At 44.8% G+C, this 144179-nt stretch overlaps 3 protein-coding genes across 5 annotated transcripts in view; 1 reads left to right on the plus strand and 2 right to left on the minus strand.

Moving 5' to 3' along the window:
• The first annotated feature begins 12825 nt into the window (after positions 1-12825).
• Positions 12826-80406, plus strand: AVIL (advillin). Of its 3 annotated transcripts, none has more exons than XM_066584388.1 (20): positions 12826-12967; positions 51583-51675; positions 56407-56481; positions 56844-57040; positions 58529-58637; positions 59394-59504; positions 61224-61429; positions 61777-61855; positions 63355-63453; positions 63628-63781; positions 65248-65348; positions 67684-67821; positions 69818-69976; positions 70548-70727; positions 71470-71615; positions 73707-73851; positions 74592-74780; positions 76025-76093; positions 77238-77369; positions 79809-80406. In XM_066584388.1, the coding sequence occupies exons 2-20, from the start codon at positions 51610-51612 to the stop codon at positions 79920-79922; spliced, it is 2469 nt and encodes an 822-aa protein (XP_066440485.1). In that variant the 5' UTR covers positions 12826-12967; positions 51583-51609; the 3' UTR covers positions 79923-80406. The 3 variants fall into 3 exon arrangements, with proteins under 3 accessions (XP_066440485.1, XP_066440484.1, XP_066440486.1); XM_066584387.1 differs by lacking the exon at positions 12826-12967 and adding an exon at positions 16717-16766; XM_066584389.1 differs by lacking the exon at positions 12826-12967 and adding an exon at positions 16731-16749.
• A 6862-nt stretch (positions 80407-87268) lies between these two features.
• TSFM (Ts translation elongation factor, mitochondrial) lies at positions 87269-100118 on the minus strand. Its single transcript, XM_066584390.1, has 6 exons — positions 100047-100118; positions 97741-97893; positions 94724-94852; positions 91974-92096; positions 89454-89532; positions 87269-87774 (listed from the first exon to the last, which is right to left on the minus strand). The coding sequence occupies exons 1-6, from the start codon at positions 100077-100079 to the stop codon at positions 87350-87352; spliced, it is 942 nt and encodes a 313-aa protein (XP_066440487.1). The 5' UTR covers positions 100080-100118; the 3' UTR covers positions 87269-87349.
• Positions 100119-141576: 41458 nt separating this feature from the next.
• Positions 141577-144179, minus strand: part of EEF1AKMT3 (EEF1A lysine methyltransferase 3) — an 11713-nt gene continuing 9110 nt past the window's right edge. Inside the window, exon 3 of the mRNA XM_066584391.1 lies at positions 141577-144179. This exon is cut by the window's right edge and continues 342 nt beyond it. Within this exon, the coding sequence (XP_066440488.1) occupies positions 144139-144179 (41 nt within the window). The 3' untranslated portion in view covers positions 141577-144138.

Consider the following 144179-nt stretch of genomic DNA (forward strand, 5'->3'; position numbering starts at 1 on the left):
CAGCCCTTTGCAGTACATAGAGATCAATCTATAGCAAATCCCAAACCGCATCCACAAGTAGCGCTAAATCCGCCCCAAGTGTCGGTACCCAGAAGCCATTCCTCAAGTGTGCAGCTATCATGGGCATAACAAGAATGCAGGGGGGGGGGGGAGGGATTTATTTAAAGGAGATGTCCCGCGCCGAAACGGGTTTTTTTTTTTTTTAAACCCCCCCCCCGTTCGGCGCGAGACAACCCCGATGCAGGGGTTAAAAAAACCACCCGCACAGCGCTTACCTGAATCCCGGCGGTCCGGCGTCTTCATACTCACCTTCTGAAGATGGCCGCCGGGATCCTCTGCCTCCGTGGACCGCAGCTCTTCTGTGCGGTCCACTGCCGATTCCAGCCTCCTGATTGGCTGGAATCGGCACGTGACGGGGCGGAGCTACACGGAGCCGCTCTCTGGCACGAGCGGCTCCATAGAAGACTGCTGAAGACCCGGACTGCGCAAGCGCGGCTAATTTGGCCATCGGAGGCCAAAAATTAGTCGGCTCCATGGGAACGAGGACGCTAGCAACGGAGCAGGTAAGTAAAAAACTTTTTATAACTTCTGTATGGCTCATAATTAATGCACAATGTATATTACAAAGTGCATTATTATGGCCATACAGAAGTGTATAGACCCACTTGCTGCCGCGGGACATCTCCTTTAACATTTTACACCAGTTTTCAGGTATTAAGTGACACATTTTTGAGCACGTCATAATTGCACAAGAATGTGCAACTTTTTGACCATTCTGCACGAATAATATTCAATCATCTTAAATTTTGGTAATTCGCATTGTAATAAAATATTTCGAAATAAAAGGGTGAATCAAAAAGGTAACACCTCCACTGTCATCACAACTTTATTAATGAACATATCAAAACAAAGGTGTCATAGATTATAGCCTGAGGTCTCCTGTACACAGAACTGCTCTTCAAAATAGTCACCATTACTTGCAATAAATCTAGACCATCATTGAACCCAAGTATGAAGTTCAGTTTAGGAAAATTGAGCAGTTTGCTTCCTGACCCATGACTTTACAGTGGATTTAACCCCTTAATGACGGCTAATACGCATTTTTTTTTACTAACGTCACTAATGGGTTTTTAACATGGACATTCATCTAATGGCCCATTTAGACACGATTATCGCTCAAAATTCACTCAAAAGCCGTCTTTTGAGCGATAATCGGTGTGTAACTGCACTGACATCGTGTAGTTTTTGTTAAGCCGTCATTCATCGTTGACAGCATGCTGAAAGACAATTATCAGCCTTATCAGGAATTCACAGCGGGATACAGCTGAAACTATTGTTGCAGCTGTGTCCTGCTCCCTGAACACAGGCGGGGTATGAAGAACAGAGTTGTCCAGCTGTGTTCTTCATACCCTGCTCGGAGTGCTCGGCTGTATACCAGCCGGGCGCTCTTAGCAGAGAACAGCTGGATGCAGAAGACAAGTGGCCCCGCTTGTCTTCTGCATCCGCCGCTCAGAGTGCTCGGCTGTATAACAGCCGGGTCCTCTGAGCAGAGAACAGCTGGATGCAGAAAACAAGCGGCCCCACATCCGCATCCCACGCTTGGAGTGCAAGGTGATCGCTCAACGTTTGAGCGATCACCTTGCCCTATAAATGCACACAACGATTATCGCTCAAAAGACCTCTTGAGCGATGATTGTTGTGTCTAAATGGGCCTTAAGGCAGTGGCTAAGCTGACTACTGACAGCTGGGCTCTTGCTCTAACCAACAGATGAAGAGAAACCCCTTACATACCACAATCAATAGCAACTGCAGCATTTAAGCAGGTGACGAGTAACAGTAGGATCCCCATTCCCCTATCGGCCCCCTGAAATGTGATTGCAAGTTACCAATTGGGTTCACATGGCAACCAGAAGCCTGACAAAGGCCTCCATGTCTGCCATGTAACTCAGCCTATTATAACCCTACACTGGCAAAGTCTAACAGGCTGCCATCATAGGCTTAGTAGAATGCACTACATAAGTAATGCAGTTGTACTATTCTAGCAATCGAGCATTGCATATTAAAGTCCCCTTAAGTGATTAAAAGATAGCGTCAAAAAGCTCAATAAAGTTCAATTTAAGGAAAAAAAAATCCATTAAAAACTAATAATTTTTCCCCACAAAAACCCTTTTAAAATGGATAAAACACCAAAGAAAATGTTTAAAAAGCAACACATAGATATTATCGCAATTGTAATCACCCAGACAATGAAAATATTTTATTTATTGCACATGATGAATCTTAGAAACTAATGCCCAAATTGCTATTTTTCTGTTGGTCACCCCTCAAAAACCACACAATAGAAGGCAATCTAAAAGTCACATGTACCTCAAAATGGTACCAATAAAAAATACTACAACTCGCAAAAAACAAGGTCTTGCACAGCTCAGTTTCCGTTAAAATAAAAGTGCTATCGGTCTTAGAATGCGGCAATGCAGATTCAATAGTTTTTCTTTAAAAATGTGTTTTAATTGTAGCAAAGTAGTAAAAATATATTTTTTAAATCTATATAAACTTAGTATCGTAGTAATTTTTCTCATTCAGACAAAAATTTGGTATTTTTACCAAATGGTAAACATAAAATCCAAAAACAATGGCGGAACTTCTGAGGGTTTTTTTCCACTCCCCCACCCCCCCTTCAAAAAAAAGTTATACAATATATAAACCCCAGAGTGATGCCATAAAAAATACAACTTGTCCCACAGAAAACAAGCCCACAAGAAAACAAGCTATCTTAACAAATTATGGCTTGCAATGTAACAAATGACAATTGCTTGGTCCTTAAGGAAAATATAAGCCTGTCACTAAGGAGTTAAAGGGGTTGTCCCACGCCGAAACGGGGTTTGTTTTTTTTCAACCCCCCCCCCCCCCCGTTCGGCGCGAGACAACCCCGATGCAGGGGTTAAAAAAGAACACCGGAGAGTGCTTACCTGAATCCCCGCACTCCGGTGACTTCTTACTTACCTGGTGAAGATGGCCGCCGGGATCTTCACCCTCGGTGGACCGCAGGGCTTCTGTGCGGTCCATTGCCGATTCCAGCCTCCTGATTGGCGGGAATCGGCACGTGACGGGGCGGAGCTACACGGAGCCGGCATCCTGCACGAGCGATCCCATTCATAAAAGAAGAAGACCCGGACTGCGCAAGCACGGCTAATTTGGCCATTAGACGGCGAAAATTAGTCGGCTCCATGGAAACGAGGACGCTAGCAACGGAGCAGGTAAGTGAAAAACTTCTTATAACTTCTGTATGGCTCATAATTAATGCACAATGTACATTACAAAGTGCATTAATATGGCCATACAGAAGTGTATAGACCCACTTGCTGCCGCGGGACAACCCCTTTAACTTCATCCAAGTTTTGGAACTTCATACCCTAACGGCTGTCTTTCATAGGCCCAAACAGGTAGAAATCAGAAGGCGCCAAATCAGGGCTGTAAGGTGGATGAGGCAGCACAGACCATCCTATTTTGGAATTGCCTGGGTTGTGAAGAATGATGTGTGAGGTCTTGCATTATTGCAAAAATGTCTTTTAGGTCTTTTCTTCCTAATGACCACCTTCAGCTTCTCAAGTGCTGTAACATAGGTTTCACTGTTGATTGCGTGACGCCTATTAAAAAATCTATGAGAATAATGTCATGTGTCTCAAAACACTGTTGTCATCACCTTCTGTGTTGATCTTGCAGACTTGAATTTTTTGGGTGGTAGAGAACCCCTATGGTGCCATTCCTTGGGTTGCACACATTGTCGGTTCTCATCGGTGAGTGATGTTGACAGATGGCTACTCTTGGGTCATCTGCAATTTTGGATTCTCCTGCTTGAAACTTCTTCACCCAATGCTGCACATTGCTAATGTCTTTTTAAATGTTCCCTTAAAAATGATTCTGCCAATTATGGATTTCCTTACGTAAATAAGTGTCCTTACATTAGTAGAGTAAGGACACCTATATAACTGTTCATAGCCATTCACAGTCACTTAAACAGGTATAAATGTACATATACGAGACATTACTTTTTTTCTTCACCTTAGTATAATATGTATAGGCTAGGTTACTTACTTTTTTCACTTAATAGGTCGCCCTAAGAGGTCATAAAAGACTTCTATGGGACAGCCAGACTGTGTTTTTAATACAGTATTCCACTGTACTTGGAGCTTCCATATGAGCCCTAGTTACATAGGAAATTGCCCAATCTGGTGACATAAAACAGCATCTAGGTACCCGTGTGCCAGGTTTTAGGCACGAAGGTGAATTCAGGCCCCTTGGAAATGAATGTACACAATAATTACTTGTAAGTAAGGATCAGCTCTAGAGTTGAGCGAACATACTCTGCGGAGCTTGATGCTCGTTCGAGTATTAGCGTACTCGATGGTGCTCGTTACTCGAATGAGCATCACGCTGTGTTCGACCCCGCCCCAGTTTTTGGCTCCTCCCTGCTGTGACGTGCCTGTTTTGGCCCCTCCCGCTGCAGCGCACACGTCAAGGGCAAATTTTTGGGAGAGAGAGAGCTGTGTATATGGGAAGCTGTCAGTCAACATGCAGCCGGTGGGGAGAGGCCGGCACGTCTGCCCCTCTCACCCCCTCTTTGATTCAGAGCTCCGTTCTAAGTGAAATGTCAGAGTGTGTTTATTGTAAAACGCTACAGTGTTTCAGAATAACCCAAACACCGAGGCGATGAGCATGCCTGTCTCAGGTTCCCTTTAGAGCACAGGACCATTCACCATACATTAACAGTGCATGGTCCATATCAAGCGGAAAGTTGTTTCGGAAATGATGGGACTGGTGTATGGAACCAAATATGGACCAGACAATGTATCAGTGTAAATAATGAAGGGGACTCGGCACTGGCTAGAAGGCTACAGCACTATCATTTTGCTGATTTGAGGGCTTTCGAGGGTTAGGCCCTTACAAGTCAAAAACTGATAACCTATGCATTTACAGTTCGTGGTTCCAAGTTAGTAATATATTTTTTTGCTTTTATGGCATGAACAGTGAATACTGCATTTAACTCATGTAAATGAAGAATTTGCATATGTTCAGGGCTACAGTAGTAATAATTCCCTTCACCGTCTGTACGTTTTCCTGTAGAGTCCATACTATACATCAAGATTATCAAAAAGTCACTAACCCATTGTACGAGGTATTTCACCCGAGGCCTGGTATGCAAAAAGAAGCTCTACTGCTTTACGTATTTGCATAAGGATATCATAGCTATTTCAGGAGCCTCTGCTGTGTTGTTTTATCGGGTTGTCCTCTGTTCACAACTCAGATACAGATATGTATTCACATGTACAGTTGTACAAATATAGAGAGGACCTTTAAATGTTGTGTTTCTTAAAGGGGTATTTCTATCATAAACATTTACAACTTGTCAAAAGGATAAGCCATAAATGCTTGACAGGTGGGACACCACTGGGACCCTTACCGACACCCCTGGGACACTGACCAATATCTGCTGATTAGGGCTGGCCAGTCTTTGTGCAGATATGGTTATTGTATATAGAATGCTCTGGGTGGTTCGCTGGTTCTCCTTTTGGAGATCCAGCTAGTGTAGGGAATCTTACAGTACAGCAATGATCTCTGGGAAACAATTTTGCAAATTGACTTTCCTTCAGAAGAAGCTTGCTACCGGTGACCATTTTTTTTCTAGAGACCATTGTTTTCTTTCTGGTGGTGAGCTACATGAATTTGGGAACATAGAATGTACAGACTAGTATTTTTCAGCCGTCATACTCTAGTGAAAAAATACTGACATTTTATGACAGCTGATGGACGGTGTACTGCTGGAGGCCTGGATAAAGAAGATCCTGTGCTTATTCTCCCTTCCGAAAGCTTTGCGCTCTCAACGCCTCCTTCACCGGGCACCTTGCAGCCTCTAGTGAGTGCAGCACCGCTGGTTAGGTGATGCAGAAGAGAACCAGCTGCGCTGCGCTCACTAGAGGCTGGAAGGTGCCCGGAATATCATAGGTAAAATCATACATTGTGATAAGCCATGCCCCTGACCACACACCCCATTTTGGTAGGGGTCCTTTTGGTAAAGAGTTTTTCCCAAGGGTGCCCTACGGCTGAAATGTCTGGGGAACACTGGTCTACACAGACAATACAGGAAGGGTGTGGCTCCAACATGGCTGTACCTGGGAAAGTTTTAAAAATAGGTTTCCAGGGCTGTGAAGGGGAATTCATTCCTAGACATTTGGTATACCCGCCTCAAGGTATGCCATTTTTGGAGATGCTCTCATTACCTTCTACAGCCTGTGAACACATATTACTCATGAAAGCAGGGGCGTAACTATAGAGGATGCAGGGGATGCGGTTGCACCCGGGCCCAGGAGCCTTAGGGGGCCCATAAGGCCTCTCTTCTCCATATAGGGAGCCCAGTACTATAAGTAAAGCATTATAGTTGGGGGCCCTGTTACAAGTTTTGCATCGTGGCCCGGGAGCTTCAAGTTACGCCTCTGCATGGAAGAATACACTTCTGGTTCAGGGACAGAGAACATCATCACTACACAACCACAAAAGACTACAATGCATGAAATGTTTCATGTGAATGATCCGTAAGGCAGAAGAGTACAAGGAGATGTAACTGCTCAGGTAATTCAATTCAATTTAATTGTAGGTCTATTGTGGAAACTTTTGTGCTACCCGAATTGTGTTTGAGATGTAAAGCTATCAACCAGATATGATATTGTCTTGAGTTTGTATTAAATGTTAACCTCTTGGCAAAATGATACAGTATCTACAGTATATTCCTGCACCTTCTGCTTTTATTATACATATGACTCATGACTGCTGTGGGACATCATTTACATATTTGCAAACTGCATGCAAAGTTAATGCCCTGCTATATTAATATATTTACCTTTTGTTAAAAATATTCGACATTGAAAACATAAGGTCATAATAACACTGTAAACAGTTGCAAAAATGATATATTCCATTAAATGTGTTATTTGTTGAAGAATGTCTCTGTTTTGAGGTTCCTGAACAATTAAAAAAAAAAGAATTAATTCCTATTAGTAGCAGAAATATTTAAATTCCCTGGGCTGATATTATGTTGAGGTGAGCCCTTGGGCATCAGAATCTCAGTGGACCCACCTTAAACCTACTCTGCTAATTGTTTTTTCTGCTTAACAGGGTTAGGGTGGATTCAGACGGTGGTTTTCACGCCAAGCCGATATACAGTGTCCTCATCTGCAGGGGGGGGGGGGGGATGGAAGAGCCAGGAGCAGGAACTGAGCTCCCGCCCCCTCTCTGCCTCCTCTCCACCCCTCTGCACTATTTGCAATGAAAGGAGGTGGGACGGGGGCGGGGCTAAGTGCCACAAATTAGCCCCGCCCTGCCTCTCCTCATTGCAAATAGTGCAGAAGGGGCGGAGAGGAGGCAGAGAGAGGGCGGGAGCTCAGATCACTGCTCCTGGCTCTTCCAGCCTCCCCCCCTCTGCAGAGAGAGACGACGTATATCGGCTGGGAGTGAAAACCCAGCCGATATACGTTCGTCTGAATCCAGCCTTAGGTGGTAAGCATTAGCAGATCTGTTCTACAGGTGGTCAGAGAGTTCCCCCAAAGCATTGCGGATCCAAGCATAAACCCTCTCTTAGAATACACATGCAATATAATTTTAAATCTTGATTTACAATGGTGCTTGAAAATTTGTGAACCCTTCAGAATTTTCCATATTTCTGCTTATAGTTCACCGAAAACGACACCAGATTTTCCCACAGCTCCTCAAAGTAGATAAAGAAAACTAAATCAAACAAATGAGTCAAAAATATTAGACTTGGTCAATTTTTTATTGAGAAAAATGATCCAATATCACATCTGTGAGTGGTAAAAGTATGTAAAACGTTAAGTTTAGCAGATAATTTGAAGGTGATATTACAGTCAGGTGTTTTCAATTAATGGGATGATAATCAGGTGTGAGTGGGTGACCTTTTTTATTTAAAGGACAGGGATCTAGCAAAGTCTGATCTTCACAACTCGTTTGAAGAAGTGTAATATGGCACAAAGAAAGGACTTTCTGAGGACCTCAGAAAAGTTGATGATGCTGATCAGGCTGGAAAACGTTACAAAAGTATCTCTAAAGAGTTTGATCTTGACCAATGCACAGTCAGACATATTGGGTACAAATGGAGTAAATTCAAGATCATTATTACCTCCCCAGGAGTGGTTGACCAACAAAGATCCCACCAAGAGCAAGGCATATAATAGTCTCGGAGGTCACAAAGGAACCCAATGTAACCTCTAAACAACTAAAGGCCTTTCTCACGTTAGCAATTGTTAAGGTTCATAAGTCCACCATCAGGAGGACACTGAACAACAATGGTGTGCATGGCAGGATTGCAAGGATAAAGCCTCTGCTCTGCAAAAAGAACAGTGCTATCTATCTGCTGTTTACTAAATATCAAGTGGACAAGCCAGAGGGCTATTGAACAATGTTTTGTGGATAGATGAGACCAAAATAGAGTTTTATTTGGTTTAAATGAGAATCGTTATGTTTGGAGAAAGAAAAACAGTGTATTCCAGAATAAAACCCTCATACCATTTGTAAAACACAATGGTGGTAGTATCATGGTTTGGCCTGTTTTGCTGCATCTGTGCTAGGACGGCTTGCCATAATTGATGGAACAATGAATTCTGAATTATACAGCAAATTCTAGAGGGAAATGTCAGGACATCTGTCTGTAATCAGAATACAGGGTTCCTGCAGCAAGACAACGACGCAAAGCACAGAAGTCGTTCTACAAAAAAATGCCGAAAGAAGAATAAATTTAAAGTTTTGGAATGGCCAAGCCAAAGTCCTGACCTTATTCCTACAGAAATGTTGTGGAAGAAACTAAAGCGAGCAGTTCATGGGAGGAAACCCACCAACATGACAGAATTGAAGCTGTTTTGTAAGGAGGAAGGGGCTAAAATTCCTTTAAGCCAATATGCAGAACTAATCAGTAAATAACTGGAAACATTTAGATGCAATTATTGCTGCACATGAGGGTCACATTAGATACTGAAAGCAAAGGTTCACATACTTTTGCCACTCAGAGACTTGTAATATTGGATCATTTTACTCAATAAATAAATGACCAAGTCAACTCATTTGTTTGATTTGGTTCTCATTATCTACTTTTAGGACTTGTGTGAAAATCCTAAAAGTTTTAGGTCTAATGTAAGCAGAAATATGGAAGATTCTGAAGGGTTAACAAACTTTCAAGCACCACTGTATTGTATTATTTATTGAAACATTACTCGCTCTGCTGATCACCTAGGATGAAATATATACACTCTTGATTTAATTTTCCTCTGCCTCTGCTCTGTCTCCCACTTTACTAACTCCCTCTTTCCACTCTCAGATCACAATCTTCTCTCTTTCTCCATCAGGCACCCCAGCATCTCCCATGACCCTCCAATCTATCGCACCTCTAGAAATCTCCAGACCGCTTGCACCCATCAATTCGCCGAGACCATCCAGTCCTCCTTGTCTCGTATCTCTCTCCTCTCCTACCCCAACCTGGCTGCCGAACACTACCACACCACCCTCAGGTGTGCCCTGAATGAAGTGGCACCCCCCCCCCCCCCCCGTGACCCAAGCCGTCTGCCACAGACCATGGCAACACTGGCTCATGTCCCAAACGCTCTTCTTCCGGAAGTGCTCTTGGTGCGCACGGCTGTGGAGAAAATCAAAGCAGCCTGCAGACCTTCTCCACTTCAAATTCATGTTTAAAACTTATAACCTTGTCCTTCACCACTCCAAGCAAGTTTATTTCACCTCCCTCGTCTCTTCTCTATCCCACAACCCCAAACGACTCTTCGACACCTTCCACTCCCTCCTCAGCCCCAAAGAACAGGCCCCCGTGACGGATCTCAGTGCTGGATAACTAGCCACCTATTTCAAAGAAAAAATCAACAAGATCCGAAAAGAAATATCTGAAAATTGCATGGCTAGCCCCAATTTCGGTCTCTTCAGCAGTGCATCCATCACCCAATCACTTTCTACATTAGAACCAATGATAGAGGAAAAAGTCTTCAGACTGCTTTCTGCTGCTCACCCCAGCAACTGCGCTAGCGACCCTCTTTCCGTCCTCAACCAGCTGACCTTCCCCCAACATCTCCATATCAGTATCTTGCACCACCATAACCACCAGACAGCAGGCCCGCTGCCTTGGGGTCACACTGGACTCTGATCTCTCCTTTACCCCCCACATCCAATCTCTGGCCCAAACATGCCACATGCACCTCAGAAATATTGCTAAAATCCGTCCGTTCCTAATCACGGGCACGCTAAAGACACTCGTTGTCACCCGCATCCACTCCCAACTTGACTACTGCAACTCGCTATTCATTGGCCTTCCCCGCATCAGACTCTCCCCTCTCCAATCCATACCAAATGCGGTAGCTAGACTCATTTTTCTATCCAGCCATTATTGAGACACCTCTGCATTATGCCAGTCGCTGCATTGGCTGCCCATCCACTGCAGAACTAAATTTAAACTCCTCACTCCACCCACAAAGCTCTCCACAGCGCCGTGCCACCGTACATTGCCTTTCTCCTGTCCATATACCACCCAGCCCGCTCAATCCGATCTGCTAACACACTCAGACTAACACCCCTGTAATACGAGCCTCACATGCTCGCTTACAGGACTTCACCAGAGCAGCACTGATCCTCTGGAACGCTCTACCCCAAGACATAGGGACAATCCCGGATGCACAAAATTTCAGACACGCCCTAAAAACGCACCTCTTCAGGGAGGCATACGAATTCTCCTGATCTAGTCCCCCTGCCCACGACTCCCCACACCTTCCAACCTGCCTATCGCATATGACCTCTACCCCTGTATCTCCTTGCGGCCCCCACCTTGTTAGCTTCCTAATAACTGATTTCCACATGTAATTCCTGTACTGCTTGTGTTCCCCTGTGCCTCATCTCCCCTCTCCCCCCTGTACCTCCTGTATCACCCCCACCCCTTTGTTTCAAACTGATTGTATATCACATGTAATCTGTTGTATTTATCTGTGTTCTCCCGTGCTTGAAAGCGCTGCGGAATAAGTTGGCGCTATACAAATAAAGATTATTATTATATTTAGGAATATATTAAATATCCAGGCTCTGGTGGTCTAGTGGTTAATACACCCTATTATCCCTAGTGGTCTAGTAGTGTATCTGATGGTACAATGATAGGCTCTGAATATTATGCATAGGGCACTATCTGCCTAGAATTTTTACAGCAGTAATGCAGAGTCTAGAAATCTGTTTTGGGAAGTGAAGCCCACCATTACTCATCTAATCCATTGCCCTCACAACACAGAACAATAATACCATTAAACTTCCTATCGACTTCAAACTGTTTTCAGATTCCACGGCTATGCATGAATGAAATATAACATCTATGATTATAGAATAGACTATTTCTCCAGTACAGTCTAGTATCTCTTCAATATCCCACCTCGGTGACTCCCTATCTTAGTCCCATATAGGACCGCTGGTCGTGTACGTGTACAGCCCTTTCAACTGAAGTCTATGGGAGTATGGAAACTGCAAAGCCAGTGACTTAGTTAGACCTTTTCTCTGCTAGTTAATATTGCTGAAAAGCTATCAACCCATCCATTTTCAGGAAAGGGTGAGCAATGCACGAGTATATACTACCAATATAAATAATGACTACCAGAAGAATCACAAGAATATTCTGCATGCTGAGAATCAGAAGAACCAGACTAGGTAGGAAGGGTGAGGAGTGGAGACTTCCTAGATCTTTATGGTGGTGAGAGCCACGTGGAGTAGCTGAACGGCTGCTGTTTACACTGAACGATCATCGCTCAGGGTTTTAAATTGCGATGATCGTTCAGTGTAAACAGCAGCCGTTCAGTACTAAAGTCAATGGAGGGGGCGGGAAAGAGCGAGGAGTGAAGTCTCCCCCAGCCGACACGGCCTCCTGCTGGCCTCTCTGTGAGCAAGCCAGCGATACTCGCTCCTGTGCAGCAGCACGAAAGCGAGTACATGTGGGGGCGATTGTCGGGCATCATTTTCCCGACATTCGTCCAGTGTGAATGGGCCTTAAGAATGCTTTCAAAAATAGAAAGCAGGACAAGAACCCCGAACTTACAGTCAAAGTCATTAAGAATTATCTTCCACGTAATGAAGAAACGGGGGTCCTGGAAGTGATAATATATCCCCCCTCCCCCCAGAGGCCTGATCTTCTCATCCATTCTGTCTGGGATTACATGAAGAGACAGAAGGATTTGAGCAAGACTACAGAAGATCTGTGGTTAGTTCTCCAAAATGTTTGGAACAACCTCCCTGCTGAATTCCTTCAAAAACCGTGTGCAAGTGTATCTTTTGTTCATCCACTTTGCATTTTACTGGGCAACTGATATGGCCTGGTATATATGTCTTGGCTTCACATACCAGCCAAACTTAGATATTTTGTCAGACTGATATCAACCAACTTGGTTCATGTCTACAATGTCCTTGCAACAAATGTATTATGTTCTTCCCCTGAACAAACTACTGGTCATTTCCACAATTAATTATTGATCAACTAAAAAGTGCACTTAGAAAAAAAATCAATCTCAGTAGGAAATGTGAAAGCAGCCTGACAGCATATAAAATGTGAGAGGACACTGGACCTCTGTATTCTGGTGGTTTGAGTAATGGCAACCATCATTTTCATCTCATTTGTGTATGCTGAATGACTGGGTCATCACAACCGGGATTGGCTGAAGAACTGGGAAGAGATCTGACAATGCAAACACAGGCAAATGCGATGCACTGAAGACAATAGCCGCTCTGTGTCGCACAAACTGAAGCACTTTATTGTACAGAAAAGCTCTTTCTATTTTCTTTAGTTTTTTGTTTTCTGGTGACCAGATTCATTAGTGGATGGTAACGGTGCAACCCAGCTCTGTGTCCTGCTCTACAGGGGAACCCTTCGGATTATAAGGTAAGGCACATGTATGACTACTTCTGCTGAATCTCTACTGAATGCTTGAGCTTATTACAGAAATTGTAAATGATGACCAAACTCAACTGACTAGTATTTGTGTCCTTCTGGTTGGCTACTTTACTTTCTTCTGCTTGCAGGAGTGAGACATTGGATATCATCTTCTTCCATTAGATACATGTACAAATAAGACCTAAATGTTAATCTTAGTGATACTAACATCTATCTAGGAATTTAAAAAGTAGTCTGCAGCACTAGTTTTGCTGTCAAACATACCAGAACCCCAACGGAAACATGACAAACTACATTGTAGGCTGCTGAGATCCATCAGGTTCAGCTTGAAGACGGATCTATCATGGTTGTCATGGCTCTACTAGGAGAATAAACCAGGATGTTAGTTTGAACTGAGCATAGAATAGATTATGGAACTAATAAACACAAATTTCTATGGAAAACTTGAAATGCCACCTCTTTATGTGTCTCTACTGATCACTAGGTACTGGAAGTCTAGCATTCTAAACCCAACTAACTATTCTTGCCATATAAAGGGGGTGGACAGAAATTTGGAAACACTGTATGAAATACTTGGGATTTTAATTGCTGGCACTGAGCTGCCCCTTTGACCGCTGCTTGGTTGAGAGCTCTCCCGACAAATTTGTGTTTACTTCGTCTCTTGCCCTGCTCTGGGTGGTTTTGGGAGCCAGCTGGTAACATGATTGATGTAGAATCAGAGGCTTGGTGCCCCGGCTATCCCTGCATCGGATTTCTCAGATGTAAAACCTTCCGACAGATTGAGTCCTATGTTCAAAGTATTGAATATTTGTATAAATTTGTGCTCCTCGACCCTCTTGGGATTTGAAGTTGACTTTTAATATAGCAACTCTCATATGTTCTGTTTTGTATCCTTGGCTATAAAAATGTTCAGCCATAGATAAGTGAGTCTTCATTTCTTTAATTGTATGGTGATGAGACGTCCTCCTTATTATATTGTTTCTCTTACTGAGAGCAATAACATTTTATCCTAGTGGCTAACATGGTGCCAAATATTTTTCTTCACACCGCATTTATTACGTGTTTTTGACACCTTCAGCGTATTGCTCAGGAAGGTGGGTGGGTTATAGAAGAAAGTGTGGCATATCAGGAATGGGCATGGATTAATTGTGAAAATGTATGCCGAGCGTTTGGCGCAAACTAAGCCAGTTTATAAATGGTATAAAGTTAGACAAAAGTGTCTAAAGTTGTACCTGATTTCTCATCCAGCATGAGCCGCTTTAATACATTTGGTGCATTTTTAGACTCTCTGGTCTAATTTGACACTGTCTAACTATAAGACAGGTTTAGTACATCTGCCCCATTCAGTGTGAAGGTTTAATATTGTACGTAGAATTGACTTCAAAATGGAAGCTACAAAAATGTAAAGCCGTTCCTTTTGTAAAGAGATGAAATGATCAGAGCAGAACCAGCCTTATAATATATTCTTCACATTGCTTTGTCTGCATCTGCTTCAAACTTTGATTGGACCTTCTCTTCTTCAGCCAACCTGTGTAAATTCGAAACTGTCTCTCTGTGCAGAGCTGTATTAGTGCTCCTCCGGCGGGCGTATTGAAATAAATGGGTTTGTTCTTATTTCCCTTTTTCATGTGCATGCTATATTTTTGTGCACATTTGTGCACCAAGGGCCCCCTACAGAAGTCTATGGATGTGAAAAAAAGAACACATCTGGACCTCATTAGGGTAAATAGCCTTTTAAATCATGGTGGAGTGCCTTGCATGTGCAAAAAGTACAGTAAAATGCGCCAATAGGCACTAAGACATGCGCAATTGCGCATACACCCATCTGAAAAACACACCAAACACACACGAAAATACAACCCATTAGTTGCAGCGGGTGATTTTTCTCTCGCAGCATCGCTGCAAGATGGAAAAGCCTTCGAATACTTTATTTTTGTGCCAGTCTCGCACACGAATAGAACGTGTAGATGCGTTATCTCCCGCACATCATGCTGGCCACTGGCGGAGTGTCAGTGTCCTTTGCGCTGCGAGTTGTACCTGAGAATGTCTCACTCGTGTGAATGCACCCTTAGTCTTAGGGTGATTTCAGACTCCTGGTACTGATCGTATTTGGGCATTAACGTTTTTTTCCCGCCCAACGTCCAAACTACGCACTATAGCGTTTTTGCTTTTTTTTTTTTTAAACTGTGGGAAGATAGGTCCTGCCCTATCTTTCCCGCACGTAGTTAATACTGCATGCGAGAAAGATAGGGCAAGTCCTATCTGTTCTCGCCTGTACAATTAATGGGCGAGAATCCTGCTAGTGAAAACGAAACTATTAAAATCAATAGCTTCGTTTTGTCCTATTATGTGGCTGTGATTATCACGGTCACATAACGAGACAAAAACACGCCCATTTGTTTAATCCCTCATTGTTATATTCAAGTATGGTTTCATAGCTCAAAACTTTAGCTGCAAAAAGTCATATATCCAACAAGTTCATCCAGGGAAAAGATGGTGAACTTATGGGCAACATAATTTCTTATTTGGGTTATTGATGGCCTTTACCACCTGTTATACTCATTCTTTTGATAAGTTTATGGGTATAACTATAGGGGAGCATGATAGTGTTATGCATATGCGTAGAATTCCATTTAAACTCACTACCTTCATCCACAAAGCCCTCCAAAGTGCAGCGCCCCCCTATATTGCCTCCCTCATCTCAATCCATCACCCAGCCCGGGCTCTCCGCTCTGCTAACAAAACTAGACTGCACACACCTCTAATTCGAACTTCTCATTCCCGCCTCCAAGACTTCTCCAGAGCAGCACCTGTCCTCTGGAGCGCACTACCAAAGGCTACCCGGGCAATCCAGGACTCGCAGAACTTCAGGCGTGCTCTAAAAACGCACCTCTTCAGGAAGGCATACCGCATTCCCTAAACAAACCCCTCTGTACTCCGCCTGATAACATGCTCCCTGACCTACTGACTGCAATCCTTGCTAGCCATCATAAACCACTCCTGCAGTCATACCGTTTCTGCCGTCACACAGCTAAATGTCTGACCATTGTCTGTGTATATCACCCCTCACTCTCCACCTCGCCATACCATGCACATCTCCAGCCCTTTACCTTCTGTATCCCCCCGTTACTTCTAGTATGTAAGCTCGTTGGAGCAGGACCCTCACCCCTATTGTTTCCATCAACTGATTACTATGTAACCGTGTTTCTGCAATGTTTGTATTGTCTTTCTGTATTCCCCCTGTCTATGTGAGCGCTGCGGAATATGTTGGCGCTATACAAATAAAGATTATTATTATTATTAGCACCAGGGTTGACATTGTCATTTAGCTGAATATATTATGATATCACAATGTGTTCTGTGTGCTTTGCATAAGTTGTATATAAACCTGAGAGAACCTGAGAACACTTCCATAATACAGAAAGTAACAAAGTACTTCTGCTACATCAGTTTCCTATATAATATAAATTTCAGTGTGTGCAGAACCAAGAGAGAGAAATCAATTTAGAACTACAATATTATCCCAAAGATAATAGTATAGAACTGCCGCCATAAGGGTCTTGGCCAATGCTAATAATCATATGGCTTGTCTTTACGCAGCTGCAGTGTATAATTTCATATGCCAGGAGCATACTCTGATCTACACCACATAGCTCTCTGTAAATGCAGGGCTTTCCACGTGGCTTTGGGTGTGACATATAATGGGCAGCTCCTGCCTCTGCTGGCATTGTTAGGACTGTACATCAGATACCAGACTGGACTGCATCTTGGTAAGGAAGGCTGACTAGTAAGTGCACATTGTTTGGTCTGATGTATAGAATCTTATAACTGATTACTAACTTGTAGCATTATCATAGTATTCTATCAGGTTATTTGCTGCTAGTGATGAGGACAGATCATTTTTGTTTCTTGCATATGTAGATTGTAGTTTGTCATTTGATTTACATCTTTATATCCAAGTGGTGTCCATCTACCGATATAGATGTAAAATGTAATTTTCGTGATCCCTGTACATGACTAGTGACGAAGTTGCAAGCCTTTTGTACCAGATCCTAGTAAGCTGACAGGGATAGCCGAATTACATGAAGAACAGCGGAGTCATCTGAGGCCCCTGTAATGACTTGTCTGTTTGGGAACATCTTCTTAATTGTCATTGGCAGCTATAGCAAAATCAGATGTCATTTCCTGGAATGTAATAGAGGAATTAAAGTCTCTTTCTTTGATGTTTTGGCTTCAGCGTTAAATCTAACCAGATGCAGTGTAGTTGTAATATCGGTATGTCTAGTCTGGGGAAGGTCATTTATTTTACTGCCATTGTGCAGAATCTGTGTACATTTCATGTCTATTTCATTACGTTTTTAATATTTTCCCATTGCCTTATTGATATTACTTTTATGATGTTTGCAAACTCTAAACCTCAATATTTGATATTTGCTGGACTCTCCTTTAATTGTTGTCAGGCTGGAGTAAAGGGCAGGGGCTTCCAGGACATAGGGGTGTTTCAAGAGAGACCACCCCAGCCCTTGGTAGGTTTTCCATGTAGGACTTCAGGGGACCCCGACTCACCTGCACCTTAAGGAAGGTTCCGGGTCTGTGCAATGCTGAAAGTTGATATATCACTGCGCCTCATCTAGATGCTGAAATGAACTTTTTAATGCAAATGAATGTTTCAGACCACAACAAACATGCGGTCAGTCTCAAAACTTTTTAGACTTGTGGATCGAAGGCTGCGGTAGATGAATTCTCACAAGATGACAGATTCATGGAGTATCGGCATCTTTCACAACTCTTCTCTAAGCTGTTCAATTCCAGGAACCAGAGATGGGCAGAACCATCCTTAATTCTCATAGCAAAACAATAATCTGCCCTAAACTGGAGACCAGCAGTGCCGAGTCACACACCAACTCAGTATCATGCCTCACAGTCTTCACATACTGGTGCCAATAGAGTACTTCCGCCTTTCTAGAAACCGCCCACCACGTGTCTTAAAGCTAAATGCACACAATGACATACAGTAGGTACATGTTTACATGAAAATACAAAAGGAACATAGAGAGAAAGGATAATAGAAAGCAACGGACATCCCCCACCCCACCCTTACCCTACTGTAAGCCAGCCAATTGATTAGCCATCTGGGTTCAATCCTCCTGTGCATCCAGATGCTATCGCCCAGGGAAGTTGTAGCCAGCCCTATAAATGAATGCCCAATCATGAAATACATGGATAGGCTGGGGCCACCAGGGCAAGATCTGATTTTTGTAAGTGGTCCTTTGCTTGCCCCATAGAAATTAGTTCTGAAATGGAAGTTGGGCACTGCCTTTTCTTTGTTGTGACTTCCATAGTTCTAATAGGGTATGTTAGGGGTCTTCGTGAGACAATTCGATTAAAGGAAAGTTTCTGACAAATATAACAAAGCTTATAGAAACAGTGTTTACACAAGACCTGACGGTTGCGAGTTCAATCCCCGGATGGTTTAGGTAGCTGTCTCAAGGTTGACTCAGCCTTCCCTCTGAGGTCGGTAAAATGAGTACCCAGCTTGCTGGGGGGTAATAAAATTACCTGAAAGCGCTGTGGAATAAGTTAGTGCTATACAAATAAAGAGATTTATTTTTATCTATTTTATATGTCTGAAAACGTTTTTAGAGGTTTCCAGAACTGGAGATACACAAGATAAGGTAGTGATTAGAGATGAGCGAGCACGCTCGTTTAAGGTTGATGCTTGAGGGAGCATCGGTCCTTTAGAGTAACTGCTTACTCGGCCGAGCAAATGCGGGGGAAAGCGGAGGGAGAGTGAGATCTCTCCCCCACTCTCTCCCCCACGCTCACCCCCGCCGCCCCTCCTCCCCCACAGCATTTCCTTGGACGAGTAAGCAGTTACTCAAAAAGACCGATGCTCTCTGAAGCATCAGCCTCAATCGGGCGTGCTCGCTCATCTCTAGTAGTGATGACGGGGCAGCGATTATTCGGGAATTCCTGGCACTAATTGCACTAAGACTATAGTTAGCAGCTCCTTCTGCTGAGCCAAACATGCATGTGAAGAAGGATATTGAAGGTAATAATTGTGGCTGAAACATTTTTTTGCTTTAGTGTCTGAACTCTATGAGGACTATTTTAATAATCTTGGAAGTAACAAGGCTATTATAAGACCATTTTACCTTAAAGTGGTTTTCATCCTTTAGACAACTACTACTTTTATGCTTCGTCAAAATGATGCAGAAGTTGAAATGAATAAATGCCACATGTTTTTCATGAATTTTAGTGGTATTACTCATTTCTATTCTATTCATAGATTGGAAACACTGGACCCATTCCTAGGAAGCTTTGCACTCAGGGTCTCACTGCATTGACATAATGTAAACCTTTTGGTGTTTTTCCTGTAGGTCCACTTCATCCAGAGTTATAGTATCCTCTGCAGGGGGTGCAGAGGAAGCAGTTGCACGAGAACCCTGATGCTTGAGAGGAAAGCTCAAGGCCTATTAACCACATGAAACACCAGTATAGAATGAGGGGGGACTTGAACTGATTTTGGATTAATGGCCCGGTATACATTAGAGCTTAATCATCCCAGCCCATCAATAACAGCAGGGTCAGCAATGTATATGGGGGCTCCTCAGCTTTCCGCTGACAGAGAATATAAGGTTAAATTAAGATATTGGGTGTTTAATTTCTATGCCCAATCCTTTTGTTCCCAAGGAAATAAGTCACTACCAGAGTTCTATGGCTGTGGCTTAACTCCCTAAACACATGAACGTTTGGTTGAGCCAAATGTATATGGGGGAGCTGGTGGAAACAGCTGTAAGCCTAACAATCATTTTTCCAGTTGTTAAAGGTGTCTGGGCACCCCAAGGGCCATTGAGCTTCAAGATACTATTCTGTCTTCATTCTATGCAATCTGCAGGCACCAATTGGTCTCACTGGATGTTCCTTCATACCTGGCTTTCTTTATAGCGGCACTGCAAGGAAAATGAAGATGTATCTGATACATATCTGATCTCAATGCCTTTCAAGAGTAAGACCTTCCATGATCTCATTCACAAGGAAACCCTTAATTGTAAAGTAGGTTCTCACTTTTTTTGCCTCCACAAAACTAGCATATGAACCTGCATACATAAGAGATTTCATAAATGTGCATTTCTAGTCATCCTCTTTTTCCCCTAATGAATGGGGGTCCAAAACCTGGAACACTTGCCAATTAACAGAAAAATTGGATCAAGTAGCTTTAAAGGGGTATTCTCGGCTTTACTATTGATGATCTATCCTTAGGATTAGGATTCCTGCTGATCAGCTGATTGTGCAACCTGCTGTCAGTGCAGCAAGGCTGGTCGTCACCATCGGTGGTTAGGGCCTGAAGTGTAATAGATGACTTTGCTCCCTTTGAAAAAAATGGGAGTGATGCCTTCTATTATACTTCTGGTTCTGACCACAATGAGGGCATCACTCCATTGATTTCAAAGGGAGTCAAGCCATCTATTAAAGGGGTTGTCCCGCGCCGAAACGTTTTTTTTTTTTTTTTTAACCCCCCCACCGTTCGGCGCGAGACAACCCCGATGCAGGGGTTAAAAAAACAAACCGGAGAGTGCTTACCTGAATCCCGGTGGTCCGGCGTCTTCATACTCACCTGCTGAAGATGGCCGCCGGGGTCTGCTCCCTCCGTGGACTGCAGCTCTTCTGTGCGGTCCATTGCCGATTCCAGCCTCCTGATTGGCTGGAATTGGCACGTGACGGGGCGGAGCTACACGGAGCCGGCATTCTGCACGAGCGGCCCCATTGAAGACAGCAGAAGACCCGGACTGCGCAAGTGCGGCTAATTTGGCCATCGGAGGCCGAAAATTAGTCGGCACCATGGAGACGAGGACGCCAGCAACGGAGCAGGTAAGTATAAAACTTTTGATAACTTCTGTATGGCTCATAATTAATGCACAATGTACATTACAAAGTGCATTAATATGGCCATACAGAAGTGTATAGACCCACTTGCTGCCGCGGGACAACCCCTTTAAACTCCCAGCTCTGACCACCAATAATGACATCCTGCCCACTGCACTGACAGTGGGCTGGATTATCAGCTGAGTGGCGGGAACCCCCCCGTCGATCAACTATTGATGACCTATCTTGAGGACACTTCATCAATAGTAAAAGCCCAGAATACCCCTTTAATAAACAATAAAAAGGCACGCCTCTTCCTCTTGGTGATTGGTGCATGTGTAAAGTGTTGCACCCTTGTAATTAACCATTAATGGCATATAGTAGGCATAGAGCATTAATGTTTTATTCCAGGTGCAATCCTTTAGGACCTCTTAGCTCTCCTAACACGTAAATATTTATATTCCCTATAAAATAATGCTGGAATCTTCTTTCCTTAGGACTCGGCATTACACCGGCCTTCATTATGTCTCCTGGAAATGTAAGGATGTATTGATAACTGGATTTCTATTGTTGATAGGGTGTGTCCTTACCCAGCCTGACACTGTGGATCAGTGCTAATAGTATCCCACTGTGGAGACACCCTATTGGCAGGAGGAATAGTAAGACCTGGTTTTTATTTGATTCATATCACACATTTCCAGGAAGAATAACAGAGGAACATCACAATGCAGATTTTTATGAAATGACGCTCCACAGATGTCATTATTGGGAATACAAATATTTACTCGAACAAATAAGGATTCAAAGGAAACATTTACCATTTTACTCATCTGTTTTTATTTTCTGATTGTAGAATTTTTTTTATTCTGTACTCTATGAATCATAGAATGGTAGAGTTTGGAAGGGACCTCCAGGGTCATCGGGTCCAACCCCCTGCTCAGTGCAGGATCACTAAATCATCCCAGACAGAGGTCTGTCCAGCCTCTGAAGACTTCCATTGAAGGAGAACTCACCACCTCCCGTGTTAACCTGCTCCACTCATTCATCACCCTCACTATGCATGACTGTGGGGGCGGCCGTCTTTCGTGAGCTACATTTATTAGCATTTAGAGATATGTTTTACAGTATTCTCATGGGCCAGTCACACAATGGACAGGAGGGGACCCATTGACTTGTATGTGTCTCACACAAATGGGTCGGATTCCATGCGGGAGCCTGCAGTGGAATCCGACCCTGTGCCTAGCTGACGTCTGCACATACCTGTAAAATCTGTACAGCGGATTGTCCGCACGGCTCGCAGTCAGACATGTGCAGTACAGATTTTTTTTAAATCCGTGCTTTTCCCACGCTGTCGCTAGGCAAGGATGCGGATCCTGCTGCCTTTCCGAAATGTCAATTGCAGAAGGGCTGTGGGTCAGATGGCTTTCACTGACTTCAATGGAAGCCGTCTGCGCGGAAACCGTGCAAAAATAGAGCACGCTGCAATTTTAATTCCGTGAGTGGAAAGCGCAGTTGCTGTTTGCTTATGCTCTATTTGTTTGAATGTATGCGGAATGCCGCGGATCGTCCGTGCGGGTGACGATGGTGGATTCCACAATTCAAACTCGCTCGTGTGAGACCGGCCTAAAGGTCATTTTGCAATAGATGGTCACATATTATAACTATTGTGAATGGTGGTGGTGTTACCTCTCAGTATAATCTGGCCTGTAATGTTAGTGAGATGACTGCTACAAAGTCTTCTCTACAGGTAAGGAAGTATCAGCCTATTATTAGGTTCTGTGTTTAGTGAGAAAAATGCAGGATTTTGAAAAATATAGATTGTGCTAAAAATTTAAAGTCGCCAAAAGTTCTTTAAAAATATACAGTAATTGGTCATTTTCTGATGACTCCTGCTCTTTAAGAAAGCTTTGAGTTGATTAGCGTGGGGTAATACCAGTATAATTCTAATTACCATCATCAATCAAAATGATTATGTGTCTCTCTGTAGGGTTGCGCTATAGAGCATTTTCCTTAAAAAGATAACCGTTAACACTGAAAGTAAATAGAGGATTTAACGCAGTTTCAAAAGAATGTGGTCATATACTGTATATACTGTGAGCGAAGAGCTTAAAGGGGTTGTCCCGCGAAAGCAAGTGGGGTTCAGCACTTCTGTATGGCCATATAAATGCACTTTGTAATATACATCGTGCATTAAATATTGGCCATACAGAAGTTATACACTTACCTCCTCCGGTTTTGGCGTCCCCGTCTCCATGGCGCCGACCGAAGCCTTCTTCTGCCTCGATTAGATGCGCTTGCGCCGTCTGCCTCTACTGTCCCGCTGAAGGGGCCGCTCCGGCGTACTCGCGCCGCACAGGACTTCTGCGCATGCTGAAGCGGCCCCTTCAGCGGGACAGTAGAGGCAGACTGCGCAAGCGCATCTAATCGAGGCAGAAGAAGGCTTCGGTCGGCGCCATGGAGACGGGGACGCCAACACCGGGGGGGGGGGGGGGGGTAAGTATATAACTTCTGTATGGCTCATAATTAATGCACGATGTATATTACAAAGTGCATTTATATGGCCATACAGAAGTGTTTAACCCCACTTGCTTTTGCGGGACAACCCCTTTAAGGCCTCCCGCATGCGGAATGCGATCCTCCCATGAGCCTGAGCGGTAAACCTGCATACCTGCTATTACTGTATTGCGAATGACCGGCAGCGGGCCGCCGGCAGTCATGCACAGTACAGGTTTTTTTTTTTGTTTATTAGTATTTCGTGCGCCACCGCTTAGCGATGATACGGTTACAGGCAGCCTATACGCAATGTTAAGCCCATACGCAATGAAGGCCGTCCGTGCAGACTCCACAGCAAAATAGAGCATGCTGTGATTTTTCTTGGAATACGCAATTCGTATTTGTGAGTGTGAATGAAAAAGCAAAAATGCATGTATTTCAATGCCTGCGTTTTACTATGGATCTCCCATGTGGACGGTGATCGTGGGATCCGCAATCCAAATTCGTCCATGTGAGCCTGGCCGAAGGCTGTTTTCACATGGTCGAGAAAATTGGGCGAGGTTTGTGCACTGCGGGACGCACAAATCTCGCATGAATATGAACCCCATTCTTTTGAGCGGTTTTCCTTCACCACAACGTGCACAATGAGGTGCGATATCTCCCCATTGAATACAGTGGTGGCAGGCGGTTTTGTTATAAAAACGCCTTGCATCCGTGGGCAAGTTGGATGTTGGCAAGGATGATATAGGGATGGCCTGATAGCGCACTCACCTGTGTGAAGGTAGCCTTAGGAGCATGTGATGAATTTTAATAGTAATCATCTTCTGAACACTTAACCAATATTGACTTTGAGACCACGGGTTGTAATGTGTATCACATTAGTATTATCACATGGTGCAGAGTGTTAAGGCAACAGTATCCAGTACTAAGCTCTTGCTCACAACCTGAAGGTTTGAGGGTTCAATCCCCGCATGGTTCAGGTAGCTGGCTCAAGGTTGACTCAGCCTTCCATCCTTCCGAGGTCGGTTGTTACGATCGTGTGGGCAAACTAAGCACAATCGTGACCAAAGAGTACACACGGGTTTCAGACAACTTGCCCTGTGCTACAGGGAGGATGATATTGCCCTGATAAAGGGTGGCCTAGCGGTCTTCGGATCTGGGCCCTAGCTGCACCTAGGAACCATGCCACCACAACATGCCACATGACAGGAACAGAACAACAGGACACACAGAGCTAGAAAACACTGCACACAGCAGCCAAAATGCAAACACTAATAGCAGACAGTAAAGCTGAATATAAATATCAGGTATTAGTTGACATTTTGATCAAAACGTGGAAGCTAGCAGGCCACTTCATGGCTCCTGGCTATACCGCTAGTCTCTATACTAACCAGGAGTCCAGCAGCACCAGACACAGTTCACACAGCAAGCTGCAACAGGACAGAACAGAACAAATTCACACAGCAAGCTGCAACACAACCTTTCATGCAGCCACCACACATAGAACCTGTTCACACCACAAACAGAGACAAAATGAGCACTGCACAGAACTGCTCACACCAGACTACAATAGGTAGTACATAGTTTCATCTGTGTGCGTGTGAGCTCTGGGTGGAGTCCGTGTTGTAGTACATACAACAGGGACTCCACCAAGAGCTCACACGCACACAGATGAAACTCCACAGCAAGTCTGACAGTGTCCTCATACCTAGGGGGATTGTTTCTGCTTTTAAAAAAAAAAAAAAAAAAATTTTAAACTAAACCATTTTGGCTACTGCTAGCGGCGGCGGCAGCGGCAGTGGTTGTTTGCCTCCTCCTTTGGCTCAGCAGTTAGTACTATTGCCTTGCATGCTGGGATCGTAGGTTGAAATCTGACCAAGCACAACATCTGCATGGGGTTTGCATGTTCTCCCAATGCCTGTGTGACTTTCTTGTTCCTAATAATTTCCTTTATTTATATAGTGCATGTATTTATTGAGGAGTGGGAGGAGGGAGAAGCACGGTGGCTCAGTGGTTAGCACTGTTACCTTGCAGCACTGGGGTCATAGCTTCAAATCTGCATGGATTGTACAGATGTAGAATAAAAGTGATTATTATGAAACACAGGGAGAAGATACAACCTCCTCGCAAATGTTGTAAGGCACTGCTAGCTGCTGAGCCACAGAAGAGGAACCACTGGCAATGTAGTCTTCCTCCCATCAGATTACAGTGCAGTAGCTAATACACTTTCCAAACTGCAACATTTAAGAGAAAGCTCTTTGTAAATAAAAGAATTGCTGGAAGATTTCAGCTCAGCAGTCTGCAGAATTGTGAATGCAGCTCTTGACCATAATACAAGCAGAAGATAAGTAATGCAATGTATTTGCAAGGGCATTGTTATGTAGCATAATTCCTTAAGAAGACTGTAAGGGCTCATTCCTACAAGCGTAATTTCATTGCGTATTACGCGCACATGAATGCAGTCAATGAAAGTACATTGATTTTCATTGATCCATTCACATTAGCGTGTATACATTGTGTATAATACATGTGTGAAAAAGAATGCAGCATGTTCTATTTCACCGCGTATTACGCCCGTACAGCCGTATTGTTAGCTATGGTTTGCGTATTAAACGCTCTACATATGCAATACATTATGTATGTGCGGTGATAAATAGCCAATGCTGATATGAGACAAAGCAGGGAATTTAAAAAAAATAAACAAGTCACACTGCACATTACAGCGTGCGAGAGATACGCTGCCATGCGCAGAGCACAATTGCTACTATACACAGTGATACACGCAGCCTTAACGCATGCGGCCGTGGGAATGAGCCCTAAGTGAACGTAAACTTCTAGGAATTTTCTTGTGGATTCTATGAATGCAGTTCTGTCCTTCTACAAGAAACATGAACTATAGGAGAAAAAAACAAAATAATCATTCCATTAGTTACAAAGTGTATCCAGTATGAGAAACACTAAGGCCACGTGTCCACGGGCAGGTCAGATTCTGCATGCGGGAGCCCTCAGCCAAATCTGACCCTACCTGCGGCCTGCGACTCTGCGTACCTGTCCAGGTTTTTTTTTTTTTGTACTGTGGATGTGTGCGGAAATGCCGACGGTGCGTTGGCGCACATGCACACTACAGTTTTTTGTTTCTTTTCAAACTCCTGGTTTCCTACAGAATCCGCGGCCTATCCATTATTCAATTGCCGATGGGCTGCGGATCCGACAGCTTCTATTGACTTCAATGGAAGCCGTCCGCATGGAATCTGCACAAAAAATCAGCACTAAATCCGCACCTAAAGGTCCGCAAAACAAATGCGCATGCTTTAATTCAGGTGCAGATGCCCATGCTCCCCTATGAAAGGCTTGAATTGTGAATTGTCTGCAAATCAAACCCACCTGTGAACATTGGGCCTTACTAAGGCTCTTTAGGATCACACATGTTAGGAAAACTAACACCCCCAATTTACCCCATAATAACTGTATTCTGTCATATATTTCCAGTTCTCTAAACACATTTTAGACATATTTACTTTAGACATATTTACTTTTCTAAGCTTTGTACTTTGGAACTACCTTTCATGGCGACGGCTACGCCATGACTTCTGAGTTTGACAGGTCCAAGGTGACGTTAGCGCAGCGTCCCAGACCATGTAGTGGCCGGCACATGTGCTGTGTCATTCAGCGCTGGACACAGAAGGAGTACCATCTCCATCTGGTGCCAGCACTGATAGGCTGGCTGGGTTGTCTGTTAATCCAATCAGTTTATCAGTGGTAATTGTATCATATGTAAACCCTTGGTTCTAAGGGTGCCGGTTATATTGACTGTGTACTGGCCATAAACGGTGTTGTTAGCACAGCAGTCAGCAAATAGCCTTGGATTTGTTCCAGCCATTCTAACATAGTGGTGTCGTCCTTTTCAGGACGGATGCTCCACTTGATGGACCAGTCTGGTTCAAATGACTCTGGCATTCTTGCCTTTGTAGACCTCCATACCTTGATATATTTGTATTTCCTGCTTCTTGATGTGCTCTATTTTCGGACCCAAAAACTAGTCCCCTTTGGTCTTACAAACAAGTCGTACCAAACCTAACATTACCTTCCTATACTAATATACTGCAGAAACACACTTGAGATAAGAGTGACAGATAAAAACAAAAAGGGGAACTTGCATTAAGGCAAGCAAATACCATAATATATTTCCATAATGTATTTCCTCTTTAGAGCATTTTTACAATAAATAACGGGAACATTAAAAATACAGACAGGAGGAGAGGTCATGACTGGGCAGTCGGTGGGGAGTGTCAATATATTAAGACTAAATGGACTTGAAATGAGATTAACTTTGGGGTCTCCATTGTAGATGTTCTTTGAAGGCATAGGAAGTGTAGTGACAAAGTGTTGTTGTATTCCCTAGGTAGGATATTCTTAAAGGGGTTTTCTGAGACTCTAATATTTATGACCTATCCTTGGGCTAGGACATCAGTATGTGGGGGTTCGCTGCTCAGGATCCCTGCCATTCAGCTATTTAAAGACACAGAGGTGCTTTTCTCAAGCCAGTGACCTCATGATCATTCGTAAGGTGGCCTGAGCACAGCTCAGTTCTATGCAAGTGAATGGGATTGAGTTGCTATAACGGGCATAGCTACTATGAAATGTACGGCGCTGTGCCTGTTATGTAGTAAAGAAGCCACAGGATAGGTCATCAGTATTGGAGCCCCGGAAAACCACATTAATGCAGCTGTATTATTAAAACATTGCATCTCTATATGTCACCCTCCATATGGTAGTGCAGTCATATCACTGACAAAAGGGTGAATGTATCACTGACCATGTGGCAGAACTGTAATGGAAAAAGTCATAGAATCATAGAATGGAAGAGTTGGAGGGGACCTCCAGGGTCATCGGGTCCAACCCCCTGCTCAGTGCATTCACTAAATCATCCTTGACAGATATTTGTCCAGCCTTTATTTGAAGACTTCCATTGAAGGAGAACTCACCACCTCCCGTGGTAACCTGTTCCACTCATTGATCACCTCACTGTCAGAAAGTTTTTTTCTAATATCTTATTTGTGTCTCCTCCCTTTCAGTTTCATTCCATTGCTTCTGGTCTTTCCTTGTGCAAATGAGAATAGGGCTGATCCCTCTGCACTGTGACAGCCCTTCAGATATTTGTAGACCGCTATTAAGTCTCCTCTCAGCCTCCTTTTTTGCAAGCTAAACATTCCCAGATCCTTTAACCGTTCCTCATAAGACATTTTTTGCAGACCGCTCACCATCTTGGTAACTATTCTCTGAACTTGCTCCAGTTTGTCTATGTCTTTTTTTCTTAAGTGGGGTGTCCAGAACTGGACACAGTATTCCAGATGAGGTCTGACCAAGGAAGAGTAGAGGGTTAATTACCTCATGTGATCTAGACTCTATGCTTCTCTTAATACATCCTAGAATTCTGTTTGCCTTTTTGTCTGCTGCATCACATTGTTGACTCATGTTCAGTCTATGGTCTATTAGTATACCCATATCTTTTTCACATGTGCTGCTGTTAAGCCCAATTCCTCCCATTTTGTATGTGCTTTTTTCATTTTTATTGCACAGGTGTAGGACTTTGTATTTCTCCCTGTTAAATACCATTCTGTTAGTTGCTGCCCACTGTTCAAGCTTTTCTAGATCTTTTTGAATACTCTCTCTCTCTGTTCCCCAGTGTTAGCTATCCTATACCCCATCCGCAGGATAGGACATAACTTGCTGATCAATGGGGTCTCACCACTGAGACTCCCGCCGATCTGGAGAATCGGGGTCCAATGTCACCTATCCGCCCTACTGCACCCCCTACAGTGAATGGAGACTGAATGGAGCGTTGGTTGGCAAGCACACTAGAGCTCTGTTCACTTCCAATGGGACAGTGGAGATACCCAAGGTGATGCCGCTCAGTTCTTTCCGTCAGCCCCATTGAAATGAGCTAAGGGCTGACTGCGCATGCTCGGCCAGCTCTCCATTCACAGTGGCATCACTGAGAGGGAAGAAGGAACCCCCACAATAGCAGGAGAGTGAGACACGAGAGTCCCATACTCGAGATTGAAGATGGTCTCAAGGGTGAGAACCCAACCAATCAACAAGTTATCCTCTATCCTGATACCCCTTTAAGGTATTTTTTTAATACAGACTGATCATCAGGTATCAATGTTTATTCTCCTGATCATCAGCCCATGTAAACATATCAATGATCAGCCGACAAACGGCTAATTTGTCATCTAATCTTATCATTTATGTGGGCATACCTGTAAGCGTAAGACCGTCAGCACACGGAAGGATTTGCAGTGGGGGAAAATTACAGCATTCTCTACTTTTAGGCGGATTCTGCGTGGACGGCTTCCATTGAAGTCAATGGAAGCAGTACGGCCCGCGGCCCTTCCACAATCATCATTGCGGAAAGGTTGTGTGGGATCTGTGTCATCGCCTAGCGACGACACGGCATAATCTGTACTGCAAATGTGCGCCGGCTGGCACATCCGCAGTACAGAGTAAGAAGAATTGTTATTGGTGTTCGTGTAAAAGACCCCATACTCTAACACACTTTTCATCAAGAGAGACGTAAGAAACGCCTATCTTGATGACTCTCCCCATTGTGTTTAGCCTAACATGTGTAGGCTAGAGTTGTATGTAAATGGTTAATGCCCGATGACCACAGACTTCCCGCAGCCTGGCAGACAACAGCAGCTCTTGTTTTCATTTGCACTTAGGCACAGAAATATGAGGGGAGGGCTTAAAAGCTTTCCATTGTTTGTGGGTTGATGTTTCTGGTAACGGCAATCTAGAAGGAGCTGCTGGAAGTTTTGATTTTAGTACTTATTGGTATGTAGTGGGAGGTGGAACTTGTGGTCTTCGGATCCTGAGCTCAGTTTTAACCCTTGAAAGAGATTGTCTCTTTTTAGAATCTTATGTAATTGTGCAGTCTTTTCTTGCATATACACATTCCTTCATTATAGGTCTTGATGTTACTGACATTCTTTGCACATAGAGGCACATACACTCAGACTGTAATTTCATACATCGCTCTTGGGGCAATGCCTGCCGGAATGAGATTCAACTAATTTATTAAGAGGCGCCCACGTCTTAAGAAATGTGTTGCGTTTCTGGCTGTCCCATGCACTACATAGTCAAATCTATGCCAGCTAGGAACTGGGATAGATTATAGTAAACTTTTCTGGCCGGTGGTCACCCTGCCCCACCCATTAAGCCCCAACTGCTTTTAAGAAAAGTGGTGAGGATGGTGGAAAAAAGGAAAAAGTTAAAAAGTTTTATGTTTTTGTGCAAGTAAGGGTATTTTCATGCGGGGAAACACTGCAGGATATTTGGCTGCATTTCCACATAAAAACCCACGTCAAAATCTGCACCGTAGGTACGGATTTTGACCAGGTTTTAGCTGCTGCTTATCCATACATCGTTCTCCCTCGCCTGGATGGAGCTGTCAGTGCACACCAGCACAGATTACGCGACAGCCTTTGGTGAGCGTCGAGCCTCTGGACAGGAGATGCGGATACCAAGGTAATTCCTGGTTAAAATCCGCGCCTACAGAATTTGCTGTCGAATTTTCCGCAGCAGGAATTTCATAGCGTTTCCTCCTTGTCTGAACGTACCCTAAGGGTTGCGCACAAATTTGTGACTCTCCTATGACAGAATTCAGGCGCACAGCCCGTATTAAAGTCCCTCCAAACTTTCCAATAATTTGAAATAAATAATAGGGACCCCCACAACATGCCAGACAGTCACACTGAAGTATATTTTTCACGACTCTGTTTGAGTGACCCCATAATAAGCCCATAAGCGAGCAAGCAATAGTGCTCCCATAATAAAGACAGGCAGTGCACCCCTTTTGCTAGAATCCGTTCCCCCATAATTATCAGCCAATGTCCTAGTAGGTTTCTGCCACTGTCCTCAAAAACTACATTACTGTACATTGAAATTTCAACGCTAAGAAGGACAAACCATAAGGTCATGCGTATCGAGGAAGTAGAAGTTGTTAAGATATGCAAAAGATTACATTTTCAAGCGCCAATCTGTAGCATGTGGGAGTGGCATAAATGGTATAAAAAGCCAAATCAAAAGCAAACTTCTTTCAGCCACATGAAATCTCAAAAATTGGATAAAGTCTTGTGGTATGAGTGCTAGAGATGAGCGAACGTACTCATTTAGGGCGATTTCGTAATCGAGCAGCGCTTTTTTCGAGTAACTGACTACTCGGGTGAAAAGATTCAGGGGGCGCCGGGGGTGAGTGGGGGGTTGCAGAAGGGAGTGGGGGGGGGGGGGAGAGAGAGCTCCCCCCTGTTCCACACTGCTACCCCCCACTCCACCACGCCGCCGCCCGGCGCCCCCAGAATCTTTTCGCCCGAGTAGTCAGTTACTCGAAAAAACGCTGCTCGATTGCGAAATCACCCTAAACGAGTACGTTCGCTCATCTCTAATGAGTGTGCATTGCCTCCTCTTCGTCATCGTGCTAGCTACCCCCACTTGTTGCAAACTGAGAGGGACATGATCCTTGAACCGAGAGAGCTTGGTTTATCACTCTAGCAGATTGCTACAGGGAGAATCAGCAAGATGGCAATGGAGGCTGGAATGGAGGTCTATCTTCTTCAGCGATGAGTCTTTCTTTTGTCCCCGACTTAATGATAGCTGGAGATTGGCCTGGAGACCATGTGGGCAACGCCATGAAGCCTCCACAAGGGAACATAACACTGGTCCTATCCAGGATTATGGGGTGGGGTGGCATAATTTACAATAGTCGGTCCCCTCTAGTCTTCATTCCAGGTACACCAATAGCGTTATATGGATCTGGTCATGCAACCAGTGGTACAGCCATTTCTCTGCAATGTCCCAGGAGCTGCTTTCTAGCACAACACTAGGCTGCAAGTTGCTTGTGCAACTGTGAGCAACCTGTGTGTCCTAAAAATGCTACCATGGCCTGTAGTATCTTCAGACTTGTCTCCCATCAAGCACATCTGGGATGTCATTGGTCGATAATTGCAAAGGGACCTGCCAGCAGCGCGTCTTGATGTTTGCGTGCCCAAGTGCATTACCTCGTTGATAGTATGACAAGCCGTGGAAGTGTGTGTATCTCTGCGCATGGTGCTCATACGCAATACTGAATAAATCGAGATGTTTTGAACATTTTGTTTCCATTTTTTACCATTTGCATATCATTAACATGTCTATCAATCCTGCGATTTCCATAATGCCAAAACTTTTTCTTCTCTGTGTTACAGTTTCAATGTTAAGGGGTGTAGATCCAGTGCCCCATAGATGGTAATCATAAATTCCCATTGGTGTCAGACACAGTTCCCATAACTGCCTGCAACAGTGCCCCCATATATGTGTGCAACACATGATCCTATAAGTGCCAGTAAGGGTGACCCTACAAATGTGGCAGCAGTGCCCCCCATAAAAGCCCCAAACAGAGCAGGAACAGCATTTTGTAAAGTATTTTGTTTGCTGTGTTGGATGCTGACCATGGCAAAGTACGATTTTTGGGGGATCCAATTCTATTTTTGACAAAAAAAACCCCAATATGACCACAAGGATCTGCTGATCCAAAACATTTTCTATTGGTTAACAACTACTTAAATGGGCATTCTCACCACAGGCAGAAATCCTGGGAAAACTTGCATGTGACACTCGCCCATGTGAACACATCCATTAGGGCGGTTTCAGATGAACATGGTTTTCTTCCCTTATGCGGCCGTGAATATCATGGCTGTATAACGGGACAAAACCACTGATTTCGGTGGTTTCGTTTTCACTATCGGGATTCTCACGCGTTAACAATACGGGTGAGAAAAGATAGGACTTGCTCTAGGGCAGGACCTACCATCCAGCCTTTTTTTCTCAAACGCGTGTGCTATGGTGCGGAGTTTGAACAACCGGCAAAGTTCCAAAAACAACCTTGTTCAGGCTCAACTATGTTCCCTACAACATAGTTGCGCCTATGGTCATCTGAAACGGCTCTTACAATGATCCTTCCAAATGTCCTTTTAAGCTGAATGACAGGGGCTGTATACTGTACTGGGTTCCGAACTCTACAATGGGCAGTCTAAGGCCTAGTGCCCACGGCCGGGACGGGCTCCGCAAGCGGAATTCCGCAGCGGAGTCCGTCACGGCGCCCCCCACCCAGAGACCCAATTCTCACCTTCAGATCCGCTGCCCAATGTCCTGTATCCCGTGCCGGCGCGCATGCGCAGTACAGCGCATAATGTGCCGGCAGTGTCATGTGACGCGCCTCATGGTTTCACGCTATCTACCTTTTTTTTAAGATTGTATGTCATATGTAACTACGGCCCTATAATGTCTAATTAGGGTGCATTCACACTAGCAAATACAATATTGTTCCGAAAAACTCATACCCGTATCGCACTTGCAATTCAGTGATCCCTGCTGCAAGAAAAACGTGTTTCATCTCCGCAACATACGATTTTCACATTCAAAAAAATCACATATTGGAAACATAGAATAAGCACATCACATTCACCTGAAAATCACTTCTACATGGGGAGATTTTTTTTGCAGCCATAGAAAACAATATGCGCTTCTAGGATATAACCACCCAAAAATAGGACATGCAGCGATTTTATTTCTTAATCTCAGACCATCAGTCCGAGAGATATGACACTCGTGAACACATAAGACCAGTGATAGCAATGTGTTCATTTCACACACGATATCTCAGCATATCACAATCAGTCGGAAATCGTGCGTGAAACTTTCCCACGTGAATGCACCCTTAATTAAACATGCTGCAGGGATGCTCATCTAGTCAACTCTTTCGCCTGCCAACAACCATGCCTATCCTTAACTGTACATATTTGCTGCCTATCCTTAATTGTACACAGTGCAAGTGGTGGGTTTTCTCATCTGCTCTTGGGATTGCTTGCCAACATATAGCAAAGGGTGATTAAAAAAGAATGGTGCAAAAGTAAAGTCGATTTAGTCATACATGAATTGGCATACAACATGCAGAATGACATGAAAAGATAGAAGAACTCTTCCGGTATTGAATTCAATCCTCCGAGCCTGTAGAAACAAAGATGGCCACACTAGCTTCTTTGACTACCTGACGCACACTCTGTATTAGTATACATTGGTAGTCTAAGGCACTCCTACTGGGTAGTGCTGCTCATGTGGACAACTTTGGTTATTCAAAGCAGCATGTAGTGTCTTAAAGGGGTTTTGTCATTGGAAAAAAAAAAACCAATACTTACCTATTCGTCCCCCGTCAGTCTTCTTACCGCATCTTCTACTCACCGATCTTCTCCTGGCTCCTCCAGTCCTGCGGGTCACCTCACCTCCAGCCGCCTGGATCCTCTTCCTCCTGTTTTGGAGCATTCATTCTCGGCAGTGTCCTTCCGGCAGGTCAGCGTAGGTTACATCACTAGTGATGTAACATTCACTGCCTAGCAGGGAATGTCGGGCTATTGCAGGGACTGCACATGTACGCTGTCTCACTGCGAGTGTTCATATACTATCGGTGCGAGACAGCGCGCATGCATAGTCTCGACAATAGCGGTCCATAGGATTCGGCATTCCCTGCTAAGCAGTGAACTAGTGACGTAGCGTAAATTGACCTGCAGGGAGAATGTACGCTACATCACAGGAAGAAGAGGATCCGGCCGGCTTGTGGTGAGAGGACCCGGGGGACTGGAGGAGCCAGGAGAAGATGCGGTAAGAAGCTTGACAAGGGAGGGATATGTAAGTATTGATTTTTTTTTTTATGTCAGAACTCCTTTAAGGCTTCTTCTCATGGACTTGTTTTAGTCCCGTTATGCAGCCGTGATAATCATGGCCACATAGGGTTGTCACCTTTGTCACGAAAAAATACCAGCCATGGTAAAAAGGGGCATGTCTTGGGGCGTGGCTTATCACGGGGCCAAAATTTTGTTCTGCGCATGCGCGACAGCCGTGGACAGGGGAAGCAGAAACCATAAATGGCAACAGCATGCAAAATAAGTTTACTATCAGAGGTATACATACTTATAATCTATACTCTAACCACATTAAATAATGCAAAGTTCTTGGTATATAATTCCGGCTGTAGACAGGGGGCCATAAAGGATCACACATTGGCGAGCGCGACTAAAGGACTGACTAACTGAGGGACAGACGGACTAAAGGACTGACTGACTAAGAGACAGATGATCTATAAGATTGACTGAGAGACGGACAGACTGTAGGACTGACTGACTAACTGGGGGATGGACAGACTAAAGGACTGACTAAAAGTCAGACGGACCACAGGACTGACTAACTGAGGGACAGACGGCCGGACTATGGAACGGACAGACTGTGAGACTGACTGACTAACTGAGGGACGCACGGACTATAGGACTGACTGACTCTCTTACACCTGACAAAGTTACTGAAGCAGGACTTCCCACCAGCTGCCCCCCACAGTGCAGACCCTCCCCCACTGTCACCTGTCCCAATAGTAGTTCAAATAGTTAGATCAAGTAGTTCAAATAGTCACAGGGATGATGGCAGCAGTAGCTGTCAGCTACCTACCCGGGGGTCCTTGGCTGTGGAACCATGAGGAGGAGGATGCACAATGCAGGGCCGGGCTCACGCCGGGACCACGTTCCAAAAGTGACGTCACCACCTCCCGCACATGTCGTGACCCCGGAGAAGGAGGACAACAAAGCCCTGTGGATGATAGGCTATCCAGTGCCAGCCAATGAAACCCGGCACTGGGTTAACCAATCACAGCCATTCAATGACGTCATTCTAATTGGCTGAAGCCGGCGCTGGCTAGCCAATCAGAGCATTATCTTTCTTGAAGGTGGGGAATTCAAGCCCTGCTTCCAGAAAGCATTAAAAAATACCGGCCTTTATTAGGGCCGGTAAAAATCAACCCAACACCGGCCTGGCCGGCAAAAATACCGGCCAGGCCGGTGAGTTACTGGCCGGGGGGCAACCCTATGGCCACATGTTAGTACGAAGCGAAACCATTGATTTCAATGTTTTTCATCTTCACTAGTAGTATTCTTGTTTGTTAATAGTACGGGCGAGAAAAGATAGGACTTGCCCTTAACTACATCCAGGAAAGATAGGGCAGCAGCTCTCTTCCTGCTATTTTAATCAAACTCGCACGCTTTGGCGCACAGTTTGAATAGTCCAAAAAAACCCCCATTCATGCACAACTACGTTCCGTAGCGGCGAGCGTAATGGTGCATACAGCTATGTGTTTTTGCCTTTAGACTAATGATACATACTAATACACAGCGTGCAACAGGCAGTAAGAGAATCTGGTGTGGCCATCTTTGTTGAGGTCGGGATGGTCGCTTTAATGCACCTTACAGACATTCAATGAGGGCGCCGTTGGTGACACGGCAGATGTCAAATCAGACATCTAGTTTTGCCCAGACAGTGTCATAACATTATGTTAAATACCATAAGGTTCTGAATTGCGGGCTGCAGTGGTGGCATATTTGCACTATCCTGTGGATAGGGAATAACTTACAATCATGGCACAAGCCCTTTAAGTGCAGTAAGTCACCGGACGTTTACTGTATGGGGCGTCAGGCAACGGATCACTTTAGGAGGAATTATTAAATCGTCTTGAAGTCACAGTAAGAAGCTAAAGACAAGATTGTAACGTACATCATAGAGGATTATCACTGCAAGACAATCTTACTGATAAGCAGAGGAAATGCATCTGTCAAGTTCCATGAGGTTAATAGCTTGAAGAACGGGCCAGGGGGATATTATATTCTTGTTTTTCCTGCAGCAGAGTGTATAATGAGCATTGTTCTGCAAAAATACAGTCATGTGCAAGAAGGATCAGTTATTAACCCTTGCATGTCAACCCACTCTTACATTTATACGTAGACAGAATAATACATATTGCTGATATAACAGATTTTGACACATTGTGTTGTATGACTTTCATTACATTTTTTTTGGGGGGGGGGGGGGGAGTAAAAATAACATGATAATTTTCTTATCTGGATCAGTATGATTAGGCTGGGAAATCTCGCAGAATGTCTGCAGTGGGACCGCACGGAAATTCTACAAGATTTCTGCAGCGGAAAGGCTACTTCAAAAATAGCGCAGGTTTTGAAGCGGCTTTTCAGCCTGTATTCTGTTGCAATCTCTCCCCATAGAGAGAAGAGAGTCTGCAGCGGAAACAGTGCTAAAATTGATATGTCGCAGATTTGCATTCCGCGCCGCATGTCAGTTTCCACGCAGCTTATCCGCAGCTGACTTTTGGCAGCATGTGAACGAGATTTTTGCAAATCTCATCCACTTTGCTGCTTAGTCTTAAAAATGCATGCGGAATTTCCGTGCGGAGGGTCCACACAGAAATTACGCGTCAGTTCCACCCCGTGTGAACCCAGTCTTACAGCGATACAATTAAACCCCCTCGCTGCATTCTAAGACCCATAACATTTTTATTTTATCAGCAGCGGCGCTCTGTGAGATCTCGTTTATTTGCGGGAAGAGTTGCAGTATTTCTTATGACCGTTGTGACTTTTGGATTGCTTTTTATTGTGTTTTTTGGGAGGCGAACAAAATAAAAATAGGAATTCTGGCATTACTTTTTAAAATTATTTTTCGGGCTTTCACCGTGCTCAATAAATAGCTAAATATTTTCATTGTCTGTGTCGTTACGAACGTGGTAATTAGAGTTGAGCGAACATATTCTGCCGAGCTTGATGCTCGTTCAAGTATTAGCGTACTCGATGGTGTTCGTTACTAGAACGAGCATCAAGCCGTGTTCGACCCCGCCCCAGCTTTTGGCTCCTCCCCACTGTGACGTGCCTGTTTTGGCCCCTCCCGAACACAAACCAAGAAAAAAAAAAGCTCGGCACCCGGCGTCCCACATACAAAAATGCTCGAGTCTCCCATTGTAGTCAATGGTGTTCGTTACTCGAGTAGAGCGCTCGAATTTTACGAAAAGCTCGACTCGAATAACGCGGACCCGAGCATTTGGGTGCTCGCTCATCTCTAGTGGTAATACCTCTTATATATTTGCTTTCTTATGCATTTTTTTGGTATTTTATCCATTTAAAATGGGTATTGTGTGTAATGGGTTTTTTCTTCTTTTTAACTTGATTTTTTTTTTCTTTAACTTAAAGGGGTTGTCCCGCGGCAGCAAGTGGGGGTATACACTTCTGTATGGCCATATTAATGCACTTTGTAATGTACATTGTGCATTAATTATGAGCTATACAGAAGTTATAAAAAGTTTTTTACTTACCTGCTCCGTTGCTAGCGTCCTCGTTTCCATGGAGCCGACTAATTTTCGCCGTCTAATGGCCAAATTAGCCGCGCTTGCGCAGTCCCGGTCTTCTTCTTTTTTCAATGGGGCTGCTTGTGCTGGATGCCGACTCCGTGTAGCTCCGCCCCGTCACGTGCCGATTCCAGCCAATCAGGAGGCTGGAATCGGCAATGGACCGCACAGAAGCCCTGCGGTCCACTGAGTGAGAAGATCCCCGCGGCCATCTTCATCAGGTAAGTAAGAAGTCACCGGAGCGCGGGGATTCAGGTAAGCGCTCTCCGGTGTTCTTTTTTAACCCCTGCATCGGGGTTGTCTCGCGGCGAACGGGGGGGGGGGTTTTGAAAAAATAAAAAACCCGTTTCGGCGCGGGACAACCCCTTTAAACTATATTGACCTTTTTCGATGTTATTTTTTTAGTCCCTGAAGGAGGCTTGGAGATGTGATTGTTCGATCATTTGGATAGTACACTGCATTACTTACGTAGTGCATTCTACAGAGCCTATGACAGCACCCTATTAGACTCTGTGGGAGGCAGGGTCTAATAGGCTGAGTTATATAGCAGCCATGGGACCCATTGGTACCTTGAAATCACATCCCCTCGCCTTGTCATCTACTTACATGCTGCAGTTGCTATTAATTGTGGCATATAAGGGGTTTAACTGCTAAGATCTGAGCTTTCTCTGCTACTGGCTGTTAGAGCAGGAGCCTGGCTGTCAATTGCCAGCCAAGCCACCGTCTTAAAAAGATGTATGTGCAGGATTAAAGACCATTAGTGAGGTCAGTAAAAAGCGTATTAGCTGTTATTAAGGGGTTAAATGTCTTGAAATCAATTTATTGCATCTACAGGGAGTTAGCTGTAAGCTTCTTTACTGGAATTACTGATGTCCAGAAGAATGATCCCCCTCATAATCACATCTTTATATCATCTCAGATTTTCAGAGCCCTCAGATTAATTTCTGTAGGAATGTTTTAAGGGAATGTATGGTCAGGTTTGTATGAATTGATTTTTCATGTTATTTTTATTTTTTATGTGGCTATCTATATTTAAAGGTACAGGAGGTGCATAAAATGCGGATTTATCATTTGGATTTTCCCAGCAGAAAATCTACAGTATGTTTTTTCGAACCCTGGACAACCCCTTTAATTGTGTCAGCTGATTGATAGGGCAGGGTTACGAGTCCGCGGAGTGTGTCACATGAGGTGGGGCAGTGTATGTCTCCCTATGGGAGTTCAGATGTCGTCAGTCGAGGCTGAGAGAAGGCTGCCTCCAATGCTTTCTGAAGGTCTTGTTAGACAAGTACACTACCGCAATGTGTTTATACTGTGGCCTAAGCTGGTCCTGGTTTACAGCCTTCTTCACCCCGTTGCCTCAGCAAGTGATCGCGTTTGCATTAAGTTCAAGCACTGAGTTGAGTTGAAGGCACTCGCAAGAGTCTTCTGAAAAGGACCACACACCCACATCCTGGCCCACAACCCCCTACCTGGTTAGATGTCCCCAGGATAGGGCATCTATAGTTGATCAGCAGGGTCTGCCATTTGGGATTCCGGATAATAACCTGATTGAAGAGGCTGCAGCCTTAAGCTAACTACACACGGGCGAGTCCAATATCACGCTTGCCACCATGCGATTTCCCCACCTCACATCACTTTGGAGAAGTTTCAATCCTCCTCCACGGCTGCATTGTTTGCATGGTGCAATGTTGCTTCCGGTCCCATTGAAAACAATGCGCGATGCGATGGCTAGTCCATGGATAGGACATGCCACGATGTGTATGACCCCATTCAAAATAATGGGGTTCATATTGGTGTGAGATTTGTGTGTCTTGCAACGCACAAATCTCGCTCGATTTTTTTGGGCTTGGGAAAACGACCTTAGGGTATAATCAGCTAGAATTCTGTAAAAAAGACCTAAAACACATCTTAAGGCTTCATTCACATGAGCGCTGTCCGTGAGTATTAGGGGCGCACACAGAACGCACTTCGATAGGAACTAATGGGTTCCTATAAAAGAGTTCACATGAAAGAATGTTAGGAGCACTAAATTTGCGCACCTAACAAAGATAGAACATGGTAATGCAACTTGCATGTCAGCTCCATGGTGTGCACAGAGATAAGACCTGTCCTATCTTAGGTGCGTGCTTCCCATAGACTCCTATGGGAGCTAGAAAGCACGCACCACGCACCTTGGATCATGTGAATAAGCTAATTCAAGTAGCTGCAATACACCCGTTCACGAGATCTTTAGAGCGGTATAGCCGTGGCTATAGTGTGTGCTCATAGCACTCGTCTGAATGAGCCCTAAGGCCTCAATCACACGGGCAACAAGGTCGCACGATTTTCTCGCGTTGTGACAATGCTACGAATCGCATGTATGTGAAGCCCATGCTTTCCTATGGGTGCCTTCACATTTGCAATGTCTTGTAGCATGTGATATTGGGAGTCAAAAACCTTGCGGGTTTTGTAGCCCATGTTTTCCTATGGAGCCTTCCTCTCTGTTGCATCACATCGTATGAAAAAAAGGTTTTCACGCGGTGTGGTGCAAGTTTGATAGTAGGAAATTCTACTGTCAAAGCCCTAAACTAAGCCCTAGCTGCAGAAAAAAAACCATATACATCACCTTAGAAACGCTGTCAGCTCCGGCCCATCTTCTCCCCGATCCCTAGCAGTTGTCATCAGCATCTCCTCTGCCTCCAGGAGGCGCTGCTCTGAGTGGCTGAGGGCCTCGCCTCAGCCAATCAGAGCCAGCGCTCGATGAATAAATCACAGCCAATGAATGGCTGGAATTGGTTCATCGAGCGTTGGCTCCAATTGGCTGAGCGTCAGAGCACTCAGCCAATCAGAGGCAGCGCTTCCTGGAGGCGGGGATTTTCCAATCCCTGGCCAGAAGAGATGCTGAAGACCAGTACTGGGGACTGGAAAGAAGAAGCAGCAGAGCTGGACAGCTCTTCTAAGGTGATGTATTCTTTTTTTTCTGCAGCTAGGGCTAATTTTCAGGGTAGGGCTTATATTTCAGGCCGATGCAATATTGCTGCAATTTTCTCGCGGCGATATTGTGTTGCCCCGTGTGAAAGACGCCTAATAATGCAAGCATTGGTATTGCAATTTACTGTTGTTTTCAGTAAAAACTGCAGCTGCATCAAAGTTGCAGTAAAAATGCATGTTTTTTTAATTTGTTTTTTTATTGCATGCTAGCTACGGGGTCTGAATACATCCTATCGGTCCCAGTCTTGTTAGAATGATTAGGATGTGGTCAAACTGCCCAGACATTTATCTACAGAAACAAGACATCCAGTGAGCAGAAATATAATGCAAAGCATGACTGCTAATCTACTATAGGTACTCAAATTCCCCCTTTATAATGTAAGATAAATGCTGTATAAGCCTGTATGTGAGCCTTTATACTGTAATTTGTGCTGCAAAACTAATAAAGTGGTTTTTTTTGTGATTATTAGGGGTTGATGAGTGGAATATTGTGTGAAAAAGACTCAGCGAGAAGATGCTGTGATTTTAAAAAACAAACAAACATATAAATCTTAGATAGTTGTGTTTTTTTAGTTATTTTGTATCAGTATTTGAGTAAAAAGTAAAACATTTCCTTGTTTAGCAGTAGAATAAAATGTTATTGCTGCCATTAAGAGAAACCAAGTAATCTTGTAGATATGATATAGAGATGAGCGAACGTACTCGTCCGAGCTTGATGCTCGTTCGAGTATTAGCGTGTTCGAGATGCTCGTTACTCGTGACGAGTACCACGCGATGTTCGAGTTACTTTCACTTTCATCTGTGAGACGTTAGCGCGCTTTTCTGGCCAATAGAAAGACAGGGAAGGCATTACAACTTCCCCCTGCGACGTTCAAGCCCTATACCACCCCCCTGCAGTGAGTGGCTGGGGAGATCAGGTGTCACCCGAGTATAAAAATCGGCCCCTCCCGCGGCTCGCCACAGATACATTCTGACAGAGATCAGGGAAAGTGCTGCTGGTGCCGGAGCTGCTATAGGGAGAGCGTTAGGAGTGATTTTAGGCTTCAAGAACCCCAACGGTCCTTCTTAGGGCCACATCTAACCGTGTGCAGTAGTGTTGAGGCTGCTTTTTGCAGTGTTGCACATTTTTTTTTTTTTGTATATCGGCCGTGCAGAGCATTGCGCCCTGCAGTAATTTTACATTGTCCAGGGCCAGTAGTGGTGGTGAGGCAGGGACAGAAGACATATTTAGTGTATATAGGCAGTGGGCCTTTCCAAAAACATTTGGGAAAAAAAATCTATTTGGGCTGCCTGTGACCGTCCTCAGTGTACTGGGTCTCTGCTGGGGGTAGTTGTCCTAATTCATACGCAGCCAGCTAAGTGTTACAGCAGGCTTGCGCAAAATTCTTTCCTGGCTCTGAGTTGCCTGTTACATCACCGCTGTATTCCTGTCCACAGTGAAACAGTCTGCAGTAATTTTACATAGTGCAGGGCCAATAGTGGTGAGGCAGGGACAGAAGACATATTTAGTGTATATAGGCAGTGGGCCTTTCCAAAAACATTTGGGAAAAAAATATCTATTTGGGCTGCCTGTGACCGTCCTCAGTGTACTGGGTCTCTGCTGGGGGTAGTTGTCCTAATTCATACGCAGCCAGCTAAGTGTTACAGCAGGCTTGCGCAAAATTCTTTCCTGGCTCTGCTGTGCGTTCCGTAAGCTAAGTCAGCCTCCAACCACAGGCCAATAAGCGGCACATTTAATTACAGCGTTCTGTTTCTGCACTACTGGTAATACAGCATGCTGAGGGGTAGGGGTAGGCCTAGAGGACGTGGACGCGGACGAGGACGCGGAGGCCCAAGTCAGGGTGTGGGCACAGGCCGAGCCAGTGCGGTGGCCAGGGGTAGAGGCAGGGCCAGACCGAATAATCCACCAACTGTTTCCCAAAGCGTCCCCTCGCGCCATGCCACCCTGCAGAGGCCAAGGTGCTCTAAGGTGTGGCAGTATTTCACAGAGACGCCTGACGACCAACGAACAGTGGTGTGCAACCTTTGTCGCGCCAAGATCAGCTGGGGAGCCACCACCACCAGCATGCGCAGGCATATGATGGCCAAGCACCCCACAAGGTGGGATGAAGGCCGTTCACCGCGTCCGGTTTGCACCACTGCCCCTCCCCCTGTGCCCCAACCTGCCACTGAGATCCAACCCCCCTCTGAGGACACAGGCACGAGTGCCTACCGGCCTGCACCCACACCCTCACCTCCGCTGTCCTCGGCCCCATCCAGCAATGTCTCTCAGCGCAGCGTCCAGACGTCGCTAGCGCAACTGTTTGAGCGCAAGCACGCCGCCACGCACCTGCACGCTCAAGCGTTAAACGTGCACATAGCCAAATTGATCAGCCTGGAGATGCTGCCGTATAGGCTTGTGGAAACGGAGGCTTTCAAAAGCATGATGGCGGCGGCGGCCCCGCGCTACTCGGTTCACAGTCGCCACTACTTTTCCCGATGTGCCGTCCCAGCCCTGCACGACCACGTCTCCCGCAACATTGTACACGCCCTCACCAACGCGGTTACTGCCAAGGTCCACTTAACAACGGACACGTGGACAAGCACAGGCGGGCAGGGCCACTATATCTCCCTGACGGCACATTGGGTGAATTTAGTGGAGGCTGGGACAGAGTCAGAGCCAGGGACCGCTCACGTCCTACCCACCCCCCGAATTGCGTGCCCCAGCTCGGTGCTGGTATCTGCGGCGGTGTATGCTTCCTCCACTAAACCACCCTCCTCCTCCTCCAATGCAACCTCTGTCTCGCAATCAAGATGTGTCAGCAGCAGCAGCACGTCACCAGCAGTCGGTGTCGCGCGGCGTGGCAGCACAGCGGTGGGCAAGCGTCAGCAGGCCGTGCTGAAACTACTCAGCTTAGGAGAGAAGAGTCACACGACCCACGAACTGCTGCAGGGTCTGATAGAGCAGACCGACCGCTGGCTTTCGCCGCTGAGCCTCCAACCGGGCATGGTCGTGACAACGGCCGTAACTTGGTGGCGGCTCTGCAGCTCGGCAGCCTCACGCACATGCCATGCCTGGCCCATGTCTTTAATTTGGTGGTTCAGCGCTTTCTGAAAAGCTACCCACACTTGTCATACCTGCTCGGAAAGGTGCGCCGGGTCAGCGTACATTTCCGCAAGTCCAAGACGGACGCTGCCACCCTGCGGACCCTGCAACATCGGTTTAATCTGCCAGTGCACCGACTGCTGTGCGACGTGCCCACACGGTGGAACTCTACGCTCCACATGTTGGCCAGACTCTATGAGCAGCGTAGAGCTATAGTGGAATACCAACTCCAACTTGGGCGGCGTAGTGTAAGTCAGCCTCCTCAATTCTTTACAGAAGAGTGGGCCTGGTTGGCAGCCATCTGCCAGGTCCTTGGAAACTTTGAGGAGTCTACCCAGATGGTGAGCGGGGATGCTGCAATCATTAGCGTCACCATTCCTCTGCTATGCCTCTTGAGAAGTTCCCTGCAAAGCATAAAGGCAGATGCTTTGCACTCGGAAACGGAGGCGGCGGAAGACAGTATGTCACTGGATAGTCAGAGCACCCTCATGTCTATATCTCAGCGTGTTGAGGAGGAGGGGGAGGAGCATGAGGAGGAGGGGGAAGAGACAGCTTGGCCCACTGCTGAGGGTACCTATGCTGCTTGCCTGTCATCCTTTCAGCGTGTATGGCCTGGGGAGGAGGAGGATCCTGAAAGTGATCTTCCTAGTAAGGACAGCCATGTGTTGCGTACAGGTACCCTGGCACACATGGCTGACTTCATGTTAGGATGCCTTTCTCGAGACCCTCGCGTTACACGCATTCTGGCCACTACGGATTACTGGGTGTACACACTGCTCGACTCACGGTATAAGGAGAACCTTTCCACTCTTATACCCGAAGAGGAAAGGGGTTCGAGAGTGATGCTATACCACAGGACCCTGGCGGACAAACTGATGGTAACATTCCCATCCGACAGCGCTAGTGGCAGAAGGTGCAGTTCCGAGGGCCAGGTAGCAGGGGAGGCGCAGAGATCAGGCAGCATGTACAGCGCAGGCAGGGGAACATTCTCCAAGGCCTTTGCCAGCTTTATGGCTCCCCAGCAAGACTGTGTCACCGCTCCCCAGTCAAGGCTGAGTTGGCGGGAGCACTGTAAAAGGATGGTGAGGGAGTACGTAGCCGATCGCACAACCGTCCTCGGTGATGCCTCTGCCCCCTACAACTACTGGGTGTCGAAGCTGGACACGTGGCCTGAACTCGCGCTGTATGCCCTGGAGGTGCTTGCTTGTCCTGCGGCTAGCGTCTTGTCAGAGAGGGTGTTTAGTATGGCTGGGGGAATCATCACGGATAAGCGTACCCGCCTGTCAACCGAGAGTGCCGACAGGCTAACACTCATCAAGATGAACAAAGGCTGGATTTCCCCAGACTTCTCTTCTCCACCAGCGGACAGCAGCGATACCTAAGCAATACGTAGGCTGCACCCGCGGATGGAAGCATCGTTCTCTATCACCTTTAAAAACGGGGACCTTTTTGCTTCATCAATCTGTGTATTCTATTCATCCTCCTCCTCCTGCTCCTCCTCCTGAAACCTGACGTAATCACGCCGAACGGGCAATTTTTCTTAGGCCCACAAGGCTCAGTCATATAATTTTTGTAAACAATTTTTATACGTTTCAATGCTCATTAAAGCGTTGAAACTTGCACCTGAACCAATTTTTATTTTAACTGGGCTGCCTCCAGGCCTAGTTACAAATTAAGCCACATTAACCAAAGCGATTAATGGGTTTCACCTGCCCTCTTGGTTGGGCATGGGCAATTTTTCTGAGGTACATTAGTACTGTTGGTACACCAATTTTTTTGGGCCCTCGCCTACAGTGTAATCCAATTAATTTTTTGTCCACCTGCATTAAAGCTGACGTTACATCAGCTGTGCTGGGCACTGCAATGGGATATATTTATGTACCGCCAGTGGCTTCCTGGGACCCACCCATGCTGTCGGTCCACATGGACTTCCCATTAGGGAGATGTATGTGCCTGTGTATACTTATAAAAAACTCGAGCCTGACTGGGGCATGCAGTTTGGGCCGAAGCCCACCTGCATTTAATCTGACGTTAGCTCTGCTGTCCTGGGCAATGCAATGGGATACATTTATGTACAGCGGGTGGGTTTCAGGGAGCCACCCATGCTGTGGGTGCACACGGAATTCCCATTGCGGAGTTGTACCTGCCTGTGACTATTTATAAAAAAACGCAGTCTGACTGGGGCATGCAGACACCTTGACAGAATGAATAGTGTGTGGCACATAGGTTCCCCATTGCTATGCCCACGTGTGCAGCTCCTGATGGCGGTGGCACAGGATTATATTTCTCATTGCTTCTGTACGGCATTGTGGGCTATCGCCCCGCCCCTTTTAAAGAGGGTCGCTGCCTAGCCGTGCCAACCCTCTGCAGTGTGTGCCTGCAGTTCCTCCTCATGGCAGACGCACTTATAAATAGACATGAGGGTGGCGTGGCATGAGGGCAGCTGAAGGCTGCGCAGGGACACTTTGGTGTGTGCTGTGGACACTGGGTCGTGCGGGGGGGGGGGGGGCAGCATGTAACCCAGGAGAAGTGGCAGCGGAGTGTCATGCAGGCAGTGATTGTGCTTTGTTGGAGGTAGTGTGGTGCTTAGCTAAGGTATGCATTGCTAATGAGGGCTTTTCAGAAGTACAAGTTGTTGGGAGGGGGGGGGGGCACTCTTGCCGCTATTGTGGCTTAATAGTGGGACCTGGGAACTTGAGATGCAGCCCAACATGTAGCCCCTCGCCTGCCCTATCCGTTTCTGTGTCGTTCCCATCACTTTCTTGAATTGCCCAGATTTTCACAAATGGAAACCTTAGCGAGCATCGGCGATATACAAAAATGCTCGAGTCGCCCATTGACTTCAATGGGGTTCGTTACTTGAAACGAAACCTCGAGCATCGTGAAAAGTTCATCTCGAGTAACGAGCACCCGAGCATTTTGGTGCTCGCTCATCTCTAATATGATAGCTTTTACTGGCTAACAAAAATAAATGAGGTTACAGAAAATACTTGGGTTCCCCCGGCTGTTATAACAAAATATCTGAAGAAACACAGATTGTACCGCATATACACAAATATTTGTGTATTTATCCAGTTCAAAAGTATTGAGCCACGCAGTAAAAACAACATGGCAAGACTATACATTGGTACTGAAGACTGCCATGGCTGTGCCGTTTTTGCCTGTGGAACGCAGGTTCCAGGATATGATGCAGTAGACAAAGTTACAAAAAATATACAATTTTTATTTTAGAACAAATAGCTGTAAAATAACAATAATATGATGTCAAGGAAACAAATCATCTTTTCTGATATCCTTAGACGATACTAACTATGGCTAAACTAAGATTTAGGTATATTGCTATTGGCGCACAGAAAAATAATATTTTCACACTTTGTATGGCATAATCACAATATTGTAACACAAACATTGACACAGTGTAACAAATCTTGGGTTTTGTCCCAATGTCCACGGGCGGATGTGATTTGCGGAATCCGTGCGGGTCAGCTACGTGGAAGAGCCGCAAATGAAGCCGCCCATAGGGAAGCATGGAATCCAACAATGTAATCCAGCAGCACTCTTAAGTAGATCCCATGCAGGGAGAGGAATGATAAGTCCTGCAATCCACTTTTTAGGGAGCCATGGACCTCTTGCTCCCAACACATAGGGAAGCATGGGCGTCCGCACATGGATTAAAGCATGTGGATTTGTTTTGCGGACATTTTGGTCCAGAAAACTAATCGCAGAATGCTCCATTTCAGTCAATGAAAGCCGTCCGATCCGCAGCCTATCAGCAATTGAACTGCGGATGGGCCGCGGATTCTGTGGGAAAGCAGGAGTTTAAAAAAAAACAAAAAACTTCATTGCACATGTGTGGCGGCGCGCCAGCTAGCGCTTCTGCACACACCTGCAGTGAAGAAAATAGAAGACCCGGACAGGTAAGCAGTGTCCTCGGCCATGGGCAGGGTCGGATTCCTCTGTGGGCTTCCGCAAGAAATACTGGGGGATTGTGCAGATGTCCTCCTCCTGTAGTTGCAGTCTCAGCACTGGCTGCTTTCTCTAGCAGTTATTCGAACCCCGCATAGCAGCTCCTTTATAGATAATGGCCCTTCTGCAGCTGTTTATCCACAGCTCCAAGCCCCAGCTAGTAGTCATCAATGTTTTCCAGAGCAGCTCCTGCTGCTCCTTTCAGCAGTCTCTGCACTCTCTCTTGCAGGCTTTGGCACCTAGCATCCACTGCACGTCCATGTCGCAGTCCCTTTGCTGCGCTCTCCCTGCTGTGACGCAGCTCCAACACTTTATATAGTGATGACGTCACTTCTCTCGAATGTTCCCACAGAGCATGCTCCGTTCCATATTGCTGAAATTTGGTACCAATTTTGATGCACGCTGTAAATTTGACACAATTCACAGTCTAAGATCACCATTTAACCCTTTAGGGTAACCCCTTACACCCACACAGGTGAAACATACATTTTAAATCATATTTTCTATCTACAAAAGACAAGTACCACAACTGATGGTTTTATTGCATCTAAAGGTCATAAAGTGACTAAGACTGAAATAACCAAAATATGTGGTGATCCCAGTTGATCCTTATGGACCACATTAAACTATTTGAAAACCTCATGGACAACTTGTTTTTTTGTAAATGAAGTATAGTTCTTCTTTTATGTTATAGAAATACTCCAAGTAAAACAGATACACTGCGTTATGACTAGTGCAGGGCCTGAGGGATCAGATACTTAACTGCTTTATTAAATGTTCTTTAAAAGGGGTTGTCTGAGACTTTTACTATTGAAGACCTAACCCCAGGATCCCCACTGATCAGCCGATTGTGGGCCTCTGTCAGTGCATACAGCACTGGAAGCAGGTAGCGCTGTCCAATGCTCACATGGAATGTCTATATCTAAATGCTTATATCATCACATATTCACTAGAATTGAATGCATACACTGAGACTACAGCAGAAGTGAGGTATAGTGTCTACTTTATCTCCGTGATGAATGAAGCCGAGGACAGTACACCTCACTTAACTGTGCATTCACTGTTCTGTTGTATGGCCAACTCATAGGATCTAGCTGAAGATGATGTAGCACAGGCTGGCGACATCAATCAAGCATTGAGGGGCATGTTTAAGGACCAGACTGCCTGACTCTTCTGTGTTGTGCCATGACTAGATGACTCTTGCTAGTTTGAAAATAGTTTCTCTAGAACAGTGATGGCGAACCTTTTAGAGACCGAGTGCCCAAACTGCAACCCAAAACCCACTTATTTACTGCAAAGTGCCAACATGTCAGGGGGCGGGGCTTATCACGATGTATGATTTTACCCCCGTCGTTCTAAAAAAAGACAGGGCCGCTTCAAAATAGACAGGGTGCAGATTTTAACTGCTTTTTGGATGCGGAAATGCTGCAGAATGTCCCCAGTGGAAATTTCTGTGGAAAATTTAGCAGTATTTTCGCATCCAAAAAGCAGTCAAAATCTGCACGCTGTCTATTTTGAAACAACCCTGCCCATTTCCGCCACATGTAAACATACCCCAGTGGTAATAGTGACCCTCCCCGCCGCGTGATAATAGTGACCCCCCAGCAATAATAGTGACATCCCACAGCGGCCCCCAGTATAATAGTGACCCCCCAGCAATAATAGTGACATCCCACAGCGCCCCCCAGTATAATAGTGACCCCCCAGCAGTAATAATAGTGACACCCCCCAGAGCGGCCCTCCAGCAGTAATATTAGTGACACCCACCAGAGAGCCCCCCAGCAGTAATAATAGTGCCACCCCCCAGCGGCCCCCCAGCAGTAATAATAGTGACACCCCCCAGCAGCCCCCCAGCAGTAATAATAGTGATACCCCCTCAGCGGTCCCCCAGCAGTAATAATGCCCCTCCCACCCCAGCAGTCCCCCATCAGTAATGTCCCCCTCCCCCCCAGCGGTCCCCCCAGCAGTAATAATGCACCCCCCCAGTGGTCCCCCCAGCAGTAATAATGCACCCTCCACCCCCAGTGGTCCCCCTAGCAGTAATAATGCACCTCCCCCCACCCCCAGCGTTCCCCCAGCAGTAATAATGCCTCCCCCCCCCCAGAGACCCACATACTTACCCCTCCACAGCATCGACGTGGAAGCGCCGCTCCTATTCTGCCTGATCGCTGGTGCACACTGATGTCAGTATGCTGCCGGATGCCTCCTCCCCTTGCTCTCACGGAACCAAGTAGGAGGATCCCAGCTGCACACTGACGTCACAGTGTGCGGCGGGATCAGCGCTGATGGCAGCGCGCTGATGAGTGAATGCCTGCAGGGGAGCCGCGGCCCCTTCAGGCATTCACTAATGTGGTGAGCAGTCGATGGTGACGCGTGCCAGCAGGAAGGGCTCTGCGTGCCGCAGGTTCGCCACCACTGCTCTAGGTTATGTTTTATCATTCAGATCATACCTGGGCATTTTTATAACCAGATGAACATTTTTTTCCCCAAAAAATTAGGCACAAATTGTGTCACTCATGTCATTCCAACATTATATTTTCTAGGCTTTTCTATCATGAAATCATTTGTTTAGCAAATAGATGTATAATAGAATTTTCAACTTATTAACAACTAAACTAGTAAATCAACTGCTAATCAAATCTATAGGTGAGTATTAAGAATGTGTCATCTATTTTCATCTCTGGTTGCTTATTAATCCATTAAAAACCACGACATTCCAAAATCCATAGTGGTGTTTAATGCTGCTCAGAGCTGATGACAGGTTCTCTTTAAGTGTGAATTCAAATGCAGCAGATTTGTTGCAGACATTGAAGTGATTGGCAGTCTGTTCTATATGCATGAATTTCTGCAAATCCCATGTAGATGAAAGGCACAGTCACAGAAATTGCTGCAACCAATCTGTTACGTGTGAATATACTATTAAGTCTTTGTTTTGTTACAGAGTTGTTCTATAATGTTTTGCAGGTCTCGGAAGAACACAACAGAGGAACCATGTCACTCAGTGCGGCTTTTAAGGTGGTCACCAAAACCCCTGGGCTTTTGATATGGAGAATTGAGGTAGGTGTGGACATCACATTACACAGACTGATGAGGTGTTTAGCCACTCGTTCGTTTCATTTTTTTAACACTGGCCGAGAATCAGACTATGTTGACGAATGATTGGTAATAAAATTGCTCTTCCCTATAGGCCAGTTGTACATCTTCCTGTTCACACAAGGAGATATACCACCAATCAGCCAAGGAAAGAGTTTTGCTCATTCATCAGCCCAATTATTGGAGAAACGCTCGGCCCAATAATTGGCCCATGTAAAAGAGTCATAAGTTTAGACTGTGTAAATATTAGACAGGATTAGTAAAACCACTCCAATGTCTTGATATCAGGAGCAATTCTAGACTATACGCTGCTTGAAGTGCAAAGTGAAATGGTGGCTCTTCTTTACAATTTCAGCTGGCATACTCGGCATGAGAGTTGTGTTTTCAAACATAAGCCTCACCCTTAAGTACTCATAGACTAGCCCATTGCGGTGGCTTACAGTTCGGCACTACACAAAGTGCATTGCTGCTGCTCATGCTGTTTGTCAGCTGTCGGTAGATTAGGTGTGAACAGCAACATTGCTGGGTTTAATGCAAGAACAAGCATTGTATTTGCCAAAATGATGCCCTCCTGCCATCAGGAAAAGATACCACGTGAGACAATGTGATTGTATGTTCATAGTAAGGCACAGTAAGCTGACATGGCATTGCTACAGGACAGTCAAAAAGCAGGCATGCTTGCGTAAATACAATGTTTATGGACGTTGCTAACTTTTGGCTGGTTGGTGCCTTGTGCAGTATAATCTATCAATGCCCCCTCTTGTAATATACTATAAAGTTTTCAAATGATACAGTGTCCTAATAGCCACTGGCATAACTATAGGGGCTGCGGTTGCACCCAGGCCCAGGAGCATTAGGGGGCCCATAAGGCCTCTCTTTTCCATATAGGGAGCCCAGTACTATGAATAAAGCATGATAGTTGGGGGCCCTGTTACAGGTTTTGTATTGGGGCCCAGGAGCTTCAAGTTACACCTCTGCTAATAGCGATTCTTAATTAATAAACGAGGGACGTGTACAGCTATTGACTACCCAATTCACTAGGTACAGTCCACAGAAAACCAGTATGTGTGCCCATTAATCTAAATTGGTACATCTGAAGGTCGAAGGACATGCAATATATACACATTACAATTGGGCATTGGCTGTAGGGTTATTAAAAAAAAAGGAACAACCATTTTAGGCATTATTCTATGCCACCCAAAGGAGTGAAAGGGAAGGATGATCCCTGATTGCTAGCATTTGGTGCCTTGGCTTTGTATTTTTACACTTACAACACATCTTCAAGACAGCAGAATAGACACTTTGCGCAATGTTTTGCTTTCATGCAGTCTTTTAGCAGAGGCAGGGTTTTCTTCTCTGGGAAATACTCATGTGCCAAATTTTAATTCATAGTACAGAGAAACAAATGAGGGATGACGCTGTGCCAATACTACTGTGTTTACACAACAGCCAAAGCCCTGCTTGTCCATAACACAGTCCTGGGGGACTTCTAATACTGTACTTTGCAAATTAGGACATTTGTTTGTTAAATATCTTGCCATCTTACACAATATCCATCATAAAGAACGTCTCACACCCATTTCCCTATATGAGATAAATATAAGGCAGAGGACAGATCCTCTAACCTTGTGAACAAGTCACTCTATGGGTGCAGAAATGCAAATGAGTCTTTCAGCAATCCTGGGAAAGTAAGGCAACCACATACATTGGATTGGTTTCAGTGGATAACTATCTCTGCTGATTTCCCAAAAAACATGTTCGTTTGGTCAAACATATAGTAGAGTGGGCAAAAATATGGAAACACCGTACAAAATGCATGCCCTAAAATTGGTCTCTACATGTCTTATTGAAATATGATATATAATCCCATGAAACTTAAGTGAAGGTAATATGACACAGATGTTGCCAGGCAGAAATAAACATCTTCCCGAGCAACAAGGTTCCATTGGTCAGGGGTTTGAACCACTCAGCTGCTCTTACAAGCTGGCTCCTAAAACCACCCAGAGCAGGGCAAGAGGTGAAGTAAACACAAATTTGTTGGAAAAGCTTTCAGCCAAGCAGGGGTTAAAAGAACACCTCAGTGCTAATGATTAAAATCTCATACATTTCGTACGGTGTTTTCATATTTTTGTCCACCCCATATACATATTTATTTCACTGGGGAAAGGCAAATGTTGTGAAGAACAAAGTATCAAGCATATTTAATATCAACATATCCAATGCCTCTTTGAAGAATGCAGTTGTATTGGTCTCAAATACAATTTATTCCAAGGCATGGAGCTTCTTCATCAGTTACGCTAGACCTGATAAAGAGGCTGTATGCCTTGAAATTTGACAGCTGCACCCTGAGTGATTATATTACATGCATGACTGGTTATGAAAAGAATTGATACCATATCCTTCAATGTATTAAAAAGAAGAGCCTCAACACTTCAATTTGATAATCCATGTTAATTCGCCCATTACAATGTTTCAGCTCACTGTGGAGCCATTCTTGCGAAACGTTGCACAGTGGGCTAAAACATTGCAATGGAGGAATAAACATGGATAAAATCATCAAATTGCAATGGCACTAAGACAGTCATTTGTTTGCCTAGATTCTTTACATGCAATCCATAAACTGGTCTAGAGATTATATTCTACATCTAGAGCAGATATATGTAGAAGCATGTGCAAAGTTCAATTATGGAAAGAACAATATGGCGATAACATACAACAGTATTATTTGTATACAGTGCAAACAGTTCACTAATGTTCAACTGACGCTATAACTTGGTCCATACCATATAAGTAGGTTGTCCTTAATATTGTGCATTCAATACAGAATGATCACAGTCAATAAATGGTTTAGCCTGGCCAGGGGGAAAATAGCTCAACAGATGCTGTTTGAAAATAAAAGTCTTCTCTCAAGTAGCTTAGTCTTGTAGGAACTTTGGGTAACCAAATGACTAAATCTGTTAAAGGGGTTGTCCCGCGCCGAAACGTTTTTTTTTTTTTTTTAAACCCCCTCCCCCCCCCCCCCCCCGTTCGGCGCGAGACAACCCCGATGCAGGGGTTAAAAAAGAACACCGCACAGCGCTTACCTGAATCCCCGCGCTCCGGTGACTTCTTACTTACCTGCTGAAGATGGCCGCCGGGATCTTCTCCCTCGGTGGACCGCAGGGCTTCTGTGTGGTCCATTGCCGATTCCAGCCTCCTGATTGGCTGGAATCGGCACGTGACGGGGCGGAGCTACACAGAGCTACACGGAGCCCCATTGAGAAAAGGAGAAGACCCGGACTGCGCAAGCGCGTCTAATTTGGCCATTAGACGCTGAAAATTAGACGGGCACCATGGAGACGAGGACGCTAGCAACGGAACAGGTAAGTGAATAACTTTTGATAACTTCTGTATGGCTCATAATTAATGCACAATGTACATTACAAAGTGCATTAATATGGCCATACAGAAGTGTATAGACCCACTTTGTTTCGCGGGACAACCCCTTTAACTGAAATATGCAATATCCCAAATTATTTGCATAGTACCTTTGGGGACGCTGTAAAGTAATGAAGTCGATATAGTTCATTTTACTAGAGATGAGCATGGATGATGGTACTGATGATTACACACTACCAAAACTTGAATACACAGATAAAGACTGTGGGTCTATCTGCTTTCAATGGTGGTCTCTCCCAGTGACAGCTCAGCAGTTTCCTTGGGTGATTGGCAGACCTCCCTCGGGCACTTGCGCTGCAACAGCTGGGTAGTACTACCCCAGGAATTCAAGTTGCACTCTCTCTGTCTTTGGCATAGAAAAACTCCAGCTCTCCAGTAGCACTGGGGCAGCTCACTCCTCACAAGCTTCTCTGCTCTCTGTAAAAACTGTTAAGTCACACCAGAGCCCAGGAACAGGATCTGTCTTCTATACTTAGTCTTTCAGCGTATCAGTGGACAGCTCAGGTCTTTTTAATCCACAGCAGCTAAATTGGAGTTAAAAACACAGTCACAGTCTCTGAAGTTTCTAGCAGGAACATATTTATATAGTCCAGCAGTAATATGCATAGACATGCATGAGTACTTAAAGGGAACCTGTTATCTCCCCACAGCACCATAAACTAAGTTATGGTGCTGTTCAGGAAGGTGATAGGGAGCCAGGGGATGTATTTTTTTATACTCACCCGCTCCTGCGATCCAGCGCTATTGCCCTCTGAATACTGCCCAGCGCTGGAAAATCTGACTCTTTTCAGAGTCCTTTGCATGCTTTCCTATGGAGAAGCACACATAGGACTTTGAAATTAGTCCGATTTTTGTGAGCCGCGCAAACTATGGAGAGCAATAGCACTAGATCGCAGGTGAGTATACAAAATACAACACTCGACTCCCTGTCTCCTCCCCTAACAGTACCGTAATTTAGTTTATAGTGCTGTGGGGACATGACAGGTTCCCTTGAACCCCTTAAATAACGGGGTGTCATTTTCATATCTGCTATGGGGCCCCCTCTCTTTTATGTATGCCACCTCCCTCAGGGATCAGTGATGATGAATCACATTGTAACACAGTGTAGTCTTCTATATTAGCTTCACTCAAATGCGCAGAAATGTTTCACTAAAGTCTTTGTTTTGTATAATGTTCCATAAATAATGCAGGGGCACAAATGTGACTGATCCAAACTGAGCCTTTGAGTTAATTCCATTTTTCCTTCTGTTTCTTTAGAAAATGGATCTGGCGGTGGTGCCACAGAAAATGCATGGAAACTTTTATGAAGGAGACTGTTACCTCCTGCTCTTCGTAAGTGTCTCTAATAAACCTATAAACCTCAGCATTTGGGTTGTGCCTTCATCAGAGACACATTACACAATATGCTGAGTAGGTAAGGGAAGTAAAGACTATATAATCAATATGTAAACAGAAAAGGAATAGGATGTCAGTATGAACAACTGGCGAGCCTCAGAGTAAGCAAACACAGCAAGCTGCCAGCAAAGCTTTTACCCAGGGCAGCAAATCCCGTAAATGCAAGGCTGAAACTGAATACTCCGAGCTTTTTTCTATTCCGAAGTCCTGTCTACTCGCTCTAAAAATGATTAATATATAATGTAACCTTCCATGCCACACATGGAAACTACCATTGATTGTTCCTCTTCAAATTCCAGACAAGGAAAACGGGCAATTCCTTGTTCTACGATATCCACTACTGGATTGGAAAGGACTCGTCTCAAGATGAGCAGGGCTCAGCAGCCATATATACCACTCAGCTGGATGACTTTTTGGGTGGTGGCCCAGTCCAACATCGGGAGGTTCAAGGACATGAGTCAGAGACATTCAAGGGATACTTTAAGCAAGGGATCATGTAAGTACTGGTAGAACCGGACATTCATGTCCTGGTCTAATCTTGTTAAAGTCTTATGTACACTATTCCACCAAAAGTAATTGGGCACCTGATCAAGAATCAAAAGTAGAATTTATTTCTATATGTTAATACTTAGTGGGGCTCCTATGACCCTAATAACATGGGATACTCTCTGTCACATGCCTTCTACTAAAATCTGATACACTTCAGCTATTATTTCCCTCCATTCATCCTGCAAATGTATTGTAAGTTCTCTGAAAGAAGATACATTGGACCATCTCCAATGGTCCAAGGAGCATCGTCCGTTAGCAAGGCAAGAACGTTCTATGGAGTGACGAATCACGCTATTACATTCTAAGATCAGATGGACATACCTGGGTTCGGAGGACACCTGGGGAACACCTTTTGTCTGTGTTGTGCCAACAGTTCAGTACAGTGGAGGTTCCATTATGGTCTGAAAATGTTTTACATGGCATGGTCTCGGTTGGTCGTAGTGGCAACTATGAACATGGAGGTCTACCTTGACATTCTAAACAGTAATATACTACCGACAATGTGGCAATACTCTGGGAATGGTCAGCAATACTTCCAACAAGATGACACTGTTTTACATTGGATGTCCCACGATTGGACTAGCTGCTCAGAGTCTCAACTTGAACCCTACTGAATAATTTTGGGATCAACTGGAACATCTGGTCAGGAAATATGAATAGTGTCCATCTTCTTTGAGAGAACTTTCCAAACATTTGCAGGAGGAATGGAGGGAAAAACCAGCTGAAGTGTATCAGACATTAGAAGAAAATATGACACAGAGAGTATCTGATGTCATTAGGGACAAAGCAGGCCCACTAAGTGTTAACATATGTAAGTAAATACTACTTTTGATTCTTGATCAGGTGTCAAACTACTTTTGGTAGATTATTGTATATTGGTAGGCAGGCACAGGTAGGAGAATTGCAAGGTTGGCATTCTATTTATGTGATTTGTATATTAATCATTTGCTACTTACTTACTGACTTTTTAAATATGTTTGCTCCATTTGACTTTTACCCTTTAGTGACCAGCAATACAGGTTTTTACGGCAGTCACTAAGGGGTATTAGGTTAGGCCTCCAAATCTTTTCTGTGCAGCCCTGTGATCTTGATTTCCATTAAAATGAGTGGGGTCACAGTGCAAGTCGCAGATTGCCATTACCATGATTTGCAGGATCCAAAAAATGCAACCTCGATTTGCAATTGCTGCAACCTACTACTCGCACTGCAACCCCATTCACTACAATGGCAGTCCAAGGTCTCAGGGCTAGACAGCGATCTTTGGTTGTGCAATCCCTGGTACAACCAAAGTTGCCATGTAGCCCCAGCCTTTTGGGCAAGTTTCTATCTTCTTGCAAAAAGTTTGTCGTGTTTCGCTAAATATTATATTATTGCATGTTGCTAATAATGGTTTAAAGCACTTATTTCACACACTTTTTACTTTTATCTTGTTTAGTTATAAGAAAGGAGGAGTGGCATCTGGGATGAAACATGTAGAAACCAACACATATGATGTAAAGAGACTTCTTCATGTTAAAGGAAAAAGAAATGTCACTGCTACCGAGGTAAATATCCAGAATATACACAAGCGATACAGTAAAAGGGAGATGTTGTGCTGGGACTGCTCTGCCCTTATGATACCGGGGCCTCCAGCATCAGCAGAAGCACACTAGTATATTTAAGCTCTGTGCGGCACACTTATCTGGGTACACTATTACTTTTAATAGACAATTGTAGTAATCATCTGATTGGGTTTCATTGTGGTGTACAACCTAGATGTTCCCATCAAAAGAAGGATTGGGTATTTATCTCTTAAAAGGGTTGTCTGAGTTATAGATCCTGTCTGAAATGCATTCATCATGCAGTAACATAACAAAAAGGCTTACACTCCCCTCTCCCCGATCCCGCTGTGTCCCGTGGCATCTCTTGGTCCTCCACTCCTTTCTCCATTCCCGTAAAGCAGTCCCGCCTGCTTTACGGGACGTCACAAACATTGCAGCCATAACAGAGATCAGCGATCAAGCGCTGGACTTTGTTATTGGCTGCAGCGCCTATAAAGTCCCGTCAACCGACTAGGGCATCCTGCTAATGTGACGTCATAGGTGAGACCTGGAGCAGTGCTGCGGGACACGGCAGGAGCAGGGAGAGGGGAGTATCAGGCTTTTTGTTATGTTACTGCATGGTGAATGCATTTTACACAGGATCTGTAACTCTAGAGTATAGTATCAAATGCATCTAATTATTTTGCTACAGTGTTTCTGCTCGGCCTATAAGATATGCTCTCTACAGCTATAACATCATGAAATCTCCTCTGCACATAGGTGGAGCTGAGCTGGAGCAGTTTTAACATGGGGGATGTATTCTTATTGGACCTTGGAAAAGTTATCATTCAGTGGAACGGACCCGACAGCAATAAAGCAGAAAGAATGAAGGTATTTGACATATGATTACATAGAGGGAAGAAAGCCACACATCCATCAAGTGCTTGGTAAATGAATTTGTCCAAGGTACAACTTTAAGCTGCTGGACTCTGATGCAAAATCTTTAGCGCCCCCCCCCCCCCAACTATAATGCTCCATTCATAGTACTGGTCTCCTCATATGGGAAACAGGAACCTTAAAGCTCCAAGGTCTGTGTGAGCCGCATCCTCTGCGCCATGTACGTTATAAACCTGTCAATCTATATAATCTACCAGTAATTATAAGCCATGAAATTTATTAGCTGAATCCATTACATGCAATCTAATAAACAGTATCAAGCTGCTAGTTGCTTTTAGGGTGGCAATTTTCCCTCTTAGCTATTGGGCCTTGGTTTGTTGGCCCTGACCAGGAAACATTTGCATGGAGTATTTCATGGTGTTACCATATACCTATACTGTGATGTCCCCCATACTCTAAAATACACAGGCTTCTTAAGTCATCACCATTTAATGTGACTCTTCTCCCCTGCACCGCTTCACTGACTACCTGATACACACTGTGCATTTGTATGCATTGGTAGTCTAAGACACTACGTGCTGCTGTGATTGGCCAGTGCTGCTCATGTGGGCCATACTGGCCTATGAAAGCAGTGTGTAATGTCTTAGATTAATGATGCATACTAATGCATAATGTGCATCAGGTAGTCAGAGAAGCAGTGTGGCCATCTTTGTCTAAGACTGGAGGATTGCTTTAATCAAACTTCTTATGAGTAGAAGCTTGGGGAGAAAGGATCTCCAAAAATTTGCTCAAAAAGTTATGTAATGTTTGGTTCTTACGAGTACGGAAAATAAAGGAAAAATAGAAATTCAACATGGAAATAATATGAAAACATTCAATATGTATACCAACTCCGGGTTCAACATCTGAAATAAAAACACTAGTTCCCTCGTACTTCAAAGCCAAAGGTAAAAAAAGAAAGAGTTGGCAGATGGCACAGTACTATGAACAAATAAAGTTCTTGACATCAGGATAAAACTGGACTCCTTTTTAATAACATAAAACCAAGCACATTCACACGTTTCTGGGACGTAGCCCCTTCCTCAGAACCACTGGATGGAGCACAACATCCTCTTCAGCTCTTCTATGTCTTATTTGTCCAATAATAATAATAATCTTTATTTGTATAGTTCCAACGCATTCCGCAGCGCTTGGTGTCCTCTGCAGATTGGTGTTCACATTCTGCAGATATTACCCACGTTACGGCTGTCAGCTTCCTCAGCACCTCGAACAACACACGTTCACCAGAAGACCAGAGCTCCGGCTCCCCCCTGAGGAAGGGGCTGTGTCTCCGAAATGCGTAAATGTGCTGTTTTTTATGTTGAATAATGAGGGTTCAGGTTATATTTTGGTCTCATGAGTCTTTTTTGTTCATAGTGCTGCACCATCTGCCCAGTCTTTCCATTTTTACCCTTGGCTCCACTAATACGCCCAATTACAAGACGTTCCCTTCGCTGACAGCACCTTGCATCCATAATGATCTTTCCATCTCTATATGTGCTTCTGAACTTCTGCCTTCATCCTTTTTGGCACTTTCCTTGTACTTCAAAGACACTGTTAATACCCAATGAATTATTACTTATCTGATCAAACATTCTGAGAGTATTTGGTGATAACATTAAGAACTTCATTTAAAGTGATACTAATATGATTATTTCTGTATATTGTCATAAGGGGATGTTGCTAGCTAAAGACATCCGTGACCGGGAAAGAGGTGGCAGGATGGAGATTGGGGTCATTGAAGGAGATGATGAGCAAGCATCACCAGAGTTAATGAAACTTCTTATAAATACACTTGGAGAGAGGACCCAAAGAATTGGGCCAGGCAGCACTGATGAAGTTGCTGACCAAAAGCAGAAAGCTAACCTCATGTTATACCAGTAAGTGTGTTACACTATTAATAATTACACATACCATCTACGGAATATACTATGTATTTATAGCTAAACAACAAATGCTACATTACAAACTACAATGTCCTAAAATTGTATTCCTTACACTCATGTGAAAAAGTAGAGGATCAACCTGAGGACATCCTCCACTCGATGACTCGGGCCGACAGTCATCGAATCTACAGTATATGATTGAAGGGATGGGCGGTTGTAATATAAACTCATATGATATTGGAGAAAACAATGTAATCCAGGTTCTTAGTGTATCTTATGAACTGTGAGTGAGATAGAATGAGAAGACACAAGTCCAGCTTACACTTGTGTCTTTATCCTAGTGTTTCCGATGCAGGTGGACAAATGGAGGTGAAAGAGGTGGCAGCACGTCCATTAGTTCAAGAAATGCTGAATCACCAGGTAATGACAGATTCGAGACAAATGCATTGTGGGAAATGTCATATCATTTCTAGTGAATTTATGATAAAATTAATTGAAGCGTACCTGTTGTTAGAATTTTTGCTCATAAATCAATATTACCTGTGAATTCATAAATCTTTGTGATACATCGTGGGAAAGGTGACAGCGCGAGAACAAAACGTTGCACCATGTCCCAGTTTTGGGACTATTGGAACAACGTGCAATTTTCACACCCGTGAAAATTACATATACAGTAATGCAATGCTTTTTTACTTGCGCAAATTATTGCAACAGCATGTAAAATCGCAGATTTACGAGTGCGATATTTCTCGGACTGATATTGCATTCAGCTGTGTAAATCTTGTGTGAGACTGTATGAGAGAGAACAGCAGGGGACTGATATTGGTCAAAGCAAACAGCACACTTCTCCAGCTGCACATAGGAGACATCTAACACTTTAGTATAGCTTTACAGAGAAAGGTAAGGCTGCTTTTACATCTGTGCTGGAACCTCCGTCGCAGATCCGGCACAAAATACCGGAAGAAAAAGTGTTTCATGCAGCAGTTTTTCGTCTGATAAAATGTTGGACAGCTGAGCGGAAACCAAATGGACCCCATATAGTCAATGGGGTCTGTTCAGCGCTGTTTGGTTCCATCATAAGACGGATCCCATTCGGCCAAGGGACTCCTCTTTTCTGCTCCCCGAACGGAGCAGGAAAATAAACCCACGATGCAGATGTGAAAGCAGCCTATCATTTACAGAAAGTAGAGGAAAGGAAAATACATATTTTCTAATGGTAGTTAATGTTACTACTCATTTTTCAGGTGTAATGGGAATAAATCATATTACAGAAGATTTCACTGGTTTGATCCAGATTGGTTATAATGAGAAGCTTCATGCATGAATATATGTCTTTGAACTCACGGATACTCTCCGTCAGCCCCCATACCCTTCTGCTTTATTGACAGGAAGTACAATACAGTAATACTAAATGTGACGCACCAATTACATGCATACCCCTCCTAACATCATAACAATTCATGATTCGCCGAGTATGTAATGACGCTGATGATTAACATATGTCTACGCCCCAGGTGTATGTCGCTATGTGAACATATAATTCCTATATACCCAAGTAGCATAGATTTTATTAATCTTCCAATCTGGACCAAGGAATCCACAGGATGAGATAAGGAGCAGCCCCCACCCCCTCTTATGAGCGGTGGGCATCCCAGGTCTTTCTCATAAGAAACACATCTCAGGACCTTGTTAAGTCCTGGGAACTGTGTGTAGGAGTGTGTTGCAGATACCAGCACAAGAACGCAACACACAAACACAGTGTACAGTATTGAAGCAGTTAACCATTTCCCTGCTAGCTATTTTCTTTAAAGGTAGATATATCAATATATATATATATATATATATATATATATATATATATATATGTTTGCATAGGCTGATTTAAGAAACACATTTATATTATCATTACTACAACGCAGGATTGTTACATCGTGGATCAAGGTGGGACCAAAATCTATGTCTGGAAAGGAAAAGGGGCCACAAGAGAAGAAAAGCAAACTGCAATGTCTAGAGCTTTGGTAAGTCGTAACCTTGTGTCCCATGTCCCTTTCACTGAGTTAAGTTGGTTTGACCCTCTTTATTCTGTAGTCAAGTATAACTTGCAATCAAAGTATGCAAAGAAGAAATGGCTAGCGTTAGACCAAAGTACCAAATGTCTAAAATGCTAATTCTTTGGCTGTTGCATTCAACAGGAATTCATTAAAATGAAGTCCTATCTGCCCAGTACTAATGTGGAAACCGTTAATGATGGAGCAGAGTCTGCCATGTTCAAACAACTCTTCCAGAAGTGGTCTGTGAAAGACCAATCTATAGGTATGGGGAAGACCTTCAGTGCCAGTAAGATTGGTGAGTTTGTGTAAATGTCCTGATTTTTGGACCTTCTATATCATTTTAATGAGGTGACACTATTATGAGTCCAATGTTTAAAATTAGCATTAAAACATAGTATCACAGTGTGTAAGGCTGAAAAAAACATCCATCCATGGCCCATTTTGAACTCTTTTAGTGAGTTTGCTATTATCACATCTTCAGGCAGAGGGTTCCACAGTCTCACTGCTCTTACAGTAAAGAACCCCTTTCTGTGTGGGTGATAAAACCTTCTTTCCTCTAGACATAGAGGGCATCCCCTTGTCACAGTCCTGGGTATAAAAAGTTGGGGCATTTCTCAGTCTGTTTTGTGCAATTTTACAACCATACTCAAGACATAACTGAGGCCTCGGTCACACGGGTGTCTTTTCGTGCGATTTGCGGAACGCATAACGGATGCGCATCCACAAATCGCGTGACTGGGGCCGACGATTCGCTGAAAAATCTGCACCTAGCAGCGTTTTCAGCAAGCCGGCCCAGCGCTTCCCGCTATCCTCTGCCACAGCTGTGGCACAGCTTTAGCAGAAGAGAACGATGTTCGCCCATTGAATTCAATGGAGCCGGCAATACAGCCGGCTCCATTGAAAGCAATGGGCTGCCGGCAAGCGCTGGATGAATTTTCGGGGACGGGCTTAAAATATAAGTCCTTCCCTGAAAACCATCCTAAAAATGTGTAAAAAAAAAAAAAAAAGTATACTCACCTTTTTCCTGCAGCCGGAGTTCAGCCGCGTCTGTCCGGCAGTTCTCCTGAACTGCTCTCTGTAGTATTTAGCAGGCGGGGATTTAAAATCCCCGCCTGCTGAATGGGCTGCCTCTGATTGGTCACAGCCCTCACCAATCAGAGGCAGCTCTCACTCACCCATTCATGAATTCATGAATGGGTGAGTGAGTGCTGCCTCTGATTGGCTGAGCGCAGGGACCAATCAGAGGCAGCTCTCAGCTGTCATTCAATAGCTGAGAGCTGCCCCATTGAGCGCATATACAAGCAACGATTTGCGCAGAACGCAGTTACATGCGTTCTGCGAATCGGTGTGTCCTAAAATTATCGGCACATAGGCATCAAAAACGGACATGTGACCGATCCCATTGCTTTGCATTAGGTCTATAAATCTGCAGATCGCAAGCGCACCTGCAAATTGGACCTAAAAACGTCTGTGTGGCCGAGGCCTGATACATTGTTTTTTTTTAATAAGTACTAAGTTCATTAATTGTATGAACTTCTATAGATTAGTTCAAAGTGAGGAAACTTGAAGATCTAATGGCTTGACAGTCAGAGATTAGGAGTTATGCTGGTGCATTAGCGAGGCTCGTTCCTGTGTATAAGCACAGGAAAGTTATTGCTGGGATGACTTGTCGGACATCTGCGCCTGACTAGTCGTCCCGTGTAAAAAGGCCTTTAGGATCGGAAATCTATTTTTTTTTGCTAAATCTAATTTTTATTACAGCTAAAGTCAGCCAAGAGAAATTTGACGCCACTTTACTCCATACTAAGCCAGCAGTGGCTGCCCAGGAACGCATGGTGGATGACGGGAGCGGCAGTGTTGAGGTAACTCTACCCATATATTAGAGATTTTTTTTCCTTTTTGTATTTTCTCTTTTTCCTCAGCCTATCAACCATTTTATTTATGTAGGTCTACATCCAGATGTCCACCAAAGTGGGTGCAAAATGTCAACACCACATATGTTATTGAAGGCAGCAGATAGCACACAATGTTCTTATATAGGCTGACAAGTCTCCTCCTCAGTTTTGCTGGTGGTGCACATCCAGTTGCAGGCGGGCGGTATGGGCATGTGCCAGTTGTAGGAGAAGAATGCCCACATAGTCTGGGATGATTTAGTGATCTTGCACTGAGCAGGGGTTGGACCCGATGACCCTGGAGGTCCCTTCTAACTCTACCATTCTATTGTCAATCTACTTGCAATCAGATATGCCCCAGCAAAACTGAGAAAGAGGCTCGTCAGCCTTGAAACATTTCTGTGTTGGCTCCAAGAGAGAAATCAGGTTAAATCCTCTGAGCTTTTTCCCCCCATTGTTTTTATCTCCTTGCATTCCCAATGTTTCAGCTGAGTAACTTTCTCAGTCATACAGAGTGGCAAGAGAATTTACACTTTTAAGTTTTTACTAGTATAGTCTTGTGGCTAACTCAATCTCCATGTAGCATGAACCTTATGAAGCACACGTCAAACACAAGCCCTGCTGGCCAAATCCGGCCCGCCACCTCATTTTATGTGGCCTGCCCTCCGTGCAGCAAGCTAACAGGCATTCCCCTCACCCAGCCTGCAGTTTCAGTCCGGCGTCGGCAGCTGCTGCAGGGTCCGTGACTGCTGACCTCTACCCCCCCCCCCCAATGTGCTGTCCTGTATGCAGCGCAGACACCGAAGTCAGCAGTCACAGACTCTGCGCTGCCGCCGCTAGAACAGAGCTACAGGCTGGGTGAGTGTAATGCCTGTAGGGATGCTGCCGAGCTTGAGACCAATAGTAGGGACACTATTGCTACTGGAACTATTATCGGGGTCACTTATTACTATTTGGGCCAGTATAGGGGACACTATCACTACTGGGACAACTATGGGGGGGTCACAGTTGCTACTAGGACCACTATGGGAGTCACTATTACTATACAGTCTTACAATTAAAATCGGCCCTTGGTGAAAATGAATTTAACACCCCCGTTATATAGGAAGGTATTCTATCGCTCTGTTACTGAGGCATTTAAATAAGTGATGAATATATGAATATTCCTAAACAAGTCTAGTTAATTTTGACTTGACACTCAACCTTGATGGATGGAGTGCTTCAAAGGCCCCTTACTTCATATCTGTACATGATTGATTCATAAACAATTATTGAACTGTAATTGGGCAACTTTATAGATTTGAAGAACTTTATGCATATGATAGATTATTATTATTATTTACAAAATGCTGCCAGGGAAATAAGTATCTGATTCCCACTTGAACTAATATAACGTAACTTTTATTGTGTTACATTAAAGAGGTATTCCTGGACATTCTAAACTGACTATAGTGCTGCAACCCAGGTTGGTATTTCGGTGCAGCTTCCACTGAATTCAATGGGAGCTGTACCTGCATTACCAACCCGGGCCGCTGGACTATGGTTAGTGCTTTCTGCTTCCACCGCTGACCACAGTAAGGCTCCATTCAGACGAACGTATATCGGCTCGGTTTTCACGCCGAGCCGATATACGTTGTCCTCGTGTGCAGGGGGGGGGGGGGAGGGAAGAGCCAGGAGCAGGAACTGAGCTCTCGCCCCCTCTCTGCCTCCTCTCCGCCCCTCTGCACTATTTGCAATGGGGAGAGGCGGGATGGGGGCAGGGCTACGTTCCGAGAATTAGCCCTGCCTCCGTCCTGCTTCTCCCCATTGCAAATAGTGCAGAGGGGCGGAAAGGAGGCAGAGAGGGGACGGGAGCTCAGTTCCTGCTCCTGGCTCTTCCATCCTCCCCCCCCCTACAGATGAGGACGACGTATATCGGCTCGGCGTGAAAACCGAGCCGATATACGTTCGTGGGAATGCAGCCTAAAAGTGGCACCAGTAATCAGCTAATCAGTAGAGATCCAAGCTGTGGGTCCCCACCGATCATCTATTAATAACCTGTCAGTCATCAACAGAAAAAGTTTGCAAAGTTCTTGAATACCCCTTTAACTAATAAAGATGACTAAATCAAAAGTTCATTGAAAACTTAGCACTTATACTGTGTGATGTTGCTACTGTAAATCTAATTGGCTGCTGCCTAATGATTTGCTCCTAAGCTAGTTCATAGAGTAGTTCTATTGATAGACAGTATAGTGGGCGGCTGTATTTAAACAGAAGTCAAACTTATAGAGTATTCTTATTACCAGTAACATGGATGTTTTATCAGGTTTGGAGGATTGAGAATCTGGAGTTAGTACCAGTGGAGTGCGAGTGGTATGGATTTTTCTATGGTGGTGACTGTTACCTGGTGCTCTATACATACCAAGTAAACAAGAAGCCACATTATATTCTCTATATATGGCAAGTAAGTATGTTCTAAATATATATACTAGACATCACCAGTAATTCATGGTGTGTGGCAAGTAGTTAATAATCACATGTGTATTTTACTTATTTTGCAAATAAGGGAGATGGAACAATACCTCTGCAGCACCACCTATTGGAACGCAGCATTCCTGCAAGTCAATGCTAGACTCTTCATACAAGCCTTGTTAACAAATTCTAAGTCATTTTTATAAGGCTTGTATAAAGAATCTAACATTGACTTGCAGGAATTCTGCCTTCTAATAGGTGGCGCTGCAGAGGTATAGTTCCATCTCCCTTATTTGCATATTACCCAGAGGAGCATGAATGGCTTTATGAGTCACCTCACTCACAGACCTTCTAGGACCTAGAGGGAGTTGTCGTTTTGCTGCAAAACTCGGCATGCAGTTATATCTCAGGCAGATAGAGTTGTGCTGCGATTAGATGAACAGTTTTACCACCTGAAGCCGTAAAAGTGATTCCTATAAAAAGGCTCTCAAAGGCTCCTTGTGTGTAGTGACGTCTTCTTCGGCTTATGTAGAGCTTGTTGACCACTAGAACTACAACGCAATCAAAGAGATTTCGCCCAGTTAGCAGAGTCTGAGAGGGGCGCATTATTGGAATGCGAAAGGCTGGATGGTGGTATCAACAAATTGCTCCCTGCCTGGGCCGTTCTGACTGGACTGTTAGGAGGTGTTGGGACTAGTGGATGAGGGCACATAAGGGGACCGGACTCTGGACGCTGTCAACAATTCAGAGTAGCTCACACTATTTCATTGTCTGCCAGAGAAAGGCAGCACCATCATTACTGCCCTGTGTCTGTTGGAACCATTTTGAGGTGCTTAGCTGAAGGACCTTTGGTCTCACAGCGCCCATTATCTGTACTGCCTTTGACACCCAGTTTTGCAACTAGGTTGTCAGAAGCAATGAATGCAGATTTCATTTGGGCACTGACTGCTGCAGTGTTCATGTCTGAAGACCTAGGGGTGAGCGCCTCAATCCTGCCTTTGCTGTGGAGCGGCAGGCACACTGCCCCCACTGCTGGTGTGATGGTCTGAGGGGCATCGCATACAACAGCCTGTCACCCCTAGTAGTGGTACAAGGGACAATGACAGCTCAGCGATATGTTCAGGACATCCTGCAGCCACATCTGTTCCTCTCATGGTGGCTTCCAAGAGGCATTTTCCAGCAAGATAGTGCTTGGCCGCACATACAAGGGGGTCACAGGAAGCCTCCACAACATTGTCACACTTCTGTAGCCTGCCCGATCACCAGATTTATTGCTAATAAAACATGTATGGGACTATCGACAACCCGAACTTCGACAGCCAATGAGTTTGCACAAACTAGAGGCTTAGTTACAGCAAAACTGGATCTATATGCCGCAGGATTCCATACAGAACCTGTATGCCTCCATGCCCACCCATATCATATCTTACATTCAAGATAGCAGTGGTACAACAGGGTACTAGAGCATCCATTCCTGCCCTTATCACATCTTGTACCACCTCTAGCTTGAAAACAACAGGGTACTAGAGCCTCTATTCCCACCTGTATCACATCTTACATCCAAGCTAGAGGTCATACAATGGGTACTAGAACCTCCATGCCCACACGTATCACATCTTGTATCCAAGCTAAAGGCGATACAAGAGTCTCCATGCCCGCTCGTATCAAATCTTTTATCAAAGCTAGATGCGGCCCAACAGGGTACTAGAGCCTCCATGCCCGCAAGTATCACATCTTGTATCCAAGCTAGAAGCGACCCAACAGGGTACTAGAGCCTCCCTTCAAGTGTTCAGTTTTCCGCAATAAATTATCATTTTGCTCTGATATTGTAATCACTTCTTTCAACCTTACAATCACACAGAGAACGTTTCATTAAATTCCAACAACTCCTCCTAGGGAGGGATTGTTTTGACAATGAGTGTATTTAACAGTCACAATTTCATATGACCTTACTTTGCATTGCTTTGATACTGACACCTTCCCTGTAGGGTCGCCGTGCATCACAGGATGAGCTGGCAGCATCCGCGTACCTGGCTGTTCAGATTGATCAGGATTTTAATGGTGAACCTGTGCAGGTGCGAGTCTGCATGGGAAAGGAACCTCGACACTTCATGGCCATATTCAAAGGAAAGCTTGTCATATTTGAGGTAAGCCTGCAGGAGTGTTCTTCACCCAGCTAGACATTGGTTGGCTTGAATACCATGCACGCTTTTCCTGCTTCATGACATAAGTCATCATCCTCCAGTTTTTTTCAGGTTATTGAATTAAAGAATTAATTGCATATTCCTTTTGTAAAATTACGGAATCTTCCTAGCATTTGAACCCGACCCATCAGCTCTCCTGTTATATCTACATTAGTAATACTTGCATGAAATTCCCTATTAAATAAAAATTCTAGAGCATCTTTTTTAGAACTGTGTTGGCCATTCCTCTGTTATTTCTACTGGATATTAATTAATAAATTGACAACTGGGTGTTACTATAGCCCTTACTGATAGAGTGAATCCCTGCAGATTCTGAAAGTGCCAGCACTGATCGGATAGTGACTATTTAAGGTAAGGGCCTATTGGTAACCTACAGCTGTCGATTTAGTCATACACTTCCAAGAGCAATAACAAAGGAATGGCGCAACACAGAATTTTAAGGTATCTAGTTATCTAACCCACGGGTTCTATATGCAAGATTTCTTTACTGCTTGTGCTTTCTTTGGTTGTGCAGGGTGGTACATCTCGAAAGGGTGGTGAGGAACCTGAGCCACCCGTGAGACTGTTCCAAATTCATGGGACAGAACCTTCCAACACAAAAGCAGTAGAAGTTCCTGCAGTTGCTTCTTCTCTGAACTCCAATGATGTGTTTCTGCTCAAGACAGGGCCAGACTATTTCTTGTGGTATGGAAAGGTAAGCATGAAATAGACCAATCCTTGCAGAAGGATAGTAGACCCTGCCGACAATACTTTACAGTGTACATGGAAAGGGGGAAGGAGGGAAGTAGGTAAGGATATAAGGTACCCATATAGGGGTGGCAGCAGGGTTACTGTAGATTGTAGGCCTTTCTGAAGAGATGGGTTTCAGGGTTTGTTTTTTTTTTTAAAACTTTACCAGGTAGTGAGGAGTTTGATGTACTGGGGTAGTAAGTTCTAGAGTATAAGTGACGGATGAAGAAAATCCTGGAGACAATTATGTGAGGAGCACAACAGTGGAGAGCAGAAGATGAGATCTTGCAACGACCAGAGATTATGTGTTGGAAGGCATTGAGACATTAGGTCAGAGATGTATAGGTCAGCCTTGTATAACATTGATAATATCTTAACCTGGATTCTCTGGGCAATAAGTAACTGATGAAGGGGTTAGAAGAGGGGTGAGGTGGAAGAGTAATAAGGGAAGAGGTGGATTAGTCGGGCAACATAGTTGAGGATGGATTGGAGAGGTGCAAGAGCAGGATGTTGCAGTAGTCTAGACGGGCATGCACTAGCATTTTTATATGGCATAAGTTACAAGCTCATTGTCTCCCATGCTTCTTGTCCCTATCTGTTACATAATGTATACATGTTATTTGGAAGGCAATCCATGAGTATATACAGTATTCACACGAGCTCACATATCTGTATTATATTTAAATTCATTCTGCTTCATGTAACAGGGCTCAAGTGGAGACGAACGAGAAATGGCTAAGCAGTTGGCAGCCATTTTGTCTGATGGCAGTGAAGAGACATTGGCAGAAGGGAAGGAGAATGCCCAGTTTTGGGAGATTCTAGGAGGAAAGGTGCCATATGCTAATGACAAGAGGTATCTCACATTATTATCAAGGTGCTAGGAAACAGCTCTGTGCATGGTACAAAATCATTTATCTTGTGAGGGAATAAGGCCCAAGATAAAAGGAACTTACGTGGCACATTCAACAACCAGAACACACTTAAAAGGCTACTTGGGTTAACAATGTTCTCCACCTATATCATGTATTGCATAATAAAAGACAAGCCTGTTAATGAGGGTCAATTCATGTTTCCACCATTCTTTGTCATTAATCAGATTTTTGGATAAATAATTGTAGGCTAAGGGTATTTAAAAAGCCATTTACGAGGGGGTGCTGATAAGTCTTTGGCTTTGTGTTCTTTTTTTGTTTCTATGGTAATGAATGTTACATCACATGGGAGCCTTATGTGTATAATATCTGTTTTCAAAATTTTGTGTTTGTGGCTTATGGCAACAGTGATCTAGGCACGACGGAAAACAAAATCAGAGAGTCTAAAGTGATATTCACAGCAAATGAGAGCAGAAGAGTGATAAAATTCTTGTTTCTGCAAGGAAAGTCCGTGAAGGATATTCATGGTCATATATGTCGCAGACGTTGGGGGATCAATGCCCTTCATATTCTACAGTTAAGAACTGGGTGGCCACTTCAGCACCAATGATGAGGAATGTTCTGGACGACTGAGAGAGGTTGTTGTTTCGGAGATTGTCGATGCTGTCTACAACCTCATACTGGAGAATCAGCGAATTTCAGCTAAAGGAATAGCAGACATCATGGGGATTTCTCATGAACATGTTTGTGTCATTATCCATGAACATTTGAACATGAAAAAGCTATCTGCAAAGTGGCTCCCCAAATGTTTGACCACAGATCAGAAAAGCATGCAAGCAAAAACTTCCCGGTCCATTTGTCAGCGTTTCCTGACTGATAAGAACTTCCTGGATCGGCTGGTCACTATGGATGAGACCTGGATCTATTTGTATGACCCTGAAACCAAGGAGCAGTCAAAAGAGTGGAGGCACAGTGGTACTCCTCGCCCAAAGAAGTTCAGGGTGCAAAAGCAGCCACTAAGGTGATGACGTCTGTGTTCTGGGATAAGGAGGGTGTGCTGCTAGTGGACTACCTTTAAAATGGTTCCACCATCAATGCAAGGTATTACATTGAACTTTTGGACCAATTGAAGGCAGCTCTGAAGGCCAAAAGGCGTGGCAAGCTATCCAAAGGAATCTTGTTCCTGCAAGACAACACCTCCGCTCACACTGCACAAGCGACCACAGCAAAACTGGTGGAGCTAGGCTTCCAGCTGGTTGACCACCCACCTTATTCACCAGATCCAGCTCCCTCCGACTATCATCTGTTTCCAAACCTGAAGAAACACCTCAAGGGTACCAAATTTCACACCCTTTCTGATGCCATGGCTGCTACGGATGACTGGTTTGAGGCACAACCGAAATCCTTCTTTTTGCAAGGCTTACAGAACTTGGAATACCAATGTAAGAAGTGTGTTGACATCAGTGGAGAGTATGTGGAATACATGTAAAGTTTCATCTTCCTATCTCGTTTCTTTCTGGGTAAAGCCAAAGACTTATCAGCAGCCCCTCGTATATCCAATCAAATGTATATAGTTGCATTTAGCATTGCCTAACTAAAAGTTATAACTAATTATATACTATATGTATATAATATAATTATATTATAATGTATTGCTTTATTTGACAGTGTGGATCTTGTCTGATCAACGGTTATCTGAATCTTAAGAGAGCAAAACCAAATGTTATAAAAGTATTGCCGCCAGTGGCCTCGATATAGTGTGCTTCAGTGCTATTATGTAGAGACAAAAATAATTGAAACAGACAGCACGGCATGTATTTTTGCACAATTTGGTATACCTGACACATGCACCTCAAGTGGTTTCTAATAGAAACTTTTATTATTGGCCTGTATGATGGAACAAAAAAAGTTTCCTTTGTTCCCAAGTCCTGCTGAACTATACCTTCATAAACAGATTAAAAGACCCTAAAAATAAAGTAATGTGTAAAAATAATAGTCCATTTTATTTATGTGAAAACTAGATATTATATATCTTGATATGAATGCATTTTGTAACTATCTGATGTTCCCTACAGGCTTCAACAAGTGGTTGTAGATGTCCTTCCTCGGTTGTTTGAATGCTCCAACAAGAGTGGGCGCTTTGTTGTAACAGAAGTCATGGACTTCAACCAAGATGACCTTGACCCAACTGATGTCATGATTTTGGACACATGGGATCAGGTTAGACTGAAACAGATATACCATAACACCAGGACAGTCATCATTGGAAGCTGGGGAGAAGACAGGGCATAGTGGAGAAACCAAGCAAATGGGTCTCCTGTTCTGAACCAAAGCAATAAGCCGCTCTAGAGGAAAGTGTCCAGCTCTAGCAGGTCTGGGATGTCCATGCATTACATGGATGGCCATTGTATTGAATGGAAGGCATTGTAATGCTACATTTCTCCTGCAGTGAGAACTGCAGGGAAAATGTATAGCCAAGTCCATCTTCCCATGACAATTAAAGGAGTTTATAGAGGTCGGAGTGGCAGTGATCACCTCATCATTGTGCCAGTTTTTACTTAAAATGAAGGTGTCTTTGCGAGACAACCCCTTTAAAGTATACACAATGTTTTATCTAATATCAGTATTCTAACATTACAATATAAATACTGTACTAACTGTTGACATTACAATATTATATTTTGTAATTATATTATTGGCAGCAACTAAAAAAACTCTTCTGGCAGAATAAGACAAGACAGGAGGGGCGTTGGTATTGTTGATAGTAAGTTTGCGACAAACTCATGAAGTGGAAAGTTGTAGTTAGTAGGAATAAGTTAACAAAGTAATATGAAAGTTACAGTATGTATCTTCTGGAGTAGTTTCTTTAAGGAACCTAATCCATAATATCTTTATATGACCAGAGAAACTATAATGAGGTTAGTCACTAAAACAACATTATATTTCTTTCCCTCCTCAAGATATTCCTTTGGATCGGAATGGAGGCAAATGACACTGAGAAGAAGGAATCAGTTGCCACTGCTATGGATTACCTAAAGACTCACCCCGGAGGTCGAGATCCAGAAACCCCCATACTCGTTATCAAACAGGGATTTGAGCCACCAAACTTTACTGGATGGGTCTTGGCTTGGGACCCACAGAAATGGAGTGTGAGATACAATATAGTTATAAGTTACTTTTTCATAAGTTGTTACTTTTTAACAGACAACAGAACATAAAAAACACAATTTCAAGCTTATCTCTATTAATAAAGCCCAGGTAGGGAATGCTATGGCTGTTTTGTTAGGTGAACAAGCATGCTATCCTCACCGGGCAGAACAACTATTTTAACGCTGTTACTACAATTAGTGCTGAGTTTAGGCTGGTTTCACACAAACCGAGAAAATCACGCAAGATTTTTGCGTTGTGAGACGCACTAATCTCGCAAAAATATCAACCCCATTATTTTGAATGGGTTCATACACTTGAGCGTTTATTTTTCCTGCATAGCACCGCGATGTGATGCAATGTAGGAAAAAAAATTTGCAGCATGTCCTTTCTTTTTGCGATATCTCCCATGGCATGAAATGGGGCTGGCGGCAGCAGCGTCGGCCCCATTGATAACAATGGAGGAACTCCATGATCCACTCCCACGGCCCTGACAGCTGCGGCAGAGGATTCCTTCAGTCCCACTGTGATGCAAGGCTGCTTCCAGGTGAAAACGCCTTGCATCTGCGGGTTTCCCATGGATTGCGAGAGCAATATAAGGCTGTGAATCACGGCCCAATATCGCCTGGGCGAAACTAGCCTAAGTCAGAGCTGATGAGGAAACAGAATGGCCACTACATTTGCACTAAATAAGGGCTTTTAACTTTAACCATTGAGAGTACACTTTACTGACCACAAAGTTAAGGCTAATTTCACACGGGCGAGGGCGATATCGGGCCGTGAACCATGGCCCGCTATTGCACTCGCCATCCATGTAATAGCCCCAGTGAGTCAATTTCATGTGAAACAGCCTTGCATCACTGCTGGGCTGAAGGAATCCCCCGGAACTACTGTTAAAGCCGCATTAGAGGATCGCAGCGCCGGCCACATTGGGTGATATCGCAGGAAGATAGAACATGCTGCCATGTGTTTCCTGCATAGCATCGCAGCTCAGTGCCATGCAGAAAAACATCGCTCATTTGTATGACCCCATTCTTTTGATTCACAGCCCTATATCGCCCTGACAGTTCTTCTGAAACCCCATAGAGAGGAGTGAGGCTGCAGCAAAAAAAAAAAAAGAATTGACATGCCGCTGAATTGAATTCCGCGCTGCATTCTGCAGTAGTCTAATTGCCAGGATATACAACTTTATGAATAACATAACACTAATAGTACTAATCTATTTGCATCTCTAATTGCTCTCCAGAATGGTAAATCTTATGAGGAGCTGAAGAAGGAGCTAGGCGACTCCACAGCCATTCAGAGAATTACAAAGGTATATTTTTTTTTCTTGTAAACTGACTTTAGTTTTAAGGCCGGCTGCAGACGACCGGATTTGCATTGCAGAATCCGAACCAGGTAGAATTCCCCAGCAAATACCACCCATAGCATGCTGTGGAAAAGTGTTTTTTCCTGCACACGAACGGACACCAACTGCGATTTTCTGCTCGCGGAGGACGAGAATCGCAGCATGCTCTATTTTAGTGCGGTGTCCGCACGGACTGCTTCCATTAAAGTCAATGGAAGCCGTCCAACCCATGGCCCATCTGCAATTAACATTGTGGGCAGGTCATAGATTTCGCGTTATTGCCTATCGATGGTGCAGGAAAATCTGTACTGTGCATGTCCGACGGTGGGAACATCCGCAGTACAGAAGAATTCAAGAAATGACAGGTAGACTGGGTTACCGGCCAGACACAGGGTCGGATTCTGCTGTGGGATCCCGCATCCAGTATCCGACCTGGTTGTGAGCAGCCGGCCTAAAGTGTATCCTGCAACAATTTTTTTTCCTGTAAATAAACAGCATGAACAGTGATAAAAAAAAACCTTTGCAATATATATTATAATGAAATGCCTTTTTCTCCACTTATCATACATATGTCTTTCCTCCTCCTGCCCCCTATACTGTTTATTCACTCTTAATTAACTGGTAAATCCAGCTTAAGAGTAGCAGATATCGATTATCAGCTTAATTCCTTGCTGCCCATAGAAGTCTATGGAGAGGAGGTAGAAGAGGGACACAGGCACGCAGAGATGAAGCTACTGCTTCTAGTAAATGCTGTACTGTTTCAGCCCAGTACTGAATTCACAGCTATACTTCTTAGTGCTGCTGCTTCCATGTGTGAGAGTATGAGAGAGTGCAGTAGGATCTCCTCTCCTCTGTGTGCAGTGCATGAGAGACGTAACAGATATTTCTCCACCCACTAGCTCAGGGAAGATTGAGAATTAGGGCTAATTTACACTTCCGTATGTGACTTTTGCCCAAGATTCTTGGATGCAACTCACATTGGCCAGCACATGGACACATGGTCTGTTCTATTCAAGCGGCAGATACAGTAAACAATGCGTGTCCTACTCTCGTCAGATGGAAATAACACACGCTACAATAACACTGCAGTTTAATAAACTGTTTCTTGCAGGATATCAATGGAATGGCTGTATCTCCTAGTACACCAAGCCCAAGCTCTACCTTCCAATGCTTCCCACTTGAGGACTTAAAAGGAAAGCAGAAGCATGAGCTTCCAGAAGGGGTAGATCCCGCCAGGAAAGAGGTGAGATGGCTGGCAGACTGGGTGATAGCATGACCAAGTGGACACAACATGGCTTCAAACTATAATAAGATCTATCATTTAACTGACAAATTCAGCCCTACTACATCTGTAGGTAGAACTACTCCAATGTTTCCTAATATTTGCCTCTAATATAACAGCACTTATTTGTCAGACTATAAAATGCACTTTTTAGCAAAAACCTTGCTGAAAATGCCTGCATCTTATGGTCCGAAGTCAGGAGGGTCTGGTTGTGGCAGATGTTCCTGACCACTTCCTTAATAACTGGGCAGGACACTGATAAAGCACCCTGCCAGATCACTGAGCTATTGCACATTCCTCTTGTCTCATCTTCCTTTTCAGCACTGATCTGTGTGAACAGTGCAGGGAGGAGAGGAAGCAATTCCAGGGAGACTTGCTCTTAGAGAAAATTACTTACCACCCACCCTGAAGGTCCCCCTGAAATCAGCACACCATGGCACGATCAGCAGGGTCAACAGTAAGGGTACATTCACATGTGTACCTATGGCCCCTGCTTTATTTTTGTTGTTTGGCTCCATCCGTACTGTGCAGCAAAGTTAACAAAAAAAAAAACAAGTAAAACAAAACATACCATAAAAACAAAACATAAAGCATTACAAGCAGACATGTTGCACAAACATTTACATGGAAAGCAAAAGGTAGTGATGTATTTACATGCGCTATTGCAATTTGTTTCAATGTTCAAATAAAGGGAGAACAGACTAAGGACTCGTTCACATCTGTGTCTGAGGTTCTGTTCGGAGCCCCACTTGCAGTTTTTTTTGTCAAAATGCGGATGGAATAGCGCTGCATGCTGTTCTATTCGATTCATAGGGCAGATCCATTTAAGACAGTGATCTGTTTTCCTGCTCTTGTGACAGAGCAGGAAAATGGAATCCATAAACACCAATGTGAAGGACCCCTAAGAATATCAGGAGTGGACTGTTAGCTATTAACCCCCTCAACTATTGTAGACGACCAGGGAAGGTTCAATTAGTATAAAAAGGGCTTTTCTTTGTTCACACCAAAAAATAAGCAGCGTGGTCTATTTTTCTGCACATTTGCACACAAAAATAGCATATATTGAACTAATTAACTTAATTGCCCATTTCAATGAATGGGAGCACGGTTATGTGTTTTTTGTATAGTAAAAAATGGGAATGCAGCTCAGTGCATGGGCACACTGGGCTGGCTAACAGTTAAATAGTGGGATGACCAACCTGCACTTATCTACTATTAACTGTTTCCAATAGATTTATTTTTTCTCATCCATTCTTCCCAGCTCCAAATAAATTGGAGCTGGAAAGAATGGATGAGAAAAAAAATACATTTTCCCTTCACCCACCTGATCTGACAGAGTTCAGGATGGTGCAGGTGCTCACTGCACCGTGGGGGGAATGCGGAAGTAATACTTCCGCATTCTCCCTTCTGCCTCCCAGCTCAGTGATCATGTGACCGCTGGGGTCAGGTGGCACCCAGCGGTCACATGATCGCCGGGCCGGGAGGCAGAAGGGAGAATGCGGAAGTATTACTTCCGCATTCCCACCACGGTGCAGGCTCCCGGCTCGGCGTTCATGTGACCGCTGGGGGGTCAGGTAACACCGGCGTTCACATGATCGCCGGCCGGAATCTCTCTGCATTACATAGCGCTAATTGAGCGCTATGTAATGTGTAAAGGAGAAGGCAGAAAGGGTTAAAAACCCTTTCTGCCTTCTCCTCGGGGGTCCTTGATGAGGATCAGTGCAGGAGTGCATCTGCACCTGATGTGTCTGACGATCGGTTGCAGGTGCACTCCTGCACTGCAGTGTCAGGCCTGCCCCGACATCGGAGCTGTGGAAGAAAATGATGATGTCGGGGCAGGCCCGACATTGGATTGGAAAGGGTTAATGGCCTTAAAATTACTACTATTGTGTCTAAATGCACGTTGAAGTGCATTTAGACACAAAGATTATCGCTCAAAAGATGGCTTTTGAGCCATCTTTTTGCATAATCTGCTAATTGGTACTAATGACTATTAGTACTAATTAGTACCCTGTGAGCTGTCTGGAGCTGAATTTATTCAGAGGACCGCCCACTGTTCTCTGAATAAATTCCCTTTGTTCTGCCGCCAGGGCTGACAGCTGAGAACAGCTGATACAATGCAATCAGCTGTTATTAGCTCTTCCCCAGGCAGAACACAGCGTGCGGTCCGTCTCAGCTGTTCTGCTGAACAACGCATTTCAGGCCAAACTGAAGTTGATCGTTCGGCAGAAAACTGAAAGATGGGCACATTTACACGCAACGATTATCGCTCAAAAGATGGCTTTTGAGCTAATTTTGAGCGATAATCGTTGTGTCTAAGTGGGCCTTTAACCTCAGAATAGGCTATCAAGTGTTTACAACTGAATGCCCACTTTAACTTGCTTTCTGCTTCTATCACAGAGCTACCTCTCGGACCGGGATTTTATTGCTGCATTTGGAATGACAAGGGGAGAATTTTCTGCATTACCTTCCTGGAAACAATTGAATTTAAAAAAGCAGATTGGACTGTTCTAACCTTCCATCCACACTGCACGAGCCCGGCGTCCTGGGAATTACCAAAGATCATCTATCTGTATGTGTTAAAGCACAAGACATATAGGGGAAGACAGAAAAGACCATATCATGAAGCTGCACTCACTATATACTCCTCTCGAGCCTTAAGCCATGTAAATTACATTATACTATATTGTACAAGTCCTGAGATGCTATCGGCTGGGCTTAGACAGTGAGCTCCTGCGTATTCCCAGCATGCTTTGCTCTGGGAGAATTACTTGCGTGTCAAAAGTCCAGTAAAGGCATTCCCTTCTGCCTTTTTATACATAATATACATGGATTAAGCTACTTTTTGTGTTACTTTCATGTGTTTTTTTAAAGTGCCATGAATAGTAAAGCCTAATTACCATTTATTTCAGTTGGTGCAAACAAATAAGTATGCTTTTTATTTTGTTAACTTTGCCAATATTTGGAATAAAATTCTGAATGTATGCAAGAACGTGTGCCCGAGTGGTTCAAAAACTAGGTTTCAATGAAAATATATATTTATTGCACAAGTAACGTGTAGAGCCAAGCCGGATGTTCCCTACACACTATGCCAGTGGGTAGGGATTAAAATGGAAGCGGAAAGAAACGGGAAAAGTATTTTTAGGCTAGTTTTGACAGTATTTTTTAATACAGTTTTTTTTTGTTACCGCACACAGTCTTAGGGAATATTCCCACGAGCGTATATCGGCCGGCGTTTTCACGGCCGGCTAATATACGCTTCTCTCCTTCCCTCTGAATGGTTTGAAATGGGAGTGAGTGGGATGGGGCGGAGCTAAGCTCCCGTCCCTTCCCCATAGCCAGCAATGGGAGTGGGTGGGAGAGAGCGGAGCTTAGCTCTGCCCCTGTCCCCTCCCATTGCAAGCGCAGGAGTGGAGCAGAGAGGCAGAAAGCCGGTGAGTGGGAGGGAAGCGTATATCGGCTGGCCGTGAAAACGCCAGCTGATATATGCTCGTGGGAATAAGCCCTTAACCAAAAGTCCACTGGAATAAAATGTGGTGCTTTTTTGGCTGTCATCCCACTACAAATGGCAAGCAGAGATTTGTGCCATAATTTGTGTGAAGCTGTTCTCCAAGTTATAGTAAATCTGACTTGGGCGGTCTCTTGCCCCTCCCACTGAAACCCCATTCCCTTTTTCTCACCATTTTTGAAAACTTCAGCCCAACCATAGCAAGTGCCAAAATCTGACTATTTTTGTGTCATAAAGCTTTTGATAACTTTCCCCCAAAGTGTTTTGGCTTGTGTTTTATTGGGGTCTACTTTGCAGCATGATTTAGGTATAGCATTTTTTCAGTTTTTTTATCCCCCATATAAGCTTCCCCAGAGGAATTGAAAATCACATATTACATTTGAAACTGTCAAAATGTTGCGAATTGTAATTGTGCTTTTTCCCCTATGTACTATAAAACATCAGAAAATATCACTTTGTAAAGGAGCCCTTAACGAGGTTGCCATCTTTGCAGGTCAAAGGATCTTATGGCCAAGAAGGTAGTCACTATTAAACACATGGCCAATACTGGCCCTTCCATTACCCAATAGAAGGCCGTAGTCAACAGTATCCTTCCTTATGAAAAAGTATTATACAATAATTGTAAATAACCACAAAAAGTTGGACTCCATTCTGTCTATCCTCAAGCACCCTCGAGTCTGCTCCGTGCTAGGCTAACTGCACACGGGTGAATCACGGCTCGAAATCGCACTCACCAATATGCAATAACAAAACTGCCTCGCATCACTTTGGGGAAGTAGAGGACAGCAGAGTGTCTCCCATTGTTTTCAATTGGGGAACCTCACATCGTGTGCGCCTAGCGTGTTGTATAATGTTGCCACCGGCCCCATTAAAAACGATAGGCGATGCAAGGGCACACCCAAAGATAGAACGTGCCGCAATTTGTTTGCCTATCAAGAATGGGGTTCATATTCGTGTGAGATCTGTGCATTTCACAACGCGAGAATCTCGCCCGACTTAAGCCGGCCTTAGTCTTAGAGCTCTTTCACACGTGTATATCGGCCACCGTTTTCACGACCAGCCAATACGCTATGATCTGATGCATTGGAAGCCAATGCATCAGATCACATGGCCGTGTTCCTGCGACGTAAACGCACCCAGTCAGGCCAATATAGCACTAGGCGCTTTTACGCCGGGCCAAAATGATAGTCCTGGAACTATCTTTCCGGCTGGAATGCGTCGGCCGCTGCATGGGCTCCTACGGGAGCCAATAAAAGAGGCCAGGGAAGGGAGGTGGGAGGGAGTTTAGCAGCGTGACTGCTAAACTCCATCCCTCTTCTCTCCTTCCCTCCAGCTGTTTGCAGTGGGAGGGGGCGGGACAGGGGCAGAGCTAAGCTTCGCCCCCTCCCATTGCTAGCTGAGGACAAGGTGAGGGGGCAGAGGGAAGGAGAGAGGAGGTGAGCCAGCGAGGGGAAGGCAAGGGGAGGCAATTGCATTATGGCCTTGGCATATTTCCGCAATGAGTCCGTGCCGTCTGAACGGGCACACAAACATCAGATTTGTGCGCTCGTTCATGCGTTTTTACGGCGCCGGCGGGCGCACGTAAAAACACCTACAGTCGTGTGAAGGAGACCTTAACTGTGGAGTTGTGGTAAGTTAAGCTAAATAGTTAGATGGGTGGTCTTGTATGGTCTACTCGGTCTCATTCGTGTATTGGTGACACATGCTGTGCATTTGCTCACTTGGTCAGGCCATCACTTTCTGACTCGCATGCGATGTATCCAGCCTTTGAATGCTGGTTTGTTATTGTTGCCTTTTGTTATGCGAAGCATCTGAACATCTCAAATGAACCAAATTCAATAAAAGGCCCCATTGTGCTGCAAAGAAGGGTTTCTACTCCACAAAGCTGCCGACATTCATGCATTGCAGAAGAAATAATCAGATGTTGAGTGTTAATCCTGTGATAGGAACTTACCAAATTACAAAGATGCCAACGATCATGCTCCTCAGTGGAAAGAATTCCTTACTTGGGCTTCCATCAAATGTGGCCCAATATTGCGCTCGCGCAATCTCCCCATGGACAGAGTTTTCACAATGAAGAAGGCTCTAAAGTTTTGGTCTTTGGTTAGAACCATAACGTAGGTACAACTGACCTCCCTATAAAACTTTCCATTGAGTCTTTAAAGGTGTTGTCACACCACAATGTTTTAAGGCCTTAAAACAGGTACAGGTCATAAGACATTGATTTATGGGGTTCAGCCGCTGTGTTGACCCACCAATGCTCAAAAGTATCTGCTCACTCCAGGAGAAGAGCTGAGACATACAGTATATATGGGTTTGTTTGCAAAATCCTCAAAATTCGTATTTGTCACTTAAAGGGGTTTTGATGGGTTTCCATTTGGCAGTAAAGTTGCTGAAATCATCATAATATTGAACATGCACAGTAATTGTACATTCACCGACCTCCTCTGCCTGTTCCCTTGCCATCACTGGCAACGCTGGCTCTTTAAAACATTTCTGTGGGTGGTCCTGGAGCTGTGAGGTACTAAAAATAATTCCCATGAGCACACTGTGACCTTGTGTGTAGCTCCTCCCACCAGACTCCTCAACCTGTACAGTCTGCCTACTACAGTGTGAGTGTGTGTGTGTGTGTGTGGGTGGGTGTGTGTGGGTGTGGCTGTGTGTGTGGGAACCTGAGCCTAAAGGATCAATAAAATGGTGTAGAAAGTTTGTGTCTGTGTGAGGCTGGATTCAAACGAACGTATATCGGCTGGCTTTTCACATCCAGCTGATATACATTGTTTCTCTCTGCAGGGGGGGGGGGGGGGGGAGCCTGGAAGAGCCAGGACCAGTGCTCTGAGCTCCCGCCCCTCTGCACTATTTGCAATGGGGAGAGGTGGGACAGGGGGTGGGGCTAATTCGTGGAACTTAGCCCCACCCCATCCCACCTCCTTTCATTACAAATAGTGCAGAGAGGCAGAGAGGGGGTGGAGAGGAGGCAGAGAGGGGGCGGGAGCTCAGTTTCTGCTCCTGGCTCTTCCAGCCTCCCCCCCCCCCTGCAGATGAGGACACCGTATATCGGCTCGGCGTGAAAACCCAGCTGATATACGTTTGTCTGAATCCAGCCTTATGTTGTTTATCTATGTCACTGCAACTCTCATATACTAGTGTCCCCATATATACGGACAGGAAGTACATTATATGTATAGACTGATATTCAGTACGCACACTTTCTATAGGTATCAAACTACTAGCGACCACCTGTCCTTCCATGGGCGAGTTACATGCGCTGCCCCGATCGCATGACTGACATCAAAAGTCCTTCATCCCGAGACAGTGAGTTACATGCTCCGCCCCTGATCACATGACTGACCTCATCACAGGTCCTGATAGATATATATATATTATATATAGCAATTGAGGCTGTGATGACATCACAGTCATGTGTTTAAGGGCGGAGCATGTAACTCCCTCATGATGATCAGGGGCGGAGCAAGAGTGAGTTACAAGCTCCACCCCTGATCTGCACCAAATGGCATGGACTCTGCCTCAGGAGATTAGTAGTAAATCTTCTGTATGTAAACATGAAGGCTGCTATTAGGCGCAGCATCTCTATGCTGCAAACCACCAGTGGAGCTCCACTAGTTTCGGCCAGCACCTTGACTCTTCAGTGATAGAACTGAGAAGTCCTGGTGTCGGTCTGTGGTGGAGAGAGGCTATGTGCAGTAGCAGCCGAAGGGTACATTCACAAGGAGGACTTTTCCATTTGATTTTTGGACTTATTTTTCAGGAGGAAATAGAACCCTATCAGTTGAATGGTGTATTCACATGGATTGGTTTTGTTCGGATGAATAGTCTGAGAGGTAAAAAGAAACAAAAAGTAAATGAAAGAAAACAAACAAAACAACGCAGCATGTCCGATCCAAACAAAAATAGCATCTACGTGTTGCCACGCACATTAGACAGCACCCGATAAGCTGTCCGACGCACGTTGTGCAACTATGCAATCGTTCGTGTGAGTTTAGCCTAAGGCTGGGTTCACACAGGGCGGATTTGCTGCCGTTTTGTCGCAGTTTGCATATCCGCACTGCGGCAAAACCGCTGCGTTTGCAGTGCAATGCAGCACAAATGAGTTTTGCAAAAAAGCTGTTCTACCAGGGCGGATTTTTTCCGCACAGCCGCAGTGCGGAAATGCAACTGCGGCGCGGTTTTCAAAGATGCAGCATGTCCATTCTTCCGTCTTTTCCGCAGTGCTTTTTTGTCCATAGACCTCTATGGACGCAGCAAAATCCGCGGCAAAAAGGAAAAAAACGCTTGCGGATTTTTCCGCAAGAAAATCCGCAAGCCAAAATTAACCTTTGAAGCGGTTTTGCCGCAGGAGCACTTCTTCTGTGGCAAAACCGCAGCAAATCCGCCCGGTGTGAACCCAGCCTAAGACCACTGCTCAGAAAACACCACTAGACATCAAAGCATTTTTACCACAGCTTTAAGCGGTGTATTTGAATGCATAAAACTCAAAAACGCTGAAAAATAGGGCAGCACTTGAAAATCGCGGCATTAGAAACGCCACCTTCAAACGCAGGTCTGCAAAGCCCAATTGAAAATCAATAGGAGCACTGTACCACGGCGCTCGGAGTCTGTGCTAATCGCAGTAAAAAGTGGTGTGTGAGTGGCCTAAGGGCGCGTTCACTCTGCCAGATTTGCTGCGTATTCTTCCCTGCAGAGAAATCCACAGCAAATCTGCTCCGCTGTGTGCGGTTGTTGTAGTGGATCTGCAGCAGATTTCACCCTTTATTTGAACTGAAGTGGTGAAACCTACTGCAGATCTGTGGCAAACCCAATGCCACCAGTACATGCCAACTCCCCTACGCATGTATTTGTACACATCAGTGGTACTGGCTTACTACTTTTGCCTGTTTTAATTACATCTGACATGAGGAAACCATAACAAGTCTGGCCTTTATGTATTAGGAGGAGGCTTCCCCATATACATAAAAAAAACCTTTATTTCTAAAATCCCATTGGTGGTTCAATGAAACTGGGGTTTGACAGCTTGCACGGGGGTCTCAGCTGTCTTACAGATCGGCAGCTGGAGGAGCAGACAGCGCATATGCAGCCGTCTCAGCTTTCAGAGCGGTGATTGTGGAACGGACGGAAGGAGCGTAGAGTGCATGCGCAGCCCAGTCCCTCTATGAAATATCGCAGCAGCAGGCAGGATCGGGCTGCACCCTCATGACTTCTGCAGGGAGAGCGGCATTATTGAGCATGCGCCATCTCACTGTGGAAGAGAGCTTTAACAGAGCGGGACTCGAGCAGCCACAGAAAAAGTATAGCTGCATATGCTCGACCATTGTCCATGGAACTACAGCATTTGTCAATGGGCAACTGTGTAATGATCCCAATTCCTGCATTTTCCTGAAAGTGCTAGTTAAAATATACAACAATAAACATGTTATTAACCCGTTTAGGACCAGCCACAGTAAATTTACGGCGGCTGGTCCTGGGCTTAGAGCACCGCCGATAGTAAAATTACGGCGGTGCTCTAAGTCTCCTGCCTCTCTGCAATCAGTCAGAGGCAGGAAAGGGTTATCAGCTGTTAGTTACAGCTGATAACCCAGAGCAGAAGGCAGGAGGGGAAAGTGAAAGTAACATGTACTTTCACTACGGGAGCCTCGGGGGGTCATGTGACCTCCTGGGATTCCCTGCTACAGCAGAGCTGGAGGGTCAGACTAAACCCTGGCAGCTCTGCAGGTGACTAATGTCACCACAGGGGTTGCTTTCCCCTGTAACTAGGGCTTCTATGGACGCCCCAGCTACAGTGGGAAAGTGTCAAATAAAGAAAAAATATGTAAATGTCCCCCAGAGGTCTTATATGACGTCATGGGGGGCATAGATAGTAAAAAACCTGATTACATAAATAAGTAAAACAAAACAACAGAATAAAACAACAATACATACATAAGAAAGAGAATAACACAAAGCAGACGCCAACAAAAACCGTCGCCGTATGCGCCCTGTTAACCGAAACCATACGTACTATATATCAAAACGTCCAAAACAAATAGAGGAACCCATTCCCATACTTTATTTTAGTGTAAATATAAAAATAATTGTAAAAAAGTTATAAAATGTTAAAAAAATTATTTTTTTGAAGCTTCTTACCCCCAATAATACTAAAAAACGGAAAAAAAAGTCAATGAAAAAGCTATAAAAAAAATAGTCCTATATGTCACGGGAAAAAAAACGCAGCAAACATAATTTTGGTAGCTAAAGGAAAAAAAAATAGAGCAGTAAAACCGCCACATGGGTAAAATCCCTAAAAAGTGTCTGGTCCTTAAGGGGTTAAGTAGTAAACCCACTTTCACAATAGTAATATTGTAAATGCAATGTTTATTTTATATGTATATTACATGACTGAAGACACTGGAAGGCTGGAATGGTTTTATTCGGCTCATTAAGACTGACTGGTTTCTAAAGACTCCGGTTCTTCCCCACATTCAAAGCGCACAAAATCCAAGACCTGCACTCCGTGTGGCTGGAGGTACTGTCCTACAGTCAGGCTAGGCTCCAGCAAGAAAGGTTGGGCCAGCATTCTGGTTTCTGCATCTCCAGCAGATTCATCTTCTAAAGACCCCACCGATAAGGGATTCATGCCTACTACATGCTGGCCCAGCCTACGGCCAAGTTCAGTAATGTTGCTTGTAGAACTTGCATCAGCCTTTCGACATACAACCAGCGACCCATATTTGCCAGATGACACATTGGACGAGGACAGCAGGTCTCCCTGTAGAGTGCCATGCGTGTAAGACCCAATGAACATGTCAGAAGAGACCGTCACCCACGCAGCCCTCCTCATGATCATGTTTTCTCCAAGTTTTCCTTCAAAGCAAAAATAAAAATATATGACTATAAGTGATAAAAAACGGAGAAAGAAAGCTGAAATAAAGAGTGACATCAGAAGAAGAGGTGCATCAAGAATCGGGCAATGTTCTATTGTGACAACCCTAGTGAGCTAGATACTGCAGGAACTATTTCCATACCAAGCAACATTCTAGAGGAAACACAAAAACATTTTTCTTTAAGTTTTTTTTTTGTTTTCTCCCCCCTCACTTACAAATGAATCAGAACTTTATTTGTATTTTTCCGCAGACATAACCGTGTGCGGGCTTATTCTTTGCAGAACGAGCTGCATTTTTATAATGTTAACATGCAAAGAGATGCAACATGTTATCTACTTTTAGCACTACAAGCTAAGCTTATGTACGGACTCGCAGAATAAAGTCCAATTACGATAATACCAAATCTATAGATTTTTTTTGTTGTTGTGCTACTTTAACCCCTTAGTGACCAAGCCCGTTTACACCTTAATGGCCAAGCCAAATTTTTGAAATCTGACGTTTGTCACTTTAACATAGAATAACTCTGTAAAGGTTTTGCATATCCAAGTGATTCTGACATTGTTTTTTTGCCACATATTGTACTTCATTTAGGTGGCAAAAATAGACCGATAAATAAAGTGCCAAAATTGGGAACATTTTGAAAAAAATGGTTATTTTTTCACATTTTCAACTGCAATATCTCAAATATAATCACAGAAAATGGCCGTTACTTACTGAGTGAGGAGTGCATATAGATGCATCCTCTCACCATGCAGGTAGCTGACTACCAAATGGAGGAGCCAATTACACCTGTGCAGGACACCGATAAGACAACCACTCACACTGCCTCCTGATAATGAGGGGGGTGGATGCTTGGTGTATACTCCCACACATAGTGGATACAGGGTGTCAGACCATTCTGATATATGTAGTTCACCATGCAGACCAGCAACCTATTAATGCCGCCATGATAATTCAGCGGGTTGCCCTGCATATCCATCAGTGAACCACATTGGTACTGCCACCCTGGGCTCCCCCTGGAGTCTTAATGCCACACTGCATGTGAATGATAGATAATAAATGCAAGGCATTGGTTGGATGTTGGCCAAGATACATGAGCCCACTAACCACTTCACGGTTCCTTGCGTTGTAGTGGGTCCCTTAGTGACCGGCCTATTTTGAACCTTAAAGGTTTAGTGATATTTGCAGAGGTCTGACATATTAAGGCCCATTTAATTTTGCATTAACTGACACTTGGTACTAATGCCTATTAGTATCAATTAGTAGTGTGTGAGCCGCCAGGAGCTGTATACAGGGAACAGACCACCCGCCGTTCGCTGAATCCTTTTGCTTTATTCTGCCAGCTGATATAATGCAATCAGCCGTAATCAGCTCTTCCCCGGCAGAACACAGCGTGTGGTCCGTCTTATCAGCTGTTCTGCTGAACGACGGATTTTAGGCAGAACTAAAAATTCTATAGTTCGTCAGAAAACTGAAAGATGGGCACATTTATACACAACGATTATAGCCCAAAAGATGGCTTTTGAGCGAATTTGTAAGCAATAATCATTGTCTAAATGTGCCTTTACTCTCCTTTTTTTTTAAATTATTTACATTTGTTTAGAGCTGTAACCAATTGCCCTTACATGTGCACGCGATCTTAAGGTCTATTATACATACCAATTGTCAACACAAGAACATCTTTAAGCGGGGATTCATCAATCTTCATTTGCAAAATCTCATCACCAGACAGGAAACCCTTAAATATTAGAACAATGTACATCAATGTAAGCAGAGGGGAAAACTACTGAGCTACCATTAGGACCGAATGTCATAACTAGATCAGTGGAAATGTAGTTGTCTCAAAAGACATGGCAACCCTTTATGTTGGGCCTTGCAGTAAGCCATGCTTAGAAAGAGGGACAAAACCCATATACAGATTAGCATCTCTTGTCAAATCAATGTTATGCTGGAGATGTGTATAGATGCCTCTGTGAGACACCCCAAGTAAAGTGCGCTCCACCCTATAGTGTAGAGAGAGCATACCTTTATCTAAGATTGGAGGGGAAGTTTCAAACTCATTTTCACAGAGGGCCACATAAGCCCTATTGTTGCCTTCAAAGAGCCGATTCACATGAGTGCATTTACGCCTCACTGTGCATGCAATGTTTGCGCATAGAATATGCAGTGAATAGAGCCCATTGATATAAATGGGTTTGTTCGCATGAGCGCATTTTTTCATGTCCAGTGCCATGACTAGAGAGGAGCGAGTATACTCGCTAAAGGCAATTGCTCGAGCGAGCATTGCCTTTAGCGAGTATCTCCCCCGCTTGAGACAGAAAGTTCGGGTGCCGGCAGCGGGCGGGGAGCTGCGGGGCGAACGGAGGGGAGATCTCCCCCCCCCCCCCCCCCCGCTCCCTCCTGCTGACTGCTGCTACTCACCGCTCCCCCGCGCCGGCGCCCGAACCTTTCATCTCGAGCGGGCAGATACTCGCTAAAGGCAATGCTCGCTCGAGCAATTGCCTTTAGCGAGTATACTCGCTCATCTCTAGCCATGACCTTTCTTGGTGCATGTTACACACCACAATAGGCCATTGAAGTGTATGGGACAGCAGAAATAAGCAGTGAATACGCATGAAACTTGCATAATCACTGGGTATTTGTGCACCATTTCAATGGGCCAATCTGTGATCTTCTTTGCATGTGCAAATATGCACTGTATTTGCGCACATAAAAACACGGCCTTAAGCGATTTTCAGTCACGCAAATACATTGTGTATTTGCACAATCGAAATGCACCTACTGCCAAGCCTTAATAGGGACTCCCATAATGGCTGCAGTAATAATAATGACCCCAGTAATAATTGTGATCCCCAACAGTGCCCCATTAGTAATAGTCTCCCTATTAATTATTGACCCCCATAGTAGTCCTAGTAGTAATAGTGACCTCCCTATTGGCCTCTGGCATTGCACTCACCTAGCCTGCAGGTCCGATCCGGCTGGGAGGCAGCACTGCAGTGTAAGGCTGGATTCACACGAACGTATATCGGCTCGGTTTTCACACCGAGCCGATATACGGCGTCTCTCAGTGCTCTGAGCTCCCGCCCCCTCTCTGCACTATTTGCAACTGGGGGCGGGGCTAATTTGCGCAACTTAGCCCCGCCCCATCCCACCTCCTTTCATTGCAAATAGTGCAGAGGGGTGGAGAGGGGGTGGAGAGGAGGCAGAGAGGGGGCAGGACCTCAGTTCCTGCTCCTGGCTCTTCCATCCCCCCCCCCTGCAGATGAGGACACCGTATATCAGCTCGGTGTGAAAACCAAGCTGATATATGGTCGTCTGAATCCACCCTAAGACTGTAGATTATGTAGACCTCTACTATTGTGCCATTTATATAACAAGATATAGCTTCCTTTCGCTATGTTTTGCCGCCCATAACCTTCCTTGCTTTTCTATTGATGGGACTGTGTGAGGGCTTGTTTTAGGGGAGGTGACCGGTCATTTTTATCGATACCATTTGGGGTCCTACTTTGGGTGACTCTTTGATCGCTTTTAATTCAGTTTTTTCTTAGAAACAGGTTGACAAAAAACCTGCTTTGCTCGCTTACACAGTATACTGCAATACTATACTATTGCATTATACAGCATTTTAAAAGGTATATTATTAAGACATTTCAAAGGCATGTGGCACATTACAACCAAATGGCAACCCGCAATCTCATTATTGGAATGGAAAGCAGTGTATTGAAATCAGCATTTAAAGAATTAACGGCCCTGATCAAAGTCATCTCTGTTAGCGGCTGTTGCAGATGGATGTCAACCGTCAAACACAGCCGACATCAGGTGAGTATAGGGTAGCTTGCATCAATGACAAGTGAGGTGCACTATACATGTACGGCGCATATCAGAAGGGGTTCGTCCAGAATTTCAACAAAAGTTACAAACTGAGTAAAGAGAGCCAGCAAAGTGTCTTGGTGGAATGATGAGAGAGAACAACACTAAAATGGGGCAAAAACAGCAGCAGAAGATACTGTAAGTGCTCTCCATCGCTGTGTTACATCTGCCCCTGTGATGCACATGTGAGTTACCAGCTCTATCCCAGCATCTCGCAGTCCGCCTTGTGACTAAAGGATTCCTAAGCAACAATCTTGGCAAGTGCATATACAGTAGATGGAGATCTCGGGCATGCTGGGTAAAGATTACCTTGGAGTAAGACGCCTGCTGCTGTTCCCTGCTCTGGCAATGCCGCAGAGTACAAAGTGCTGCCTGCTGAATCAGATGCTGAAACTTCACATTTCTGGCCACAAAGTCTGTCTCACAATTCACCTGGAAAAATACAGATTTTATTGTTTCGGTGTGTTGAACAATAAACATGTCCGCTCCTAGCGCTTCCATTACTTCTGGGTGCCCCTCGTTACCACCATCACTTGTGTAGGCAACAAAGCAATACACAGTCATTATATGGACCAGGTGCTGGAAAATCAGAGGTTATCACTAATTATCTTTACTAATAACTGATCTACCAGCTGCAGACATGCAGAGATGAAGTATCTATTAGATGGCCACGTGTCTGGTCCAGTAGTAAAATCCCTAACTAATGTAAGGGTCAGTGGTGCTTTACATGCAAGCAGCCATTTATATATAGTATGTTAGACTGTAAAAAAAGACATATGTCCAGCTAGTTCAGCCTATTACCCCCACTATTGAAAAAAAGGCCAATTTTCCTCATTAAAAAGGTAAAAAATTCTTTCTCGACTCAGTCTGACAATCTGAATAATCCCTGGATCACTGATCCTTATGAAGTAACCAGTGATTATAATATTGTAACGCTCAAGAAAGACATCCAGGCTCCTTTTGAACTCATCAAATTTGCCCTCACCATGTCCTCAGGCAGAGAGTTGCAGTATCTCACTGCTCTTACAGTAAAGAACCTTCTATGCTGGACACTATAGGCCTGTAAGTCTTACATCTATTGTAGGTAAAATGTTTGAAGGGTTTATAAGAGATGCCATCCTGGAGGATCTCAAGGAAAATACCTGTATATCTCCGTATCAGTATGGGTTTATGAAGGGTCGCTCCTGTCAGACCAACCTGATCAGCTTTTATGAGAAGGTAAGTTCTAGACTGGACCGGGGAGAGTCATTGGATCTTTTGTATCTGGACTTTTCCAAAGTGTTTGATACTGTGCTGCATAAAAGGCTGGTATATAAAATGAGGAAGCTTGGTCTGGGTGACAATGTGTGTAAGTAATAAGTAACTGGTCAGTGATAGGAAGCAGAGCGTGGTTATAGATGGTACATACCGTACTCTGATTGGGTCATCATTACTAGTGGGGTACCACAAGGGACAGTATTGGGCCCTACTCTTTTTAAATATGGGTGCATCAAAAGAGGTCTAGGAGAACATGATGAGAACATTGTTCTTCCTCTTTACAAGTCACTGGTCAGACCACACATGGCATACCATGGACAGTTTTGGACACCGGTACTCAAGAAGGACATATCAGAGCTCGAGTGGGTACAAAGGCGGGCAACTAAAGTAATAAATGGTGTGGGTGGACTACAACACCCAGAGAGGTTATCAAAATTGGAGTTATTTAATTTAGAAAAAAAAAAAAAAAAGACGGCTGAGGGGCGACCTAATACGATGTCTACACCGATATAGAAGGGGGTTCTTTACTGTAAGAGCAGTGAGACTGAAGAACTCTCTGCCTGAGGTTGTGGTGATGGCGAACTCACAGAGTACAAGAGGGGCCTGGACGCCTTCCTTGAGCGTTACAATATTACAGGTTATATCACTGATTACTTCTGAAGAGTCGCTGATCCGGGGATTATTCCCTTTAAATGTTCCATCATCCTTAGGCTACATGCACATGGCAGAGCTGGATTTCGCATGTGGTAGCAGTGGCATCCTTGCATACCTGCTTTTGTTTTCGTCAATCTGTACTGCGGATGGTTCACACAGCTTGCCGTCGGACATGCACAGTACAGATTTTTATTTTTAAACTCCCGTTTTTTCCCACAAAATCCGCGACCCGTCCACAATGACAATTACGGACGGGCCGCGGGTCGGACGACTTCCATTTACTTCAATGAAAGCCGTCCGTGCGGGAACCAAAGGAAAATAGAGCATGCTGCGATTTTTCCAGCCACGAGTGGAAACCCCAATTGGTTTCCAGTAGTGTGCATGAAGAATGGTTTTTCCATAGCATGCTATGGAGGGTTATTGCTGTGGACCCCAAAGGCGGATGCCAACTCCAGATTCCGCAGCAAAAACGCGCCCGTGTGCATGAGGCCTTATTTACATATTTTTTTTTTTTAGGTATAACACACTATGTTATATATTACCCCAGTGAATAAGGTCAAGGGCATCGCTAAGCCGATCAAACTTTGCCTTCCTTAAGTCTAGTATTTTCGTAGCTCCCTGATAAAACTCCCTACTAAAAGATTAATGGAAATTTATCATATGGTCACTATTTTCCAGGTACCGCCTAACTGCAGGAGAGTCCATGACCAACAGGAACAGCCTGCGTGACCTTTGTCAGCAATGGCGATGCTTTTCCTGGCTTCCTATAGATGTTTCTGTTATCACAGTGATACTTTAAGTAGTAAATGAAGTGATGACAGTAATATGCGGTATCATGGTTTATCACATTACGAGCTGCCACCACACAATGGAGGTTTTTTAGGCTTAGAGTCTATTAATTTCTTCTGATGAGTAAACGTAAAGGATAAGGCTGGTAATATTAGTTGACCACAACCCTACGGACACGCTTGGTCCTGAAGAATTCATCTCCATATGTACCAAAGCAGTCATGGAAATCCTAAGGCTGTACGCAGCTGTATAGAGCTGGCATTATAGGAGCCCCTATATTTTGGTAGAGCTAGTTCACTATGTATAGAATTCTTTTATCCTATAGGATATAGCCTGGCTCACGCACATCATTTACTCACTTCCACCATCACTGCTGTGTTGCCTTCCTGCAGAAGACCCACAAGACCCTCGGCAGTCCTTCTTCCTTGTAACTTGGAAGCTTTATTCCATCCTTCTTTTTGGGCTTGCTGATGGAGCCACGTCTCTGCCTTTAAGAAGAATGAACCGTGAGAACGGCGGCGAATATGAACCGGACAACATATATTCCAGGGAAGATATGTAGACACTATTCTGTACTGGCATCATCTATAGCCCTCATGTGTATAAAGTAGGGGTTAAAAAGTTCACATCCCAGTATACATTTTTTTTCACAACATAAATTCTACAACTTTACACTAAAATCCCTCTCCAATCAGGTGACCAGATTCCCAGATGATAGGACTAACCCATTCCCAAAAGCATAATGTAAATATACACCATTCGGCCGTGAAGGGTGTATGGAGCGGACTCAGGAGTCGAGTCCACAAAATACCTGCTGGCTTTCAGCTGTGTCTGATTGCAACGGTTAACTCTTTAGATGCCAGTGTCAAAGCTGACTGAATGAATAAGCAGTGGGAGGGGGAGCGCACCTTCCCATTCCCCATCTCCAACCACCATGACATGTTCAAGGGGTGCTAATAGGCTAGCATAGCACCCTGAAGCCTAAAAGCTCCCAGGGATGCCATGCATAGATGCCTATCAAGTCCCACCCGTGCCAGGCCTTCATAAGTAATGTTCTAAATAACTAAATACTGCAATACTGAATTATTGCTGTATATAGTACAAGCAATCAAATGATCACAAGCTCAAGTCGACTGTTGGAACAGCTGCGGTAGAGGATCCTGCTGCCGACTCCCCAGTAATAAAAAAAAAAACGACACGTCTGAGCCCCGGTAGCTGAAGGGAGGGGAGTATCGATTTTTTTTTTTTTAAACACTATTTGCATGGTTTTTCAGGGAAGGGCTTATATTTAAAGCCCTTCCCTGAAATCCAATTACTGGGGGTCCAGCAGCAGGATCCTCTACCGCAGCTGTCATGTGTGACAACTGCGGTAGGGAATTGAGGAATTCCTCTGCTGCATCTGTCACAGATGTGGCAGATGTAGCAGCAGGCAATTCTTTTTACTAGCGGGGATGAAGGAAACATCTGTCGCATGCGGCAGATGTGTTCTTCATACCCGCGGGGGACACGGCAGTGTCGGAGCGCAAGTTTGTTTTTTTTACACTAAAATTATTATTTTTCAGGGCAGGGCTTATATGTAAAGCCCTTCCATGAAAAACAATTCAGCGGTGCCAACAAACCACTGAATTCAATGGATCCGCCGGCAGCAGCCGCGGCTCTATTGAAGACAATGCAGAGCATGGGGCACCTTGAAAAATGCTTGAGTCTCCCATTGACTTCAATGGGGTTCGTTAGTCGAGCCGAGCTCTCGAGCATTACAAAAAGCTTGGCTCAAGTAACGAGTACCCGAGCATTTTGGTGCTCGCTCATCTCTAGTTACCTTGGCTGCTAAAAATGTAAAAAAAAAGTGATCAAAAATATTTTGGTATTGTAGCTCTCTCGCTTTGAAGTGAATGGGGAAACTGCAATACCAAACACAGCCACTGCAATATGGATGGCATTCTGAGCACTACAGCCTTACTCAGCAGCTTGATCCCATGCGCTGCTATTGAAGAGCAGCAGCAGCCGCCACGTGCCGTTCATCTTTCACACGACCATTGCAGCTAGTCACCAGCTCCGGTGGTAATATTGCCATGTATGGCATGCGATTGCTGACGTCGGTGACTGGCTGCAATGGTCACAAATGTTGAATGGCACGAGACTGCTGCGGAAGCATCTGGGATTGGAGCAGCTACTTTGGAGCAGAGACAATTACAAGTGAGTACCGGATAAATGTTAATTCTTTTTATCCCATTTCCGGTCCAATTTTTCAAGTTTCCTTTAAAGGGATTAAATTGGTGCTATACTGACAATAAATGGTGGAAATTTCCAGGAATCTTGCAATACTGAGGTGGTGGAGGAAGGTCTAGCTGTAGGGGCTCATTCACACAAGTGTATTTGCACAACGTATTACACGTGTAAATTTTGCAATGAATGGGTTCATTCACATCAGCGTAAGTTTTACTCAGTGTGCGATCGGATGAAACAATGCGCCACATGACCTATTTTGTGTGAATTTGTGCAAAAGACCACTGGAGAAAAAAAATAAATAAATCTTTTTTTTTTTCTATTTGTGCGAGCAAACATGTGGTGGATTTGTGCATACAGATACATGCCAGAGTCGGCAAAAGCGCATTTCAGTCACGCAAACACGTGGCATATTTGTGCAGCCGAAATGTGCTTACGCCTGTGTCAACGAGCCCTTTAATACTGCGGAAGTGAGTAAGAGGATAGAGGACATGAGGAGCGTACATTACTGGAACTCCTGGCTATGTCTATTTTGACAACTGGTGGGGGAATCTCTTATGATGCCTAATTTCTGGAGCTGGCTCCTAAAACAGGTTTAGCATCCTTTCAGACGGGAGGATTGTGCAGCACTTAAGCGCCCAACAGTCTTCTCATCGATATTGTTCCTGTGCTTTCACAGAGGAGCTATGAACAGCTCAGGGAATAGAGGCAGAGAGGCCAAAGATGCCTTACATTGTCTCCATTCACAGTAAACAGGCAGTTGTTCATAGATGAATGACTGCCTGTTTACGCGAGCCGGCCTTTGCTTGATTTTTATGCCTGCCTAAACTGAACAATGAACAATAAGCAAAAAGAATTATCATTCGTTGCTGGTAGTATTTCTACTGAATGACGCTCAGATTAGCACGGTCTGGCGATAACCTGAACAAATCGTTCAGTGTAAAAGTGCCGTAAGATTTGTCCTGTGGAGCTGGATTTTTTTGGTTTTCTATGCCAGTCAAGACTTTATCCGTGCGCCAAAGTTAAGAGTGAAAATGGTTTACTAAGTGAGCTGCCCTTCCTTCCTTGTTACTATTCTATGATGTATTCCAGCCTGGCTTAAGCTACGTGAATGTTTGGCTGGGGGATGAGAAGCGGTTGCACTTCTTACCTGTTCGGCATCATCGTTGAACTTCTCTAGCGCTTTCTTACAGTTGATAAACGAGTAACCAGTTTTCTTTCGGAGTTTAACTAAACGTTCCTTGTTGGCTGCCAGTAACCGGAAACCGGAGTGGAATAGTCCAGCCTGCTGCCAGGAAATGAGCTGTAAAATACATAAGTCCCAACCATAATCAATAAAGAGACTCATTTCTACTAGATTTCTATACTTTGTGTATGTTGATAAAATATGAAGCTTCTCCTAACATTATAAACAGGCTGTCAACAAACAGGGAGCAACAGTCATAATAAAGCGCTGGTCACTATGAAGTGCACACATCTCTGGAGTCAGGTAGTTTGATGCTGGGGGGGGGGGGGGGGGGGGGGGGGGAGGGATATGCCACTTTTCTTGGACTGTAAGTAGCATAGACACTACAGATTACCCGCAGCGGAATAGTCAGTGTAAAATCGGCAGCGTTTGACAGTTAAAGGAACATGCATGAGATTTTAGGAAATCAAACCCAGATGCAGTAAATATGTAGATTTATAACATTTCTCCTAATGCTGTAATACCAATACAAGGTACAGGAGTTGTCCAGGGAGAATACTACCGATAACCCGTCCTCAGGATAGAATACCCAACAGTTGCCTGCATAGGATACGCTGCCCTGTTTGGGCGCCGTATGATACGCCGTTCATACGCAGGCATTGCGAAGGGGTGGTGTTTTCATACGCTTCCTTGCTCTGAACAGAGCGGGGATTTAATTAAAAAAAAACAACACTGTGCATCTCTGTGACATGTGATTCGCAGGTGCCACACACTGCCCGTACACGGTCACTGCTGGCAGAGCGTATGGGCTGTAATGTGTAAAACGCTGCAGTGATTTACGCATGCAGCCGTGGGCATGGATCATAACAGTGACACCCAGGATATCAGTGGCACGCCACGGTGCCCCATCTTCCCGCAGTGAAGCGATATCTGACAGGCGAGTGAGAAAATTGGACCAATATTGCAATCAGTAAATCTACATATTTTTCTGTGATTGTGCTGCGTTTTGTAAAAAAAAAAAAGCATCGCATTCCTGTAAATGCGATTTTCATGTGCATGTTTTTTTAAAAAGGCGGGATTCACACAATTGCCGCAGAATTTCCACCCACAGCTGATAATTCCAGGATTAGCCAGCAAAGTGGACGAGATTTTACAAAAATCCTCGTCCACATGCTGCGACTGATCCGTTGCAAAAACTGACATGCACCGTGGAATTCAATTCCATAGCATGTCACTTCTTTTCTCGTTTCCGCAGCGGCCTTTCTCCTCTCTATGGGGAGAGAAAGCTACAGTGGAATGCTGACGGCGAAACCGCTCCAAAACCCATGGCTAGAGGCTGCACGGAAGCTACACTTATCCCGCGGAAATCTCGCGTTTTTCATTGCGTCCATTCTGCGAGAATTCACTGAAATTCCGTCCCGTGTGACGCCAGCCGTAGGACTACTGCCCACGAGCGATGATCCGCGGGCAATAAATCACGCTCTGTAACGCTTTCCATAGGGCTTCTATGGAAAGCGCCGGCGTCCAGAACGGAGAATCATAGGGATTCTCCGCTCATGGAATTTAGCCCTTTCCAATCCACTGTCTGACGTCTGAAGACATTCTGATTGAAGGCTGTACAGCTCCGATGTGGGAAGACGTCCAGCAGGGTATTCTTACTGTAAATTACTGGCCGCTCTGTTGTCGGGGGCCTCTCCCACATGTCCCATACCGCAGTACTGGTCTAGCCAGCAGATGGTGCCATTGTATAATGACAGAAAGAGAAAGCCCCCTAGAAAACCTTGAATCCAAAATTGGATTGCAAAGGGTTAAATTGTGGCATGCAGCGATTGCCGCCATTCTCCGCAGTGAGCCTATCTATAGATAGGCTCATTTTGGAGACCTGTCAGGGGGCCTAAAGGGGAAAAAAACGCATCACACTCACATAGAAATCACACTCATAGGAAATAGTGGGCGATTCTTGTACAAAATCGCCAAAAAAATATGAATGTCGCCGTTTTCCAATCTTGCACTCTCACCAAGAGACGAATTACGTTCGGCTCGCTACATTTACTCATCACGCTGCATGCTATGTAGCGGCATAGCCGTTGCTTCGCCTTGACTGCAGCGCTGCGCAAATAACATAGGTGTGCTACAATAACGCCTGGCGCTCTCACATCTGCATTCATGCAGGGCATGCATCTGGAGTGAGACTGGGGAATTCTACAAGTCCGACCCGGGTAAATGGGACACGCCGAGCCATGTCTATACGGACATCTCACACGTCTCACCTTGGAGCGCAAGAGCCCTGAGAGCGCTGCCATACTTCTCCACTATGAATGACAGGGCGCGGGGAGATGACGTCACGCGCTCTAGTATCTGCTGGGGACACTAGGGGGAAGACGCCGCGCTGTTAACGGTCGTCGCAGCGGCCATCTTGGTGAAGCTGCAAGCACCTAGAAAGCCGTCCCAGGGAAATGCGGCAGTGATATGTGACAGAGAGGCGCTAGACTAGAGGAGCTTCACCTCAGCTCGTAGATACATGGCAGTGACCAGATCCAGCCCTTATAACGTCAGCTGCCTCCCTTCTGCTGACCACACAAGATGGTTGCCCTAGGCAACGCTGAAGCATCAGTTCTGCTCATAGTAACACATAACTTGTATTATATGTGTAAAAAAGAGATATCGAAAAAGATAAATAAAACTACATGGCTCAGCAAAACGTATATCTGTTAGGGGCGCGTTCACACCAACGGTATATCATGCGCACAAACATGAAATCCATTCTTTTGAATGGATTCGGTCATGGGGCGATTTTTCTTCTGCTCGCAGCACCTCGTTCATTGTTTTTAATGAGACCTTAAAAGTCATCGATATGCGTGCGAGTGCGATGTGATGATTAAGTAGATGAAAAACACATCCTATCATACACGTGAAACGCGCGAGACGATCGCAATTTTGCAGATGCAAGCACTGTATCGGGCCGAGTTTCTCCAATGTAAAGGCCGACTTCACACGAGCGTAAGCGCAACTGCACAAGCCTTAGCAAAACTTTTTGCGCACATATCGGGCAGGGGCGTAACTAAAGGCTCAGGGGCCCTGATGCAAAACGGGAGCTGCCCCCCCCCCCCCTCTATCTGTTTCTGTACCCGTACCCATACCTAAACCATGCTGCACAGAGACATAACTTGAAGCTTCTGGGCCCCAATGCAAAACCTGTAACAGGCCCCCCAACTATAATGCTTTACTCATAGTACTGGGCTCCCTATATGGAGAAGAGAGGCCTTATGGGCCCCCTAAGGCTTCTGGGCCCAGGTGCAACCGCATCCCCTGCACCCTCTGATCTGGAATATGATTTCTCCAGCAGGCTTTGGGGTATTTTGTCGCTTTCCTAATTGTGTGGAAGCAGTATGCGCACACTGACCAAGTCAAACACAAGGTATGAATCTCATGTTAAAAATGGCTCTCCTGGCAGAGACGTCCAGACAGGCCTTTTTATTGAAAAAGGATAACACCTGCCCTTTATGGGCGTTTAACAGATTACATCACTAACATATATATATTCTTATTCGCTAGATTATACAGAGTCTCCCGCCTCCCTAACCTCCCGTCCTCACGTCCGCCAAGGTATGGACTTTGTATTCTTTAGCATGCAGACAGCCTTAAGGAATTCTGTGTAGTTGACAAATGATTTGTTTAACTAGCTTGTGTTTGAAGAGTGGAAGGGGGCTAGGTATTGAACACAGGATATACACGACACTATGGCCCTTAACTCTTAGAGGTCTCTTGTGCAATCCCTATGTACTTAGAGCAAATACATCACCCATCCATTGGCTAGCAAATACCATGATTAGATTGTGTGTGTGTCCTTTAAACTCTTGAGCTAAAAGTCATTACAACAACAAAATACATTTGGGTTATATACAAATATCGATAGACATTTTATACTAAATAATTATCATGTCTATCACAATCCCCCCTTAAAATGTCTATCCTCTAATTCTCTATCTAATTTTCACAGTTTTCTGCGCATGAGCCTATAACCGGAGCGCGTTGAAGGTTCGTTTTAGGGTCTTCAAGGGGGTGTAGGACTTGTCCACTCCTTCTGGGGATGCATCCAGCAAACTCATGATGGGAGCGGCTTTTCCAGCATCAGTTTCACAGGTCTCTCTGACACAGGGGATAACACAGCAGACTAGAACAGAAAAGGTAACCATCAGTTCACATACAACAGCGACGCCCGTCTGTGCCAGGATCCTTTACCACCCGCTCATCCATGGCGAGGGCTGGTCCCAAAAGTTAGCTCTCTTTAGTTAGTGCGGTCAGCTTCTTAATAGCAACTGCGTCTTTACCCGCGGGTCACGTGTCGTCTAGGATGTAGGTACAACAAGTCTCCCCTATCACCTTACAGACACTCCCCTTTTTAGCTAAAGTCATATCTGAGGTCACTCTATTTTAAAAAAAGTCATAGTCGAGGTAGGTCCTATTGGTCGACTAGTCCCTATAAGGCGTCTCTAGTATAATTTATAAACCACTGCTAATTATAATAAACATAATTAATCCAGTCAACGTTTATTTACCATAATGATCAGGAAAATGGACTCGAATCTAGTTTTAACTTGGTCTCTAATTTTTAAAACTTGTCAGGTACCCCCCTTGGCTATCCTATGACGTCAATGTACACGTGTAGATCAAAACTACCACCAGGGGTCTCTCTTCTCGCTCTAGCATAATGTTACAATACTAGTAGCGTACACAGGTACGCACGGCGTGGGACTCCCTAATCTTCACCCACACCAATGTCCCTCCTGGAGATAGTCCTAATGGTGAACACGTCCAAGTCGCCTCACCCTTGCGTCAGGGTTTTCCCACTGCCCGTAAGTCCCTACTCCTAGGAGGGGGGGGATCCCTACCTCACCTCAGAGGGAGGCCATGGATTCCCTGGGCTCATTTCCGGGCATCCATACCCTCTATCTGTACAAGTTAACACCCCACAGGGTGTGCCCTCGCCGGAACCTAAGGTCTTCTGCACTATCCCTAGGCAAATGGGAATTCCACTGACAATCCATCTTAGGAGATCGGGGCAGGCACAGTACTAGTACATTTCTCCTTTTCTTTGGTAGCGTATGTGGTTGGCATTATCGGAACTGGCTCTTCATCTTTTTCGAACAAGGGAAACGTTGGTGTCTGACAGGATGTGGAGGAGCATAAGGGCTTTACTAAGGCACACTCCCCTGTCCAATTACCCTCCAGGCGGGTCCTCTACCTCATGTCTCCACAAAGCCAGTAAACGTCTCCTAAGGACTGGACCTGATTCTGCATCTGTTCCCCTCCTATCATACTGTAGGAGGAGCAATACCCGTTGGCGAGTTCCCCAAAAATCTCCCTCCACCCTGCCTATTTGCCTGGCAGGTGTAGTTTCCAGGGTAGTCAGTAATACTCTCTCCGGTGCAAAACACTTAAGTAGTTATAGAGTATTCCTTCTTCCATTTCTCACGGACAGTGAAATTAGCGGAAATGTTCGTGAAGAGACTAATAAACCACTCTTCAGCATCTACAGGGAGATTTAGGGGGACCATCCCCGAGTGTAGTCGGGCACTACCGCACACGCAACAGTTAGACTTGTTGCTCCTGTTAGCATTGTACCTCATCAACTCCAACCAGAGATTCTGGTCAGAGTAGCCAGTCGCTACTGTCAAGGTGTCCTCAAAGGTAGGGTCGGCTATGATCATCATGTTCGTCAAGGTCTTTATTTTACGGCGGAGGGGGTTAATTATGGGCACGGGACTAAGTGAAGGCTTCCATTCGGCTGCATCTACCATATCCCTTATTTTAAACTTCCCTAAGGGATCTGTCCTCCCGTACCGGTATGTCCCCAGACTATAAGTCTCCCCGTCCCCCGGGCTTGGATCTCCCATGGTTAATGTAAAAACCGTATTAAAACCAAGCAACATACTAAGTTCAGCCTTCCAATACCTGCTGTCCTTATTATTCTCAAGGAGGGTTATACGACTAATTAGGGATTTCCCGCTCTTATCTTTCTTATTTAAGGCACTTCGCGGTTTATAGGACTAGTCTGTTCCTGCGTTCCATCCCACTAATCCCCAATAACGGCAGTCTTCTCCCCAGACGTTATCAGTGGCGCAAACATATTGTATTCCCCGGGTATATAAGTCATATAACCAGCCGGACTGGGCTAAATCAGGCCTGCGGTGGGATCTTGCGCTTAGACACGGGACCACAGTACAATAGTCGAAGGAATATGCGGCTACTTGAGCATTGGACGAGTTATACCAGAAGGTAACCATACCCCCATATTCTTCCGACTAAGGATTCCAGTTGCCACCCTCCTCTCTCACTAGCCTTAACCAGAGTAATGTCTTTGGCACAACTAAGACTGGTCTCCCGGATCTGAAGCTTTCTTACAGTATGAAGCATGGATCCATGTAAGTCTTTCGGCTAGTTTCACAGCTGTGGCAGTAGTCAGAAACACCTGGTAGGGGCCATCAAATCGGGGCTCAGGAGGGTGCTTCCTTAGGAACTTCTTGACGCACACCCAATCCCCAGGCTGCAAGATATGTGTCCCAGTGTCTGCCTCTGAGTCTGGAAGAGAACACCTGTGCATAGGCTTTGGTTAGTTCTTTAACAACGGAAATCACATACTTAGTCAACACATCAGATTGTAATTGTAACTACTGAGGATAGTAAAGACCTAGCCTTGGGGCTAGCCCAAACAATCTCATAGGGAGATAATGTATATTCCCCCCTAGGTTCATATCTAACACTGTATAAGGCTATTGGATGACAGTCTTTCCAAAGTGGCGTCATTTTTAAGTATCTTACTTTTTAGCGTGCCACTACGTCTCTCCACCTTTCCACTACTCTAAAGATGGTAGAGTATGTAAAAGGCCTGGGATACACCCAGAGCAGACATGACATGTTACATTCACCTGCGAAGTTTATACCTCTGTCTGACTCTGAATCACCTCTGGTACCCCATATTCACAGTTTACCTCGTTCATGAGCTTCTTTGCGGTTACCTACTTGTTTACCTTGGTAACAGGGTCGGCCTCCAACCTGCAAAGACATCAACAACAACAAGCACGTATTCATACTTCCCAACAAGTGGGAGCTGAACGTAGTCAATTTGCAATCCCTGAAATGGGTAGAGTGGTCCCAGCAAGTGTGATGTGGCAAATTTACTTCTGCCCTGACTCACCTATGGCATAGATCATGCTAAACTGGACAAATGATGCAGCAGCTACAGAGAACCTAGAAGTCGCCCAACCTCTTTCAAGCGTCGTCGTCATTACTGCTTTACTAGGTGGGTCTTTCCGTCCATCAGCTGGGCCATCATGGGATACAGGAACTGTGGTGGGCAAGTGCTGTTGACCGTTCACCACACGCTGTCCTGTTTCTGCTGCTCCCATATTAGTCCATTTATTCTTTTCTTCCTTGCTGGCTTGTAACTGTAAAAGTCTTTTAGCATATCAAAGTCCAAATTTTTGTCAATGTCCAAAGTTTTTTACCACTGACTCATGCTGTCAGTATCTTTCTTCTTTCTTCCACGGCTTGAGGGCCGCTGCCTTTGCTGCGCTGTCAGCGAGGGTGTCGTCTCTCGCCTCTCCAGTGTAGGACTCGGTGCGAACTCTCAACTTTGTCAGGTAGAAGTAGGGCCTCCGTGCGACTCTGCACCGCTGCACCATACTCAATTGGTTGTCCTGCTAAGGTAAAAACTGTCTGGCCTTCCATATTGGGCCGTAATCATGAGCTGTGCCAAATGCATACCAGGAGTCAGTGTAAAGGGTTGCCGGTCTTACCTCTCGCCACTCTACTCGCCTCAGTGAGGGCCTTCAATTCCGCTTATTGTACTGTGACATGCGGAGGCAGAGCTTCTGCTTCTAGGACATCTTGTTGTGTGACCACTGCATATCCGATGTGGAGTCATCAATCCTCACCCTGGTACCATCTGCAAAAAGCTCACCATATGCATTATCAACAGGGGTTCTGGTAACTGTTTGCATATCTGCAGTTTCTTACTGAATTAGTACTAAATAATCGTGCTGATGTTCTATTTCACATGGCTCAGAATCTTGTAGCACAAAATCATTTATTTATTTATTTTTTTCAAACCCAATAGCTGATCTACAACACCTAGATCATCTATGACCCTGATCACCTATGCCTCCCCCCTTTGGAACCGCAATACTCAATGGAAAAAGAGTCATTGCGTTCAAACTAGTAAACCAAGAGGCACAAAAACAAGCACTTTGTAGGTCAAGGTGACATTGTATGCAGCGAAGTCTGAGCGAAAATCTCCTTACAAAAATTTTTTTTCCTTTCAGGTCGCAGTTAGCATTTTTTAACACAAGGGGGCGCCACACAATTCAAATTTTACGTCACCCAGTGTAATAGTATTTCAGGGTATGGCCAGCGTTTAGCTTTTACTCTCCTGTCGGAATATAATTATAGCTTCAGTGTAGACTGACACTAGAATATACAAAAGACTTAAAGAAAAAACTAAAGAATACGGATGAATTAACATCCTACTCTGGGCAATTCAGTCCCTCTTTCTTCACATAAAAAGTAAAATTACTTCACCAAATTGCATGAAAAAGTTTGCTGGGTGACTATAGTGAAATTATTCCATCTGTAGGAGCCTTCCATAACATCATCTGTCTGAGTATCCATTGGAGAAGCGGGCAGTGGAAAACAGAGCCCCTGGGAACATGAGAGAGCGTCCCCTGTCATGTATTCCCGGCCTCTGCCCCCCATGCATCAACTCCAATCTTCCATGCGCTATAAATCAGCTTAGTCATCTACTAATGTCCCAAGCTGCATCTCCACAAAGGTTTGTTTCCCTGAACTTATCACACATCCAAAGTGGCCACATCTTGGAGCGTAACAAAGTCTGGTCAAACAAAACCTTACTTCAGACAATCATGATGTTAGCACTGGATACAGTGGCATTGGGGAATATAGGCCTCCCAAATGCAGCAAAATGGCCGCCAGAGGCAGAAAGGGGCGGGGCTACAAATCTCCCAAGTGAGGCAAAATGGCTGCTGAGTAGCAGCACTTCCAGGTGAGGCAAGATGGCCGCTGGAGGAGGAAGGGGCGGGGCCAGGTCCTGTCCCGGATGGGGAGGGACCGGAAGTAACATCACACACCCTAAAAGTGAGCACATGGGGGGGGGGAAGTAACTTCAGGGTGGGGGCAGGCCTCACTACATTTACTGCAGAGTCACACTATGTTGGATTGTAAACATTGCAAGCACGGCCGCCATTACAGGGAGGGGCTGTAGTCAACACAAAGACATTACATTGTTCATTAGCAATACACATACCCCCCTACATGCTTTCCCCTCTTCAATCTCTTAACTACGTTATACCTCCTCCTAGCAATCTAAAAACACCTTTCTTTCTGCTAGGCTTCCTGCTCATCTTCTGTAAACTTTCTACAACCTATCTTATCTGTCCATGACCTAACATTTCTTTCTGCAACTTTTCCTGGTCCTTTCCCATTGTTCAGTAACCAAATCACAAGCTCTATGACCTTTGTCCTTGCTCACTTTGCTCCCCATTCTCTAAACAACCTGCGTCTATGCCTGAACCTTCTCAATCTGCTCAACTTTATGCTACCTGCTTATTCTATTCTATTCAAAGTTTCTGGACACGATAGTGTTCCTCTTGTAAAATCTGCTTTCTTCAAATCCTTCCAATATAACCCCTCTTTCCCACTCAGAAAAGACAAAGGAAACAGAAAGGGTTAATTGAAAAAGCTTTCAGTTCACTCTCTTACCAGCACCCCTCCCCCAATAATCAACACTGCACATTCCTTCTATAATACCAGACAGACAGGATTACTGGAGAATACCCACAACGGCTCAAGGTATATATATATCTCATCCACCTTTATATCAACCAACCTCTACTAGTAATCCCCAAGAGCACTCCTTGTACACGATCTAGACAGGACATTTAGCTATACACAGAGACTGACGATTATTTTCAATGACCAAAACCTCAATAATATTCTGGAGAAATCAGCCGTCACAAAGCACGACTATACTTCATACGTATATACCTTTCCACATATGAGAACATAACACGCTCAATCATAAAGTTAAGTATACGTATCATAAATCTTCCTAACCTCACACTAGTTTTACCTAGGAGCACGTGTCACTGGCGTGTTCCCTCAGACTTAAACAGCCGAGTCCGCCCTCCCGACACATTAACCCTCACAGAATTTATCTCTTGGTCTTGCATAAACAATTTTTAACCGTCTCAGACACAACAGCATACACAGCGTACAAAATACCCCTAGACAGGTAACGTGGTGGTTTTCCGAGTGGACAGAACTAGAGTTATTACCTGTCTTTCAGTGAAGGTCCAGTCTGGATCAGGAACAGGCAGAAAAGCAGTCAGAACCCAGCTCACATCGGTAGATTTACATAAAGCAATCTTACCGTGTTCTGTAGATTTTCGGGCCCCTGAGTTCTGCGTGCCATCTGCCGATCTCTGTACGTTCCAGGCTGTGACCTCACAGATCCACTCGCTCACCCAGGGACTCCACTGATCTGAAATATGATTTCTCCAGCAGGCTTTGGGGTATTTTGTCGCTTTCCTAATTGTGTGGAAGCAGTATGCGCACACTGACCAAGTCAAACACAAGGTATGAATCTCATGTTAAAAATGGCTCTCCTGGCAGAGACGTCCAGACAGGCCTTTTTATTGAAAAAGGATAACACCTGCCCTTTATGGGCGTTTAACAGATTACATCACTAACATATATATATTCTTATTCGCTAGATTATACAGAGTCTCCCGCCTCCCTACCCTCCCGTCCTCACGTCCGCCAAGGTATGGACTTTGTATTCTTTAGCATGCAGACAGCCTTAAGGAATTCTGTGTAGTTGACAAATGATTTGTTTAACTAGCTTGTGTTTGAAGAGTGGAAGGGGGCTAGGTATTGAACACAGGATATACACGACACTATGGCCCTTAACTCTTAGAGGTCTCTTGTGCAATCCCTATGTACTTAGAGCAAATACATCACCCATCCATTGGCTAGCAAATACCATGATTAGATTGTGTGTGTGTCCTTTAAACTCTTGAGCTAAAAGTCATTACAACAACAAAATACATTTGGGTTATATACAAATATCGATAGACATTTTATACTAAATAATTATCATGTCAATCACACCTCTATAGTTATGCCCCTGCCGTAGGGCATGTTCACTTTCGTGCGGCACACGAGCGCACTGATCAAAATGGTTAGGTAGTTCCAGATACGTTCTTTTTCCAGCAGAATTACGCAGTGTTCCACGCATCTCCTTACATATTGCTCGCACATATGTGCACCCCACATTGACTTCTACAGGGACCTTTGGTGTGTAAATGCACAGAAAGATAGATCATGTTCTATCTTTCTTGCGTGGCCGAAAATGCGCGTACAAAATACGGGCATGTGAATTAACCCATTAAAATCAATGGGTTCTATTCACTGTATGTTGCGTGCGCAAATTTTGGCTGTGAAAATACGCCCTCGTCAAGTAAGCCTAAGAGATATAAATCTCCATCAATGTCAACCAGCGCACATGAGACCTGACCTAAGTTATTAAAGGGGTTTTCCGGGACTCTTTACATTTTTTCTATTGATAAACAACAGATCATCCTAGATGATCAGTGGAGATCCCCCCTTCTGATCCCTGGCGATCAGGAGATTCCTCGAGCCGCCGTCACAGCAATTGGCACAAGAGTAGAAAGCGCTGACCATAGCGCAGTGGCCTGGGTTGGTACTGCAGGCGTAGTTTCCATTGAGTTCAACCTTGGCCACTGCGCTATGGTCAGCGCTTCCTGCACTGACCACAGTGATAGTGGCATTGGGCATCACCTGATTGGCAGTGATCAGAGCTGCAGATCCCCACCAATCATCTATTGACGACCTGTCAGTCATCATTAAAAAAATAGAAAGTCTTGAAATACCCCTTGTACAACTACTGACGGCCAGGCTCCTGTTCTAATCACTATGAGAGGCGAAACCTCAAATTCTGTCAGTTTAATGCCTTACATGCCACAATCAGTAGCAACTGCAGCATGTAAGTAGATGATAGGGGGAAGGGTCTTTTTCTGTTGCCTATTAGCACCCCGCAGTGCGATAGCAAAATACCAATAGGTTCCCATGGCAGCCAGAAGCCTGACAAAGACTTCCATGCCTGCCATGTAAAGCCCCATTTACACTGAAAGATGATTGCTCAAACAACAGTTTGAGTGACACTTCTGACCGATCATCTTTGCAAAGTCTATAGTAGCGAAGTAGCTACTTAAGAGATATGCAGGCGGAACGGGACACCTCCCCTATGGCTCGGCGAACAATACAGCTGTTTTGCATAAGCAAACAGCTGCATTGCTCTCCATGCTTACAGCTTGCGTCCCACTGTGAACTACCAGCGGGACACGAGCTGAAAGAATCATATCAGTGCTGCCAACTGTGATAACAGCCTGCACCGCTTATTAGAGTTAATTCTAGTTTTCTAGAATTGAGCGAGGAACGAATTGTGCACGAAAACTGCATGATGTCCATGCATTTAGACGCAACGGTTATCGTACAAAAGATGGCTTTGAGTGAGAATCGTTGTGTCTAAATGGGCCTTAACTTAGCAGAAATAGAGTTTAATGAGATAACAATACCCTGACTGCTGCTATTTCCTTGTCTAGGTGAACTTTAAGACCTTTGAGACTTTTGTCAGCAGATGTCAATAAGCCTTATGTTCAATAATCTTTGTAACCTTTGTAATAATAACCTTTGTATGATAACGCCATCTCTCTTTCTGTATAAGAACTTGTAATGTCTTCAATTAAACAGAATTCCTGTAAGTTCTCATGAGAAGCTTCTTGCTATAACACAGCAAGACGCTTCACATTATTCATAGATACGGCTAGCAATCCGCTCATCACGGGCTTTCATATCTACCAATTTAGCACTTGGCAATGAGGTCATCAAATCGGTACCGTTGTGGTATGATAACACTGGAATGCCTGTTAGGTTGCTGCACAGCCGGTGGGCAACATAAAATTAGGTGGCAGGCTGGATTCGGCCCATGGGCCTTGTGTTTTATGTGTGTAAACACAATAAAAAGCAATTCAACAGTCATATGTACTTCATAATGGTACCAACAAGAACTTTAACTCTTCCTGCAAAAAACAAGACCTCACAGAGCTCTGTTTTAGGAAAAATAAAAATATCATGGGTCTTAGAATGGGATGGTACAGATCTAATCGTTTCTCTTTAAAAACGTGTTTTCATTGTGCAAAAGCTGTAAAAAATGAAAAAAAAAACTCTGATAAGAAAGTTATCATGTTATTTTTACTAAATGGTGAACACTGTAAAAACCACAAAACAATGCGGAATTTCTGGACATTTTTTCCATCTTTCCTTTCAAAATAAGTTAAATAAGTGTTTTACAACACATTATAAATACCCTAGACTGGTGCCATTGAAATATACAACTCGTCCCCCGAAAAACAAACCCTTGTATGGCTATGTCAACGCCTTATGGCAATGTGATAATGAAAATTGCTTGGTCCTATAAACACAAAATAGGCTCATCGCTAAAAGGTTAAACTACATGGGGGCTTGTGTGGGGTAGCTGTTACAGGACCTGGTGTCTTGTATTTGGTTTTACTCTTAGTGTAGTGCGTCTGTGTCCCATCTAGGTGCGGAATCTGCGGTCAGGTCTGGCATTGAGACAGAAACTAGTTCATGTAGGAGAGAGCTTGCAGCAGTTGTTGCCATTGACATCTTGTAGTCCACAAAAGCTAATAAGTTCACTGATTGTGAGATTATATATTGAAGATTAATGATGATGCTGGTGGATATCTTGCCATATGTATTAAGTTATTTAAAGGCATTGGAAACCTTTGTGCATAAAAAATAAATACAAACATATCCCTGCAGAAAAAGATGATGCATTCGTTTCTTGCATTGAATTTTTCTTCCTGTGCATTTGGTAAGCCTCATACTTGGTTTTCAGGCTCTCCTACATTCAAGTTTATAGCCGGCGGTGTTCCCAGAAATGAGCCGCTGGTTTCTCTCATTAACTAAGCTCAACTCCGTTCCCCTCTCCTCTTTCAGAGGCTGTGTAGCATGACTACGCCTACTCAATACTACACAGCTATCTCTTCATCCTCTCTCTGAGTAGCTGCTGCTCCAGTTCCCCCAACTACTGATAAAAGTAAAAAATTCACCAGGATTGAATTACAGCCCCCTTTAATAGTAGCTTTCTCTGCTCTACTCTCTGCCCTTCTGATCTCCTCCACAGTTCCCAGGCATTGTCATAAAGCCCACTGTAATAGCTCAGTGGAAAAGCAGTGAATGCATTTTCACAACAGGGGAGCAGACTCTGACTGAATGAACTTATTGTATTGATGTTTTCAAAGGTATAATTTATTGGAGAAGGTGGGGATCGGGAAGCTGAGGATAATTTGAGCTTTTTATGGGGTAAATTAATAGATCTCTGATATGATGTTAGATGAAGAAATAGCCTTCTTTTTGTTTAATTCTCTTTAGATTTTTGTCTTTTTGGCGTTGTCTCTTCTGCCATCTCCCAAGGTGGGTGTATCTGAAACAGCTCTTTTTACCCGAAGTCTTCTCTTTATTCTTGTTAGTAAATCCGATTGACCCCTTCGAAAGTTTAGTTTTTGGAAAAACTTTAACTGGAAAACAAGGTAACAATTACTAGATACATTTTAGTATGCAAATCAACATCATTTACATAATAGGTCTGCCCTCATGAGAGCTACATTCACTACTGTATAGCGAAGTTGACTAAAACGGGTCAAGCAAACTTTCTCCCGACGATCAGTTCATCAAACTCTGTGGGCCTCATTTATCAAAACTGGCTGACCAAAAAAGTGGCCTTGCTGCCTATAGCAACCAATCAGAACTTAGCTTTAATTTCTTAAACTGCTCTCAGCTAAAAGCTTTACTGTGATTGGCTGCTTGTATAAGCAATAAGACCAGTTCTTCTGTCGGAAAGTTTTGATGAATGAGGCTCATTGTGTTGGTCTTGAGTGTAGACTAGTAAAAAAAGAGTTATGTCTATATTAAAGAACAGATATTTGCTGTAATTTACTAGAATCCGATACACAGCATATACGCAACTCCTGGGTCCTAAAGCAGTGGTGCTACCTCTATGCCACATAAACCAACGCTATGTAAATCTGTTTTATGACTTTTCTATATCTCTGCGTCTTGAATTGCAGATCGTCTGCGGATTCCGCAATTCAAATTTGCCTGTGGACAATGGGCCTTACCGTAGGAAACATAGATCTAATCTATATATATAAAATTGAATGTATGCGTGTGTCTGTGTCTGTCTGTCTGCCTGTCTGTCTGTGTGTGTGTTTGTCCTTTATACGCTACTACACCATTCATCCGATCGCCATGAAACTTTGGGAAGTTGTTGAGTACACTCCTGGGAAGATTATAGGCATAGTACAAATATTCTATGATAAATAGCGCGTGCGCGAGCGTCGTCGACAGTTACGACCCCCCCACATAGGTCGTTCGATTTCCATCATTGCCACTAATTCTCTCACTTCCTGATGTTGTAGAAACATGAAATTTGGCACGAGCATTGACTATGTCATAAATAGGAAAAGTTAATGGGTCCCAACTCGATTATTCAATTGTAAGCGCCAAAGAATTAGCGTCCAAATTTTATGTACGGAATCTAATTTTCTCGCTTCCCAATGTCATAGAAACTTGAAATTTGGCACGACCATTGATTATGTCATAAATAGGAAAAGTTAATGGGTCCCAACTCGATTATTCAATTGTAAGCGCCAAAGAATTAGCGTTCAAATTTTACGTACGGAATGTAATTTTCTCACATAGAAACTTGAAATTTGGCACAGGCATTGAATATGTCATAAATAGGAAAAGCTAATGGGTCCCAACTCAATTATTCAATTCTATGCGCCAAAGAATTAGCGTCCAATTTTACGTACGGAATGTCATTTTCTCACATAGAAACTTGAAATTTGGCACGGGCATTGAATATGTCATAAATAGGAAAAGCTAATGGGTCCCAACTCGATTATTCAATTCTATGCGCAAAAGAATTAGCGTCCAAATTTTATGTACGGAATGTAATTTTCTCACATAGAAACTTGAAATTTGGCACGGGCATTGAATATGCCATAAATAGGAAAAGTTAATGGGTCCCAAGTCGATTATTCTATTCTAAGCGCAAAACAATTAGCGTCCAAATTTTACGTACGGAATCTAATTCTCTCACTTCCTGATATATATAAATGAATGTATGTCTGTCTGTCTGTCCTTTATGCATTACTACACCATTCATCCAATTGCCATGAGACTTTGGGAAGTTGCTGAGTACACTCCTGGGAAGGTTACTGGCATAGTACAACTATCCTACGATAGGTGGCGCGCGTGCGAGCATCGTCGACAGTTATGCCCCCCCAGACAAAGATCGTTTGATTTCCATCTGAAGGACGAAAGCAAAAGGCATTACGAGCAACGGGATGAGTGTTCAACCAGAAAATGATGCATCCGCCGAACGTTTCGCAAGACAATTGCTGGATATTGAGAATGCTGAGGTAAAATGAAAGCTGTGCTGTGATTGGTTGCTATTTCTTATACTGCTGAGGTAACATGAAAGCTGTGCTGTGATTGGTTGCTATTTCTTATACTGCTGAGGTAACATGAAAGCTGTGCTGTGATTGGTGGCTACTTCTTATACTACTGAGGTTGCATGAAAGCTGTGCTGCGATTCGTTGTTTTATATTATACCACCGAGGAAACAGGAAAGCTGCGCTGTGATTGGTTGCTATTTTTTATATTGCTGAGGCAGAATAAAAGTTGCGCTGTGATTGGTTGTTATTTCTCTTACTGCTGAGGTAACATGAAAGCTGCGCTGTGATTGGTTGTTATATTTTATACTGCTAAGGTAACATGAAAGCTGCACTGTGATTGGTTGTTATTAGAGATGAGCGAACGCGTTCGTCCGAGCTTGATATTCGTGCGAATATTAGGGTGTTCGGGATGTTCGTTATTCGTGACGAACACCATGCGGTGTTCTGGTTACTTTCACTTCCTTCCCTGAGACGTTAGCGCGCTTTTCTGGCCAATTGAAAGACAGGGAAGGCATTACAACTTCCCCCTGCAACGTTTAAGCCCTATACCACCCCCCTGCTGTGAGTGGCTGGCGAGATCAGGTGTTCGCCTAATATAAAAGTCGGCCCCTCCCGCGGCTCGCCTCAGATGCGGTGTGAGTTAGATGAGGGACAGTGCTGTTTATACCGGAGCTGCTGTAGGGAAAGAATTGGTAGTTAGTGTAGGCTTCAAGACCCCCCAAAGGTCCTTATTAGGGCCACTGATAGCTGTGTGTTGGCTGCTGTTAGCAGTGGGATTTTTTTTTTTCTCAAAGTCGCCTCTGCAGACCGTTGCACCTGGCATTAGGGACAGAAGTGCTGCATAGGCAGGGAGAGTGTTAGGAGTGAGTGTAGCCTTCAAGAACCTCAACGGTCCTTTCTAGGGCCATATTTATCCGTGTGCAGTACTGTCCAGGCTGCTGTTGGCTGTGCTGCATTTTTTTTGGGCTTCTCAAAATCGCCTCTGCAGAGCATTCCACCCTCCATTGATACTGCAGGGAAAGAATTGTATAGGCAGGGCCACAACACAGTTATTATTCATAGAATATACGCAGTGCTGCCTGTTGGTGGGAAAAACCTGAAAACAAATCTATTTGTCCAGCCTCTGTCCGTCCTAACGCCTGTGGACACGTGTGAGCTGCGTGAAAAACATTGCTAAATCATACGCACCCAGCTACGCTTTACTGCTGGCTTCGCCATTTGCTTTCCTTAATTGGGAAAAAAAATACCTGCTCTGCCACAGTTAATAACTCTGCTACCCTCACGTTCTGTGACACATAAGCAGGGACACAGCGCAGTTATTAAACTTCTCAGGTTCATTGAATATACGCAGTGCTGCCTGTTGGTGGGAAAAAACTGAAAAGAAATCTATTTGTCCAGCCTGTGTCCGTCCTTACGCCTGTGGAGACGTGTGAGCTGCGTGAAAAACATTGCTAAATCATACGCAGCCAGCTACGCTTTACTGCTGGGTTCGCCATTTGCTTTCCTTAATTGGGAAAAAAAATACCTGCTCTCCAAGAGTTATAATAACTCTGCTACCCTCACGTTCTGTGACACATAAGCAGGGACACAGCGCAGTTATTAAACTTCGCAGGTTCATTGAATATACGCAGTGCTGCCTGTTGGTGGGAAAAAACTGAAAAGAAATCTATTTGTCCAGCCTGTGTCCGTCCTTACGCCTGTGGAGACGTGTGAGCTGCGTGAAAAACATTGCTAAATCATACGCAGCCAGCTACGCTTTACTGCTGGGTTCGCCATTTGCTTTCCTTAATTGGGAAAAAAAATACCTGCTCTCCAAGAGTTATAATAACTCTGCTACCCTCACGTTCTGTGACACATAAGCAGGGACACAGCGCAGTTATTAAACTTCGCAGGTTCATTGAATATACGCAGTGCTGCCTGTTGGTGGGAAAAAACTGAAAAGAAATCTATTTGTCCAGCCTGTGTCCGTCCTTACGCCTGTGGAGACGTGTGAGCTGCGTGAAAAACATTGCTAAATCATACGCAGCCAGCTACGGTTTACTGCTGGGTTCGCCATTTGCTTTCCTTAATTGGGAAAAAAAATACCTGCTCTCCAAGAGTTATAATAACTCTGCTACCCTCACGTTCTGTGACACATAAGCAGGGACACAGCGCAGTTATTAAACTTCGCAGGTTCATTGAATATACGCAGTGCTGCCTGTTGGTGGGAAAAAACTGAAAAGAAATCTATTTGTCCAGCCTGTGTCCGTCCTTACGCCTGTGGAGACGTGTGAGCTGCGTGAAAAACATTGCTAAATCATACGCAGCCAGCTACGGTTTACTGCTGGGTTCGCCATTTGCTTTCCTTAATTGGGAAAAAAAATACCTGCTCTCCAAGAGTTATAATAACTCTGCTACCCTCACGTTCTGTGACACATAAGCAGGGACACAGCGCAGTTATTAAACTTCGCAGGTTCATTGAATATACGCAGTGCTGCCTGTTGGTGGGAAAAAACTGAAAAGAAATCTATTTGTCCAGCCTGTGTCCGTCCTTACGCCTGTGGAGACGTGTGAGCTGCGTGAAAAACATTGCTAAATCATACGCAGCCAGCTACGGTTTACTGCTGGGTTCGCCATTTGCTTTCCTTAATTGGGAAAAAAAATACCTGCTCTCCAAGAGTTATAATAACTCTGCTACCCTCACGTTCTGTGACACATAAGCAGGGACACAGCGCAGTTATTAAACTTCGCAGGTTCATTGAATATACGCAGTGCTGCCTGTTGGTGGGAAAAAACTGAAAAGAAATCTATTTGTCCAGCCTGTGTCCGTCCTTACGCCTGTGGAGACGTGTGAGCTGCGTGAAAAACATTGCTAAATCATACGCAGCCAGCTACGGTTTACTGCTGGGTTCGCCATTTGCTTTCCTTAATTGGGAAAAAAAATACCTGCTCTCCAAGAGTTATAATAACTCTGCTACCCTCACGTTCTGTGACACATAAGCAGGGACACAGCGCAGTTATTAAACTTCGCAGGTTCATTGAATATACGCAGTGCTGCCTGTTGGTGGGAAAAAACTGAAAAGAAATCTATTTGTCCAGCCTGTGTCCGTCCTTACGCCTGTGGAGACGTGTGAGCTGCGTGAAAAACATTGCTAAATCATACGCAGCCAGCTACGCTTTACTGCTGGCTTCGCCATTTGCTTTCCTTAATTGGGAAAAAAAATACCTGCTCTCCAAGAGTTATAATAACTCTGCTACCCTCACGTTCTGTGACACATAAGCAGGGACACAGCGCAGTTATTAAACTTCGCAGGTTCATTGAATATACGCAGTGCTGCCTGTTGGTGGGAAAAAACTGAAAAGAAATCTATTTGTCCAGCCTGTGTCCGTCCTTACGCCTGTGGAGACGTGTGAGCTGCGTGAAAAACATTGCTAAATCATACGCAGCCAGCTACGCTTTACTGCTGGCTTCGCCATTTGCTTTCCTTAATTGGGAAAAAAAATACCTGCTCTCCAAGAGTTATAATAACTCTGCTACCCTCACGTTCTGTGACACATAAGCAGGGACACAGCGCAGTTATTAAACTTCGCAGGTTCATTGAATATACGCAGTGCTGCCTGTTGGTGGGAAAAAACTGAAAAGAAATCTATTTGTCCAGCCTGTGTCCGTCCTTACGCCTGTGGAGACGTGTGAGCTGCGTGAAAAACATTGCTAAATCATACGCAGCCAGCTACGCTTTACTGCTGGCTTCGCCATTTGCTTTCCTTAATTGGGAAAAAAAATACCTGCTCTGCCACAGTTAATAACTCTGCTACCCTCACGTTCTGTGACACATAAGCAGGGACACAGCGCAGTTATTAAACTTAGATAATTCATTCACTAGAGGCAGTGGGGCCTTTCGTTTTCCAAAAAGGGCAAAAATTATATTTGGCCTGCAGTCTTGCGCCAATTTATTTCCTGCCTGGGAAATCTAATCACTGGTAATACAGCATGCTGAGGGGTAGGGGTAAGCCTAGAGGACGTGGACGTGGACGTGGCCGAGTACGCGGAGGGCCAAGTGAGGGTGTGGGCACAGGCCAAGCTCCTGATCCAGGTGTGTCGCAGCTGTCTGCTGCGCGATTAGGAGAGAGGCACGTTTCTGGCGTCCCCACATTCATCGCCCAATTAATGGGTCCACGCGGGAGACGGTTATTAGAAAATGAGCAGTGTGAGCAGGTCCTGTCCTGGATGGCAGAAAGTGCTTCGAGCAACCTATCGTCTACCCGCAGTTCTGCGCCGTCCACTGCTGCCAATCCGAATCCTCTGTCTGCTGCTCCTCCTTCCTCCCAGCCTCCTCACTCCACTACAATGACACCTGCTCAGGAGCGGGAACACTCCCAGGAACTGTTCTCGGGCCCCTGCTTAGATTGGGCAGCAGCGGTTCCTCTCCCACCAGAGGAGTTTATCGTCACTGATGCCCAACCATTCGAAAGTTCCCGGGGTCCGGGGGAAGAGGCTGGGGACTTCCGCCAACTGTCTCAACAACTTTCTGTGGGTGAGGAGGACGATGACGATCAGACACAGTTGTCTTGCAGTGAGGTAGTAGTAAGGGCAGTAAGTCCCAGGGAGCAGCGCACAGAGGATTCGGAGGAAGAGCAGCAGGACGATGAGGTGACTGACCCCACCTGGTGTGCAACGCTTACTCAGGAGGACAGGTCTTCAGAGGGGGAGTCAAGGGCATCAGCAGGGCAGGTTGCAAGAGGCAGTGCGGTGGCCAGGGCCAGGGGTAGAGGCAGGGCCAGACCGAATAATCCACCAAGTGTTTCCCAAAGCGCCCCCCCGCGCCATGCCACCCTGCAGAGGCCGAGGTGCTCTAAGGTCTGGCAGTTTTTCACAGAGACGCCTGACGACCGACGAACAGTGGTGTGCAACCTTTGTTGCGCAAAGCTCAGCCGGGGAGCCAACACCAACAGCCTCACCACCACCACCATGCGCAGACATATGATGGCCAAGCACCCCACAAGGTGGGACGAAGGCCGTTCACCGCCTCCGGTTTGCACCCCTGCCTCTCCCCCTGTGCCCCAACCTGCCACTGAGATGCAACCCCCCTCTCAGGACACAGGCACTACCGCCTCATGGCCTGCACCCACACCCTCATCTCCGCTGTCCTCGGCCCCATCCAGCAGTGTAGTTCAGCGCACCGTTCAGCCGTCGCTTGCGCAAGTGTTCGAGCGCAAGCGCAAGTACGCCGCCACGCACCCGCACGCTCAAACGTTAACCGTCCGCATCGCAAAATTCATCAGCCTTGAGATGCTGCCGTATAGGGTTGTGGAAACGGAGTCCTTCAAAAGTATCATGGAGGCGGCGGCCCCGCGCTACTCAGTTCCCAGTCGCCACTACTTTTCCCGATGTGCCGTCCCAGCCCTGCACGACCACGTCTCCCGCAACATTGTGCGCGCCCTCACCAACGCGGTTACTGCCACGGTCCACTTAACTACGGACACGTGGACAAGCACAGGCGGGCAGGGCCACTACATCTCCCTGACGGCACATTGGGTGAATTTAGTGGAGGCTGGGACAGAGTCAGAGCCTGGGACCGCTCACGTCCTACCCACCCCCAGAATTGCGGGCCCCAGCTCGGTGGTGGTATCTGCGGAGGTGTATGCTTCCTCCACTAAAGCACCCTCCTCCTCCTCCTCCTCCTCTGTCTCACAATCAAGATGTGTTAGCAGCAGCATGTCGCCAGCAGTCGGTGTCGCGCGGTGTGGCAGCACAGCGGTGGGCAAGCGTCAGCAGGCCGTGCTGAAACTACTCAGCTTAGGCGATAAGAGGCACACGGCCCACGAACTGCTGCAGGGTCTGACACAGCAGACCGACCGCTGGCTTGCGCCGCTGAGCCTCCAACCGGGCATGGTCGTGTGTGACAACGGCCGTAACCTGGTGGCGGCTCTGCAGCTCGGCAGCCTCACGCACGTGCCATGCCTGGCCCACGTCTTTAATTTGGTGGTTCAGCGGTTTCTGAAAAGCTACCCACGCTTGTCAGACCTGCTCGTAAAGGCGCGCCGGCTCTGCGCACATTTCCGCAAGTCCCACACGGACGCTGCCACCCTGCGCACCCTGCAACATCACTTTAAGCTGCCAGTGCACCGACTGCTGTGCGACGTGCCCACACGGTGGAACTCTACGCTCCACATGTTGGCCAGGCTCTATGAACAGCGTAGAGCTATAGTCGAATACCAACTCCAACATGGGCGGCGCAGTGGGAGTCAGCCTCCTCAATTCCTTTCAGAAGAGTGGGCCTGGTTGGCAGACATCTGCCATGTCCTTGGTAATTTTGAGGAGTCTACCCAGGTGGTGAGCGGCGATGCTACAATCATTAGCGTCACCATTCCTCTGCTATGCATCTTGAGAAATTCCCTGCAAACCATAAAGGCAGCTGCTTTGCGCTCGGAAACGGGGGCGGGGGAAGACAGTATGCCGCTGGATAGTCAGGGCACCCTCCTGTCTATTTCACAGCGCGTACAGGAGGAGGAGGAGGATGAGGAGGAGGGGGAAGAGACAGCTTGGCCCGCTGCTGACGGTACACCGGCTGATTGCCTGTCATCCTTTCAGCGTGTATGGCCTGAGGAGGAGGAGGAGGATCCTGAAAGTGATCTTCCTAGTGAAGACAGCCATGTGTTGCGTACAGGTACCCTGGCACACATGGCTGACTTCATGTTAGGATGCCTTTCTCGTGACCCTCGCGTTGCACGCATTCTGGCCACTACGGATTACTGGGTGTACACACTGCTCGATCCACGGTATAAGGAGAACCTGCCCACTCTGATTCCCGAAGAGGAAAGGGGTTCGAGAGTGTTGCTATACCACAGGACCCTTGCGGACAAGCTGATGGTAAAATTCCCAGCCGACAGCGCTAGTGGCAGAAGGCGCAGTTCCGAGGGCCATGTTGCAGGGGATGTGCGTAGATCGAGCAGCATGTACATCCCAGGCAGTGCAACAGTCTTTAAGGGCCTGGCCAGCTTTATGGCTCCCCACCAAGACTGTGTCACCGCTCCCCAGTCACGGCTGAGTCGGCGGGAGCACTGCAAAAGGATGGTGAGGGAGTACGTAGCGGATCGCACGACCATCCTTGGTGACGCCTCTGCCCCCTACAACTACTGGGTGTCGAAGCTGGACACGTGGCCTGAACTAGCCCTGTATGCCCTTGAGGTGCTTGCTTGTCCTGCGGCTAGCGTGTTGTCGGAGAGGGTGTTTAGTGCGGCTGGGGGAATCATCACCGATAAGCGTAGCCGCTTGTCAACCGACAGTGCCGACAGGCTAACACTCATCAAGATGAACAAAGGCTGGATTTCGCCAGACTTCTGTTCTCCACCAGCGGACAGCAGCGATACGTAAGCAATACGTAGGCTGCACCCGCGGATGGAAGCTACGTTCTCTCTCACCATCCAAAACGGGGACATTTGTGCTTCATCAATCTGTGTCTAATATTCCTCCTCCTCCTCCTCCTGCTCCTCCTCCTGAAACCTCACGTAATCACGCTGAACGGGCAATTTTTCTTAGGGCCACAAGGCTCACTCAAATAATTTTTCAGAACAATTTTTATAAGTTTCAATTAGCTTAAAAGCGTTGGAACTTTAACTTGAACCAATTTTTCGTTACACTGGGCTGCCTCCAGGCCTAGTTACCACTTAAGCCACATTAACCAAAGCGATTAATGGGTTTCACCTGCCCTCTTGGCTGGCCATGGCCAATTTTTGGGATGTACATTAGTACTGTTGATACAGCAATTTTTGTGGGCCCTCGCCTACAGTGTAATCAAATTAATTTTTAGCCCACCTGCATTACAGCTGACGTTACCTCAGCTGTGTTGGGCAATGCAATGGGATATTTCTATGTACCGCCGGTGGCTTCCTGGCACCCACCCAGGCAGTGGGTCCACAGGGAGTTAAACCTACATGTGTCCACTTGTAAAGAACCCCAGTCTGACTGGGGCATGCAGTGTGGGCCGAAGCCCACCTGTATTACGCACGACATTACTACCTCAGCTGTGTTGGGCAATGCAATGGGATATTTTTGTGTACCGCCGGTGGGTTCCAGGGAGCCACCCATGCTGTAGGTGCACACTGAGTTTTTAATACATCTGTACACTTCTAAAGAACCCCAGTCTGACTGGGGCATGCAGTGTGGGCCGAAGCCCACCTGTATTACGCACGACATTACTACCTCAGCTGTGTTGGGCAATGCAATGGGATATTTTTGTGTACCGCCGGTGGGTTCCAGGGAGCCACCCATGCTGTAGGTGCACACTGAGTTTTTAATACATCTGTACACTTCTAAAGAACCCGTCTGACTGGGGCATGCAGTGTGGGCCGAAGCCCACCTGTATTACGCACGACATTACTACCTCAGCTGTGTTGGGCAATGCAATGGGATATTTCTATGTACCGCCGGTGGCTTCCTGGCACCCACCCAGGCAGTGGGTCCACAGGGAGTTAAACCTACATGTGTCCACTTGTAAAGAACCCCAGTCTGACTGGGGCATGCAGTGTGGGCCGAAGCCCACCTGTATTACGCACGACATTACTACCTCAGCTGTGTTGGGCAATGCAATGGGATATTTTTGTGTACCGCCGGTGGGTTCCAGGGAGCCACCCATGCTGTAGGTGCACACTGAGTTTTTAATACATCTGTACACTTCTAAAGAACCCCAGTCTGACTGGGGCATGCAGTGTGGGCCGAAGCCCACCTGTATTACGCACGACATTACTACCTCAGCTGTGTTGGGCAATGCAATGGGATATTTTTGTGTACCGCCGGTGGGTTCCAGGGAGCCACCCATGCTGTAGGTGCACACTGAGTTTTTAATACATCTGTACACTTCTAAAGAACCCGTCTGACTGGGGCATGCAGTGTGGGCCGAAGCCCACCTGTATTACGCACGACATTACTACCTCAGCTGTGTTGGGCAATGCAATGGGATATTTCTATGTACCGCCGGTGGCTTCCTGGCACCCACCCAGGCAGTGGGTCCACAGGGAGTTAAACCTACATGTGTCCACTTGTAAAGAACCCCAGTCTGACTGGGGCATGCAGTGTGGGCCGAAGCCCACCTGTATTACGCACGACATTACTACCTCAGCTGTGTTGGGCAATGCAATGGGATATTTTTGTGTACCGCCGGTGGGTTCCAGGGAGCCACCCATGCTGTAGGTGCACACTGAGTTTTTAATACATCTGTACACTTCTAAAGAACCCGTCTGACTGGGGCATGCAGTGTGGGCCGAAGCCCACCTGTATTACGCACGACATTACTACCTCAGCTGTGTTGGGCAATGCAATGGGATATTTCTATGTACCGCCGGTGGCTTCCTGGCACCCACCCAGGCAGTGGGTCCACAGGGAGTTAAACCTACATGTGTCCACTTGTAAAGAACCCCAGTCTGACTGGGGCATGCAGTGTGGGCCGAAGCCCACCTGTATTACGCACGACATTACTACCTCAGCTGTGTTGGGCAATGCAATGGGATATTTTTGTGTACCGCCGGTGGGTTCCAGGGAGCCACCCATGCTGTAGGTGCACACTGAGTTTTTAATACATCTGTACACTTCTAAAGAACCCGTCTGACTGGGGCATGCAGTGTGGGCCGAAGCCCACCTGTATTACGCACGACATTACTACCTCAGCTGTGTTGGGCAATGCAATGGGATATTTCTATGTACCGCCGGTGGCTTCCTGGCACCCACCCAGGCAGTGGGTCCACAGGGAGTTAAACCTACATGTGTCCACTTGTAAAGAACCCCAGTCTGACTGGGGCATGCAGTGTGGGCCGAAGCCCACCTGCATTAAGCACGACATTACTACCTCAGCTGTGTTGGGCAATGCAATGGGATATTTCTGTGTACCGCCGGTGGGTTCCAGGGAGCCACCCATGCTGTGGGTCGACAGGGACTTCACAATAGGGAGTTGTACCTGCCTGTGTCTATGAATTAAAAAGCCCGGTCTGACTGGGGCATGCAGACACCTTGACAGAATGAATAGTGTGTGGCACATAGGTTCCCCATTGCTATGCCCACGTGTGCAGCTCCTGATGGCGGTGGCACAGGATTCTATTTCTCATTGCTTCTGTACAGCATTGTGGGCTATCGCTCCGCCACTTTTAAAGAGGGTCGCTGCCTAGCCGTGCCAACCTCTGCAGTGTATGCCTGAGGTCCCTCGTCATGGCAGACGCAATTCTAAATAGACATGAGCGTGGTGTGGCATGAGGGCAGCTGAAGGCTGCGCAGGGACACTTTGGTGTGCGCTGTGGGGGGGAGGGGGTGCGGTTGGGCAGCATGTAACTCAGGAGAAGTGGCAGTGGAGTGTCATGCAGGCAGTGATTGTGCTTTGTTGGAGGTAGTGTGGTGCTTAGCAAAGGTATGCCATGCTAATGAGGGCTTTTCAGAAGTAAAAGTTGTTGGGAGGGGGGGGGGCCCACTCTTGCCGCTATTGTGGCTTAATAGTGGGACCTGTGAACTTAGGATGCAGCCCAACATGTAGCCCCTCGCCTGCCCTATCCGTCACTGTGTCATTCCCATCACTTTCCTGAATTGCCCAGATTTTCACACATGAAAACCTTAGCGAGCATCGGCGAAATACAAAAATGTTCTGGTCGCCCATTGACTTCAATGGGGTTCGTTGTTCGAAACGAACCCTCGAGCATCACGGGAAGTTCGTTACGAATAACGAACACCCGAACATTTTGGTGTTCGCTCATCTCTAGTTGTTATCTATATATATAAAAACGAATGAATGTATGTATGTCTGTCTGTATTCGCAGTAACGCGCGACAGGTAAGCTAGTGTCCAATAAATCTTTTTTGACTTTCCTTAGAATTCCATTGGCTTTTCCTATGTCATTTCCTCCAACGTGTAATATTAAGATATCTGGAGAAGGCCATATTATATTCTTGTTATGTTCCTCTACTAATTTTATCCACCTTAGCCCACAGCAACCATCCCAATAAATACAAAATTTGGACTCATCTAAGTAAGGTTGATTGAGTATACCGGTACACTTGCCATCTTCTGAGCCCAGAAAACAAAAGTGTCCAAAAATCCAAACTATTTTTCTCATTCCACCTTAGAGTGAGAGAACTCAGCCGACAACCATTTTTGGTATAGCATATAATTTAAGACAAGCAGATGCCCGTCTACCCAGTTTTTTTATCTGGCTATCCTTAAAGCCCAATGATGAGGCCTCAGTCACTCCTCCTATACAGAAAGAATGGGACATTATTTCAACATTCGGTAAACCTAGGATTTGCACAAATTATTTAGCACAGCTGAAAACTGAAAATGTGAAAGTGAAGAACCATCCTCATCCACGCTAAGGGAGTGAAAGAAGATATAAGACTAACTGGGCAAAATTGACAACCTTCAACCCTTTGCAATCCAATTTTGGATTCAGGGTTTCCTAGGGGGTTTTCTCTTTCTGCCATTATACAATGGCTCCATCTGCTGGCTAGAGCCAGTACAGCGGTATGGGACATACTGAAGAGTCCACCGACAACAGAGCAGCCAGTAATATACAGTAAGAATACCCTGCCGGACATCTTCCGATATCGGAGCTGTACAGCCATCAATCAGAATGTCTTCAGACGTCAGACAGTGGATTGGAAAGGGTTAAAACAATTAATTTTTACCGAAGAACCCGGACCAATCGTATCTACTGGGGCAGATGATCAGGAATCTTCTAAGCATGATCTCATCTGACCCTGAAATAAACTGAAGCACAAGGTGAGGTACCTGGACCTCTTTTCTGAGGGTATATATATTATACTTACCATTAAACACTCAAATCCCATGGAGTTTTTCTGCCTAATAGTCATCAAGCTTACAATCCATATGGAAAATCTGAGGCGAATCCTCCCAATGTGAACATAGCCTTAACCCCTTCCGTCATGGGAGTGGGGTACTTTCCGCAAAATGACGTACCCTTACATCATAGGGATAGCGCGAGATCATAGCAGATCTCGCGCAATCCCCCAGCGGGAGCTGGCTGTCACTAGTAGGCGGCGTCCCGCAGCGACAGTGGGGGGCATCGGAGATGCGCCCCCCCTGTTAACCCCCTCCCTGCCGCGATCTAAGTAGATCGCGGCAGGGAAAGGGTTCACAGAGGGAGCGCGCTCCCCCTGTGACTCCAGCCGGCTCTCGCGATAACATTGCGAAAGACCGTCTGGTTGCTATGGCAACAGGACGACAGATACCGGCGTCCTGTATTGCCATAGCCTGTGATCGCTATAGTAAGCGATAAGGCATGGCAGGAGAGAAGTCCTTCCATGCCTGATCGTAGCGATCTGCAGTGCTGCAGTAAAAGTCCCTCAGAGGGACACAAATGGAGTAAAAAGAAGAGAAAAATAAAGTACAAAAAATAAAAATGTAAAACCCTTTTTTCATGCTTTTTCTCATATTATCATAAAAAAAATTTTTTTTATTAAAAATCCCACATATTTGGTATTGAAGCGGCCATAACGACGCGTACAATACATTGAATGCACTTATTATCCTGCACGGCAAAAAACGTTAAAAAAATGCTAAAAAACGGAGGCAAAATGCAAATTTTTAGCATTTTGCTACCCAAAAAACGCAATAAAAGTGATCAAAAAAAACGTGTGTACCCCAAAATGGTACCAATAAAAACCACAGCTCGTCTCGCTAAAAATAAGCCCTCATAGAGCTCCGTCGATGAAAAAATAAAAAAGTTATAGGACTTTGAATGCAGTGAGTTTAGAAAAAAATAATAATTTCCAAAAAAAGAGTTTCTATTGTGGAGAAGGGGAGAAATCTTAAAAAATATAAGAATTTTGTTATCGTTGTAACCGTACCGACCCGCAGAAAAAAATGTAGTGTATTATTTATGCTGCATAATTAACGCTTTTAAAAAAAAACAAAAAATCTATGGCAGAATTGATGCGTTTTCTCTCCCTATGATCATAAAAAAATAAATAAAAGTTATACAATGTAGTCTATGTACCCAAAAATGGTACCAATAAAAACTACAGTTCGCCACGCAAAAAAACAGCCCTTATACGGCCGCGTAGACGGAAAAATAAAAAAGTTATGGCTGTTGAAAAATGGAGATGAAAAAATACTAAAAATCGTTTGGTCCTCAACGCCAAAATAGGCCGTGTCCTTAAGGGGTTAATGTCCATTTCACACAAATGGATAAAAAAAGTTATCCCATGGATGATTTTCATGCCTAAAGTCCATATTATACAAATAAGTTGTATTTCAATGCTGATATGTTCATGTGGTGTTATATGCAGTACTCTTTCCTGAGTGTCATATCTCTGTTTTCTGTGCGTCTAGGGGGAACTTTTAGCGCATGTTCGCACAATGGATTCCACCATTAAAACGCAGCAGAAATCTTCAACCCATGGATTTCAGCTGTGGTTGTGCAAATGTATATATGGGAAATCTATTTTTTTTTTCCACACGCGGATTTGAAATCCACGTGCAAAAAATGGTGCAGATTCCAACAAGTGGAAATGAAATGCTGCTGAATTTGTGCATGAAAAATCCCCAGCATTTACAGTGCAAGCTACATGGACAGTAAGTTAAATACCCTAAAGCGGCACATGCTCTGGAGTTTTTGAAAAAGTTTCCAAGTAATTAAAAGTGCATTCATGCAGTGCAGTCAAATTGCAGTTTATTGGTGCAGTTACCACAAAATGTAGGGGTACTCAACTTTCTGTCTGTGCTTTGAATTTGGGCCTCCGGTTTTGTGGGGAAGGCGGATCTGAGGTACGGCAATCCAGGGGATAGGGTGAGGAGACAGGAGGATGGACCTTGGGGTAGCGATGAGTTGTGTGAGGTAGCGACCATGTAAGGAATGAAGGTGTTGGGATTCAACCCCAGAGACTCCTGTGTTCCATGCAGTAGCTCTTGTTACTTAGTTACTGGTAATTCTGGACAGCTACTTTGCTAGATGTACTATCTACCTTCTTGTCCTCTTGCATTAATTGCATAATTGGCCCCATCTCTACACTTCCTGTACACTAAATGGCACTACTAGCCCTTTGGACCTCATTTGGCCTTCAGAACCTCAGCAATCCATTGTGGCATAGATACCAGTAGGTGTTATAGTCATCCTGTAGGAATATTGGCCCATGTGGACAGAAAACGTCTTGCAGTTGCTGACATACTAGCTGATGGTAAGGGTTCATCAACTGTTGCAGCCAATTCAAACCCTCCCATCAACATGATGCAACAGAAATCTGGATTCATCTTACCAGGTGATGTTTTTTTCCTGCTCAATGATCTAATATTTGTGTTCTTCTGCTCACTCGATTCTTGTCTTTCTTTCCTCTTATGCAGCAATAGCACTCAAACTGGACATCTGGTATTCTAGCCCATCTGTGCTCAGGAACAATGAGTTAGAGCATTTGAACAGATTAGTTGGAGCCCCAGCATTGTATTTGGCTGTGATTTGCTTGGCTGTGCACCGCCTGTTCATCCAAATGATTCTTCACACCCTCCTCTGACCCCTTGTCGACAAGTTGTTTACTTCTACAACACCTTTCGCTGAATGTTTTTCCGCAGTCACACCATTCTTGCTAAACTCCTCGCACCGTTGCACTAGAAAACCCAATAAAATTGCCTGTTTCTGAAATATTTGTCCTGGTTGATATAGTACCAATGACCAAGCCTCATTCAAAGTTGCTCAGATCTCACGATTTCTCAATTCTAAGGTGGATTTTCCATTGAAACTGATCCACAAAAAACTTGCTCACTTGATTTTATGCTGAACTCCGGGATCACCTGTTAATTTCCATACTAGTAAGCTCCAATCGTGAAAGTGCCGGGGGCTCTAATAAATGCAGTGTATAAACTAGAGAGATGGTATTGTTGCTGCCTATCTGTGTACTGAACCTGGGTTGCTTCTGAGTACACAGGAGCTATGACGTTTATATGTCCTAATAGCGGTTATGGACATGGCTTGTGTAAGACACAGGGCAACCATTCTCATCTGTATGCAAAAAATATACAGTATATTGCATTGTGCCACTACTTACTTTTGTCATTAAGTGAATGGCAAAGCCAAAATTACAGCGATCCACAAGTTGATGGCTTAATTGTAGCAGGATCCATGTAAGTGTTGACAAAGTTGCAAGGTTGCTTGAAGTACACAAGTTCCTATCCATTTTTCAACTAATTTAAAGTGACTTTATGTATTACATAGCTGTCGGACATCATTTTCTCTCAACTCCACCATAAAGATGCTTGCTCAGCGTAAAATGCATATTTGTATAGGAAGAGAACAATCTGCTGCCAGGCACCCCTAACAATGGCTTATCTCCTGGGGCAAGAACGATTCAATCATGTTGAAATCCACTTTGATGCACACTTCTTTGCTCTTAAAGGGGTTTTCTGGGTTTATGTAAAAAAATGTATATAAATGAAATCTTTTTACACCTTTCTAATATAATTTCAATTCCTCACTATTTTTACCCCTTCCCGACCTCTGACAGCGGATATCGGGTGTCAGTGTATAGAATAGGCTTGGGAGCAGAGTCTGCTTATAAAAGGCAGATATTGGCTGTCTTTAACAGCTGACACCGAGCTGTATAGGCTGGGATTGTAGATAACTGTGATCCATTTAAATAGCCTGAAAGAGGGAGTGGACCACACAACAAGATTGAGAGGTGACATTTGATTACCATGACAGCCTGGGGCCTTGTGAAGTCCACAGGCTTGCTATGGATTTTCCCCTATAAAGACCTGCCTTTGTACTGAACTGAACCTGTGGCAGAGCTTAATAGGATCCATGTGAAAGTACCATATACTGCAATACCAAAATAATGCAGTATATTGTACCTGTGTGCAGATGATTGTCAGTTCAAGTCCCTTATGGGGATCAAATAAAAGTAAAAATTAGATTAATAAAGCTTTTTTGATTCTCAGTAAATTTAAAAACTACTAATAATTAAAAAAAACCAAACAACCCTTTTCCCAATCATCATCATATCGAAAACTCAAATAATTTTAAAACTTAAAAAGACTGTATTGTCGCATCGATAAAAGTCGTATTTATTAGAATATTAAATTCTTATTCCCACATGGTGAAGACCACTGGAGTGGCACTTTTTGGTCACCTGTTGTCAAGAAAAAAATGAATAAAAAGCAATCAAAAAGTAATATGTATCCCAAAATGGTAGCAACAGAAACTACAGCTCATCCCACAAAAAACAAGCTCTTGTACTTGTCCATCAAGTGGAACATAGAAAAAAATTGTGAGGGTCAAAATATGCTGACAAAGAATTTTATTTTTTTCCTTTTTTTTTTTTTTTTTTTTTAAGTATTACAATAGAAAGAAGATATAAATTTGGTACCACCATAATTGTACTGATCCTCAAAGTAAAGATAACATGTCATTTTTACTGTACTGTGAACACTGTAAAAACACCGCCCCCTCAAAAAAATGGCATAACTGTGTTTTTTTAAATTGCGACCCACTTAGGCCTCCTGCACACGGGCAGGTCAGAACCCGCATGCAGGATTCCCGCAGCGGAGTTCGACCTGGTGCCTGGCCGGTGGCCCCTGCGTACCTGTCTGGCGGCTTCTTTCTGCTCTGCGGATGTGCCGGCCGGCACTCTGTTGTGCATGCGTATTAGCTGCCAGTGATAGGCCATGACGCGCATCCCACAATAGTTCCGCGGTGCTCACTATGGAAGTGCCAGGGGACGGACGTGTCTGTGCATAGCCCGCACAGAATCGCAGCATGTTGCGATTTCTTCTCCACAAGATTTCTGTTCGTGGAGATGAAATTGCGGTTTTTCATAGCATGCTATGGGGCGGTATTTGTTGCGGAGTCCAGAGGCAGACACCCACCGCGAACTCCACAATGCGAATCTGCCCGTGTGCAGGAGGCCTTAGAAATTCTTCACGTTTTACAATACATTATATGGTACGTTAAATAGCAGCATTAGAAAATTCTTGTCCCGGAAAAAGCAAGCTCCTGGCAGCTATGTTACTAGAATACTTAAATAGTGATGATTATTGAAAATGGGATAAACAATTGAAAGGAGCTGGAGTGGGAAAGGGTTAAAGAGATTTGCTGTCAGTGTATTTACATTTAGAGGCTACAACCCTTAACAGATCTAGTCCTGCTCTTGGCTGAGAGATGGATGCAATTGTAGACTATACTCTACAAGCTAAATACATCTGCAGCAGCAACACAAATCTCTCTGGTACTTTGCGTTAATGTCTCAGTCTGGAATCCAGGCTGTTTAGCTCACAGAGCGTTGCCTACAGGGGCTGGCTTTGCTGACTCCTGAATGTAAAGAAGAGTCTTCTCATATACTGATACCACACAGATATCAAGAAAATGGTGAGGAATTGAAACTCAAAATATATTAGAAAATTTAAGAAGTTTTAACTTAAAGGGGTTGTCTGGTTGTAACGTATTGATGGCAGGGGGTCCCAGGCAGTGGATCCCTGCCAATTTACTACTGATGACTTATTCTGAGGACAGGCTATCAATAGTTTACACCAGACAACCCCTTTAATTAATCTGAATTTGCATAACATGAACCTTTTAGTGCCATGCACTGTACACTTAGGGGGGTCTCATATGAACGGATTTTAATTACGGAATTCGCAATCGCCGCGTGGAAGTCCCATGGTAAAACTTGGGCATTGAAAGGCATGTATTATCAATTCTTCGTTCACACTTACGGGTATCATTTGCGTTTTCCGTGAGTGGAAGAAAAATCACAACATGCTCTACTTTATATTGTGCGTGGACGTCAGTGAATGTGAATGAAGTCAATGGATGCAACGGAAACGTTCAAAAAGCCATAATGCTGGCTAGAGGAGAGAGAGATCTCTCTTCTGCGCGGACGCTATGCTGTGCATATGCGAATATCCACGGGGAACAATGCTCACATCTGTGATCATTCGCAATTATTTTCCGCGAATGATCGCAAGTCTCCGTTAGTGTGAGCCCGGCCTTACCATGCAGTTTTCTACTTCAGGGATAGAGACTGGTTCAGATATTGACGGAACAGAGCATTCTGCCCAGGAGAGGACCCCTGTGGCTTCCTTCAGGACTGTCCTGTTGCAGATGCTCCCTGATTATTGATGGGAAATGGCAATGTTCATCTGAATCTAGTTGGGATGTCACATGACGTTCTCATGACACTGAAGGATGTCAAAAAATATTTGGGATTCCTGAGGGTTATGAATTGTGTTGTGGTGTATAGTAGAGTCAATTGTTTTTTACCATTCATGTAGCTAAAGGGTTAATTGGTTTTAGCATTCACTTAGTTGAACATTGCTTACATTCCTTAAGAACAAGATATTTGGACATGCACAGTACCTCTCTAACATAAGAAGAGCCCTCACCTCAAAGTGATGAGCAAATGGTTGTATAATGCCTCATTGGATAATTTGTAAAAATATCATATAGCATCATCCATGATATATAAGTTTCCTTCAGACAAAGGAGGACAGAGTCCACTATGGAACGGTGTTGATGAAGTCTACTCTTAACCTCTGGAGTTGATGGAAATCCCATCCAGGTTGGTAACGGCATATCATGGATGTTAAGTATAAGGCCTGTTTCACATCGAATGGCTGTGATTGGTTCTTTGAGGGCTGGCTCTGATTGGCTGAGCATCACAGCACTCGGCCAATCAGAGGCAGCACTTCCTGGAGGCAGGGATTTTCCAATCCCTGGCCAGAAAAGATGCTGAAAACCAATGCCAGGGAACGGGGAGAAGACAGGCCGGAGCTGGACAGCGCTTCTTAGATGATATATTCTTTAATTTTTTTCTCCAGCTAGGTCTTATTTTCAGGGTAGAGTTTATATTTCAAGCCACCCCCCCATCAAAAAAAATCCTTGCACGTGGTGCTACACGTGATTTTGTAGCACCACATCCCTTTGTAGCGGCACAAAATTGCGGTATTGCCACGAGAAAACACAGCGATATCGCATGGACCACCAATGCGATATCGCTCCGATTTTCTTGCGATGATATCATGTCGCCAGTGTGAAACAGGCCTAATATTGTTTTGATTTTCTGTATCTTGCTGATGTACTATTTGTATACCTGGTTTGTATCCTTTAATCATCTGTGTATGCAGACCTATGTATTCTTGCTACGTGTAGATAAACTGTCTTATATCCATTGGAGACCACTTCGCTGATCCAGGTGTCCTCTACCACAGATAGCCAAATGTCCTCCCACGCTAGTTGGTAACTCAGGTGTGATCGCCCCTTCAGGCAGAGGTGCACTTAGGGGCTTTTGACTTGGAAGACACGTGACCTAGTGGCACAAGGCTGCCAGGAGTGACAAGGCTTGAAAGACTATCTCCTCTTCTCCTGGCAAGTGAATGCTTTTTTTTTTAAGTTAAAAAGTGAACTGGCAAAAGGACTAAAAGGTTTTGGCCTAAGTGGTTAGGTCTGGATTGAGGGAGAAAGGTGCCCTTGTGGCATGTCGCCTTAGAGATGCTTTTGTCAAGTCTGATGCCGAACAAATTCTAAGTCCCACAGAAAAATATTTTGAAGCTGCATGTGCGCTCCATGCTTTGAGCCACAGGATCCTGCATATGGCCACAGTATTGTCCAAAGCTTCAGAGGAGCCTTTGGCAGATTCCAAGAAAGTAGAAGAAAGATATTTGCCAGCATGAGCAATCTGGTTGGTCAGATCTGCTAATTCTTTTGCCATGTTTGAGCTGTTTCGACCAGTAAACTGCCCTGATGACTCAGACGGCTGAAAAGGCTGGGTGGAGAGCTCAACCTGCCACATCAAAGGCAGATTCAATGCACCTGTCTGTAGCTTCCTTAATGGAAGCTGCATCTACTTTTTTGGAATTGGAATGTGTTTAAGATTGAGAACTTCTTACTATAAAATTAGCTCTGGAAGAATGGCATCATCTCCTAGAGGGCCAGCGTTTCCGGTATGTATCTATACAAATCATAGAGAACTCATGTACCTCCAGTCTGTCTAGCACCTTAACCTACGACAAGCCCATCGGTCATTATACTTAACAAGGTTTAACTTCATTTAAGTTTGCAGTCAGCAGACAAAAATATTAAAGCAGATGCCTTACCAAGACTTTTTGAGGTCACTGATGCCCACCTAGAGCCACAATTCTTCATCAAGCCTAATAATCATGTAAGCTCTAATGCTTTACACCTGCATGACATTCCGACCAGGAAGACATTTGTTTCCACCAAAGACCCAAGCTTTTCACTTTGGTTATTGTATCAAGTTTACTGGTCATTCTGAGGTATGCAGAAGTTACATGGCTATGAAGAGTGGGCGACGAGCTCAACCTGCCAATTCAAAGGCAGATTTGGCCAGAGATTCGATGAGCAAGAGATTCATCTGTAGGTTTCTTAGAGGAAAACTATCACCAATGAACACCACCATAAACAAAGTTATAGTGTTGATCAGTGAGGTGACATGGAGCTAATGGTTGTAACATTTATATTGTGCTCATGCACAGCGGTCTGAAAAAAGTCAGATTTTCAGTTGTGCATGAACTTCACCTGTGGACACTATGAGAATGTCGGAATAAGGGAGTATAAAAAAATACATCGCCTGACTCCTTTCCACCTCACTAAACAGCACCATAAATTATTTTATGTTGCTGTTCGGTGGTGACAAGTTCCCTTTAATGGAGGCTGCGTTCACCAAAGGGAGCATAGTAGATTTAGAGAGATGGGACAATAAGGGGGCCACAGTAGGAGAGGATGACTTTGAAGTGAGGTCTTCGGTAAAGAGATAAAAGCTTATCCAAACATTTTGGTCTTTGAAACCCCTTGTTCGGGTGCTTTCATTCCCTGGCTAGGACTTCATCAAACTCAGAGTGGCTATTGAAGTATTTGGAAAAAAAACTTCTTGCAGAGTGCTGTATATCAATCTATTATCTGTAGAATATCCTGACGTCTCAAATAAGGCTCCCCTTGATCTTCAAGCAATGATTTGGGGTCAAGAGAGTCATATTCTGACTCTTGACCTATTTCCAGTGGCCAGAAGAAGTTGGTGATGATGGCTGGATTGGGTCTGATACAGCAAAACTCCCAACCTGGGAAGGAAGATTCCAAAAGCCAAAAGAGCTGCCACAGTAATAGATGTAGATGCGGGAGGGGAAGGCTTCACAGAAAAGTGGGAGAGAGAAAAAACGTCCCTGGAGGCTAAGGAGACAGCGATAGGGAACTCAGAGGCCAGAGCACCCAAAAAACAGGTAAGAGGGAGAGCCGGTTAGGGAGGGCCCATGGAGGGGTTGCACGGATAGAAAAAAGGTATCATACATATGTTTCCTGTGAACATGTAAGTTGCGCACCCTTTTCAGTCATCTTGGAAGCCAAGCACATCAATCTTTCTCCATCTTATAGAAGTGATTGGAGAGATGGTCACTGTCACGTCCGTGTGGCACACGAGCACCACCTTCAGCATGGATGCATGGTGACATTCACAACTACTGCAGTTGAAAATACTATGCACTGTAGAACAGTGCGCACCACAAGAGGAGTACGTGAAGCAGAATGTAAAGCCTGTGCGACACAAGAGTACTACGTTCAGCATGGCGTTAGATAACGTACCCACTGCTGGAAATAGAAGCACACCACGCTATGCTGAACAGTAGCACCACTCCAGGGAGAAGGAAGCCTGGGCCTAACCTAACAGGGGGGTGAAGGGTCCCTGCCTAGAAGCAGAGTCATCGTCTCGGTAAAGGCGGCCCCACTGTCTTCTTCCTGGGCTCTGATTGTCCCTACAGGAACCCCTGGATAGGTGAACCAACACAGCAAAGCAATACAGAAATAAAAACAGAAATGCAACAGAAAAGGAAACTGCAGCACTTATCTAAAAGTAACAATACACCCAGCACAGAGGAGCTCCACTCTACAACTACTCCTCTATGGAACGGAATCAGCAGCATTGAGCAAAGATGGGGGGTGAGAATATAAAGCTATTCCACACCTGACGACTGGCAGAGCAATTAGAGAACCACACCTCCACCCTTCTCCCAGGCATGACTAATCCAGCATTCATCCATGCAGCGTGGATAAATAGCACCCAGCAGTTTCTGCACATGGTGCATTAACCCTTGTCCTGCATAACAAGGCAACAGGTCTTGGTCTGCGTCGAGGCCACCATGCCACGATGCTGTTGCGACAGACAAGCTGTGACAGTACCTCCCCTCCTTACCAGGATTCCACTTATGAAAATTCCTGACTAAACAGTCTGTGTTGACCTCAGCCGCAGGAACCCAAGTCCTCTCCTCAGGACCATACCCCCGCCAATGCACCAGATGCTGCAGTGAGTTCCTGACTTGACGAGAGTCAATGATGCGGCTGACCTCGAACTACAGATTCCCATCAACCAACACTGGTGGAAGGGGTGATGACCCAAGTCCGGGATTCACCCCCTTTTTAAGTAACGACTTGTGGAACACATCGGTGATTTTTAGTGATCTGGGAATCTCCAATCTGAAGGCAACGGGGTAATGCTCTCAATGATCTTAAAAGGACCAATGAACCATGGACCCAGCTTAAAAGATGGTTGTTTAAGCTTGATGTTCCTTGTGGACAACCAGACCACGTCACCCACCTGAAAGCTAACCCCCTTTGACCAATTGTTATCCGCCACCCTCTTATAGCTTCTGACCGATCTTTGGAGATTTCTCTGTACATCCTCCCAAACTGCTTTGAGGCTGGACGAAAATTCACTCGCTTGCGGTACCTCTGACATGAATTTAGTAAAAGAGTCAAAACACGGATGGAACCCATAATTGCAAAAGAAAGGAGATGTTCCAGTAGACTCCAAAGATCTGTTGTTCAGAGCAAATTTTGTCAGAGGTAAGTACCCAGACCAGCGATCCTGATTCTCCGAAACAAAACATTGCAGATACTGCTCGAGACTCTGGTTACACCTCTCTGTCTGTCCATTTGTCTCAGGATGGTAAGCAGATAAAAAAGACAGTTGTTTGCCCAACTGGCCACACACAAAACGCCAGAACTCAGATACAAACTGCACCCCTCAATCAGAGACAATGTTAGATGGTACCCCGTGTAACCTAATAACATCAGCTATGAACAGCTTAGCCAATTTCTTAGCGTTAGGTAGGCCGGGCAGAGCCACAAAATGACACATCTTGCTGAAACGATTAACCACCACCCAGATAATTGTGTTTCCCTCGGAGGAAGGTAAATACGTGATAAAATCCATGGACAGATCAGGGTTTCTCTCCGGTACCGGTAGAGGCAACAACTTCCCGGAAGGGAGATGCCGAGGTGATTTGGCTCTAGCACAGACCTTGCATGCAGACACAAAACCGAAAACATCACGTCTGAAAGACGGCCACTAAAAAGCTTGACTTATTAACTTACAAATATTATTGATGCCAAGATGACCTGCCAGATCAGAGCTATGCATTTCTGAAAGTAACAAAATGTTTGTCTTTAAGCAAGCCAGCAGGGGCCAAATTGTGTGCCTTATGAATTTGCTCCTTAAGATCCAGGGACATCGCGGACACCACCACCCCCTCTGACAGAATGGATGCAGAGGGTTCATCAGAGACCACCAAAACAAAACTCCTAGAGACATCCGCCCTGATATTACAACTGCCAGGTCGGTATGTGACCACAAGGTCAAACCAAGCTAAAAACAACGACCACCGAGCTTGTCTAAGGCTGTCTTTTCGCTGATTCTAAATAAATGAAATTCTTGTGATCGGTGATAACTGTCACCTTATGTTGAGCTCCTTCCAGAAGATGTCGCCATTCCTCCAAAGCCTACTTAATGCATTGTCCTTAACGTCATAGTTCTGACTCCCGTGAGAAAAATGCACAAGGACAAAGATTCTTTAATTCGCCAGTGCTTTGAGACAGAACAGCCCCCACCCCGACCTCTGAAGCGTCCACCTCAACAACAAAAGGCTTGGATGAGTCTGGCTGTAAAAGAATGGGGCAGATACAAAATACCTCTTCAAAGTCTCAAATGCATGAATTGCTTTTGGCGACCATTCAGAAGTAAAAAACCCTTTTTTCGTCACATCGGTCAAAGGTTTGACCCTCTCCAAAAACCTGCGTATAAACTTATGATAGTCATTGGTGAATTGCAAGAGTCTTTAAAGGGCCTTCGAAATTCTTAGGTTGAACCCAGTACAGAACAGCTCGGACCTCCACCGGATCCATCTTAAATCCCTCTGGGGTTACAATATGCCCTAGAAAAGAAATCTCCTTTACTGCAAAAATACACTTCTCTCTCTTGGCAAATAGCTCGTTTTGCCAGAGAGCTTGCAACATCTGTCGAACGGGCAGAATATGACAATCATAATCGGGGGAAAAAATAAGAATGTCATCCAAATAAACCAACACAAAACGTCCAATGAACTTTTGAAGTAACTCATTTATGAAAGCCTGAAATACTGCAGGGGCATTGGTCAAACCAAAAGGCATCACAAGATTTTCAAAATGACCTTCAGGAGTATTGAAAGCTATCTTCCATTCATCCCCCTCTCTGACCTGTATCAAGTTGTATGCCTACCGCAAGTCCAGCTTAGAAAACCAGAGGGGACCCATTAACTCGCTAAACAAATCAGGAATGAGCGGTGACGGATAAGGGTTGCGCTTAGCGATCTTGTTGAGTTCCCTAAAATCCAGACATGGTCGCAGACCCCCCACCTTTCTTCTTAACAAAAAAGAAACCGGCAGCTACTGGTGAATTGGATGGGTGTATGTGTCTCTTTCTCAAACTGTCCGTGGTATACTCCTTGAGAGCTTGCCTCTCTAGACCTGACACATTATAAATGCGACTCTTCGGTAGCTTGCAACCTGGAATGAGGCAATCACCCCGCCTATGAGGTGGTAACTTTCTCGCTCCCTCCTTAGAAAAAACATAAGCAAAATCCTTGATGTACTCAGGTACCGCAGAAACACTGACTGACATGTAGTTCTGTCTACAAGAAGGATTACCCTGTACCATGTCTCCTTTTTCCTAGTCTACCACTGGCTTGTGCAACTTCAGCCATGGCAAACCCAACACTACCTGTGTAGAAAGTGATTCCATGACAAACAACATTATTTTCTCTGTATGGAATAACCCAATCTTAAGACAAACGTCTGAAACAAAAAAATTTTAAGCACTTCTAGGACAGTGGGCCGGAATCAATGGCTGACACAGGTATCGGGCAATCCAAGGGTCTTCTATCAAGTTTCAGCCGTTTGGCTACCTCATAATGAATTAAACTGACTCCAGCTCCACTATCCAAAAAGACTGTTACCGGGCAACTATGCCCACCAATACGGATCTCTCCTGGAAGGACCAACCTGGAGGATGATATCCAGGCAACTTGCGGACCCAACTGGAACTTCCTCTTCGCTTTTAGGCCAGCAAGTTCCTCAGACCGAGACCGTCGGAAAGAACAAACCTGTATGAAGTGCCCTTTACAGCCGCAGAAAAAACAGCGACCTCTGCCCCCGCTTCTCCTTTTTCCCTGTTCCACTAGATAAAGAGCCGAATTGCATGGGTTCATCAAGCTCCACGGGTTCTATGGACGAGGCAAAGGATAGCTCCCTTGTCCACTCTCTCAAACGCCGACCAATCCATATGGCTAGGGACATGGCCTTCTCAAGAGTTCTAGGTGCGGGATGTGAAACCATGAGATCTTTTATCTTACGCAAAGCAAAATTGACTCCGCCATGCGGGGTCATTCCACTGTAAATCATTAGACCAACGGCAAAACTCTGTGCAAAAGTCCTCAATAGGGGATTTTCCCTGACGTAGGCCTCTAATCTGACCCTCTGCATAGTTCAGGCCCAAAGACGAAAAAGCCTCAGAGGTGGGAGAGAATGAAAATGCCCAAGCCTTTGGATCTCCCTGCAACCTGGAGATTACCAGCCCTACCCTCTGAGACGCCTCACCAGAAGAAACAGGGCACAGTTTAAAGTACAATTTGCAAGATTCTTTGTCTAGAAAAAACTCCTGCCTTCTACCAGAAAAACGATCTGGTAGATCGAGCTTGATGTCTTTTAAAACCATACCGCCTAAGCGTTGTTGCTTAACTTCAGCAACCTCAATAGCTAGAGACTCTGGTGCACATCTCACGCCGTGTGAGGTCACTGTCCCATTAAAAATAATGAGTGATGTGTTTTGCGGAAAGTGAAAAGACAGGTCATGCCACGGTTCATGTTTGCGCGTTTTGTGAGTCTCACAACGCACCAAACTGATGCGAGATTCACGGCCATGTGAAACCGGCCTATGGAGAGTCCTTTTGATGTATGTCAAGGTACGCTCCCAAGTTTTGTCCGACTCCCTGGTTTACTGACCTTTGGCTATTCCCTAACTTTGCTCCTGACCCCGGCTCGTTTATCTGGCTACGCTTCTTTTTGCTGCATGCCCTCACCTCTGGCCTGTATTATCATACCGAACCTGTTCTCAATCAATTAACCTCTGGCTTTTTGCTTGTGCTAAGGTGTGCCGCTTGCCCTGACCTGGACCGTCTGACTACGCTCCTGTACACATGTTCAGGTACTGTGTATAGGTCTTATGCACTAGACCACTTCCTGAGTAGCAGCCTGGGGATCCCACAATGAAGCCCACATCCCGACTGGTGGGGTTAAATGGTGGAGACCCGGGTACCCTAGATGTCAACTCAGGATTCGTCCCAAAGCCAAACCAGTCTGTAGCTTAGTATATCCATTTCTGTTGATCCTCACAATTTGAATGGGCTGCTTTCCTCTTGTGAAAATTATGCACACGAGTAAAATGAGGAGGATGTGACATAATCACGCCAGTCTCAATATGTATTGTTATACTGTTTTTATGTATTTGTATATTATATTTGTAATATATTACCTGTAAATCTATGTTTGTACAATGTGATTGAGGATGAAGGCATTTTAAATAAAGACAAATATTAACCCCTTGCTTCACAATCATTGCTTTTACAAGGGTCCTTGTATTATAATGCTGACAGTATACCTGTTTGTCACCAATTCTCTGCATTTTTCTCCTAGGGAACCTAGAGCATTTAAAACTACAACTGACCACTGCTGCAGTTTCTTGGGCCTTTTCCACCATTTAGAACATGGCCACTGCATTTTTGCTTCAACTTTGTGCCTCACCACAATAGAGTCTTGCCTAACTATGATTCTGCAGCGGAGATACGCACCATTACATCTGTCACACAATCATGGACACACCGTTAAATAAATCATTTTTATTTCAATTAGGTAGAAATGCTGAACATACAAACATAAAAAAGTGTTATAAAAAAAAAGTTTTTTGCAGCTTACCAACTTATTAGAAAAATAAATCTGGTTCTCCGTCTTCTTACTGTCTATCAAACACTTTCATGATGTGAAAATGTGTCACACTTGATCAATCTGGTTATGAGGATTTTCTCAAGGAGTGCAGTCAAATCACACTTTTTCTGTAAATTAGCAAGAATCACAGCAACAAGCACAATCTGACTGCACGGTGTGAACGAACCATTACAGGATCTTTTATCATCCAGGTCAGGGTGTGATGGGTTGAGAAACTGATAACAAATTTTTAAATTCATTTAGATCAGTTGCTGGAGTTTTTTCTTTTGCTCACCCAGTCTTGCCCTGACAACAAATGAATAACAAGTGATGTGTATCCCAAAATGGCATAGCTCAGCCCGCAAAAAAAAGCCGAATTTACCGAATGTTTAAAAACCGATGGATCTCAGAATATGAAGACAGAAAGCAATTTTTTAAAGTAGTGAAACATAAAAACTATAAATTTGGCACTGTTGTAATTGTAGCGACCGGCAGCATGTCACATTTACCGCACCATGAAAGTCATAAAAACAAAAACCAAACAGCAATACCGCAATCACGATTTTTTCCATTTAAACCCATAAAAAAAACAAAACCATGTACATTATATGATACTTTAAGTAGTACCACTCAAAATTACAACTTGTCCCGCAACCCTTAGAATGTCAATGGAAAAATACAAATATCATGGCTCTTGAAAGGCAGAGATGAAAAAAAAAACGAAAATAACAACCTGAACAATGGCTGGTCCTTAAGGGGTTAAGTAACTACAGGCACAGAGAATAGTGATGAATTGATACCCTAAGTATAATGAAATAGTCTATAAACGTTTCAATATCCAAAGAATAACAACCATTTCCTGAAACTGTAATACCCCTTTGAGTTGCAGATTAGAGTATGTATACACATGGTCCATACACACATTTATTGAGGTGTATGCATCTATTTTTATATGGTAGGGCGCCTTCAGAAGCTCAGTGCACTTAGCTCCGCCTTGTCCAGCCCCCTCCCATTGCAAATAGTGGCGAGGGGCAGAGAGGGGGCGGGAGCTCAGTGCACTGCTGCCGGCTCTTCCAGCCTCCTCCCCCTGCAGAGAGGGACGCCGTATATCGGCACCCGGCCGATATACGGTTGTCTGAAAGCGCCCTTAAATCGATAAAAGGGGGCAAATATATAAATGCACATTACTTGACCTACAGACCTGTAGCGAAAGAGCGCATAAAATGATGTTCTGCTACCATTTCTATGGCTGTGAAACAAATTTCGAAATCTAACATTTCATAGTTAAATCTCATTCTCTGTTACCAGGACAGAACTGCCTAAATATCTGGAATGTTAGGCTGAACTACTAACAAAGTAAAGGTAGCCTCTCCTCACCCCCAATACACATAAACACGGTAGCTGCACCGCTCTGCTCTGGAGTCCTTGCAAAAAGACCCTCTTCAGCTGCATTAACGATTCTCATGTCTTCTAGACTGCGTTCCCACATACAGATACCAGCAGCTAAGACTCCGCCGATAGGTTCGGCAAGATCGTGCGGCTATTGGCAGCCATGACCGAGTGGAGTCCCAGCCGCAAACCGATATCTGTACGTGTTAACACAGCCCTATAGTAAAAACTTTTTACTAGGTTTGATTAGAAAAACGCAAAACGTTCTACTCTGTCAAATGTAAAATCTATTGGATTACATTGTAGCTTTATATAACAACCTGTACCTCTAGCTTTATAGAAAATACCGTATTTTTTGACTTTTTAACCCAGGAAAATCTTTTCCAGAGTTGGGGGGGGGGGGGGGGGGGGGTCGTCTTATACGCCGGGAATACACTGTAGAAAAAAAAAAACAATTCTCACCTCCCGCTGCTGCAGGCTGTCGCTCCCTCCTCCACGCCGACAGAGCATTGCTTTCTGAATGTGGAGCTTGAATGCCCCGCCTCCAGAAAGCTAATGCTCTGATTGGCTAACTTAGCACAGCGTCAGCCAATGAAAGCCGGCGCTGGGTTAACCAATCACAGCCATTCAATGACATCACAGCCTGCAGCAGGGAGGCGAGTATTGATTTTTTTTCTACAGCATATTCCCGGGGTATAAGTCGACAGTTGGGGGTCATCTTATATGCCTGAAAATACGGTACTTTTGGAGTTTTTTTTTTTCTTTCAGTTTTGCTCTCTCTAGTTAAGTTGTCAAAGAGCTCTTTCTGTTCATGCAGTGCCTGCAAGGGTATGTGCACAATTGGCAACCCATCCTAACTTTACAAAATTAGAGCTGTGACTGGTTGTTATGGGCAATAACAGAAGTTTTTCTTTTAGAATTCATCTTCGTCTACTTTGTATGTATGATAGAGTATTTGATGGATGATATTTAGTAAAGTAAATGGAATATAAAAACAGAAAAGACTAAAGCCAGCAGAGGAATTCCACATTTTGTCATCCACGAATGAGAGTATTAAAAACGGCTGCTTTAGATCAATTTTGGAAGCGTGTCGCTCTATAGATATTGATGTCAT

This window comes from Eleutherodactylus coqui, chromosome 1 (assembly GCF_035609145.1).
Source record: "Eleutherodactylus coqui strain aEleCoq1 chromosome 1, aEleCoq1.hap1, whole genome shotgun sequence".
Lineage (NCBI taxonomy): Eukaryota > Metazoa > Chordata > Amphibia > Anura > Eleutherodactylidae > Eleutherodactylus > Eleutherodactylus coqui.

Coding starts and splice junctions, on each gene's coding strand:
- TSFM (XM_066584390.1), bottom strand. CDS start 100,079: ATGGCAGCGCTCTCAGGGCTCTTGCGCTCCAAG. Junction 94,853..97,740: donor TCAACGATGATGCCGAACAG/GTAAGAAGTGCA, acceptor TTCTTCTTAAAG/GCAGAGACGTGGCTCCATCA. Junction 89,533..91,973: donor AGCAGGCGTCTTACTCCAAG/GTAATCTTTACC, acceptor CTAATATTTAAG/GGTTTCCTGTCTGGTGATGA.
- AVIL (XM_066584388.1), top strand. CDS start 51,610: ATGTCACTCAGTGCGGCTTTTAAGGTGGTCACCAAAACCCCTGGGCTT. Junction 67,822..69,817: donor ATATTCTCTATATATGGCAA/GTAAGTATGTTC, acceptor CCTTCCCTGTAG/GGTCGCCGTGCATCACAGGA. Junction 71,616..73,706: donor CCATATGCTAATGACAAGAG/GTATCTCACATT, acceptor TGTTCCCTACAG/GCTTCAACAAGTGGTTGTAG.